At 45.0% G+C, this 143437-nt stretch overlaps 3 protein-coding genes and 2 long non-coding RNA genes across 27 annotated transcripts in view; 2 read left to right on the forward strand and 3 right to left on the reverse strand.

Moving 5' to 3' along the window:
• The first annotated feature begins 389 nt into the window (after positions 1-389).
• Positions 390-77478, forward strand: RBM47 (RNA binding motif protein 47). Of its 11 annotated transcripts, XM_083833694.1 has the most exons (6): positions 390-531; positions 680-813; positions 67676-68835; positions 70369-70575; positions 73094-73296; positions 74727-77478. In XM_083833694.1, the coding sequence occupies exons 2-6, from the start codon at positions 785-787 to the stop codon at positions 74982-74984; spliced, it is 1857 nt and encodes a 618-aa protein (XP_083689820.1). In that variant the 5' UTR covers positions 390-531; positions 680-784; the 3' UTR covers positions 74985-77478. The 11 variants fall into 11 exon arrangements, with proteins under 11 accessions (XP_083689820.1, XP_083689821.1, XP_083689822.1 ...); XM_083833695.1 differs by lacking the exon at positions 390-531 and having other exon boundaries at positions 562-813; XM_083833696.1 differs by lacking the exon at positions 390-531 and having other exon boundaries at positions 562-813; positions 70372-70575.
• On the reverse strand, positions 51396-67664 carry LOC310898491. Of its 2 annotated transcripts, XR_014583337.1 has the most exons (3): positions 64348-67664; positions 59246-64189; positions 51396-58573 (listed from the first exon to the last, which is right to left on the reverse strand). It is a non-coding gene; the product is annotated as an uncharacterized lncRNA (long non-coding RNA). The 2 variants fall into 2 exon arrangements; XR_014583338.1 differs by having other exon boundaries at positions 51396-64189.
• Positions 77479-92652: 15174 nt separating the features above from the next.
• Positions 92653-121432, reverse strand: CHRNA9 (cholinergic receptor nicotinic alpha 9 subunit). 9 transcript variants are annotated; one of them, XM_083835165.1, is made up of 9 exons: positions 121238-121432; positions 116002-116163; positions 114494-114699; positions 112473-112740; positions 106359-106453; positions 105136-105281; positions 104199-104353; positions 103086-103618; positions 92653-102797 (listed from the first exon to the last, which is right to left on the reverse strand). In XM_083835165.1, the coding sequence occupies exons 5-9, from the start codon at positions 106426-106428 to the stop codon at positions 102241-102243; spliced, it is 1461 nt and encodes a 486-aa protein (XP_083691291.1). In that variant the 5' UTR covers positions 106429-106453; positions 112473-112740; positions 114494-114699; positions 116002-116163; positions 121238-121432; the 3' UTR covers positions 92653-102240. The 9 variants fall into 9 exon arrangements, with proteins under 9 accessions (XP_083691291.1, XP_083691289.1, XP_083691290.1 ...); XM_083835163.1 differs by having other exon boundaries at positions 106359-110402; XM_083835164.1 differs by having other exon boundaries at positions 106359-110405.
• A 208-nt stretch (positions 121433-121640) lies between these two features.
• On the forward strand, positions 121641-123471 carry LOC310899133. Its single transcript, XR_014584025.1, has 2 exons — positions 121641-121826; positions 122286-123471. It is a non-coding gene; the product is annotated as an uncharacterized lncRNA (long non-coding RNA).
• Positions 123472-141883: 18412 nt separating this feature from the next.
• RHOH (ras homolog family member H) overlaps positions 141884-143437 on the reverse strand; it is a 20113-nt gene continuing 18559 nt past the window's right edge. For all 4 annotated transcript variants that reach the window (XM_083836255.1, XM_083836256.1, XM_083836257.1 and 1 more), the window contains exon 2: positions 141884-143437. This exon is cut by the window's right edge and continues 1653 nt beyond it. The gene's annotated coding sequence lies outside the window, so the exon portion shown is untranslated.

Genomic DNA, 143437 nt, shown 5'->3' on the forward strand with positions numbered 1-143437 from the left:
CCATTTTTATTTATTCTTTAAAGATTTAACTTTCAGGACTGCCAATCTACTGTTTGTTAGGGGCTTGCTTTGTCCAGCTGTCCTTGATTAAGATCCTCTGTCCAGTCAGAAATTACAGAAATTAACTTGGGGGGGAAACAACAATAACAAAACAGCTGCAGAAATGTCCTCCACAGGCAAACAAACAGATGAAGAAAATTTTAAGATCATCGCTGATGGGAACTGTTGATCTGTTACGTATTTGCATATATACGATTAAACATTGTCTGTACTAAGCTTTCCAACAACAACAAAAAGAACTCTATTTGAACAAAAGTCACCTAAGCTGAAACCCTTTTTTTTTTTTTTTTCCCTCGCATGACAATGCAAGCAGGAATTACTACTTTTAAAAAAATCCGATGGTGTGTGCTTCCTGTTCCAGTTTGTTTAGTCACTAGTCTGAATTAGATCTCTGTTGGTTGGTTTCGTTTACTATAAACAGGTCTTGTGCTTTGTTTCAATACATCAAAGCCCATAGCCAGGCGCAGACAGGTAATGTAAAAGGGGGTGAGAAAGTTTACAGCCTTGCTTCATTGTTTCTCTAAGTATTCAAGACAACGGTCAGAAGGATCAGACAGAGGTTAACAGAAGGCTTGGCAGCTTTTTTTATAAACTAGTTTCCCTTTTGTTCCTTTTCTAGAAACCAGATGTAACTTTAGGTCAGAAAAGGGTAAAATGAGGCACATGCTTGACCGCTGCTTTGGGGTGACTGGAGCGGAGAAACCTGCAGGCTTCACCCCTTGCTATGCTAACTCCGGCGATGCTATCCTTCAGGTGAGTACACACGGTTTGTTTCCCCTTCAAATCTCATCCACCCCAAGGATACAGATGACTGAGGAGGGTATTTTCTCTTGCCTGACACTGGTGGAAAAAATAAAATAAAAAAAAAAATCACTGGCTTAGCCCTTTAAAGATAAAAGGGAATTGCTCCCTCCCACAGTATTTTTAGTGAAGCTGCTCTAAAAGTTTGCTTCCTTCCAGCCTTTGCATCTCTACAGGTTTCCCTCTCTCTTTTCTTTTTTTTTTTTCTTCTTCCTTTTTTTTTTTTTTTTTTATCTGCCCTCCTAAAACAACAGGAATGCTGCACTGGCCCTCCGCCAGCAAAGGCTCAGCGAGCAGGGTAAAATTTCAGTTCAGATTTACGGGAAGGTGTTGGGAGTAAAAATCTGGTTCGGTGAGTTTAAGGCAAGGGAGTAGCCAGGAGACAACCTTGCTACTGTGAGCGCAGGGAGAAAGGGAGGAGGAGGAGGAGGTGGGGGGAAGAAAGAAAAAAAAAAAAAAACCGACCCATACTGGGGGGAGATACCAATTTTTCCTCTCTCGGAGTTTCGGCGTGCTGCTGAGCTCCGGCAGCGCTATCAGGACTGCAGGCTGGAAGCGGGGCGTGCGAGCGCAGCGCAGCACAGGAATGTGCGGCTTAGGGCAGAGGCTTTGGCTGAGCCACTGCTAATCGCACGGCTTTCTCCCCACATCGGACTTCTCAAAAACTCTTAAAAAAAAAAAAAAAAAAGTTGCATAGAGCCAAGAGAGGAGGTTAAGGCTCGGAGAGCGGTTGCTCCGAGTGGCAGCGTCGTGAGGAGTTGCTCAACCCTCCTCGCGTAGCGGTGGGGCAGGAGGAAAAATGCGTTAGGTCGCTGCCCCGAAGCTTGGCCTTTCCGTGCATGGTGCCGAGAGCGGCTGCGGGTGCACCGGGGCTCCAGGTAGGTGCCGTCCCTTTCTGGTTTGCTCTGCTGTCCCTCTGTCCTTCTGCCAGGGTTCACTCTTCTGAAATCGGGTTCGCAGCGTAATGGGACAGAAGTTTGCCCAGAAAACACATTTTGAACCTTTTTTTTTTTTTTCTTTTTTTTTCTCTCTGGGGGGGTTGAAACCGAGAGGACTGCAGAGATTGTGAGTGAAGTTTTGGTGGTCCTTTCCGAGTGAGAGCTTTTTTGTGCGCTATAGCCACGCTCTGTGAGCAGATGACAGATGAGAGGCAGAAGCAAATATTAACTAAGAAAGTGAGAAGTCATCTGCAGGTTTGAAACTTTCAATTAAAAGGTGTACGTTTCTCTGTATCAACACAAAATTACAGCGTGATGTGCCTAATGTCTTTGCAGTAAATTTTGGAAGGAGTATATCGTTTGTTTGGCTGTTTCTTATTTTCAGCACTCAGAACCCTGCAGTTTGTGCAGCAGGCAGCGGTGACACAGCCCTGAGAGATGTCAAACAGGCTCAGAGATAGGCTGCCGTCTGGGAGCCTGTTACACACCATTAGCATAAGAATGGGATCTTATCTTGGAAAAGTTTCTGATGACCGTTTGAAATACGTGTATCAATCGGGAGGTCAAGCCTCTCCTTTGCTCTGAAAGTAGGTGATTAGATGAGACATGACGGGGGCTCCTTATCCATGTTATAAGAAATAGCTGTTGAGGTTTTTTGGGGGGGGTTGTTTTAGAGGGAAAGCTGCACAGCTCACTTCGTCTTAGGAATTTAAAATCAGACTTTGCGCTAAGACAGGTCGGGACCTAACAGACCGCAAAATCCCTCCTGAATGTACCCAGCACAGCGGGGCTGCCCTCGCAGCGGGCAGGAGCGTAAGAAGGGGCTGCAGTGAGCCGCCTGCGGCCAGCGCCAGCTGACTGCCGGTGCCTGTGCGAGCCTTCGAGCCCTTGCAGGGGACAATTTGGGCAAGGCTGGGTTTGCGTGATGTGAAGAGGGGAACCCAGGTCTTTTATGAGCAGTAGGCCGGCGGCGTGGCTGCCGCAGGTGCCATGGTGTGGGGTGAGAGGTCGGCCTTCATGCTCGCTGGGCCTGGCGGGGAGCTGCAGGCCTGTGAGGCAGCGGCAGCCTGCGCTCGCCAGAGGGAAACGGAGATAACGCCGGGAATACGCTGCCGTCCGTGTCCAGCCGGCGCATGCCAGAGCTGCTAAAAGGCTAACAAACTGCTGTCTGGGAGATAAACGAAGAGACAAACACTCTCCTTGCGCGTTTGTTCTCTCTCTCCCCCACTCCCCTGCCTGCTCTCTTCCCAGGACAGGGATCTGTTTCCCGGCGGAGCTGAGGGCAGGTGCTCGTGGCCCGCATCCCTGTGAGGTGGGACCGGGCTGTCCCTGCGCTGCCAGGCACTGCCGTGCCCTGAGACGCAGGACAAAACACTCGGCCCCGTGTGCTAGGTGTTGTTAAGGAAATGTTTGGAGTTGGCTGGCATGTAAATACAGTCGCTAATCGTTTCTGCGTGTCCCTGTGGCGGCCTGGGACGAGAAATCTTTGTTTGAAGTTTTAGAAAGTAAAGGAATGTGCTGCCTCCAATAAACTAGATTAAAAAATGTCAAAAACCTTGGGATAAAAGTATTTAATATAAGCAGCAGAGCCTGCAGGGAGTAGTGCTTCAATTGGAGTTTGCACCAGGGTCTGCTTTCAGGGCTCTCCATGTTTTTGGGGTCCCGGTGGCCCAACTTGGCCTGTGTTGGCCAGTGTGTTGGTTCCCTGTAGGAGCTCACAGCACTATTCGAGTGACAAACTCCAGCAGATGTTATATTTCTCTCACGAGTGAAGCAATAATTATATCTCAACTTTTTCATTCAAACTGCTGGCCTTGATTATCTGTGCATGATTTCCCAAATCACCAATGCTCTGATTTATTGGGAAATTTAATAGGGTAATATATGCACTGTCTGCGAAGAAATGGTGATAGGTCTCTAAGTTGCCAGATTCACTTCCTGCTGAAAATGACACAAATCAGTGACTTTGATGGAAGTAAAGATCAGGTTTGCTTCATAGCAGGGAAGTAAATCTAATCATTTGGCCATGAGAGGACAATCTCCATGCCTGTGTATCAGTGTATGTAGCTGCCTCCTTAGTCAAGAGGTTTAGATCTCCACATGACCAATGACCTATACCCACAAACACTTCTATATATTGTCAAGTCACTTTGAAATTTGTTTTGTATGGGGATTTTTAGGTCCAGTTTTCCAGCTTCTAAAATGGATCCTCTGAGCAGGACATTTTTGCATGCCGCTTTAGCAGAAGAAAGGACTCTGACTTTTATCTCTCCAGTGAGAGGCCTAAAATAATATCTCTTTCTGTTGTTGTAATATTTTTTTTCCAATAAAATGCTTCTGGGTACACCTAGCTCTTGCCAAGATCAGGAACATCTTCTCATAGCCTTGCAGAGACAATGTAGGCTTTGTATAGCTATGGCTGTTGGGGTTTTGGTGACACAGTAAACTCAACAGAGCAAAGCAACTTCTTAGTAACTGCAAAGCTGACTACCTGGTATGTGAGGGCATTTTTATCCTTTCCAGTCTTTCATTTGCCATGATTACAAGTCAGCTTTTATTTGAAAAGAGAGGGTTTTTTGATATTTATATATTTTTAAAGCATATGTTTTACAAAACATGCTTAGAGGCTGGATGTTATCTTTTACCTAGCTAGCTCAGAAAGCAGAGACTAAATCAGCATAGATGAGCTTATTAGGCGCGGGATGGAAAGAAACTACAAATGCATGAGAAAACTCTGCCATGTGGTATAAAAGAATCATGAGACAACAGTAACTTTCAGCTATTTCCAAAGTAGGCAAGGCTTAAACAACCACTGACAAATGAAACACTCTCTGTCCTATTCACCACCGTAAGGACCATCAGGAAGCACCACTCCAAGTGACGTTGTTCAGGGTCTGTATTTGTGTTTTGGCCCGTGAGTGACCAGTGGATATGCTTGAGTTTTGCCTTGAAATAAACTGAAATACTGCCTCTGTATTTTTGTCTTTTGTCAAAGAAACCTAGTGAGATCCACCATGGGCCAGGGTGTAGTTTCAGCCCCAACAAGTTGAGTTCCTGGTAGAAGGAAAGATGTCATCTATTACTACATGGTCATAGGCCTGGGATTCCTGATCAGGGTGTTGCTGCTGTGTGTGTGACCAGACTGCCACTGCCGCGTGGGGTTTCTGTATGAAATACCCAGCAAGGGACAATAAGTGGGTAAGGCGTGGGGTGGAGCACAAGGAAATTGTGAGACGGGTCAGTCAGGTGTGAAGCGTGGCTGCTGCTGCGTTGCTTCAGCAGCACGGAAGCAATATATTGTATTTCTTAGAGAATGGAGAGCTGGTAAATGGAAGCACAAAAGTGAGCAGCTTACTCAGGCATAAGGCTATGAAAATGACTTTTGTAATAGTATTTCGAAGATGAAGCAGTAGTTTGAGATTGCAGTTATGAAAGTCAGAGAAAAGGATGTTGGCGCTACTGAGAAATGAGTGGGTAAGACCCCATAGAAGAGTTTTAGCTATGAGGGTGGGTACAACAGGCAACATCTTGGACATGGAAGCAGAAAGCATCAACAGGTCTTAGTTGTACCTTGAAAGAAAGGCTGCCTGAATAAAAATTGTAATTCTCACTGAGGAAAGGAGAGAAGAGATTTTGGGTATCCCTTGAGAGTGAGGGTGCCTGGCACACTGTTTTATGCGTGTTGAACTTGGAAGCAATGTCCAGGCTTTCAGCAGACTGCAGAAAAAGTGAGAGAGGGACATCAGCTGGGCTGGATATTGATGGGAAAGCAAAGCAAAAGAAATTGAACTATGGGGAGAATTTGCAATTGAACGTGGTGGAAAGAAGAGGGTTGAAAGCAAAAGAGAAGTCATCAGGGCTGATGGAGTGGAAATCACAGGAAGGCTGAATGGTGGGACATAAAGGGGGGAGGCTAATGGATGGTGCTGAATAGGACCACTTGAAGGTTAGTGCAGGGAAAATTCAGCAGTGCAGTCTGAGCAGTGCATCTCAAATAAACAGTCTTTTTATGAGCAAAAGAAAAGAATCAGGGCAGCAGAGGAAGGGAATACGTGAGACGGACATAACATGACGAGGGGGTGATATGGGTCATCGGCATAAATCAGCAGCAGTGAGAAAGAAGCTTGTGAGAAGAGGAAAATGGAGAATCAAAACCAAAGGAGGAAGGTGGAGGAACTGGGTGAACAGGAGGCGTCTGCAGGGCAGGGAGGGAGTCAGAAGTGAGGGATCCTTGTAAAGAGGACGGGGGAAAAGATCAACCCACAGGGTACAGTCTGACCCCAGTTAGGGAAAATCTGAGGAGACACTTCATTAAGGCTGGAAAGGCTTGCTGTTGAAGCCACAAGGAGGTTTTGGGACCTGGAGGGAAGGAAGCATGAAGAGATTGTGGCTAACTGAGGTCTTTAAAGCTGGAATGTGTGCTGTAGGACAGGTAGGGTGCGACTGCGGGAGCTTCCCAGGCTGGGTAGGGAGGAAGAGCATGAGTGAGGAAAAATGGCACCAAAGGCAAGGAGGGAAGGTAGAAGCGAACACGAATGCACACGCAGGGACATGTTCTCAAGGTGTTTTTACAGTAAAAGAGCACATTCAGTTCACCTTAATAAAATATTCACATTATTAACGTGACCTTAGGCCATGTCCACGTCATTGTGCGTGCTTTTGGCAGCAAAATTCCTGTTGGCTGTGGATGCTGCAATTTCTCCAGAGTTCATGCACTGGTACCCGCATTCTAACATGAATGCTACTCCTCACGGGCAGCATTTCAGTCATTAGTGTTCCCATTAAAGATAACACTAACAAGGTGCCTGAAGCACACAGGAACATTGCAGCAGGTAAAGCTGCAAGCAGGGAGAGATCTGACAGGCAGATGTCTTGAAATGGCTGGGACTGAAGTACAAGCTTTGGCTCTTGAAGGCTGATTCTGTCCTTTATCTTCTGGCTTCGGGAAGTGGGCACGAACAGACCATGTGTGCTCAGTGGATGGGAAGCTGGAGGTGCCTCAGGTTAGGTCGAGGTGATCTGCACCGATTGTAGCTGCCCTGTGTTATGTCTTACCGGGTGTTTATGAAGTGAACAGGGCAAGCAGATGCTGCTGACAAAGTTGTCTCTGTCTGCTCCTCCTGAAGGCCCTGAGGGTCACAACGAGCCCAGTACAACACCTGCATCCTGCAAGGAAGAGAGAGATGAAGAGCTTTCCATACAAACTAATTGTATTGAGCAATCCTAAACGAAAAGGCTTCTCTGTGCTCTTCCCACACACTGAAGTACCAAGTATCATCTTACCTGTGTGAATCCCAGGTCAGGCTGTACATGTGCAGAATAAATCTTCCCAGACGCCACAGGGGTGACAGGGGTGTCTGGTACATGGAGAGGGTGCTTTGTCCCTTTGTTTTTACTCTGACCCATGTTTTACCACTGCTGTTTGCAAGTCCTTCTCTGAGGTGCTGAGAAGACCAAAGACCAAGTCTTCCCATGTTTGTTTTTTAATTCTCTTGAAAATTCTTTTTTTTTTTTTTTTCCAATGGTAGTCCTCTACAAACTCACATTGCCAGTGAGCAGCAAGACAGACTGACAAACAATATTAGTTTTTTACCGTCTAGTAGCTGTATGACTCTAAGTGAGAAAATTCCAGCAGAAATTCCTGTGGAAATTCCTGGCCATTCCCATGGCCACTTGCCTCGGGACAGTTTATCAGCTCACTCTCTGCTTGATATATGGGACACAGTAGGTACAAACCCCACAGCTCTGAGGCGTGCAGAATGAACTGCAGTAAGTACAGCCAAGTGTTGCAAAACACGTGGTCTTGGCTGTTGGCTTTCTCTTCAGGATGATAAACCCCAGGGACAGTAGCTATTTTGCTCATGGAGCAGTTCTAGGGCTTTTCCTGCCCTCTGTCTATGGCATTATCTGGATTTTTTACTGTGGCCCTTTGATTCCTGGCATTGCCATCTAGATTGCAGGACAAAAACAAATAATAATAAAAAGAGAAGGATGTTGTATTTCTTCTGGTATTTCTTCTGCTTCCTTGTGCAAACAGTGGCCTTTCTTGTGTCCTGGTATCAGTGACCACTGATTTCAGTGAACTCAGCAAGAGTGCTCTGGTAACCTCTGTATGTGAGGAGGGCAAGGCTTTGATAAATTTAGCTTTGCAGCTGTTTGGGGAATACCTCGTTTCTTCTAACCAGGCATAGGCTTCTCTGTATATGCACAAGAAGTATCAAAACAGATGAGTCTTGGTGTTGTATTTTTAATTCCCCAAACACTTGCCTTCATCTGTCAGTGCTTGGTTACCAGCTTTGTCTCTGGTTTAGAGCGAGGTGATCCTGAGGGGACCATTTTTGCTCACTGTGCCATAGTTTCCCCATCAATAGACAAGAAATACTTTTTTCTCTTCCCTTCTGAAACACTAGACACTGTAGGAGACAAGCTGTTAAAGAACACACTGCTTGTATGTGAGAGATGATAACAATACACCTGCCTCTGGCATGAAGCATCTCTCCCTCTGAATTTTCTAATAGTGTGAATTTTCGAAAAAAATAGTGGCGATGCTTTTTTTTTATTTTAAATAAGTACATTGTGTGAGAATACAGGATCTCCAAAGAAAATGAAAGCGAAACTGCTGATTGTGCAATCTACTTACTGATAGGCAGAATAATAAACCCAGCTTTATGAAAAATGCCATATATCCAGAGGCCTTTTCTTAAGTCCTAGAAGTTTAGATTTGCACTAAAACTTTCCAGTAATAGTGAAAATCAGTTAAAGACCAGAGCTCACCATGAATACTGTCAGTGTTCAAGGCACAGACTGCGTAGGGCAGCCAGTATGCTGTAAGCTGGGGTGTAAGTTTATATATCTTCGGACACACCTTTGTGTTTTTAATACGCAGGCAACTGTATGTTCCTTTTTCTTGTACTCCAAAGTAATCAGAAAGGATCCTGCTGTAGTTTGGGAGCTGTAATCATGCTGCCACAGGGCGGCCACAAGGCTATCTGCCCCCCTGTGTGCAGTCGTGCCCTAGGAGTACCCACAAAAGGGTCGGACAAGCCCTTCCCAGAGCTACGGCTGGCGCAAAGGGGATCAGATAAGCTTGGCAGTCGTTGTTGTGCAAGCTTCTTTCTGAGCTATGGATTCAAAGCAAAACTCAGACAAAACCACAGGGCTGAAACTCCTTGGTGGACTCCATCCACGGCGTGCAATAGGGCAGCCAGCATGCAACCCGTACTGCTGACTCACCGCTTCCCCATCCTTCCGTGTCCGCCTTCACCTTCCGGCACGGGCACCAGTTTTTGGGGCCACCACGCTCCTGGGCAGCTCTGCCTGTGTACCGCAGTGATCTTGGGTCCACAGCTGGGCTCCCAGGTCCCAGGCTGGAGCAGGATGGGTGTTGGCAGTGATGCATAGCAAGGGGTGGCTGAGCCGTGGTCTGTGGAGTGCCTGGGCGCAGCCGTGCTGGGTCAGAGCTGCTGGTACCATGAAGGCAGAGGGGGTGAACCTCCTCCCCAACAGGTCTGGGAATGCTGGATGGCAAGGCAGGTGAAGGAACCAGGCTGTAATTTTCACCGTGTTTCTACGCTGTTCAAATCTGGGTTCCAGCTGTGATGCCAAAATACAGAAAAGGCCCAGCAGCTGCCTTACCTCTGACAAGGGAGCGCATCTCCAGCAACAAACCCTGTAACATAAGCAAAGTGAGAGCAGCATTTCATTGCTCCTTCTATATATCCAAGCCATTTCAATCACATTTCCTCTTCATCTAATCTTATCTGTTGCGTGTTGCAATCCTTGCTGTGCTTCCCTATTTCCAAATCAAAGCACGATCTCTGCAGAAATCCGAACGCGGCCTCCATTTTGAAACACGGCCTGCTCCGAACAAAGGCTACCAGTCTGTTAATTCGCTGCTAATCCTTACCTGAAAAGTAACTGATGCCAAAATAATTGCGTTCTCTTGAGAGTGTCAATCACCGTTAAAAAGCTTTCCTCCCGGTTCACAAGCACTATTGTACCTATATATGCAAGAGGGTGTAGAACAAGCCAGACAAGAAGAAAATGAAAAGCATACAAATGACTGGTTCTGCAGGAAGGACACCAGCGTGAGGTCTGGGAAACCTGGCTGCACGTCCCTGCCCCACCACAAAAAAATGGTGCGAATGAGTAAATAACAGTGTGGCCAGTTTGCTGGTTGCTGTGGGTATTTCCTATGCCTGTAATTTATTTGTTTTTATTTTTCTGCTTGTTTTAAGCCATTGTTTTGATGGGTTGGTTGGACAGCTGTGCTGGGAGAGCCCTGGGGTGGGATAGAGGAAAGTGGCGATCGAAAAGGAAAAAAAAAATGGATTTAAGCAAGATATAAACCTCTGAAAAATCACAGTTTCTGTGCACTTAGTGGAGACTTCAACTTCTAACATCCAGCTCCCAGAAAATACTGTTCGCACTGCATATGTTGCAGTCTGAGCAAGACAGCAATTGCTGTGGCAGTATGAGGCTGCCAGGCTCCCTGCAGCTGAGTTGGAGAGCAGGGTTTAGGGCATCTAAAAGTGAAGGGAGCCAAGGAAATGGTGCTGGGGGCTGCGGCTGGGAAGGACAGGCTGGATGGAGGAGCAAGGGAAGGGAAGAAGGAGAAGAGGGGAGGTGGCAGGGGAAGGAGACTGCCTGGAAAAGCTGACGGGGAGTTGATAGAAAGAGACTTGGTGAAATAACTCGAATAGAGGTGGCCGAGAATTGGTGGCTGGGCAGAGATACAGCAGCTATGGCAGCAGAGTCCAGCGTGGGGGCTGCAAATGGAGCCCACCGGGCTGGGGGCCCCAGGGACAAGAGGGACAGGGGTGAGCCTGGGGCACAGATGGGACAAGGGATGGGTCTGGGGGGTGAATGGAGCCCAGGTGGGAGCATTTGGGATGGTGAACTTGGGGCCTTCCAGCCAGCATCAGGCCTGGAAAAGTGAAGTGTTGGCTGGGCAGGGGGAATGGGAGAGGGATTGGGATGGGGCAAGCCCCACGGTCCTATGTTTTCCCCCATTCCCACTGCTGCCAGCAAAGCCCAGGCTGGAGTTTGCTGTGATTTGGTCCGTTCCTTCAGCTAGCTGAAATCTCCCTGTGGTAAATGGCGTGTGACACACACGTCATTGGGGTGCCACATGATGGATTTTTTTTTTAAGTTTGCAGAAAAAAAATAAAGAAAGAAAAAAGAAAAAGAAAACACCTCACCAACATAAAAGCTTTGGAGGTAGTGCACAGATATATCCTACTCAGAAAAAGGATAAGTGTGTAATTCAGACAGTACCAGCTTTATAGTCTGCATAATCCTAATTTGCCTTTTGGGGTGTATTTTTGTCGCGTGATTCTTCTCTTCTGGCATTTAGTACTGTCGTGTGGTGGTGTTTTTTTCCAGGGCTCTTGCCTTATACCATGTATGAGGAGGAGGGTGGTCAGCAAGCAGTTTACTTTACACTTCCTTTTCCTGCTGTTCAGGGTGTACGTTGTTAGTTCTCTTGCACTGCTTCCAGCTATAAGGAGAATGATTATTCCTTGGCTTTTTAAATGGAGTTCATCTCTTTACATTTAATTACTTCACAAATAGTAACGAGCTAATCTGCACAACAGCCATTTGACATTGATTTAATAAAAAAAATAGAGTCACAGAAGGTAAACTAAAAAGTTTACCATAATGTTGAGAGCACAAATTAGGATGCCAGGGTCAGGCATGGGAGAAGTTTTTCAGTTAAATGTCTTCTATACTGGAAAATGTGTTTTAGGATTAACAAGCTCTAGCTACAGATTTCTGTCAAATTTAAAAGGTTATTTTGGGTGAACAAAAATAAACATATTCCAATAAGTTGAAATGTGTTATTCCCACAATTCCCAAATGCGGCAACTACATTCTTCTTGCTTTAGAATGACATTTCATTTAGAAAGTTGACTAAATTTAACAATAAGAAGTGGGTAGGGAATCCAGAAATGAAATGTTTGATTTGGGGCAAAACAAATTTCCTCCTTTTTTTTTTTTTTTTTCTGGTGCATTTCAGCTAGCAATGTGAGTCAGTCACACTGCTCGCCTTATGACTCTGTTTTCCAGAAAGCTGCGTTTTGTTTTAAGATTCTCATTTTTGAAGTGCATTTCCCAGTGAAATCACTCACAGCTCTCAGCACTCTCTGCTTCTGCAAGGGACTGCTGATCAGAAAATGTTCCTACCCCAAAATAAGGAACAAGCAGTTGGTGACCATCTGTACGAGGCTTGGCTTAAATGACTTGGCCAGTGATAGACAGGAACTGGGTGCAACGCGGAGACAGAAAGCAGTTAATTGTGAGCCAGTTCATCTGCTTCGGCTGTGAGTTCCCCTTCCTCGTGATGTGTCCCCTGCAGCATCCCCAGGAGGGTGGCAGGGATGGAGGCCACCTGAGCAGGGCCACACAGTGGGTAGAGAAGGCTGCCATCAGCTGCGAGGGGCTGCGGCGGTGCAGGATCTGGTTTGCAGCACCCAGCTTCCAAATTTTGGGTGCTCCTTGGGGCATCTGTTGTGGAGAGCCTGTGTGGGGTGTGCATCTGGGGACAAGTGGCCCCAGGGGGCTTGGGGATATGAGGAGAAATTGCAAGAAGAGGTGTCCTCACCACCACAGCTTCTGGGCTGGGAAGGGGCGCTGCCAGGCTGTATTAGCTACAACGTGGCCTGGCAGGAGTGAACACGGCCAGCACGCCTCTGACTGCTGCATTACAACTCTTCCAGACGTCTGCTGAATCAAAGTGGTTTGCAAAAGCTTGAATCAGGTACAGAACCCTGTGCTGCTGGGGTGTTCGGGTCTCCTTTTCCTCAGAGTTGACTGGAGTTAAGCTGTTCTCAGGCGAGGAACAGGACGTTTGGAGCATGAACATTGCTCATATTTCCTGTAACACACACTGTGGATGAGACCAGACTGGGGTAGGCAACTCTAAACACAGCAAACCTACACCTCTACACCTCCCTCAATGCCTGCAAGTGCATTGGCAGAAACATACCCAGAGCCGCATCAGCACCATGCAGATTGCCCCGGCCATACGGGATTTGCATATTTTTTTTTGGTATGAGCAAATGAGGATGGACAGCAAAGGTCCTTTTATTACATTCTTCTAAAGCAGAAGTGGGCAAATGAAAGATGCCCATTGCACTGGGTACCACAGACGGCAGAGGGAACGGCAACCTCTGTTCAATAAACAGGAAATCCAGAGGCAAAAACGAAGCCTGCCCAACAAGTGGTTGAAGATAAGGGTGAAACGTACTGCTCCTGAGTGGGCTGCAATGCAGAGGATCACGCTGCAGCCTTCATTGAGCAAGCCCGAGCTGTGAACATGCTTATGGCAACTAGTGGGTGGATGATTCACAGCCAGAGAAAAAGGGAAAAAAAAAAAAAGAGGAGGAGTTTGTACCCCTCCAATAGACAACATGATGTTTAAAGTCTTCTCCTAACCAGGCATTGCCCATTCTCCTGTTCATTTAATGGGGCGTTTGTAAACAATGCTAGCCTGCTCCTTTTCATATTCAAAGCTTTGGTCAGGTCTACAGTGCAAGTTTTCATGTGCACAGTTGTGTTGGCCAGACCATATTTAACTCTTCCTTTTCCCTCTCCTACCCCCCTGCTTTCCTGCACCAGCTAAACTAGGGGTCACACCTGACCACCTTCCTCAGGTAGGAAAAGCTCCCCAGCATCCGTGGCTGTACTGGCAAAACTCCCTGCCTTGGGAGGGAATCTATTTCACTGGGAGGCAGAGGGCCTGAGCAAACTCTGCTGGCCAGATTTTGCATGCATTGGCTGTAGGGTACATCACACAGGTGAAACACAGCCTGCATTTTACTTGAGCCATCCCGCAGCAGCTCACCGCCTCAGTTGTCTGATGGTGGCGAGCAGAGCCCGTGTCTGAACCAGTTATGACTAATTACTTGAAACGGGTGAAAACCAGCACGTGGTTTTCTGGCTTCCCAGGCTGAACTGGCATCAGCCCCCATGGAGAGAGCCTACATTATTGGGGTTGTATTTGATCATTTCTTTCCCTTTGTATTCTTTCTGTGTTTGGTTTTTGATTTAATATTCCTTCTCTCCTTCTGCTTTGGTTACTTTGTCTCTTAGTGCCTAGAGACTTCCTGCCCATATATATTGCACATTTTTAATGAAGAATTTCAGCAACGCCTGGCGTTCACAAGTAAAAGCCCTCTGCAGATTTTGACAGAAGAAGGAGTTATATGAAATTACTTCTAATCTCTTTATCCTTGTCACACCACTCTGCTATGCAGTAATACACCAAAGAATTTCCAGAAAGCGAAGGTTGGCAACTTGCAATACCTGCCTACTTGGTGGAAGAAAAATAAAGAGGTGAATTCAATCTGCTGCTTTTCTGTAGCTGTGTTAGCAGGGGGACAAGGGAGAAGACAGTTAGAGGGTGAAAGCTGGAAAAAAACAAATGCTTTCTCTCTTTGTTGTTGTTGTTGTGTTCTTTTGTGGGTTTTGGTTTTTTTTGTTTGTTTTGTTTTGTTTTGTTTTTTGGTTGTGTTTTTTTTTTTTTTTAATACAACCTTGAGTCCAAGCAAGCCATTACCCTCAAAAGTTGAGATCATGTTTTGAAAGTTTATAAACGAGGCATTTTGGTTGACTTTATCACAGCGGCTATCAATGGTACATTGTTAATCCCTGTTAGAGTGGCAAAGCTGAAAAACAAATAACAGTGTGTCCTTGAGTGCACCAGTTATGTGCCTGACAGGTTTTCATTTTTCACTCTGTTGCATAATGCTGGCATGCACAGATGACACATAGCATATGAAACTTTCTGGGTAGGGCTCGATCCTCCTTCCATTCAAGTCAAGGGCAATATTCTTCCAGTTCTCAAAAGAAGCAAGGTCAGAGCGAGCGCTGGAGCCTACCTCGCCCAGCCTGAAGGCAGACGGCCGTGTCGTAGGGGAGGTCAGCTGTCTCCCGCCCCGAGCCCAACCCCGCATGAGCTTGTGCAAGGATTTACCTTTTGAAATCCGATAGCAGCTAATGGCTTTTACCACTTGCCTGCCGCGTTCCCAGAGTTTGTTCCTTAAAAGAATTTAAAATAAATAAATAAATAGAAGAAATCCCGGCTAGTATTTCCTCCTGACATGCACGCATGCAGAAAACAGTACATTGATTTTCGGGTACTCCGTGTTTGTCAGTCTTAGCCAAGCACTGTGTGTAGGTGTTGCGTGATTTTAAAAAATAAGATGAAATGTGGGTGGGACTGAAAATGCTGTTGCTATTATTCATCTATTTATGCCATCATACATGTGTGATCAGACAGTGATCTTGTGCAGCAGCCTAGGAACCTACGTATTGCTTAAATCGTGCTTCTGTGAGAAGGCCAGGAGATGTGTATAATCCTCCTACTAGATCAGCAAGATTGGTATACACCAAATTTGTATTTTGTAGTTATAGCCAGCATCAGCCTACACATGTGATGAAACATCAGCATGGAAATCCATATCTGTACTTTTTTTTTCCCCTTACAATATAAAAAATCGTCAGGATTCCAACGGGAAAAAAAATATGTAAACAAAGAGTTACCAAAAAGTGAAGTTCTTGTAAAATTGAAACTGTTTGGGTCACGTTTGCAGTACAATCTGGTCTGCATAAAAATAAAAATTCTAAGGAACTTATTTCCACTTTTCATTTTGGAGCACATGATGTGGAAACTGTAGAAAACTTTAAAGAAAAATCACAGGAAAAAATGAATAAATCAGAAAAAACAAATATTGACTTTTCATTTTGTCAAGAAAAACAAGGGAAAAGTATTTTTTTAATCCTTGTTTCCAGGGTCAATTTGTGATAGAAATATACATATATATGAGTGTATATATGTGTGTGTGTATATATATACACATATAAATATATAAATATATATATATATATATAAATCCTGTTTACACAGCTCTATTGTCACCTTCCCAGTAGGAGTAAAGAGGTGGCATTAACATTTGATGGCCATCAAGTTTGTACATGGGAGTTTAATCCTGCAGGTTCTTTGAGCTCTGTGGTAATGTACCTGTGACATATGTAGACCATCCAAAAAAACTAGATGCAGATCTGTTATCATGACTTTGCAGGCCCAACCACATTCCTGCTGCCACAGAGAGCAGTTCTTCTAGCTGCAGGCACTACAAACTCGCTGCAGTGCTAATTATTTGATCATCTTCCTCAATATTCCCAGATGTAAAAGATTTCTTTATTTTGGTTGAAGCTCCAAGAAGGAGCTTGGTTTTCTCTCTCTGCTCCCCCTTGGTACATCTCTGCTAGTGAATTGAACATGCCCAGAACCGCTCTCTGGCGTGGATGCTGCCTGCCTCCTGAGGAGGATGCTCCCTCGCCTGCCAAAACCGAACGGCTGCACCCAGACCGCATGTGAGGAGTGCTCCGCAGCTCACGCCAACCAGAGGCATTTGCCCTCTGGTTTGGGCAAGTGGTATTTAAGTGACGTGGACCAGAGGTGTGCCAGGGACCTTAGGAACCATTAATCAGCGCAATCGGTTTTCAGTGCCCAGCAATGCTCACTGACACTGTTTGATTTACTTCCATCGAGGTTGCTTGTACATCCCCGCCTTACTTACTGGCTCCGATCAGCAGAACGCTCTTCTTTTGGAGGCTCCAAGATCGGGTGCATGCTGATTATGTCCCCAAGCGAAGTATTTTCATTCAAATAAAAGCACAATTAGTCCTAACAACATTAGCAAGTGTTATAGAATGAGGTTTGCTCAGGAGAACGGGACGATCAAGATAAGACCCTACCAGCTGTGGGATCCCTGCCCAGGAAGCAGCGGCGAAACAAGGCAGAGCGATAGGTAGCAGCAGATGCTGATGTTGAGAGCTGCCGGCTGCTGCCAAAACGAACTGTCTCGCTGGGAATAAAGTCAAGAATTTATGGGCAAGAATAAGACAAGAATGTGTTTTCAGAAGGGGAGAAAGAGTCTGGAGGCTCTCATGGCCTGTTTTGCTGATGTTTTGTAGGAGGGAAGGCACAAATATATTGTAGGTCCAAATTCCATTTTGCCTGCATCTATCCCTACAGGGGATGCTGGTGCAAGCGGTTCGTTATGGCTGGAAGAAAAGAGTTGGCTTGTGATTCCCATGGAAACACAAAGCAAGTTGCCTCGGTGTAAGTGAGACCCCCTGGAAGGGCAGGGTGGGAAGTGGCCGAAAGCCACTGACTCCACGGCTGGGCAGGGCGGCCTCAGTGAGACTCGGCCACCTGAGCATCGCAGTAGCAGACAATTCTGATGAAAATTTGGAGTTACACTGCCCTTAGCCAGCTTTTGGTGCTATTTGTATATATACCTGTACCCCCAAATGGACTGAGGTAGTACACTTCTAGAATAGTATAAAATAAGTACATTTCCTTACCAAGAAGAATGTTGGAGATCAACCCAATTCAATTAAATTTAAAAATTTCAAAACAGCAACATCTTCTACACACAGGACAAAATATTCCCCTGCTACATGGCAAAATTACATGCAAGGAAGACGCTTTTTCTGTGGAATATGCCTGCTGATTTAACTGCCATCCGAGACTTTTTTTTCACAGATTACTTGTCATTAGCCACTCATTTCACCCGCACGTACTAGGGCAGCATTTGTAAGAACCAACAGCAACAACTTTGTTTCTCAGTTATGTCTAGTTTAACTAACAGCTAATCCTCTTAGCTTTTATACCTTCGCAAACAGGGATTTATTTGGCTCAAAACTTTTAATTAGCCTGATCACATGGAGCAGGCATTTAACAACCCCAAGGCAAACCCGTTTCAGACATCAGAGGTGTCTCCCAGCCAGATTCGGAGAGCTCATTCTGGGAGACCTTTGCTGCAGAACTCGACTAACAGGGTGGGTGAGTGACTGGCACCCAGTTTTTCTGCATAAGTGGGCAGCATTCTTCCATGGTAGCCTGCTACCCACATCGTTTTATGGTCCTTTGCTAGCCTCTTATCTCTGCTCTCCCCCCAGAGCAGCCCCTCAGTTTGTGCTCAGAAAAGTCCATCCAGCTCCTGAGAGAGAGTTTCTCAACCATCTCTTCCCATGGGTTTGGTAGGGCTGCTGAAGATCCAATGGTACAGAGACAAATAAACGTGTTTGCAGGCTGAGCAGAGAGGGTGAGGGTTGAATTGACGGGGCTCTTGGCCCCAGTGGCTGCATAGCTCGGGCAGCGTGCAGGCCATACCCTGGGAAGTGTGGGGTCACCGCTGCGGGGCCGGGAAGGAGCGCTGGTGCCTCTGGGACCCGTGCTCCTGCGGTGCCTGAAAACCAGCGGGGAAAGGAGTGGATAATGCAAAGCAGAAGCATGGACACTGGCAAAAAATGCACAAGTGAGTGCTTGCATAACTTGCTAAACAATTAACTAGTAATTATTAACTTGAGACAGAGTTAAACTCCAGGAGGGACAATTAAATCCAGATTGATATGACAGAGCTCAGTGGCTTTTATCCGTGTACTCCCTATCTCCTCAGATCAAAAGACGTGTATAAAAATGCCATGGGGCTCACCAGCCCAAATCTGCAGGAGCTGGCCATAGGATGAAGGCTGCAGCTGTGCACGGCCCACCCACAGGTGCACAGAAAGGATCCTCTGATCCGGGCATGGATCCCTTGGCAGGGATCCTGTGGAGTTACGCCGAGCATCATCACTGCCCCGCAGGCAAGGCTTTGGGGAAAACCAGAGTGATAGTCCGAGACTAGGGGGGAAGACTGTGAGTAGTGGCTAGCAGGTCAAGCTTGTTGAGCTCTTCCAGGAGTAAAACCTTCCCCTGCTGTGTCTGTCCCTGCGAGCTTTTCAAAAGGCTGGTGCCAGCAAAAGTGATACTGGGCAAGTCACCGTGCAGTTATTTTCAGTCTCTGTTCTCCTCTTAAACACTCTTTGGAACATCTCAAAACACCACAGAATAGTAGAAATCTATAAATAATTGAGAAATAATCTCAGCACACTCCATTTAACTTCCTTTAAAGTTGCAGAGAGGCAAGTCCTTGGCATCTGCCACTTTCAGCCTTGACTTCCCAACTTTCTCTGAGCTCGCCTAGACATCAGCTTTAGCTGTTTGCCAGTTAACCCCAGGTATTTGATACATTTGTCCCCACATTCTCCGCATATTCATTCCTGGCTCCAGACGCTGCTCTTTAGGATGCCAGTGCTAAACCTCAGAGCTGCACGGCCCTGCCTCAGCAGGGGAGCAGATGCCTGGAAAGCCTTTGTGGTAAGCAGAGCACAAGGCACCCAGGGATGTCTCAGCACACACGGAGCTGCGAGGAAGATGGCTGGCCAGGCTGTTTTATCAGTCCTGCCTGGGATGAGCTGCCCCTTTTGTAAACAATACAGAATGCCTTCCCGTCCCAGTGCTGCCGGAAAGCCATGTAGCCACAAGGATCAAGTGCAAATGCAGGGCACTTGGCTTAAAACGTCTTTGGTCATGTTCTAGCTGGATGTAAAATCATTTTTAAAATGAATCATTATGATGAATGGATGTAAAATCAGTCAATGTTATGTTGTTTGAACAAGAGCTGCATGATCATGCAGAATTTCTGCTACAAATCACTTACTGAGCAAAGCAAAACCGTGAAGTAGCGGAAGTTCTTCCTTAGCAAGTCAGGTTAAAAAAATAAAAATAAAAAACAACAACAAAAAAGGCAGTCTGATCTCATCTTAATATTCAAGCTGGCAGAGGGCAGCTGAAAAGCTTGTAGAGTCAGGTCAGCTGGATCATTTATCTCAGTAGGATCGTTTGCAGACATTTGAAGATAGCACTAAATATATGAATGCTCACAGTGTTGGTATTTCATATCATCATTAAAAAACCTCCACTTTCTCACTGGCTCTTACAGCTAACTGGAGGAAAAACATGAGCCAAATGAAAATCTGGCAGAATGATGTGATGAGAGAGAAACGTGTTGTCAGGTAGTATAACAGAAAACTAATGAATGCATCTAAACAATGAGGGGATCTTTAAGAGCACAAGTTGAATACACCAAATAAAGCAAAATCTTTGCTACTTCACAGAGAACCAAGATGAGAGCAATTGTGGGAATTCATCGCTCACAATGAAGCCAGTGAAAATAGTACCCTTGGAAAAATTGTCAAGGAGATGGGTTAGCTGTGCAAAGGCTGCAAAAGCTGCTAAGGCTCAATAAATCCAATAACCAGGAAGAAGAAAATATATAATATTCATGAGAAATTAACTAAAATTGACACTGGACCATGACAAAACCTTTTTTTTTTTTTCTTTTTTTTTTTTTTCTTCCAAATTTCCATTCAATTTTAGGCACTTGCATGCTGTGATTTAACAATCAGAGTCCCCCGAATGAGCACTCGTGCAGGGCAGGTCTGCCTGTGGATGTGCCCATGGAGGGCAGGGTCTGGACTGCGTGGTCAGACAACTACACCAGGCTCCCTGTCTTGTAGGTGGCTGGGACACTGACTACCAAAGCAGGAGGGTGGATTTATACATGTCTCGCTAGAGTATGGACACATTGGTGATTGAACATTTAGGATCACTGGCACATAATGAGGTCTGTGTGAATGTTAACGCTCTGTATGCTCGATGTCCAACCAACAAATGAAGTTCTGCAGTGAGGATGCACAGTGAGCCTGGGCAAAGAAACTTTTTTACTGGATTCCCTAATCCTTGGGGAACAAGCAAGCAAAGCATATGTGTAATTGCTCAGCCTCTGATTGAGCAGGCTCAGACTCATCAGACTGGAAAAGAGACCACCATGGGGGTGAATTGGTTCAGGTCTACAAAATCCTGAGTGATGTGGAGAGGGTGGACAGGGTGGGCTGCTCACTGTGTCTTCCAAGGCAAGAAGTAGCAACTGTTAGACAAAGCTGGTAGGAGTTGTTCTCAAAATGATTGGGGGTATTTCTTCATGCAGCACGAACGAGACCTGTGAAACTCTTTGCCAAAGGGTGTGCTAATTGCAAAAGGTTTTGCACGCACTCAAGGGAAGATTGGGCAATCCCCCTTCCAAGTGAAGAAAGATTCACTACTGGGCAAACGACATCAGGCTCAAGGAGTGCCCTGAGCTGAAAATGGCTGGAGGCTGGAAGAGGACTTGGAGGAAAGATCATATATGTTTGTCCAGCTCTTATTCTTCTCAATAAGGGTTTCTTGTGGTCACTGTTGCAGATTACTGGGCTATACTACTCAAATTACTTGGTACAGGGACCCTAAAGATCTGAAAACACTTTTTGTTTGGATGGTGGACAATTTTTATGCTGGTATTCTGGATGAGCATGGCTTGGACAGGTGATTTCAAGTGCCCTGTCATCCCATGTGCTGCTAAGCTGGGGGGGAGAACACTGCAGGGAGTGGTGGTACTGCAGTGCCCATGGGGAAACAAGTCGCTCCCACAGCTATACCAAGAATTTTTGCAGAGGTTCTGGATTAACAGGTGACATGAAGTTCTTCCGTTATCCTCTCAATAAATAAAACACCCTTCACAGCAGTCGAGTGCAACTTGTATTGCCCTTGTGCTTGAGAACATATAGCAGAAAACATTATAGTCAGTAGTTTAAATTAACTTGCTTATCTTAAGACCACCAGAAAAAAAAAAAATAGCACTATTTATCTCCCTCTGTTATACTGCAACAATGGCTAGCACTTCGTCAAAGCATATTGCATCACTGCAATTGCATTGCCGTGAAGTGTGAAGCTGTGAGGCGCTGAGACTTTGAGCAGCTGATTCTGGCCCACTGTGTTTTGCAGGTTTATAATCTGAGCACCTCTATGCTGTGATGCAGCGCGGTACTAGAAATATATGTTATGAAATCAGGAAGAAAAATCACTCTGATGTTCCCATTGCTTAGGAAATGGTTGTTTTTAAAAAGCAAAAAATGTGATACTGCAGATTTTGTGCATACGTGCATTCACAAAAAGCATGAGAGTGCATCAAATGCCCGCACAAACGCATGCAGTCATCAACCTTGAGTTTCCTTTCTGTGGCTGCACATAGAGTATGTTTTCCTACTGACTTTTGTTTGAGATCAGTACACATCTGTACTGCCAGCAATACAGCCTTTTATAAAGAGTTTTATAAATAGCATTTGCATTTTTTAAGTTGTGTTAGCTGCTGTAGCATTTTTAGCTTTTGTCTCAGAGGGGATAAAGCAACTTATTCCTGATATTAGTCACATTGCTTAAAGCTCTGCTGAAAAGTATTCAGACGCTGTAATGATAAGTACAATATAAGAGCATATCTGAAATAGTACAGCTATGTTGTCTGTAGTGGAATTATGCTAATTTGCTTCAATGAAGTATGCAGGCTCGTTAGGTTAAGAGAAGCTGTCTTGAATCATAATCTGATATCCCAGCTTTGTGGGTTCTGACTGATACATTAATTTGCATGATAGAGAACTGTATCTCATTTTTATTTTTATTTTTTTAGATTAGAAATGTGGGGCATTTAACTTGGATATTGCTTCCACGTCTCAGTCACGAGGGAAAACAGGTCTTGGAGGCACAAGTTTTTACAGAATGTCCACAACACCAAAGGGTTGAAACCTCTTTTTGAGGGACTAATAATAGAGTCTCACCATTTCCTTCTTCACTCGACTGGAATAAAATCAATACAAAATTTAATTTCTAAAAATAAGCTTCACGGGGATATGTGGGATGTGCTAGCTTGTCCCATATGGCGCTGTATGGGGCTTGACAGTGATGGTAACCCAGGGCACAGGACATGTTAGACTGTTTGCTGACTAGAGGTAAATCCTGTACAAATACCCAAGGGCAGCTCCAGTGGCTGCAGAAGCCCAGGAGCTTGCAGAGCTCCCGAGAACCAGCAGCACCATGCTGCAGGGATGGAGGCAGGTTTGTTTAAACAGTGGCAATTCTTCAGTACAGCTCTGGAATGTCAAATCTGTCTCTCCTTCCTTTCTCCCCCTCGTTGCTGTCAGCCCAGAGATACATTATCGTGGGTGGGAGATCTGCACACCAAAGGAGTTACAAGCTAACACTTTATTTTCTGCTCTTTAACAAAGAATACAATCAGCGCCATGCTAACACCCAAAAAGTTGACTAACAGGCTGATGAAAACGAAGTTTCAGTAAGTGTTAATCCGCGTGCCATTTTTTTTTGCAGAAGATCACTGCAGGCTCTGCAGCAAGGTCTGCAGACTGATTCATATCCTGGAATTTCAAGCTAATTCATGGTGTGATCCCTCACAACTGTGCCTGGCGCACATTTCTCGTGGAATGCACATGAACAGGGTTTAGCACCATAAGAAAATGTTGATTGACACTGATGATTTGCTTAACCTCAAGTCAGTGAAATTGTATTCGATCTATCAATAAAGAGGCATCAGTCAAGAACTAGAAATTGCATGTGAAGAATGGCAACAAATCCAAAAGCTTTATTTTTTCCTTCCTCTGTGCTTTTATTTGCTTGTTTATCTCGGCTGGGTTGCCTTCACTTGTTTGCATCTAGGAGTGACATTGTTCCAACATGCCATTGCCTTCGCTCCCGAGAGAAGAAGCCCGGCATGAAGAAACATCTCACCTTTTCCCTAAACGTGTGAAGGGCTTTCCCGGCTCCCTCCTGGCCACAGCGGGAAGAATTGCCGGGTTGGGGGGGATGTCTGCCCTCAGTCTGCCCTCACACAGATGCTCAGGACCTGGAAAAGGCATGGCAATAACCCTCCTCACCAAGGCTCTGCCAGACCCAATGCCCAGTGGGAGACAAAGTAATAATACTTCATTATATATATACTTATTATATATATTAAATATGAGACTATTGAGTGAAGAAAAAATAAGTGTCCAACTGGAAACTGGCAGACACAGCGTAGGACAGACCCCAAAACAACCATAGTGGACTCGTTGCTCTTTGTTGTGCTGGACCTATTCTCCAGCATCCTTCAATCAGTCATATTTCTCTACTTCCTATCTGAGTAATCAGTATGGAAATACTGCATGGCCTAGATCCCTTTTTTATTTTTAATTTAATAATAAAATAGATGAGGGTTTTCTGACTTTTCCTAGGATTAATGGCGCTTTCTGCTAGTGCTCTTAGAGACAGTGCTGTACTTTATTGAGAAGAAAACTTTAAAAGTTGCCAAGATGTTCAACTTCCCAAGTGTCACCCCTACATTTCCAATGAGTAGCCTGATAATGTGAGAGGTGAGATGAACACATTCTCTCTCTCAAAACACTCACAGTAACCTCAGCAAAACCCAGTATTATTTGAATATCTAACTTTAATCATTTCACACTGTGTTCTCCTTCAGAGCTGACTGCATATCAAGGGAGGTGAAGACACTATGTGAAAATACTTTAGCAAGTAATCTGGGATTCCTTCAAAGAAAAGGCTATGCAAGCATAAGCCAGTAATAGCATTTAAAAGCCCACAAGTATGTAAACATAATTTGAAATACTGACTATAACTGCACAAGACTTCAGGATTATTCCAAAATACCAACCAAGTTTGGGTTTAGATTCAGATGATAAATTGCACAAGAAAAAGGAAAGTGCAATCAATCATGACGAATCTCATTTTCAGTTTGCAATACCATTCTCACACTTGTTGACATTGCCAAAATGTTAACATTTTGTTTAGTTTCAGAATTGGATATTTTATTAGTGCTGGGCAACTCTCAGACTGTTGCCTTGCAATCTTTCCCGAGGCATCTTTTAAGACCTTTCTCATAATTCAGTGATGCTTGGAGTGTTGGCAATCATTAAAATATGATTTGTCATCTCTCTTCACAACTATCTGCAACATCCATTTAGCCCTCTGAATGTACGTTATTTCAGAATGATGGTTTCAATACGTCTATTTTCCCGTGTTTAAGAAACAGAAAAATCTAGCTGTCTGTGAGTGATGTGCAGTGCTACAAAAATGACCTAATTGTGACTGCACCACATGGACAAAACTTCAACGCCCTGAAAAAAACAACCCTATATCCACATGGAATAAATGGAGCTGTGTTGAATCCAATGCATCCTTTCATTTCAGACATTTAAATCCTCACGGTTAGGAGACTGCTCTGAATTCGCGAAGCCAAGGATCTGGCTCTAGTACAGACGCAGCTTAACTCGAATGCAGACTGTTGTTCTCAGAAAGGTTTTGTTCTAGCAAAGCAGAAGACTTGCAAGAACAAGCTGAATCTGAGCGTCCCCCTGTCATGTGCAAAGATTAGTGAGAGCAAACTGTGTAGTTCCAGTTTTAATGTAAATCAAATCCAAGCCTGTCAAATTTAAGTTCTAGCCTGCAGGTGAGCTGGACTGAAACCCAGTCAACCGCGAATAGCTGCACCTGTACTTAAAAACAGAGAGCATTTTTTTCCCCTGAAATAAATTTATCGAGCAGCTCCCTCTTTCATAATAACGAGGAGAGGAGGGTTCTGTATGTCAGCTTTCAAAATACAGTGTCTGCATAATCTGAAAGTTTGCGACGTGAATTTTGCAGAATCTGGTGAAAGGCTTTTGAATTCTAAAAACAGACCTAGGAGCAAGAAGTATTTTATAACTTGAATCAGAATCCTGTGATCCTCAGGGCAGATGTGTTGGACAGATCACTTGGTGCAAAAGTTGCAGTTTACCACTGCTCTCAGAAATGCATGAATATGCTTTTTTAAAAATATATATATATTTTTTTTTTTTCATGGAAAAGCAGATCCAGTGAGTCACTTTGAGCATTAATGGAAGATCTAAAAAAAGTAGAAATACTATAAAACTACTCTGGGAAACTGATACACTGGCTAAATGCTGCAGTTTTCTGGTACAGAACATTGTGTTATTCAGTTCTTCAGCTTTCAGGCAATAGATGGGAACACTACAAGCATAAAGCATTACTGGTTGTGTGTGCATAGGAGTAAATGATATCTAGCTTTAGCCCTTACACAGGGAAAAAAAAAATAAAACAAGTTTAGCAACATATTTTTGTTGCACATGTGATGTAGCTTCTGTAGCGAGGGTATTGCTGGTTCTCCTAGGCTCCTTTTATGTGAAGATTTTTACTAAGAGAATCTGCCTTCGGCTATTTTTATCACAAACAGGAAAAAGGCTCATTGTTTCATTTTTCTTGCTGAACCGTTACCCCTCCAGGTCCTGCTCCCCCTTCAGCCCTGGCAAGAGTGAGGCCTGGTCCCCCCAGCCCTCCCCGCTGCCTCGTCGGCAGGAGGCCATCAGCCTCGCCCTCCGCTGCCATGGGGTCCTCGTCCCCCTGCGCCCACCTTTCCTCGCTCTGGTCAACCACCCGCAGACGTGTCGCACCCTGTTTGCCTTCCCCCCTCACGTTTTGCACTTTGGGCTCTTTCTGGATGTCCCCATGGTGTCCCAGTTCTCAGTAGAGCAGCTGCCATCCAGTGTCCCACAGACAGGCCCATCAGCTTTCTGCCCTCTCATCCTTGCTGTTCTTCTCTGTGAGCTACCCTGGTCACAAACATGGCCCTCAGCTGGGCAGTTTCCCCCTAGCCATAGTGTCTTTTCTGATCTTTAAACCTCTGGCCTCTCACCACTTTCAGCAGAGCCTCTTGCGTGACCTGCCAGCTTGCCCCAGGACCGGCTCCACCCCACAAGTGTTTTTATACCAGCCTCCCTGTTTTTCTGTGCTTGGCTCTGTTGCTCTCTCACCTCAGCTCTGTTCCCCTTCTCTCTCTGTGTGGGCTCCATCTCTCTGTCTTTTGTGGCATTGTGGCTTCCAGCACCCAGTACAGTGGTGCCAAATGTGGTTCCTACACGCAGGGACTAATTGTCCTTTTTGCTATGTCTTTTCAGTACACAATTATTCACTTTTCTTTGGAGCCCGCATCAGTAAGTTCTGCATTTACTGCCTTCTCCGTCCGATACCCATTCAGGAGTTATTTTCTCTTTGTAGATCACACAATTTCTCCTTTCTCACAAACACTGCTGTCTTTCATTAGTTCTCCCTCCAGAACACCTTATCTCACCCCAGCAGCTGGGTTGCACCTTGCTATCTTTCTTTCTCCTCAGAAATTACGGATTTCCTCTAATCTCTTCTCCACACAAGATGCTTTCCCATCTCTACTCCACCTTCCTCTCCAACTACCATCGCCCTGTCAGCAGTTCACAACTCCCGTTCCTCCTGAGCCACTCCTGTAAATCTCAGTGATTCCCTATTAATTTTTCTCCAGACAATTATTGAGTCCCTGACTCCAACTTCCCAAACCTTCCTCATCTTTTTGTGGTTGGCCATCAAACCACTGTAGCCACATTGCTGCCTCTAGGCACCGTCCTGCCTTAGAGCTGTTTCTGCTCCAGGAAGCCTCCCTCCACCTTGGGGTTCCCCACTAATCCACAAATGTCTTCTGCTTTGGCCTTTAATTCAGTGACGAGGTGGATGTGTGGTAAGAAGCATCTGAAGCATCTGTCTACTGAAGCTGAGGGATTTTTTTTTTTCCTCCCTGGAGATATTTAAGAGCTAAATAGTAGCTTCCAAATATTTAAGCACAGTCCTCAGGAACTGGCCTCACAGAGATCTGTATCAATATCTCTGTCGAGATTCTCAGCAAAGCAAATAAGAACAAAAAATATTTCATTCATGTGCTTGGCAGTATCTGCTGGAAAGGCTGATTCAGTCCCAGCTTTTCCATTCAGCTATAAAATCTCCATATGCACTATCTTCCTCAGGATTATTTTTAAATAGAAATATTACTTATCTCCTGGGGTTCATTCAAAGCAACTAACTGCACTCGTGGAGTTTGATTAAGATGTTCCATGTATTCAAACATTAGGTGCAGAATTAGATGTCAAAAGTTGCCCAAATTTAGCATTGGATGCTAAGGACAATGCTAAGAAGACTGCTCACCACTAAAATGTGCACAGGCTAGTTTCAATGCCAATGTTAAAGCCCAAGGAAATAGAATTAAGGCATTGTTAGCAACATATTTTGCTCATTAGTATGAAATCTTGCATTTTACAGCTCCACATACAGAGTCCAATCTGCTACATTACTAGAAAAATAGATGGATAGACAGGCAGACAGCAAATACATTTTAATACAAGTATTCTCCTGTAGAAAGTAAACAATTTCATTTTTATCTTAAAGGAACTAGAGGAAAAAGAAATGTCCTGTACCAAGCTGTACCTTATAGTTATTTAATTCATATGCATAATAATTGTATTTAACAAAGTAATTAATGAAATCCTTAATGGAAATGTAAGTGGAAGAAATCTGTCTTCCTAGTACTACCCTTTAAAGGAGAAAATTAATAAAAACAGCATGCTGATATTAAGGTTGTTTAATTTTTCAAACTTTTACACTTCCTAAGCAGCAGTCACAGACATCTGTAACTACTCTAGCCCTGAAACTCTTTTTTCTACCTGTTCTTCATGCCTGGCAGCACATCCCTATAGCAAACAGCACCTGCTGGGAGGGAATCCTTGCAGACTCCATGCTGCTTGCTGCAGGCGTTTCGACACTTCAAAACCATGGAGCCCTGGGCCAGATTGGCAAAACACGGGGTTGCTGTGTTACACGTGGATTCAGCATCTCCCCCAGAGCAGGGCCACCCCACCGGCTTGCTCTCGGTCTGCCTGGGCAGGCACAGGGTCTCAGAGTTGCACCAGGGGCATTTCCTAAGCACCCAAACCACACAGATTGACTGCCCAGCAAGAAACCCAACTAACCAGCACCGTTGAAGCCTGATACTGAGGCTCTCCTAGTTCAGTAACTTATATCAGGGAAAGAACAGAAGCAGCTTAGCTGGGGGATGTCTGCACTTACATCAAACCCAGGGTGAACGCACGTCTGTGCTTTTGAGCCGTCGCTTTTCTAGCATGATTCTTTCCTAAGTGTGACTGTGGGTGGCACCATGCAATGCAGCAATACATGTAGAAGCGGTTGAACAGCTACAAAGAAGGGAATATTTTGAAATATTAGTCTGCAGTATGAAATTGCTAAATCACTAGCATGGAGTGTTCGTACAAAACACAGATAAAGTAAAAATAAGCAGGTCTCAAGAAATGGATGATAAGGGTTTGAAATACCATTTTTACAAACAAAAAAAAAAGAAAAAAAGAAAAAAAGAAAAGCTACAAACAAGGGAATGAACAACAACTGTGGGGTGAGAGCTGTTTTTTTGAATACAACAACTTGTTTTTAGGGAATTTTCTAGCCTGGTGTTATACGATTTTCTACAAGCATTCCTCATTCTTTGCTAGCCAGGTATTTAACAAATGACCTCTACTGAAAGTGCTTGCAAACAGTTTTTGCTATCAACATTCAGCTTTCCTGTGAATCATGAGCAAGCTTTCTTACCTATTTTGTGAATTTTGCAAGGTCTGTTCCCTCCAAGTGAATAGGGATGACTGAAATCTTGCCCAATTAAAGCACTAGCAAAACAGCTCTGCGATCAGCTAGCAGAGACATTTTGTAAATAGTTCCCTTGCTATCTCTTTCCTCTTATCGTCGGGGGGAGACTTTGTCTGTCCAGCACTGAGGACTCATTCTGCAATAGATGAAGACCTACAGGGTATTTTGCTCTGAAAGCTCAGTCAAGAACACTAAATTAAGGACCAAAGGGAAGGTATGGCATGACCAGGTAGGATTTCTGAGAGCCCAGACACCCAGCCAAAGCTACAGCTGGAGAGGTGTCCTCACGTGTACCACCTTCAGGACAATGCTGCGAAGCCCTCTCAACTCACACCTCGTGTCTCTGCCATTTTCCTGTGCGATAAAGATTCTCCAAGACTTGCTGGGATTATTTTTCCCCTCCCACCCGTTTCTTTAGCAGCAGGCATTGGCAGTCCCTCTGCTCCAGAGTAGGGGATGCAGCTCCGGTCAGAGCCGAGCTGTGCAGCTCCAGCATCTCCTGGGGAGGTGGTTTCGTAAGGCAGGTTAGGGATGGGTCTGAACATATTCTTCCCAGCACCGTGTGCTCAGATACAGGAGGCTCTTTACTGGGAATATAAACTGTTCAAAGCCTCTGCAGCAGCCCCTCTGGGTCTGCCTGTGCTGTCTACCAAAGCAAGTATTGCCATGCAGGATGAAATACGAATGCATCTGCTGAAAGGGATCTGGAATAAAATTAAATCCTGCTTAAGATTCGCTGAGTACTGCAGGGAAGAAATTTCCCCTTCTGTTATCTTATCCCCACATCATATTTTTGTTGTTTGATCTGTTGTTAGGGCTGCTAACACTTTGCAAGTAAATTGACGTTTCATTGAAAATGCTTTTTTCCAAAAGCTTGTGAATTTTAGGTGCTTTTTCACTTTTAATATCTATATCTTTTACTTTTGTTGCTCCCAAGCCAGCCTGAGGGTTTATGGTTTCTATACTAAACTAACGTTTGACTTTACGGTCTGCATGCTGCACAATCCAGCACCTCCTCTTTTGTAAGTAAATATTCAAGTGTTATGGTGCCCTTGAAACCTATGCTCTGTGACAAAGGTTGTGCACTGAGGAGAATGAAATGCCAAGTTTCTGTGGGTCACAGTTCCTTCTGTCAGTGGCGCGTTAATCAGAAACTTGTCCCTGGTTATCGGTGAAAGCATGGTGTGGGGAACTTTGGACCAGATGACACAGGCAAACTTAGCCTCCTGAGAAGCATCCACCTCTCCCAGGACGGCTGGAGTAACTCTAGTGTTGTGAAAAACTCTGAAAGTGGAAAATAAGGAGAAGCACGTTAGACTCAGGTTGGCCAGAAGCTGTCTGCATTTGTTTGAAGAACACAGGCAATGTATACCTGCAGGTCTCATTGCAGGCTGTGTGACCTTTGGGACATTATTTTATCTCATCCTGTTCAAGTCTGTGAAGATCCAAAGGTATCAACACTTCAGGGAAATATCTCGCAGTGGTACTTCAGTCCTTCATGTTCGCAACTTGCCTTCAGATGCAATACTCTATACAAATACTACTACTGCTCTTACTTTGTTCCAAAGAAGTTTAAAGCTCTTTGGTTTTGGATGATTTTTATTCAGAGGTTAATCTCTGAAAACCGGAGAAAAGGTTTCATAAGCTTATGTGAATGAAAGACTGAGTTTTCACAAGGTGGTAGCTGTACAAAGGTACATAGGGAAAATAATCTTTTTTTTTCTTATTGCTTGCACAATAATGAAATAATAAAAAGTTCAGTTTCTGTTGTATTATATTGGCTTGTCTACAGGGGCAGATCTAGTGGGAGGACCCATCAGCTTGTTATCACCATCCTATTTGTCCAGGGTGACAAAATACAGCTTTAGCTGTACCATAGCAGAGCCTTCACTTTTCTGTGGTAGCTACACCAGGCAGCTGCGACTGGTTACTGAATTTCTCTGAAGTCTTTTGGCCTGCATGGGCCAAGACTATGCACAACCTGAGTGGCTGTTCGGCCTGCACAGAGCTAGCAGGCTTTGCACAAGTATTTAGCACCTTGGAAAAGCGAGTAGCTGTACAGCCTTCCCACAGCAGGCAGCAAACGGTGGCCTTGTCTACCCTGCCAGTGTGCCTCTTCTCACTTCCAAATCTTACTGCTGCTGCCTCAGTTTCCAACCCTGCTGCAGAGTGGGCCGGCAGTGTTGCTACACAAAGCACAATGGTGATAAAACCTAGGTCTCATCCAGGTGAGTGGGCAGCACCACTTCAGGGTCTTCTGGTGAAACACTTCCACAACCCGGAAACGCCGAAGGTGCCGAAAGCAGGCCTTTTTGCAGAAAGGTAGTCCCATTCCTCCAGGTGTTGTTGGGAAAGTCTGGGAGACCTTGAGAGGAGTATTCAGGAGAGAGAGACAGCACTGCAGCACTGCTCCCAGCAGCTCCTGCTCCCCCAGAGCTGGTTAGGCAGGGCCACGAGCACAGACGAGCTCTTTCAAACAAAACCCCGCTTTCTGCACAGCGATCCCACAGCTGATAGCCACAGCTGAGCCTCCAAACAGCTCTGTGGAGCAGCAGGTTGTTGTTATTCCCACCTGTACCTGGGGGATCAGTGAGGCACCGACAGACTGACACGATTTGGCAAGCATCTTACTGCAAGCCAGAGGAGAAGCCAGCAGAAGAAGGTGGGTCTCCCCCTGGCCTGCCATTTTACTCACCGTGCTCTTCCTCACAGCTCAGGAGCAGATGCTGTAAAGCAGCTGTCAGTCTGTCGGTTTGTTTTTTTCCCACAGATTGGCAGTTGGGAATTAATAAGGCATATGCAAAGACACGGTCAGGTCTTGCAGTTTGTTCTATAGCAACATGTCTAGCCGCTCCAGGGAGGTCCATAAAGCTTTTCTGCTCGTGCCAAGGGCCTGCCCTACCAGGAAGTCACGGGTCAAAACAATGGTGGCCTTAAATACCGAATGTGTGAGAGATTCCCCTTGCCCTTCTCCTTTTCCAGGCGGAAGGGGAGGGGAGGTGCGTGCGGCTGGCAGAGGGAGTGCCACACCTGAAAACACCTGCAAGTGGTGGTGGTGCGACGGAGCCGCGCCGGCTCGTGTGCACTGCAGCAAGCAGCATGGGCTGCAGCCACAGGTCTCACTTTGGACCACGGCTGGCCACACTTCAGCCACTCTGGGCTCACTTGGGGAAACCTTCTCGGGGGCCCTGGTCACCACCACCTCCAGGGGCCTGGCACCGCACCACTGGAGGCCCACCATGTGGAAATGCTCCTTGTTGCCCTGTGTGGGCAGTTATTGTAGCTAATCTGGACAGCTAGAGCAGCCATGACGTAGATTTTCTTCTTAAACAAATGCCATTAAAATACACTCTCTGCTCAAGTCAGAGAACGTAGATGAGAGAAAACAAATCAGTGTTTCTCAGCCCAGGACACAGGACATGGCAGACAAGGCAGTATCACAAAACCAGGACATGCAACGTGGCCTAGATATTCCCCTCGTGTCTCCATGAACACACATCTGCCTGCCAAGTCCATGAGGGTCTCCCAGGCTGGGAGCAGCCACCAGGTGCAGGTCCCTGAGTCCTTCCCAGGCTCTGCAGTTGTTCTCTCCTCCCGGGGAGTGGCAGTGGCACCTTGTCAGCGCGGCGCTCTGGTGCCAGCCCGTTTCTGCTGTCCTCTGCTTGTAATTGTTAACTTGCTGGGAATGTAAAAGCTCTGGTTAGCGCCGGTAGAGCTTTAACTTCGGGGCGCTCCCGAGCAGCTGAAGCGCAGGAGCAGCGTCTCTGCCTGCAAGGTAATCCACGGAAGATTTCTTTTCCTCCTCTTTCTCTTCAGGCTCTTCCCACAGTGTTTTATCCTGCGGTTACAGGGCACGGCAAAAAGTCTTTTTGCTGCCATTTTGGTTTTGAAGTTTTAGCTGTCGTTTGAATGACCGCTCTGCTAACGCTGAAGATTTATTTGGAAATTTGTGTACTCCCATAAATTAACTGTTCCCTCTCAGCTTTCAGCCAGGCACGCCTGGGCTTGCAGGCAGCGTTCGAACAATACGGAGAAAGGTTATCATGACTTACCTGCCACTAATTATCTATTAATAGCACCATTTATGTAGTGTGATTTTTTTTTTCCATGGCACGTTTTCCCCCCTCTCAGTGTGTTTCCCCCTCTATGCTTTGCTTGCCCCGTGGAGCACAGGGGCAGCAAACACGGGGCCCCCTTCCCGGCGTTTACCTGCCCCGGCGCCGCGTTCCCCGTGCGCTGTTTGCAGGGAGGGTGGGACGGAGGGCTGCCTGGTAAAACATTGACCAGCACAAGAAGCCCTGCAGGCACCCAGGGGAGGCAGCAGCAGGAGCCCGGCGGCCACCAGCACCCACGGGAGCGCGCCAGCTTCTCCGCAGGTACTGTTCTCCGCTGCCCTTCTCTTGGCTTTCAGAGGCAGAAGGGTGATGGTGCTCAACAGCAGGGTTTCCAAGGGTTCTCCCATTAGAAATCTGGGGTGGGAAAAGTGGTCAGCGCCGCTCTTTGCTGGTTGGTTTTGCCAGCTGTGTTTGGCTGTGTGGTGTCATCTAACGCGCGGGTTGATTAACAGCTAAGTTTTGGTTTTGTTGTGTTTTCATTTACAAAGAAAATCATGTACAGTTGCATTTGAATACTTCATTCATGGTTTTCTAATAAAATTCAGGACAGCTGGCTTCTGCTCATCTTCTAACCAGCGAGTACGAAAAGGAGTCACAGTTTCTAAAGAAAATGTGTAATCTAATTACTGCAGTAGGGATGTGCTTGGTGACTCATGCTGAAAAATACTTGCTGATTGTTGAAGGAGCTTTGCAAAAATAGACAAAGTGACTAATTTTCCAGGACTTTTTTCCTTATGTTCCTATGTTCCAAGACCGTAGATAAAGAAAATAATATTGGGGTTTAAGTTCCCAGTATAATATTATGCGTACGTTACTGAGAGAGGTGAAGCTGAATAGATTCAAATAATTGGTTTAAGTTTACTCAGGGACTGAATGTTTTTACCACACTGAGGAAACTGACTTGTTCTTACCGGAACCATTCCCTGTGTGTGATTTCCTGGTTTGGATTTTTTTTTTTAATGTAAGTACCCATGGTGGCTCCCCAGAAATCACTTTAGGCATCTCAAGTGACTATCAAGTAACCCTGAAGGGTTTTTTTTAGAGTGCTCTATGTGTAGGGACTGACGTGTATTCAATATTCACAATTTAGCTGCGGCGTGGTTTGTGTGTGAAACAAAATGCAAGGAAAGAGATTTTTTTTTTCATATGTTTGCTTCCAGTTTCTTCTTATGAAAAGAGAGTCAGTGTTGGGTCCTGGCTCTGCTTGCTGGTTGCTTTCTGGTGTGACAGATCTTCTTGATCTGTTTGCTAACTGGGCTTGCACATGACATGCTATTTATGCTTAGTCAATGCTTGGTGGTGTTAGGCAGTACTGAAGTGTGGTAACACATTTACTTTATTAAAAGTAGTCCAAGCTAAGTGTGGCTTCAGTTCTTAGCAGTGCTAAAACTGGTGGAGCAAAGTGCAGGGAAATATTACTGGAGAACAAAGCAACCGTATTCCTACAAGCGTCTGCTTTAAAGAACTGAAGCATGACTCAAGGAAAAAAATGGGTGAAGGCTGCCCCAGAGTTTCAGTCTGTTGGTGAATTCTTAGAGGTAAAGCATAATTATGACTGAAAGGTGTGATTTTTGTGTGTGTCACAAATCATGTGCGATTCGTGCCTTCTCCTCCTGGGAATGGTGATTCCAGTAATAGACAGTAAATTGGACAGATGTAGAAGTTCTTTGCAGTAACTAAATAAAGTGTTCAACTGTTATCTCAGAGCTTACTGAGACTGAATTAAAAAAGAAAAAAAAAAGAGAGAAAAAAAAAAGAAAATCTAAACCAAAAGTGATGACAATGTTATCTTGTCTGTTTTCATACAACGATAAGGTTTTAGCTGGTGACTATAAGGAAGCTTATGTGGCTTAAATGGAAGGAATAGGACAGTTAACGAAACCTGTTCAGTCTTTGAGCTTTGTCTGCGGTATTGCAGACTGCTTTCAGAGCAGCTCCAACCCTTTTCCATCTCTGAATCAAGGATCCAAGGGGAAACGTTATCAGACAGACAGGTTTCAGGGCAAGGGGGCCATAACAATTTAAAGTCAACTGAGCAAAAGGTGATACAGCCCATCCTTTATGACCAAACTAAGTTTCAGACAGTTGTTGATCCCACAATAATTTTAGTTTTGCCCGAGGAATTGTTACTGTGATATCAACAGCACTGCCAAATCCAAAGCAGATTCTGTGCTAGAGGGAACCGAGCCCCTTACTCAGCAGTTATTCTCTACTGTTAGTGGTTTTGGGGCACTTGTTTCATTTGTATTTCAGGTGATCTGATAATCTGGATAATGTGAGCAACTTAGATTGTTTCGCTAAATAATAACATTATTATTTGCTAAAATGGAGTGAGCAGATTTCATTTCAGGGGCTGTGTTTCCAGCAGAGCTGTTTACCAGGACTCGGTTAGTTAAACTTGTGTAAATATGCTGAAAGAAGCAGGGCTGTACAGATGTTATGAGACGCCTTTGTCTGCAAAATGTTTTTGCTTGGTATACAAGGTGGAAAAGACCGATACTAATGCGTAGCCTAGGCTGTTTATAGAGCTGCTAGTTAAGAAGTTGTCGGTCTTCACCCTTAAAGAGAGCTCCCGTGGCACAGACGTTATTGCTAGACCTATGCTTAATAAAATATCATGGATTCCACAAAGATCTTAGAGACCTTTTTCTGAATTAGCACTATGATAATCCTTCATAGGAAAGAAGAAAGATCTATATTTGAACCAGAAATAGGCAGCGTAAAAGGATGTATTAAAATGGGAATATTTTTTTCATATACTTTTGGCAAGGAGTGATGCGTTCTTAGCAGAGTTGAACAATATTTCGATGGCAGAAAATGAGTGCTGCCAAACACAAAACTCCATACAACCAGTGCTACAGATGAATAAATGTATGTGGCAAAGCTCATTCATTTATCTCCTGAAATTATCTTTCCTAAACGAGCCCGGTCACAAAATCACATGCTGCTAATGTGTTCAGGGAGGTCGGGCACAGCTGCTCAGCAAGCAGACGTGGAAGGACCAGGAGGTACTCGTCTGCCTTCTGCTCAGTGTTGGACCTCTTTAAGGACCTTCCGGAGATCATCATATTTATTTTTTTTTTCACCTGATACAGCAGCTGGATAAAGCAATTGCAGATGCTTTGGGCTTGAGACAGAAGTAGCCTGAAAGTCATTTCGTTTCTTTTACAGCAGCCCGGCTCTGCACTTTTCTCTCCATGAGTGTTGGAAAAGCTTTCCTCTAACTGTCCACTTGTACAACACCCACATGATAGGAGTGTCTCCTTCACATTACTTTGTGAGCAATTTAAACCATTAGCATCTAATTCATTTATTTCCTGGAGGCAGAAGTGTGAATTTTACTGAGGGAGTTTTGCCTTTTATATAAGCAAGAGCTTTCTGAGGGAAACTATTTACTTTTTCAGAGCCAGTTGCAAAAGCATATTTTTGTGAAAATAAAGTGTTTTTCCTCTTTCTGTTGTGGTGAATGAAATGATCAGGTAAAGTGCAAACCTTAAAAGACAATGATTACAGGCATGTAAACTTACCCTTGTGCATTTCCAGCTGAGCATAGGGATTTGTGCTCCATTGAAACCTCAGCTTTTCAATTTTGCTAAAATAATGCAGTGTTAACCCATGAATTACAGCTGAATATGAAATATAATTTCCATGAAATGAAGTAACTTTAATTATTTTAATTACCAAAATTATTTTGTGCTGAGTGCATGTATATGCAGTTCCCAATGATGTCAATGAGAAATGAGTGCTTAGATCTTGATTTAGTTTTTCTGCTCTGCAATGTGTTCTTTCAATGAGAATACTTCTTTCTGCAATTTGTTGCTCTCAGTAATGACTTTCACAACTTTTGATCCCATCAGAAGTCAGATGTTGTACAGATCAGAGTGCAGAATATAGTTGATCATTAAACATACCTACCCAAATGAATGGCAGCCCTGCCCTCCCCTCCCCAGAGCTGGGTCACAGTGCTTCTCTTTACTCCCAATATTTAACAGCAGCTGTCAGTATCAAGCAGTATTTGCTCACACACTGGGAAGCAGAAGTAGAAATAATAACCAATAATTTCAGCAGAAATATTTTTCTGAATGCCTGACTTAAAGAAAGCTTACTTCTCATACCGCAGGATCCAGACTCACGTGGATTTACTGGTCTGCTTCAGAGTTTCACTGCATCTCCCAGGGTGTGAGAGTGAAACAAAATACACTGAGCAAAAGCTGCAGTGCCATTTAACTCTTGTATTTGAAGTAAATTGAGCTTGAGAAGTCTACAGATTGCCTCTTGTGTATTTAATAAATATTTGACTTAAAAAGGAAACCAATTTTTTCAAACTAAAACCTTTTTGGTTGTGGAGTGAAGGAAGTCGTTTTCGAGATGCGAGGCCTCTCCTGGCTTTTCATCTTTTCTGAAGAGCTGTAGGGAACACTCATTATTCCAGTCCTTCCTACCTCCTGCAGAGATATTGTCAGACAAAGAGTGTGGCACTATAGCAGTGACGTATTTTTATAATGGTTACCAGTAAAAGTGCATGTCTTGCTTGGATCTTTTTTTCTTCTGGGCAGCTTTTGTTACTGCAACTGAGAGCAGCCCCAGAAGCAGCCCTTAGACAGACCATCATCTGGGATCAAACTAAGCCTTATTGAACTGAATACTTTCACCTGAAAAACTGGAGGTGCTTTGAAGGGAAGGTTGCTATGTTAACATTCAGTAAGGCACAGAAACAACTTTTTCTGGCCTGGTTTATGGCATTTCCCCAAGCACTACTTAGGGCAGCCACTTTATCGTGAAGTTCTTCCACTTGAACAGCTTGCTGAGATGCTCAGACCACACCTGTAGTTAGCCCTGTGTAGGCATGCAATATTATAAATGAAGCTGAAACTAAAGATTTGACAATGGAAAGTGGATGGATCGGCAGCTCCAGGTTGAATTTATTGGGATTACTCTATCTGTTGGTGTTAATCAGTGGGATTGATAGCCTAAATCTTGATTTTGCAAACCCTTCTCTACCTTGCATAATGTTCATTCCTGCTAACATCGTCTTTGGGAACTACATCAACATTACTTACTGCATGCCAAAGGGGCTTCATCAGGCTATGCTTATGAGTAAATGCTGTATCTGACAGGGCCCTACCTGACTGAGTCCTTCACTAGATACAACGCAAGGGATGACTCTGAATTGAACCTCTTGAGGTTCAGCAAGGCCAAGTGCAAGATCCTGCACCTGGGGCAAGGCAACCCCAAGGACAAACACAGGCTGGGCAGAGAATGGATGGAGAGCAGCCCTGAGGAGAAGGACCTGGGGGTTTTGGTTTATGAGAAGCTCAGCATGAGCCGGCAATGGGAGCTTGCAGCCCAGAAAGCCAACTGTATCCTGAGCTGCATCAAAAGCAGCATGGCCAGCAGGGTGAGGGAGGTGATTGTACCCCTCTGCTCTGCTCTTGTGAGACCCCACCTGGAGCCCTGCATTCATCTCTGGCTGGGCCTCCAGCACAAGAAGGGCATGGAAGTGTTAGAATGAGTCCAGAGGAAGGCTACAAAGATGATCACAGGGCTGGAGCACCTCTCCTATGAAGAAAGGCTGAGAGAGCTGGGGATATTCAGCCTGGAGAAGAGAAGGCTCCAGGGAGGCCTTATAGTGGCCTGCCAGTGCCTAAAGGGGCCTACAGGAAAGCTGGGGAGGGACTCGTGGTCAGGGAGTGTAGTGATACGGCGAGGGGTAATGGTTTTAATCTAAAAGAGGGTAGATACAGATTAGATATATGGAGGAAATTCTTTGTTGTGAGGGTGGTGAGGCACTGGCAAAGGTTTCCCAGAGAAGCTGTGGATGCCCCATCCCTGGAGGTGTTCAAGGCCAGGCTGGATGGGGCTTTGGGCAACCTGGTCTGGTGGGAGGTGTCCCTGCCCATGGCAGGGGGGTTGGAATTAGATGATCTTTAAGGTCCCTTCCAACTCAAACCATTCTGTGATTCTATGATTCTATGAATGATGACAGGGGAAAACAGGCTGCAGTACCAAAAAGTGATAGGATGTGCCTAAGAACCTCTCTAGCTCTCTTCAGACACCACGTCTACATGAAAATGTAGGAAGAATGCCTGTGATTGCTCCTTGGAAAGCTTGTTTGACTTGGTGATGGGTACCATCAGCATGGGTGGAGGGCAGTAGGTGGAGCAGAGGTTACTGGAGGTATTACCACTACTTCATTTTTACTTAAAACTTCTTGCCAGCAAGTCTTGAAGCATAAAGCTTAGCTCTGCATCAGCTGTTGGGTGTAAATCCCTAAGAAAGGAGACACTGTTTGAAACTATGCAATGCCATTTTCCTTTCCAATGTAAGGAGTGCATACAAGTATTTTACAATGAGGATGAACAGAAGAATTTATTATAAAAACCATCCCTGTGATTCCCTACTACCACCACAGGTACAGATAGCCCATTTTAAAACCAGAGTCGTGCACAGCTCCGTAATACGGTGCAGCTCTTTAGGTAGTAATCTATTTTCTGCGGCAGAATATTTTGATTTAAATTGCTGGTGAATTAATGATGATGTTGTATACAAATACTGCGTCACTAACTGGAGGAATGTACATGCCTGCAAACATGGCATGCAAACTGACTGCCTTCTGCACAGATGTAAAGGACTTTTTTAGATGAAGAATCTGTTTCTTTTTAGTTGCTTAAAGAAGGAAAACAAACAAAAAGGGGTGAGCAGCCTTTCATAGGCAGACGCAGGACACATAGAGAGCTTTGTTTTTAAATTAATGACACGTCTGCCTTATGGAAGAATAGAGGGAAGGAACGGAAATTAAATCCGGTTAAGGGAAAAAAAAATGTGTTTCAGTGTATGTCCGTTTAGCGCTGTGGTCCCAGCTCTGCTCTTCATTTGCATTTCATACAAGGAAGTTTCAATAAAGAAATCCTTGAATTACTTGGGAGTGTCTTCAAGTTAGCATGAAAGCACAATGAAAGCTCTCCTGTGTATTAGCTGTAATGACAGGGAGTTTACCGGGATCTTTGTCTGTGTTTGGGGAGAGGCTTATAGGGTCCACACCAGCCAGCACATTTATAATTTTAAACACATTGTGATCGTGTTAATATAGATGCGATGTAAACTGTTTTTACTTGCTTAGAGGCCTCGCTGGCTTGGTAATCTAATTGAAGACATGTTTTATGAAAAACTGAATCACAGAATCATCTAGGTTGGAAAAGACCTCCAAAGAAGAACTAGGTTAAAAAGAAGACAGTAAGAAGAAATTCTCTTGAAAGACGTACACAGAATTATGTTTCTCAGTCAAATCTTACAATTTCTGGTGGCCGTTAGCAAAACTGTCAAACTCGTGCTTTCAATAGTTCTTCCTTTTCTTCCCTCTGGAAGGTGGTCAGCCTTCCTGAAGTCCTTCCCGATGAACGGAGGGGGCTTGGTGCAGATCTCCAGCAGCCTCACTGGGCTTTGTCTCCTGAGTCCATGGTTGCTCTGCTTGGCAAGTTATTAACTGGCATGTCAGTTTGTCATAGAGATGAACTTTGAGGCCTGGTAGTTTTCTTCTTGAATATACTCTTGCAGAACTCAAATTTTGATGGAGCTTTAGGAAGTCAAAATTTGACGGCGTTTTGCTAGTGGAATTGTGCTAACATGCCAGCTTACAAGAGATAGGATCTGTGTCTTCTCTTTTGTTTTTCTGCTTGCCCAATCTGGTTCAAGGGAGTTTGCTATTTTGATTATACTTGGGTTTTCCAGAGTTGTAATTATGTAAATTACTTGTAGTTAATATTGTGTTTTTGTGACTGAAGTCCAAGTCATTTAAAAGAAATGGATTTTCTAGCTCACAGAATACTTTCTATGTTAAGAGAGCAGGCACATCTTTTTTAAGGGAAGTGAAAAACTGAAAAAATCTCTGGTCTGCGTCCTTCAGACCATTAGCATGCAAGACTGACGAGTTTGTGTAAGGGAGGAGGGGCATCTGCAATGATATGACAAGCAGATTTGCAAGTAAGCCAGTGAGGGCAACTTCCCTGTGCTTCTCCCCTTTAACCCAGTGGACCACCTTGATTCTGCAAGAGTTAGTGCTCAGTACTCCAATATCTGCAGGTGGAGTTTTGATATCGGAGATTATGGCAGTTCTCCACAGGAGCCTTTGCACATAGTTCAGCAACTGGCATGCGGCCATTCCGGGTCTAATGTGCCCCTGATCAAAAAAAAAAAAAAAAAAAAAGCTACTTTTTTAGTAGAGCAACTTTATAAATGTTAAATATTTTAGCTATGAGGGCATTTTTTGAGGCATCAGGTGAACATTATATTGGTGGTATTTTTATGTGCAATAAATTTTCTTATTTGCTTACACCAATATTTGGGAGTAGCAGTTTTTAGTCAGAAAGCTAACTTATAGAGAGTATAAATTTCCTGTCAGCAAGAGATTAATAGGGTCATTTTATTTATTTATTTATTTATTTTTAAGAAAATGAATGTGGTGTTGGGTAAAGAAGCTGGGAGGTTTTTTAAAGAAAACCATCACCAGAATGAATGTACCAGTCTGGAGCATCTGTTCAAGTCAGCTTTCAAACAGGATCTGTATCTGATTCGTGCCCTATTCATCATTTATTCCTCTGCTGCTCGTGTGGAAAGGAGCAGACACAAACACCGGGAAGATGTGGGCCCTTCCACGGGCCTAGAAGAGAAGAACATGAGCAGCAGAGGCCTGGGAGTGCAGGGGGGGCTCTGTACCCGTGTCCCTCCCGTTTGTGAGGGGGGACACATCAGGATGCACAAACATTACCCATGTTGGATGGGTTGGTGCTGAAGAGGAAGCACTCAACCTCTGCAGTTTCTCAGATCGTTAGATGGCAATTAAAATAGCGCCCCACGTGTAAAACGCATGACCAGGTAACAGGACACTTATTAATATGCCCCTGCCAAAATCTTTCCTCAAGGTGTTCCAGTTTCTTGCTGGGGCCAAGATGTTAAATCATTAACTGCACCCAAAATCTGCGAGCCAGGTATTTGCTGGGTGACGGGACCAGGTTCCCACAAACACAGCTGTGCTGTCAGCTGCTTGTTAGATGGCTCCCTCCTTCCTACTCCAGAGCATTTGTAAAAATAGCCCATTTCTTCTGCACAGCCTGCCAGCCCCAAAGCAGAACCCCCGCCTTAAAGCCTGGCTGTGAAATACGACTTTCCCATTCACCTGCTAGCAGCAGGATGTTTTTCTGTACGAGCTGGATGTAACAGCGCGGTATTTCATTCGTGGTGTTCAGCGCTTTGGGTGCGCAGTTCATAGCGGGCTGTGCTAGGAGATGTGTGTGTGCACGTGCATTTTTGCAGTATGTTTCTTGGTTTTCCAGGGCAGTTTTTCAGCAGGAGTGGCAGGGCAAGGTGGGGCACGGTACCAAAGGACAAACCATCCTCTGGGTGCTTGGCTTGGCAGCGCTACCTTGAGTACAGTGTGCGTGCATGGGGTCATCACACCAAGTGATGGATTGTTAGGTGCAAGTTTCTCCACATTTATAACTGAAATACCCTGTTAGCCATATGCCTGAACTTCAGATAACTACTTCACTTGTAAGCAGCCAGAAGGAAAAGAAGTTTTTCCTCACCTGACTTAGGAGTGGGTTTCAGTAGTATCACTCACACCTTCTGGAGATACAACAGATGAACATTTGTGGCTTGCACCTCCTATTTCCAAATTTATTTATCCTACTGGACATCATTTGTGTTTGGAGAATCTTATACCCAGCAGTTTTCACTCTGGTGGGTGCAGGGATCCTCTGGGAAGGCCGTGCTGCATCAGCCCAGGCAAGCACACCCGGCACAGCCTGGTCCGTTTTGTCTGTCGATGGAGCCACGTCTGGGCTTTGTTTCAGGAAGAACTGGTGGTTCTGTCCAACAAGGACCCAAAACCAGACATTTATACGGTGTGGATGCTCAGCAGACCAGGACAGAGCATGACCTGGGGAACCAAGCTATTGCACGGTGCAGATGTGCACCTGGCACTGCCCCGAGCTGCTCCAGGGTCCAAAGCAGGCAGAGCATTTCCTCAGCAGGGGCAATGGAAAGGACACGTACCTTCCTCTGTGTCCCTTCTCCAGGCCAAAGGGAGGTGCAGCACAGGCAGCATCCAGCCCTTCCTCCACTGGTTGGTGAAGCATCTGTCCTACTGCAAGCTTCACTGGCTTGAGGCTTCTGCTAGGAGTGGAGGTGCTCTTGGACCGCCTCAAGCTACGTGCTCTTCCAGTGCTTCATTTCATAAGGGCACAGTGTGACCCACACCGCTCTCCTGCTCCCCTTGTAGAAATAAACGCGATGCTCCTTCAGAAGGAAGTATCCACAGTGCAGCTCCTCCACAAGAGACAAGAGCTAAAGAGGGGGGTATGTTATGGCTGGTTGAGATTTTTTTTAAAAAACAAAACACAGTTTCGGTGGAAAGCACGCATGATTAGGAACAAAAGTGTTCAGAAGGAATCACAATTGCAATTAAACGTTCACGTCGAGGCTGTCATTTCTGGGCCAAACCAAGAGAAATGCTCCAAAGCAGCCAGGACAGAACCAACCTGAGATGTGAGGCCCCCAGCAGCAGTCTTTGTCCTGGCTACAGCACCTGGGGCCCTTGCATGCAGCTCTGCCACCTAAATACAATATATTCATCTTCCTCCAACCTTATCTCCAGCTGTAGGTTCCTCTTTCCAAGCTAAGAACTCACACCAGGGGTAGTAAAACATTGCACTCCCAGCTTGACAGGCATTTAGGGACTCTCTTGACAGGTAGATAGGTTCTCCCTGCTGCTATTACAGATTTTCCCTGCTTTCTTGCAGTTCCTTATTCTCTTTGATAAGCCCAGTCTAAATTTATTGTTATATTCATTCTGGCTGTAAAGTTGAGCAACTGTTGCCTTCCCTGTCCTGATGAAAAACAAGAACATTGTTTGGTATTAAACAATACATTGTTTTGGGGCTTTTGCTGCTTTTGAGAGTAAGAACGTCAGAAACAAAGCCCAATAATGGGCTAATAAATAATCTGACTTTTCCCTTTGCAGAAATAAGCACACAATAGTGTGCTGTACATTGGCTTTCAGGGGTTTCCAAACCACCAGGTAGACAACTAGTGGGATTGTTCCCTTATACACCCTTATTAAAGGACATTTTAACTCTTTAGATTTCTACCTGTCTTAGGTGTTTGTAGCTTGTTTTATTAGGTCAGTTCTTTCTGAATATGTCTCCTTTGCAATTATTGCCTCAAAATTAACCACAGTTATAAAGAGCAACTGAAAGATGAGAAAAGATAAAAAAAAAAAAAACCACCAATTTCTCCTTCAACCATTATGTTCTTTATGTGCATTATCCTCTTTCTAGGAAAGGAGGGAAAGAAGGAAAGGAGCTCTCTCTGTAGCCAATAATTCCGCTAGTGAACTGAAGAAAGCAAAAGCAGCAGGCAGGGTTTTCCAAACACATCTTCCTCCTTCATGAGTGCAATAATCCAATATTTTATCTCTCTGCTGTAAGCCACACCATTAGATGTTTTTATTACATCTGTGACAACCCAGTGACTTTGCATTCATATCTGTAGTATACTTAATAAAGCTAAAATTTAGTGGTTTTGGAGGAAGAAGGACCCTTTTTAGAGTCCATGTTAATTTAAAAATAAGTTGTGTGCTTAACAAAATGAAAATGTAGCATAGCCTTGGAAATCTGATTTTTACGCAGGGTTAGAATGTAACTGTGTACTTTTTTTTTTTTTGCATAATTTTGTTGTTAAGGTTTCTGCTAGTTGAGGAACGTAACAATTAAAGTTTGTGTCTGAAAGACTGAACTTTTGTTTTATTGATATCTTGTCATTTTAAGATATGGGTATTTAAAGTCAGACCTCCTGAGGCCAATACCTAGGCACTTACAGAGTTTTCAAAGGCCCTTGATCATGCTTAGCTCCTACTTATCTCAGTGTGAATTTGACAGACATGGACTGGAGGATTTAACATCATTATAACCGGATGATCTATGAGTAACAGAACTTGGTAAGTCTGGTTCTCTGCAGTGCCACCATAGGAATGCAGAGCAATTCCAGCTCCAACCTCTGTCCCCAGCTCCTCCCATCCTCCCACCCTTTGTATTTCTCCCTTGCTCCCTTCGGCACCCCCTTCCTTTTGGGCTGAGCAGGTTTGGGGGCTGTTCGGGGCACACGTGCACTCAGCCACAGGTCATTCAGCCCTGCCAGACGCTGCTTCTCGGGGCAGGGAAAAGCCTGGCCATAACCACTTCTCCCTCAGGCAGATACAAATTCCGTTTCTCTCATTCAGCCCTGGTTTTCCTGAAGCTGGCCAGCAGGTTCAGAAGTTATGAATGAGTAGAATGGGGCTGGCCACCATGGCACGGTTTCATACACCGGGGCTGTTTTTAGGAAACCAGGCTGAGAGCACCCAACTGTTCGTCACAAACAGGAAAAGTGTGCAGGACCTGGGAATCGTATGCAAACAGGGAAATCAACTCCTAGGCAAGGACAACAAAGTCTATTCATTACCTATTTGCTCTGTCACAGCGACAAATACTGTGCAGAAATGCATTCCCTCCCCTTCCAAACTTAAATGTCTAAGGCAGTTTACGTCTGTGAACTTTGAGTTTCACAGAAGCTCTACTTCTGGACTGCCTATGGTAAGCTGGAGTGACTTTAGACATTTCACCATGAATTACTGCTGGACTTTGCTCACTTCAACATGCTGACCTTTGGCCAGCTGGGGTAGGAGAGAAGCTGGTTGCTCTTGGTGAAACATGATCACAGTGTACCCAGGGAGGGACCTTTTGTAAAGTGCCCCTTAATCAGTTCAGGTTGTCATTTAGGGTTTGCAATGATTTAGGTTCCCCTGATAATTTCACTAGAAGAGCATTTCAAAGCATGATTTCTGTTGTTTCTGTGACCTAAGAAGACCCCACCATGGTTGACCTAAGAAGACCCCACCAGACGGCCTTATGCCTTAGACATGAAGGTTTCTTTCTTTCTTTCTTGAAGCTGACCATGCTCTGAGTACAACTGAATATCTTTGTCAGAAACTGACAGTCGTTTGGAGGCTCCTGCCCTTGGTTGCATATGGTAGCAGTAAGATGCACAATGGATAATTTCCTTCACTAGTCTAAAATTTACAACCCTCCCGCTCCACTGGAGGAGGCACTGCAGTTATGCTGTTGTTGAAGCACAGGGAAATGAATCACATCCAGAGCCAATATGTTGTCAGGCTTGCCCCTGCAGTGGGAGAGGCTAGCCTCTTCCCGTGAAGTGGGCACACGTTGAGTTGGAGCACACACCAGCCAGCACCTGGGGTGGCTCTCAGGGGCCGTGTCCAAGCCCCGAGTGTCTCCCCAGCCAACATCTGTCCTCCTCTTCCTCACACAGGTAGGAGCATTAACTCTCTCCTTGCTCCAGGTCGCAAGTGGTCCATGTCTTACATAGCAACCATCACACCGTGCTCAACAATTGCTCTTTGAATATTATGTTTAATCTTCTAAGGATTTCAATAGCAGACCAGAGTAACCTTTTCATATGTATAAAGTGGTCTTTTCAGAAGTAAATGTGTGAATACAAAATTGTACATTTTTTTTCCTGTCTGAAATGACGTACCTCAATGATTGCATAAGGAAATGACTTTTCCTTTGTTGGCATCATCAATGTACTTAGGAAATTACATGCAAGGCAATTTTAATTCACTTAGGTTTCATTTTTAACAATAATTGTTCCCAAAAGAACTGAGAATTTCCAAAGAATTTCCATTATAATGACACAAAAGAAGTCACTTGCCTCAGTATAACCTTACTTCTCTTCATTGGTCTTGTGGCACATCCTCTGGATAAGATTTTGCTTGAATTTAAAAAGGTCAATGATCAAAACAAAGGCACTTTACCACCTGATCACTTTATCTGTATTTTCTGGAATGCACTGCCTTGTACATGTCACCAGTTTCATACCATGAAACATATAAGAAATTAAATTAAATTAAAATTAAATCCTTGATGTAACATTCATGTCAAAGCATGCCTAGATGTGGTGCTTGGGGACATGGTTTAGTGGTAGTCTTGTCAGTGCTAGGTTAACAGTTGTACTTGATGATCTTAGAGGTCTTTTCCAACCTAAATGATTCTGTGATTCTAAGATTCTGAGTGAATTGTTTAATTCAGATTAACAAAATTTCCACCAACAAAAATTCAACCAGCTTTTCACATTCACTCCTCAACTAAGCAAATAATTTCTTCTACAGATAGAAAATAGCTTTATTTATTTATTTATTTTAATATATATGAAAAGTGTTCAGACCTCAGGCGTGACATGGAAGTCTAAGTATTTGGATAGGTGGCACATGGGTGACAACCTGCTTGCTGCTACATTAATCTGTGTGCTAGACAACGTTGCCACACTCACAAATTCTGTGCTAAGTCATGTTATTGAATCTGACTGAGTAGGACTGGGACAGTCTGCACAAAAATGCCTTCCTTTTTCTTTAGGAATAATCTCCAGTAACAAAGCAGGAAGGGAAGCATCTTCAAATGCAGGTCTCTGCTTACCTCCAGTGGTGCTCTGAAGATAGCACGCACCCGTAGAAAGATCAGAATTAAACCATCGTTGCTGTTCTGTAGCATCTCTTTCTCTGGATATTTGGTAACGTTTGCCTTTAAAATGCACCTATGTGTATTTTCACCAATTAAATGCATTTCTGTAAAAAATTACCTTGCATGTTTGTGAGAGGGGTGAAGGGTAAAGAGTCACTGATATTTTTATTCCTGAGAAGAACTTAGCCTTTTTTTTTTTTTTCCCAAGAAAAGGGAGTATCTCACTGGTATTGTGGTCATTTGTCACCTGGTTAACTGCAATTTCCTGTTTAATTGTAAATACTTCCTTGCAAACAGCTAAGGTCTCAGATGCGTGGTGAACATTATTTATGCCCATCAACTGAGGACAGTAATTCCCATTGGTTACACCTCTACTAATGAATAAAGCATGCCAGGGTCTCTTCCCTGAACCCAAGGTCAGCACAGCACACAGTATTTTATCTGAAGTCTTCTTCTTCCCCAAAAAACAAGGTAGATTTGACCACAACACCTACCCTGGGCAGTCCCTAGCCCATGCTTTTTGAGTCTGTGCCCACGACAGTGCAGGTTGGCTGGGCCTAAAACACTGCCAAGGAGAACATGGGCAATTAAACGATGTTAGTAATTGCTTGGTCCCAAAGCCAGCTCTATACGCAGTGCCCCAGGAGGCTGGGTAGAGGCTCAGGAGAGCTTGGTGTGCTGCAGGAGAGATGTGGGAATGGGTCAGGGCCTACCGGCACCTGCCCTGCAGAGGGAAAAATATGAGACATCAAACAGGGCAGATCTGAGGGGGCAGATGTAGAGTCCATTTTGTGCCTCTACCCCCTCCTTTAGCCAAAGGAAAGGATGCTTCCTGTCTAAGGACCTTCTCATGTAGCTTCTGAGTCTAACCTCAAGGGTTTGGTTATTGCTAGTTTGGAAATGTCCTCTTAAAAATACAGACTGTCCACAAGGGATAGGACATGTGGGGATTTGGTGTGTCCTGGATTAGACATACCTCCAGCTTATGTTTTGTGAGTGGCAAGAGAGTGGCAGATCCTAGGTCATAGTAGAAACATTTTCTTAAGCAATGAAGGGAAGGAGTGATTTAACTAATGGATTTAATAATTACACCTTTCAGACCATTCTTCTCATTCTTAAACATTTCAGCTGTTATTGGCCTTGAAACCACAGACACTTTGCCTGTTTTATCTTGTCAAATATCTGTAGAGGAAAGTTATGTCAACAACGCTCTCGGGTCTTTCTTTGAGAGCAAAGTGTTTTATAGCAGAAGCGTGGTCCCATAAAAAAATCACCGTATCGTGGGGTTTTGTTACTGCTTGCCCGTTAACACTGTCCTTGAGCGTTTTCAAGTTTAATTAGGGCAGCTCTACCCGGCAAGGTGACCTGGGGCGGCTCTGGCCGTCAGAGGCACCACCACTGCCCGAAAGCCCCGTGCCGGCGGTGGGCCCCATCTCAGGTGCAGCCACGGAGGTGAAAGTGCCCTTTTACTATTTGAGTGTGTTTGGTTACGGTGGGTGGTTTCACCACAGGGTTGCAAAGTTCATACCAGGAGTTACACTTGTTTTTCTGCACCGTGAAAAAAACTCTGTATGGAGATGGCTCTAGGACTGCATATAACAGGTTTGGTGGAGTAAATGCTGACGGAGGGGTATCGGGCCCCTCCTGTTTCCTCCGCTGAGGAAGCACATCTTATTTTGGCAGCAGAGTACTTTTGTTTGCAGTGCTTAAAACCAGAATGAACTTGGGAACAGTGTTTCTGATGTAACTCCGGCCACTGAGACAAAAGCTCTGCTGAAGGAGGCTTGCGGCCGTACTCCTAGAGAAGGAGCAGGCAGGAGGCCACCCGCGGACAGGAGGAGCCTGGGCGATGGGGTGAGGTGAGGCAAGGCAGGACCTCCTGAAGGCGTGAGCAAATTTGCACTCGGCCACGGGGACAAAGTGCACCATGCCAAGGTGCCAGGAGGGGGGACCGTGATTCTGGCTCTGGATGCTCCTCTCAGCTTCCCCACCACCCTAATGTCAGAGGACAGGTGTCTGGGCCTGTCATTATCCCTTAACCCTAAACTAGTTTTAAACAGGACCTTGTCACATCAGCTTTTTACCATAAGAAGTCCAATCCCAGATATCCTGGCAGCGTTAACCATAGTGTAAAGCTCATCTGCTTAACACTTAGACTTCTTCAGTAATGATGCCTTCACTACGGATGGTAGCAGAGACATTGTCTAATCCATAAAAAGCCACATTTTGTAATCCTGACAATGAATCAGCATTCTCTGGCATGTCAGTTGTGAACGTGTAACAAAACACAATGTAAGAGGCAGGAATTAATGGATGCAGTATACGCCCCTGCAGCTTGTTCACTCTCCTTCTCTCATCAAAATTTTTGCTTCATGTTACTGGAAGACAGAAAAATAAATTTGTCTTCCTGAAGGAAGCTGTCAGTCTCCTTATCTGAATACCTCTTTTTATAAATGATTTCCAAGTGGTGTGTAATGTCTTATTTTCAATAAGACTTTGAGAACTGAAATAGGTAAGAGTATGCCCTAACCAGAGACAACACCTGTTAGCTGGAGGAAAAGCTCTCTCTCTAAATATTCTTATGATCCACTGTGAGCTGTATAGGGGAAAGCAACTGCTGAAAGAGAGGAAATGGTGCCTATATCTGCTAACCACACTCATTTTCGTACCTGGGGTCTGGAAGCCTCCCTTCATCCTGCTGCCAGTATGAGTTCTGAGGTCTTTATCCTCCTTCTTGTGAGCATGCGCCACAAAACCCTGTGATGCAAAAAGGTCTCAGAGGGAAAGAGCGAGAATGTTATGTGCTGGGAACCTCTCAGACACCCAAGCTGGCTGGCACATGGTTGGCTTGAGCTGGCTGGACACCCCCACTACCACAGAATGTGGTCACCAGCTGCCCCTCCATCCCATGGGCTTGCAGTGACTGTGGAGCAAACACCACCGCTCTGTGCCTCCGTCCTCAAGTCCTCCAGTACCTTCAGCCTCTTGAGACCTGCAGCACTAAAATTCACTAGCTGCAACTTACTAAGGGTAGCAGTTTGCTGTTCTCCCCAGTGATCTCACTGGATGGTTCAGTGAGCTCCTTGGTACTGCAGAAAGGCCCTTGTCTACCTCCTGTGAAATCTCATCAGCTTCTCCAGAGCAGGAGCCGTGCTGTAAAACCGATTCAGCAGGCTTTTGAAGAAAACCTTCCTTTATTTTCCCCTTAATTTGCTCTGTGCTGGTAATCTGACAAATGCTTCAAGCCAGCACTGGTGCCAAAATGACTGGTCTCACCAGCGTGTGTGTGGTGTGGCCACATAAACGTTCGGGGCAGCATAAACCAAGGGCCCACAGGGGTGGCTGTGGGGAGCATGGAGTGGGACCTCAAATAGGCAGTTCACAATGTTTGTGAAAAAGTGGTGCGAGACATTGGTCTCAAACAGCCACGTTGGGCTAGGGAGAGCTAAATCTTCTCCCCTTTGAGTGTTTTATTTACCAAGAGACCAAAAAGCAATCGTCAGATTAATCTCCCTTGTAGATATGTCTGTCCAGAACCCAACCTGTATTTATTTATTGGAAAGCAAACATCCTACAGAAATGTAATGGTTGTGGCTATGTAAAAATTCTTTGGGTTTTGCTGGTTTCCTTCTTTTTTTTTCCTTTTTTTTTTTTTAATGTCCTAATTAAAACCCATCACACTCAATGGTTTTATTCAGTATCCATCTTCTTCAATTTTGGAACTTAAAGCCTGCTTTCAGGCTGAAATGAAAGCAAAAAAAATTGCATGGGGAAACTGAGCTTCCCCTCCAGGGAGATCCTCTGCGCTGACTTTGACTGCAGGGCAGCAAAGGGTTTGCTAAAATGAAACACAAACTTTGTATGGCGACGGTTAAGGTTGTCAGGGCAACTCTGGCTGCCCATGAACCAGAGAAGCCTGAGATTAAAACACAAAAGGCAAAAGCCCACCGTGTCCTTGGCCACCTGCATAGCTCCGCAGGACTCTGGTCAGCAGGTCCCCGGAGGGACCCTACCTCCAGCCCCAGCTCTCAGTGCCCACGCAGCACCTTGTCCCAGCAGCAGCAGGATGCAGGACTGCTGCTCTCCGTGAACCTGGCAGGCTCGTGTGGGATGACGTTGCGTTTAGGAGCACCTCCAGGACTGCAGGTTTGATCTGGAAAAGCTCCCGGTTAAAATCAGAGCCAGTTTTCCCCCTGGTGGAACTCCACCTCCAGGGCTGTGACGTTGTCCTCTGCAGGTAGGGGCATGGGAGGTGGCTGGGGCTGGCAGGGCAGGAGGGGAGTCTGCCTTTGTGAGGGCGTTTTCTGGGAATCCTCAGTGATGTGGCAAGATAAGGGCCAGAGCACTGACGTGGCTTACACACTGAGACAGCTTCAGCCGTAGAGAACCTGGAAAATTGTTGTCTTTGAGTGCTTGCCTGGGTGCCTGAACACCTCTGAAAACCTCTTGAGACCATATGGTAAAAGCTGTTTTGAGATGCATAATTACATGTTGCATACTATCCGTCCATAGAGAAAAAAAAAAAGAAAAAAAAAAAAGAGGGAGAGAGAGAAAAAGAGTTTTGGTACACAAAACAAGGGGCTGTACTTTCTCTGAACAGTCTTAGCAATTTTTGGTCTGCACCAGCTTTAAGTCAGGAAATTGAGAACTGTGCTGTATTAACTCACATTTTATAAGAACAGGTGTAAAACAGCATGTTATTCATTTAAATAAAGTGATGTTGCCTCTTTAAACATTCAAATAGGCAATAAAATGGTTCTACAAACATGCGAGAACCTGTTTCACCAAACACAAAAAGGTTTTGTTAAAAAGAGAAGTAAAAGAAAGAAAATGAAAAAAAGAAAAAGGAAAAAAAAGTTATCAATGTTAACATTATGAGAACCTAATTTTTGTGTCTGTATAGTGGCTGAGGTGGGGTTTATATGCAAATATACTGATAAACTCTAAACACTTTTGAGATCAGAGACCTTGCAGGTCAATCATAAATTTATGTGTCCTTTTGGTGAAATATTTTAGCTGGCACATTCCCTTCTTATTCTAGCACAATCTCTCAGTAGTCTTTGAAGACCAAATGTGACCATAAAAGCCAACCCATTGCTCCCTTCTCCTTTCATTTTCTCACGTCTGCACCACCACAGGATGCCATGCTGCCAACCTGAATACCTCCTGACAGCCCATTTCCTAGCATGCTCATCAAAAACACTAGCTCTTATCCACATAATGACCCTCCCCAGCTAAATGATACACCTGTGATCAACCTCTGGATCTCTCAAAACATTTGGGTTTGATCTTTGGAAAAATCCCAGAAAGCACTAACAATGCTTTATTAGAGTTTTTCATTGTGTGGAGCCCACCTAATTAGCAGAAGCAAGAGCATGCGTCTGTTCCTAGAAGAGACAGGTGAGAGGAAGCTTACAATCTCCTTGACAGCCTTTTCTGCACCAGGGAGCAGGTTCCTATCTGATACCCATTAGTACATTCCAGTGCATCTCACCTTTTCTTCAAATATCCAGCCTTTTCTCTCACTGTATTCAACAGAACAATTGTTTAGGAAAGGCCTTTCACATGTAATCCCACTACAAGCAAGAACAAGAGGAAATGGAAGATCTATGGGAAACAAGCATGGACAGGACCAGATCTCTGCACTGTTCCCATAAACATCTCTTGGGATTTGACCCCTGCTTAGCTATCAATCATCAAAAAGAGGAAATAATTACGTATCTATGGTAGTATTGTAGTGAAGGGTGACTCCTCATGATTGCAGTCAAGCTGTGCCTCAGGAGAGAAGATGTGTTTCTATTCTTACTGCAGCTCAGGGGTGCTCTGAGTAAAGTACAGTAAGGCCTCCGCGAGCCTTCTTTTCTCCAAGCTAAATCCCAGCTGCTTCTTATAAGACTTGTTCTTTAGGATGACGCCGGCGTCCTTACAAAGAGGTGTATGGAAAGTTGTATAATCATTATGAAACGCACTGTGCGAGAAGCCAAATGGAAGTAGGTGCCTAATGACGGGGAAAGCTGGGAGACACACATAGGAAAACTTCCAGAATTCTGCCCAACTTTCTAAGTTCCCTCTAAAAACACAGCCTGCAAGACAAAATAATGTATTTTCGATTTCTGCCATTGGGAATGCTAACACTTCAGAACACCATGCAACAACTTGATCTGCTGATGTTCATTATTGTAAACGTTAATGGGGCATATCTTGGAGACAAACAACAAACTGGGGCTAAAAGTGAAAGTACAAAATGAAAGCCAAGAGTTTGATCCGCCTCCCTACGTGTTCCTGATCCACATGGTATGTTGAAGAGCCTTCTAAAAATGAGTACACTGCACACAAGCTCATCGGCTTGCTAGCAGCAGTGCTTTCTCATTCCACTCACACCAGACTACTCTTCCCCGTGCATTCAAATATGTGCATGATAGGTGAGCTGATAGGATTCATGTTATAATGCTTACAAGCAAGATTAAGATTAGCTTGTTTTCCAACAGAAAAAATGCAAAGTCAGGAGATGGATACTGATTTAAAATATTAATTAATCTGGTTGGTGGGAGTTTTGTGAGCTTATACCAACTAAATACCATTTATACTCCCTTCCCTATATAGATAAGTGAGATTGAAGGATGGACCTGGTTTTGGCAGAATCTCCTAGATTTTAACCCCAGATTTGAGACTGGTTCTTTCTACAGTCTTGGGCAAACCGCTGTATTTCCATGCTGTGGCTCCCCTGCCTGGAGAGCAGCGCCTGCTTCTCTGCAGCCTTCTCACAACTAACAAGTTAACGTTTGCAGAGAGGAATTCTGAGGATAAAAGACATGAACTAGGTTTGGGCTGCAGCAGTACTGGGTCCAGGATCCGGGCTGCAGGTGTGTTTGTGCAGTGCCTAACACACCGTGGCCACGGTGTTGTGGATAAACAAGTCTAAAAAGTTGGAGCAGACTGCACGCAATCACCATTTGGATTTGTAGCGTGAGTAGAGCAGATACTCTTTCTGTTCACTCCTGGCAGCCACCACAATGATGTTTCTTTTTCCAGTCCTTGCCATCCTCCGAATTTCTCTCTCCAGCTTGGAGACTTCTAATTTTTGAGCTGTTCTCTCTATACCCTTTGAATCCCCTATTCCTTTCCTCTGTTGACCAGTGTCTGAATCTGTAGTATAAGGGCATCTCCAAGTTTGCATGCCCACATTAAGCCACTCTGAGGACAAGAACAAATCGTTGCCAAGAACCTTCTGATACAAGCTGACAGCACTTTCTCCACAGACTCCATCCCTCACAGACTGTCGTTGAGAGTAAGACACTTCTTCCGTGCAGGGATGTCCTGATGTTGCTGGCTGTGTGCTTCTTGGCTGGAGCTTTGGACCAAGCTTTACTTGGGCAAAAAAGAGACAGGAAAGGAATAGGAAATGGCACGGCCCAGGTGGAGGCCCTTCCTAGAGCCAAGCTGAGTGGGGCCGTGAGCTGCCGGCGCTGTGCTCCTGCTGTTTGCCTTCGCTGCAGGCCGCCCTTTCCCCGGATTTGGTCGGCTCCCAAGGCATGCCCCGCTCCCTCTGCTCCCGCCGGCCGGTTATGCTTGCTGCTTGCCAGACTGGCGAATCCATCATCCCGAGCGTGTTTTGGTTTGGTTCCTCCTCTTGACCGCTCGAGAAGGTGTGTTGTTTGCTTTGCCTAAGTGCTTCTGGGGCCTAATGTCCCGTTGTTATGTACAGACCATTTCTGCTGTCATGAATCATGTTTTACCACCCCTTTGCCTTTGCTTCTGCACCAGGCTTTTTTCTTCCAAGCAAACACATTTGAGTTCCGTGTTTGCGGCCAAAACAGCGTGCGCCAGGCATTCAGCACGAGCTTCTCGCTCCAGGAGCCGCAGACCATTTCTCTTCAAGCATAAATGGGCCCGGCGCAGCCTTAAAATAATTTTTCCAGACACATATGAAGAAAAAGATTTTGCTGAAAACTTTGTGCCGTCAAGCAAAATATGCCCTTCTCTTATCTTATCTGTTGTGAGTAACTCAAGCTATTTGCACAACGCCTTGTGCTAGGAAGGAGTTGTTTGTACATGTTTCACTCCCTTTTCTGCAAGTTTTGAATTTTGAATGAAATCTTTCTGTTCAAATGCCCCCCCCAACCCTCACCCCACCCGCGACGATGTCGAAGTTTCTTTTGCCTATTCTTCCCTTAAGGTTTGGCCCAGCCCTCCCAAAATCCATTCGTTTCAGACGGTTTCCCATTAATTTTCAAGCCACCGTTGAGAGCTCTCGGCGTCTGGCAGCGCTCACATCCCCTTTCCCTTCTGTCCCACCCACTCGGCCTCGGCCTGAGAGCCCTTAACAAATGACTCCCAAGGAATTTACATGGCTAGCGCCGGCTGACCAATAAAGCAATGCACAAACTCTATAACCGGGTCGCGCAGCTCGTGCGATTAGGAAGGAAGGCTGCTCCGGCGAAGGCACGAGCCCTCCTAACTCGTCGCGGTTGGATCGCGGGACCGGGGCGGTAAGGGAAATGCTGCTTGCTCCATAAGGGCTTTCTGCACGGTTTTCCTTCAGCAGGTTGTTGGGACCAAATGTGTGTCAGCGGCAAGGTATCGGAGTGGGGTTTTTCCCTCCTTTGGACAGGCTTAAAGGGTTGTATGAGAAGGAAGCAACTCCTGAGCTGGAGCTGTGAGCTTAGTTTATGAATAACTACCAGAATCTACATGGCAACTCACACAGCAAATGTCAGAACCGTAAAAACTAAAATAATGATATGTCAGACAGAAGAAAACAAATCAAATCAGGTTCCGGAGAGGTCCTTTCTATTAATTTAAATTACTGAAGTGAAAGATAGCCATTTACAGCTGTCATATGCTTTGTTTTCAATGGGATTGTCTCTGCCGTCGTCCTTTTGTGCTGACTGTTATTTTGTTCTGTACTTATTCGAGAGATTGACACCAAAATGGAGCTTTAGAAGTGGGTTATCAGCCTTAAGTAGAGAATTTGGGGCAGATAAATTGAAGGTGGCTAAGAAGTTTGAACAAGCAGAATATGTATGCAAGTATTATTAATACATGTGAATTTATGTAACTCATTCTGTGTGCTGATAACATTTTAGAAGAACAAGGTTCTGATATTATTCTATTCACATTCTACCGAAGTAGCATGTGAAACTTTTAAGGCTGGTCTGTGACATAGGACACGTGACGTTAATCTGTTCATCCTTATTTATTTATTTGCTCATTTATTGCTTTATTGGCGTCACTGCTGATAACAACAGCAGAGTTTGAACTTAAACCTGGAAAAAAAAGCACTTGACTCTATTTTTTTTTAAAGAAACGGAAACAGTAAGGTTCAGGTGTGCTCCAGCTTAAACCAATGGCAAAATCGTTCATTCACATGAGGACCAGCCATGGTGCAAATTGCTCCACCACACTTTGCACACCCAAGCCTGCCATGGGTGAGCTGGCACTCAGAGTGTGCAAGGGATGTCACAGGAAAACTTTACTGTCCTCCCTTGCATCTTTTCCAGTCATATACATGCAGTTGAACTCCAAAGGCCTTTACACTCAGCACAATCTATGGTGACCCATGTTGGTGTTGGCTGATGATGTTGGTGTTGGCTGATGATGTTGATCCTAAGACCTTGCCAGGTGTCTGAAAGAGTTGAGAGAGATTTTTAATTAAATTAAGCTAACCCTGTTAATCTAACAGGCCTGCTGAACTTGTCCTTTTTGCTCATCCAGACAAGTCTACCAAAAGTTTGTTGCAATGTTGTTGGTTTGATTATTTTTCCATGGGTTTCTCATTAGCTCTGTACTGTACAACTGAGATTAGATAACATGTTGGATAAAAATATGTAAAGTTAACGAAGGAGGAGGCATTTTGCTAGTCTGTTTAATCATTTCTATTCAATTTTGTATTCCAGTTACAATCTTTGCTGAAGAATCGATAATGAAACAGATGATTTTTGTCTTCGTTCTTCAGCCTTTAATTTGAAAAAAAAAAAAAAGAACAAAACAAACAAACAAAAAACCATACAGTTAAGGTCAGCAGAAGGTGAATTTCAAATGACGTGTCTCAAATCCCATTCTTTTTCTGAAATGCATGGCAATTTCTTTTCCAAACCATGGGTATTTGCAACAGAGGTATAATTTCAGTAGATTTAAATTGTTTTGAATTAACTCAGAATAGCAAGGGTGCCTCCTGAGAGAGTCCCTGCCTTGGTTAAACATTTTTTTTTAATTTATAATATTAACCCTGGGCACGGGTAACGAGTACTGGAAATCTCTTCCTTGTACTTGTAAACCTTGTTTCTCAATTTCAACCCAAGGTTCAAAGGTTTGCACAAACTTCTTAGATCAGAGGTCAGGTACAAATTGCTGCACTTTGCAGCTCCATTCTGCCGATATGACAGAATTTCACAGCAAAGACGATTGCCTTTCATCCCCCTCTCCTCTGCACACGGGCAACGCCAGGCAGTTAAAAGCGTGATATGTACAAGCCAGCCATTGGTACCTGGGTTTAATAAATAACTAACTAGGTTTCAGTGGTGCAAGGTGCATATTATAAAAGGGGTCAAATGTCAGTGCACAAAGAGAAAAAAAAAAACATGGCAGTCACTGACTAAGCCAAATGCTTTGAGTTTAATGTACTTTTGGTGGCGAACGTTCACATCCAGCTCTGTGGTTTGCTCCATGCTGATTTTCATTTCTGTGACCGGAGGGGAAGGGAACAAGTTGGGCCACTTTCAGCTTTCCTTTAAATCACTGCTGAAATCCGAGTGGCAGGCTGGGCCCCCCTCTTGTTGTTGCGGCATTCACGTGGTAAACACAAAACTGTGAGAACACAGCAATAAAAATAGCACAAAAGATTAGTGCGAACTGAAAAGTCTTAAGCTATTTAATTGTTATAAAATCAACTAAGCGAGTAGACTTTGTATGAACAAGCCGTGTGTGCTGTGTTTCATTCTGGGATCTCTGCAAGAGCTGGATGAAAAAAAAAGCAAATCAGAAAAGCTGAAAATGGAACTGCAGTTTACAAAACTTTTTAGGTGTTCTCGCTTGCATTGTAGAGTGGAACATGTTGCAGTGATGCTAGCGTAGGTAGATAGACAGACAGGCAGACAGAGACAGACAGTGTTCTACATTTTAGTAACCAAAAAAAATAACAACTATGCACATACCTATCCCTACACCTCAGAGTTCAGGAAAGCATTACACAGACATTTGAAGTGAGTGAATGACTTGGATCACTCTCTTTTATAGATATATATATATAGATATATATATATATATATAGGTTTTTTTCTCCTTAGAGACAAGTGGAATAGGCAAGTATCTGTCCTGTACAACAATTAACAGGTGGTTCTACTTTTGTTTCTGCTTTTCAGCTGTCAAAGATCCCTTTTACTGTCTTTCTGACAGCAAAATCTCACAAGTTCATAGTCCACACAAGGTGAAACACTTCTTCCTTTCAAAGCAGACAGTTGGCGAGGAGGACACACTTACCTGTACCAGAATCTCTGCAGAGAACGCTGGTTAATTGCTTTCATGGTAAACAGACTCGGCAAAAAGTTTCCCATCAAGTCTAGCTCATCTACTATAGGAAACACTTGTTATATATGAAGTGATTATGTTGCACTTTATTTATAAGTCACGTATATTCCTGTTTGACAGTAGTAATAATAGGCTTTGTGGACTAAATTGAAATATGGGAATCTGGGGTGAAGGGAAGGGTTGTGTTTCCTGATTCGGAAAGCTGATAATAGTCATTACACAACCCATCTCTCATCTTCTCAGCTTTCCTCAACATGTGGCTTCAATATCTTGCAGGATAGTAACTTCAGGCTTAGCCAGCAACCGGTCCTATTGAAATATCTGAGAGTTGTATAATTGTTTAGAGTTGGACTGGCTGAAAGACAGAGCTGGGGCAAACTATACAACACACAGGTTACACAACTTGTTGGGACAAAGTTCTGAATGACTTGCAGCAAAGTGTATTATACAATACAGGAGGAGACTGGGTTTCACTCACCCAAACTTTCTTCAGAAGTGGCTTAAACTGAGAGGGTTGACTTTGCACAGCAGTAGATCACTCAGGGAACATGTGCTTCATTGCCAGAATGCATATTGCAGAAACAGGGAAAATAAAAACTGTTTTGGTAAGAAGCTGTAGATATTGGTGGTGCTCTGGCATATTAGTAACTTTTTTTTTTTTCATCAGCATTGCTTCATTCTTGCCTTGGAAAATCTATATATATATGAACAGACTTTGTGCTTGAGATCATAGAAAAGCAATGGCATTAAGCACATCCCAGGCTCAGGAAATTTTTCTCATTTTATTATTTGGGTTATCATTATTAAAACTTAGATTCTTCTGCTTGAATACTACTTTTGCAGTTTTTAGGCCAGGAGGTCAGATGGTTGAGGGGCCTTCATCCTGTGAATGTTCACAGTTGGGCTTAGATAGTTCTGATAGGTAATGCAAGTGGAACCTCTGACAGCCTTTGTAGGATCGCTCTCCAAATTAAATATGCCTTAGAAGGATGCACAAAGAGTTGGTAACCAAATAGACAAGAATCTGGCACAATACAAGCTTATTTTGTAGGGGAATCATAATTTCAGTTCCATTTGTTTATTGTGTATAAAATTTCTGTGACATAAGATTAATATGACCACAGAAAGTGGTATAATATGACTAAGAGAATAAGGTCTGTCATAGTTACTGTTCTTAATGATGGTGATGGAAACAAGAAGTTTAACCTTCAAATCCTACTCTGAAGTTGTAGCCAATTGTTGACTCTACAAATTCAGTGTTCAACTCTCTCACTAACATTGAATTTTTAATCTGGGAAATTCCAGCATGTTAGCTTAGAGAATAATTTCAGGTGTTTTCCTCCTAAGGAGTAAGAAATTAAATAACAGACTTAAATAACTTTGCTATCATTTTTAACCAAATACATTGCCTTTGATTGGTGCCTGGGGGATATAAACAGTCCCTGCAAGACTTTTAAGGCAAGGTTTTCAGCAGTGCTCATCAGTATCTTAAATATAACCCTATAGAAGCCATTAGAGTCCTACAAATGACATCAGGGGGAGTAGTGCTAGATGCTGAGTATTCTTGGAAATATCACCCTTAATTTTTTATTTCTTTTAATTGTGTTCCTTTTTGGATGTTCCAATAAGAAACATGATTGGCCACAAAATAAATAAATAAATAAACAAATAAATACATAAATAAATAAAATGAAGCCAACAGCTTTTAGCATGTTTTAAATGAAACCAAACACTGCTAACATGCTTGGGCCACTTAGGACAAATTTAAACAACTGAGAATAGTGCATGGACCCCTGCTCTCCTGTAGCTCCATGCTGAAAATGGCTTCTCATTCCCAGAAGATTAACCCGCTCCATGACAGGAAAACACATACTGGCCGGAATACAGAGTTTAAGCTTGAAATACAAACTCTTCCACTGAAATCAGTGGCTAGACCCCTCCTGATAAGAACCAGATCAGGATCCCTGGTGGGGGGATCCCCACTAGCAGAAGTGGGAAAGTCAGCAGCTAGTCTAAGGATTTAGTAGGTCAGAAAATCCAACTGTCCTGGAAAACTTCATGTGTGTGAAGGAAAAGCTCAGTCCAGAGGATGTCCTCAAAACATATTAAGCATCTCTTCTCTTCCAACAGAACCATTCCTCATATAATCACAAAGTCTCTAGTATTTTCTGGTGTTGGACTTTGCTACTGTACCCTAATCCTCCCTGGCCTTACTTCTCCCCATGCCAATCTCTAGAAGAGAGATGCTGACGAGACCTTCTGACTTGGCTCAGAGGTGTCAGTCACTTCTGTCACCTCCCTGGCTCCTCTGTCTCTGCAGAGACCTCCAAAGCTCTGTAAACCTCTGTTCAGCCAGTTTTCTTTCCTTGTTTTCTCTCTCTGCCGTGAGTGCAGCACTTCTCCTGGGCAGAGAGCCGCCGCTGTACCTGTTCGTGTCTGAGCATACAAGGGAGGTGATGCGGTGCAGCAAACGCTGCTGCATGTGCATCTCCTCGGGTCCCGCACGGCACCGGAGCCGAAAGGTGCCTCCCTGGTGACCCCAGCATGACTTGGGCATGTCTGATTGCCGCAACGCAGGCACACACGTAACTGTGGGAATGCGCAGCGCTGTAGCAGTGCCAACAGCAGGATAACTCACACGGCAGACGTGTCCTTGTCAATACCTGGCACGGGGCTGATCCACGAGATTACTCTCCCAAGCTGCTCACCGCAAGCTGCTCATCAAGTGAACCACTTTCTCCAGAGTTCTGCCTAAGTGACCCAGACTTGGAAAAGCCACCTTTTCAAAGCGTTTAAGCTAGCCTGGGGCAACTTTTTCACCCCACTCAGCTGCAGGTAAAGCAGTGTGTCTGACACACTGCAGACAGGTGTCATGGCCTGTTGGCCTCAAGCGTTTCTTTTTTTTACTAAATGTCCATCCCTTATCCATCATCCATCCCTCTGCTGAACAAAGACGTTTTCCCTAGTGATCCTCCCCTTCCTGTAGGAATGACGTACAGAAAAGATCCCTGACCAAAAAGCCATGCTGAAACGCTGCACTCCCTCTTGCACGACGCAGCACGAGATTCAGCTTCAGACGTTTGCATTTTGTGAGCGACAGCAGGTAGGGATCCCAGCTCTGGGATCCAACTCCTGCTGCCCTCTGTTGAAAACCAAATTGAGGATTAGCGTTTGATGCTTTAAATGTAAATTAATTTGGAGTCAGGCACATGAAACAATATTTGAGCCACTACGTTATTTCTAATTGTTGGCCATTTCCTTTTGCTGTTCAGCTGGTAAATCTGTAAAGAGGCAAACTGTTCTCAGCAAGAGCATTTCTGTGGATACCCAATGTCTATCATAAAGTTACACAGTCATTATTGGTAAGCTGTTGTTGTTGTTATGTGTATTTTATGTAGGTAAGGTAATTAAAAAAGAGTCCACTTAAAAAATAAAGACCTTTAACTGCAGCAGTGCTTCTAGAGCTGCTACTGCAGGCCAGGAGCAAGATTACTGTTTGCCCTTATTATTGCAACCAAAAAAAAGTAGGAAGGTCACATTTAAAACAGTAGCTGGTATTTCACTCCGTCAACACAGTGTATTTAGTTAAAACGTTGGTGACTGACCTTCCCTCTGCAGCGGCAGGGGCTGCCGCTTGCAATGCAAAGCTGCGGCAGTTCCTGAGGCAAGCAGGCTGGCGTGCTTCCGTGAGGGCAAGCGGTGTAATCTCAGCGGGAATTTGTACAGTCCAAAGCTCCCAAAATTGGCATCAGGAGGGCGGCTGGCACAGAAGTCAGGGCTGTCCCCAGAGAGGGGTCTGGTGCAGTGCCTGCTGGTGGGGCGCAGGTGCCCCCGAGCATCCATGTGTATCTCTGTACCTTTTTCCTTCTCCCCAGCCTGCTTCTGGGGAAACGTCTGTGTGGGATGCTCCACGCACTGCCTAGGCTGATTGCAGAGCAAATGTCAAAGTTGTCTGGAGCCCATGGGTGTCCCTGGGTGCTCCTGCTGCCTGCCGTGGGGCCAGCACCCATGCTGTGTGACTGCTGGCCTGCAGAAGGACACATGATGCCACCAAATCTATGCAAAACTGGAGGGATGAATTAAAGGAAACATGAGTAAAACCCTTTATAGGGAACAAGAGTGGAGTTGACAAGAGATTGCAGCCACAAGGACACCAGCTGTGGCCCTGTGTTTGCAAAAGCCTCTTTTATCATAGATGGATCAACAGAGGTGCAGGTGGATGCATAACTTCATGGGGCGATGCTGAGCACTGTACAAGACTAGAGATAAGATGCTATAGGGACTGCCTTTTTTTAAGGCAATCCTCTTTGCTTCAGCAAACAATGAAGCTTTCTGAGAAAGCAGGTGGGATCGCCTTACTTTGTACCATGCAACTATTTCAATTTTTGTATTTCTCTGTCTCCTCGGTACATAACTGTACCCTTTTTTGCGCCTGCCTACCGTGTCCCAGATGTAGAAATTACTCTCCTTGCTGCTCCTTGTGTCTGCAGACCCAGAGTCATGTCTTTGAAGGCAGCTGGGTTTCTTCAGCCTCAACCCAGCAGCACAGGCCACCCTAGAGATGCAAAAGCCAACCCTTCTTAGCCATGGGAAAGAGAAAAAGCAATGGCAGAGAGAGGACAGCTCTTGCTCCCCGTGAGGGCAGGGGAGACGTTTTTCTTCCCCTCCCAGCAGCAGCCAGCTCTTCTGCAAGCCCTTGGGCATCGCCTTGCAGCTGAGGCCCTGAGCTACCTTCATCCTGGCACACGAGACACCAGCTCTCAGCCCCGCATTGTTGTTAATCAAGGCGTGGTGTTTTGATTTAATAAAAGGTCTGCCGTGGTGAATCAGCCTGCTCACAGTGTGCTTTAGGTCAGTCCCTGCCAATGTAGTAGGTTTCCCATTTGATAGTCTGACCTGTGAGGCAAAAAAAAGATAGGTTAAAAAGAAGGTAATTAACGTTTAGGGCAAGAACTATTTGCACATGCTTGATTGGCAGCAGGGATGGAGTTTCATAAGCAGGAGGAAGTGAAATTTGAATGGTTTTAGTGAAACGTGTACATCTGAGAGCTCACCTGCAAGTGAAAGAGAGGCCTTGAAGCAGAGACGCTGACCCAGAAGGCTTGCAGGTCTCTTGATATGCCGGCAGAAGTTAGCATCCATCTAATGGGGTGTTGAAAAATCCAGCAGACTTTACCTTTTTCTGAGAAAAAAAAAAAAAATCAATCTTGTTCAGTCCGAATAATTAGTCATTTAAAACTTGTTCATCTCCAAAGTACAACCTTTCTGATCAGAAATTAATATTTATGCCTGTCTCTCTTTTATGAATCTCTGCCATGGAGATCAGGTGTACTTTCCTCTTCGGAGGCTAGAAACCAAGCTGTTATATTTCACAAGACACTGCATTTTAATGTAAAACTTCTGCCTCTGCTCTTGGCACTGATCACACCTCAGGGATGTGCTGGACTTTATTAAGACCACTGGACTCACAGTGTTAGCTCCTGGGCCTTGTACACCTCCGGATGCATGGTAGCAAGTTTTCATGACTAGGTTACTGGGGACTGAAAGAAGGTATTGGTAGTGTTGAACACTTCAGAAACAGGTAATTTTGAAAACAGTTTTCTTGAAAATGATTGCCTTTCCACGTGGACAGGTTAGGCTGTGCCGGCAGTCCTTCAGTAAGGCAGTAACAACAGGAGGAGGGAGCTCTCAGACCAGACATCCTGCATTTCTTCTCATCAAAATGGGCGATATCTGAGCCTTGTGAAGGTGTTGATTGTGTCACCCGGCAGTGACTGCTATCAAGTGCATATTTAGCTACATCAAATAGGCCTTCACGGGCTGTGAAGCTGCACAGAAAAAATAAATGCATTTGATTATGAATCTTGATTCCCAATAAATTACAGAATGATGAAAGGCATTTTAGATTCATGATGATTTTTTTTTTACTACAATATGGTAATGTTTGCAGGTAAGGTGGCCATCAGCTCTGAGCAGCAGCTTCAGGTACAGCTTCTGATATTAGAAATCATCTTAGTGAGGCTGGGAGACCTGGTGCAATGCAAAGTGTTGGAGAACAAGCCAGTTCACAGACAGCCACTGGTGGCCCCAACCGAATCATACCAGCTGGTTTTGTTGGGCAGGGGAGGCTTTGCTCCATCTCTCTTCTCTCCCAGTGACCATCTGCAGCTTTCTAGGCTGTAGTCCCAGAGCCTGAGCCCTGCAGATAACAGAATACAGAGACTTTTATTTTGTAAGCTGACCTAAAACTGATGGTAATGACTCATTTTTAAACTTACCTAAACCTGGGACAATAAGTAATTCACTTGCCAACAGCTGGCCCATGTAAAGGTAATGATTATTCCCCAGTAAAGTGTCTGTTTAACAAGTTTAACATCTTTAGGAACAAATTGTCAAGAGAAAAATGAAAACGTTTTTCTCCACTTTAATTTCTTCTAGTGATGTCAAATAATTCCCAGAAGTAAAATTGAAACGTCTGACTCTGACACATTAAAAAGGGGGAACATTTCAATCTCAGAGAAACAGTTTTATAAACAACAATTTAAACCAAGAAGTTATCAAAACTGATGCACAGCCATGAAAGAGCTGGCTCTGAAAGAAATTATGTTTTCTGAAGCAAAAATACTGCCTGGGCATCACCGTCACTATTAGTGCCCCTCCACCTTCTCTGCCTCCCCCTCTACTCTCCATTTTTGAAATGAAAATGGCTGCACCACGCCAGAAGCACCAGTGTGGAATAGTTATGGCCCAAACACACCAGCAAGATATGGCCCTTCCCCAGACCAAGGCTCAGAGTATGATTTCCTAATCCCAAATGCATTTGAGACCTACCTGCCTGGTAACCAATGTGCCAAAAATGTTCAAACATTGCAATAAATGGTAAATATCAGAGTCTTCATGGGTCTGTGACTACTACACAGAATAAATAAGTCTGGCTGAAGCTTTGTCCTTTACTGGAAAACAAACGGACAAACACAGACTGTGAGAGGTGGGGGGTTGCAGAGTTTCCTGCAGGAGCCAGTGCCCCATGACAGTTCCACCAACAAAACGGTCATAAATGCAAATCATGGCTAATTAATCAGAGATGATGCAAAGGCTGATGGAGTTGTAAATAGCAATGAGGAGAGACAGTAGGTAGTGTGGCACTCAGTAGGTAGGATCTACTTAAAAGGTAGGTGGGATATGGCCAAGCACATATGGCCTTGGTTAGACAGAGAAGTGGGGAGAAGACAGAAGGGTGGTCTTCATCCCTGTGTACAGCAAGAGTGAAAAAGGGCTGAAAGTCTAGAGAACTGTGGAAAGAGACACAAAAATGGTTCTGAATGGAAAATGACTGATTGTGAAGGAATTAAAGAGTTCAGCCAGCAAGTTACTAAAAAGAAGACAGAGTTGTGGCTTGATGACACCACTTAAGCATTGCAGGGTAAAAACAGAGGTATTGAAATACTCTTTACTCAGAAAGGTTTAATGTAATGCTAACTGGAAGTAAAAGGCAGACAAATCTCTTGAGAAACAGCATACACTTGCCTGTCAGAGGCAATGATTAACAAACAACCCATAAAGGGAAGTGCTAGGGTTTGCAGCAATTTGATGCCTTAAAATCAAGGATTTCCCGGATGACCTTCTGGAAGATGTGATTTACTCAAATAAATGTTATAGGACTCAATGTGCCGATAATAATAAAACGTAATGGTCCATGTCATCCACAATCACTCATATTAAATGGTCTGATGGTCATTTCCAGCTTTAAAAGTCAGTAAATTAACGACTCTGAGTCCCAAAGTGTCTTCTTTTAATTGTGCTCAGAGAGGGATCCCACTGCCTTGCAGTTGTAGTAGGTGGCATTTTCAACCTCCTCCTGTATTTCTGCATTTCCTGCCCTCTGTCTGGGTTTGAATGAAGATAGAGATTTCAGAGATTTACCTTTCCATTGCTGGCTCGCAGGGCTGTACTGGCCGATTGCTCTCAAGAACGCTGTCCGTAATAAAGGAGTGATTCTCCTCAGCTTTTCTGAAGCCCTGGTGTAACAAGGAAAGAGACCAACACACCAGACACTATACCACAAGCAGCAGGCTACTCGGAAGCTTGCCAGATTGCACTTCTCACAAGAGAATGAGAATCGTTTCCCCATGATGCTAAAGTGTATTTATTATTTCCCACTTGACTGTTCCTTTGAAGGCCTAGAGGAGCCAGGGGGTGGTACTGAATGGGTGCTTCTCACGCATTTGTTTGATGTGGCTCTTTCAGCTGCTTTTCTGCAGCCTTATTCCCTGTTTGAAAAAATGAGCTTGCAGAACAACTGCAGGAGGCCAGAAGAGACGGGTGGCATTCTGGTGGTAGCTAACACCTTCTAACGAGTGTCCCGCTTCTTCCTTTGTCCAGGTTTTATCGGGTTTTGAATGAGTTTGACATCATGACCGCTGAGGACTCCACTACAAGGATGAGCAACGATTCCTCCAACGTGGCTGCCACGAAAGTCCCCGAAGGCGTAGCCGGTGCGCCCAACGAGGCGGCTCTGCTGGCGCTGATGGAGCGCACCGGATACAGCATGATCCAGGAGAACGGGCAACGCAAGTACGGCGGCCCTCCTCCCGGCTGGGAGGGCCTGCACCCTCCTCGCGGCTGCGAAGTCTTTGTGGGCAAAATCCCCCGCGACGTCTACGAAGACGAGCTCGTCCCCGTGTTCGAGTCTGTCGGCCGCATCTACGAAATGCGCCTGATGATGGACTTTGACGGGAAGAACCGCGGCTACGCCTTCGTGATGTACACGCAGAAGCACGAGGCGAAGCGAGCCGTCAGGGAACTGAACAACTACGAGATCCGCCCTGGCAGGCTGCTGGGTGTGTGCTGCAGCGTGGACAACTGCCGGCTCTTCATCGGAGGCATTCCCAAAATGAAGAAGAGAGAGGAGATTCTGGAGGAGATCGCCAAGGTAACGGAAGGCGTGCTGGATGTCATCGTGTACGCGAGCGCTGCAGACAAGATGAAGAACAGAGGCTTCGCCTTTGTGGAGTACGAGAGCCACCGAGCGGCAGCGATGGCCAGGAGGAAGCTCATGCCGGGAAGGATCCAGCTGTGGGGACACCAAATTGCCGTTGACTGGGCAGAACCAGAGATCGACGTGGATGAAGATGTCATGGAGACTGTTAAAATCCTCTATGTGAGGAACTTAATGATTGAGACCACAGAGGACACCATTAAAAAGGTCTTTGGGCAGTTTAACCCCGGCTGTGTAGAGCGGGTGAAAAAAATACGTGATTACGCCTTTGTGCACTTTACAACCAGGGAAGATGCCATCCACGCCATGAACAACCTCAATGGTGTGGAACTGGAAGGCTCGTGCCTGGAGGTTACCTTGGCCAAGCCGGTGGACAAGGAGCAGTACACTCGCTACCAGAAAGCAGCGAAAGGAGGGGCCGCAGCAACACCCGAAGTAGCTCAGCAACCTAATTATGTTTACTCTTGTGATCCGTACACACTAGCGTATTATGGATATCCGTACAATGCCCTGATCGGGCCCAACAGAGATTACTTTGTGAAAGGTTAGTAAGCACAATTAGGGGAAGTGATGGGCAGGCTTGATCTCAGGCTGGCATGACCCAAGGTCTGCCTGAGCCAAAGGACAGCTGGTGCTGGGCACTTTTTTCTTAAACACACTTTTATAAGTCTTTTTATCATATGCATGTTCCATCTCACTTAAAGTTATGACTATGCAGAGTGTGTTTATCTAGAGATAATTGCTGAAGTACATGCCAGTTTGAAAGAGGCATCAAAACTACACTAAAAGAATGAGCGAACAGAACAAGCGTGGGGTGAAGAAGAGAGAGAGCTGGTTTTTATGAGCGTTGTACTGTCTGGGTAAATGGACAGTCCGAGGACTTCAGCTTCTGATGCCTCCTTCTGAACAGCTGCATCCTGAGTATTAGAGATCATGACAAAGGATGCTCCCTCTGCCTTCTCCTAGAGATGTGGGTCTGGTGAGAGCCACATGGCAGACCTGGTCATCCAAAGGGGAGGGTGTCGGGAAAAGCCTGTTGGAAACTCTCCAGGTGTCATCTGCCCTCTGCGTTAATATGCCAGCAAGTGCTGTGTCCTTCATAAAGTCTGTTAAGAACTATTAGCAGAAGGAATAACATGAGTGCAGGACAATTCTTTTATTATGTATGCTTTAATTAGTTATGGATTACAACCATTAAAAATTAACTGAAAATCAGTTATTCATAAAAAAAATAAAAATAGCAGCTATAACTGGTGTAATAATTACAATTATCCTGTACTTACAGGAATTATAGTTTCCTGAAACTTAATGTGCATTTCCATATAACGGGCAGTTTAGCATGAATGTATTATTTAGGCACCCATGTAAAACAATAAACATTTTTAACTCTAGCTGATCAAGAATTACAGCCTCAGCTCAATTTCCAGATCTGTACTTGTAATGAACCACAGATGAGCTAAGCAACAGTCTAAATGTTTAATTAGGCCATCACAGAGCACATTAATACCACAATGTCCAAAGTACCGTTTTAAAGTGTGCGGTGCTGCTAAGATAAATAGAGGCAGTACTGTTGGAGATGTGTAATATTCACATACATGGAAAGAAAGCAAAAGGCTCTATTTAAAAATATATTCAGTGGTGGAATAAAGCTTCTTAAAGGCCAGGTACAGCTTTGGGCCACCACTACATGGTCCCATTGCTGAGGGGCTGTCTCCTCTGAAGGACAGCTGAGAGCAGAAGCTGTTTCCACTACACAGAAATTACCCCTGGAGGATCCTCTCTCTCCCTGATGACTGTGTTACACTCATAAAACTGGCCACAAGAGTTGCATCACCATAAACAAGCCATTAATTTGCAGTCAGAAAGATCAAGAGCAAAACCTCCGTAGTCTTACTAGGTGCGTCTAAGGCCAAACTCTTCTATTTTCATAAGTAAAGTCACTAAGATCAAACTGACAGCAGCAGCCTCATTTCTAAGCACGTGCCTCCTGGTTTCGCAAAGTCTGAGGCTGTTCGCACTCCCCACGATGCTGCTACTGCCTGTTGTTCACCATCCTCTTCTATGTTTTTATCCTAAGCAGGCAGCATACGAGGCAGAGGGCGAGGTGCAGCTGGCAACAGAGCCCCCGGCCCCCGGGGCTCCTACCTGGGGGGGTACTCCGCCGGACGTGGCATATACAGCAGATACCATGAAGGCAAAGGAAAACAGCAGGAAAAAGGATACGAGCTGGTACCCAACCTGGAATTACCTGCTGTCAACCCAGTGGCCATTAAGCCTGGTGCAGGTTAGTGTGAGCAGTTGGAATGACTATGTCTGTGGGACGGGGCGGGGGGGAACACAAAGGTGGCCAGAGAGCTCCTGTTCTGAGACCATGGTCCAAGACCAGCCCGTGTGGTGGTGGAGATGGTCCCATGTCTGGCTCTTGCTGGGCTTCCTGCAAACAAGCAGTAGGACAGCGAACAAGAGCATCTGGGAGCTCTTCAGTCCAAAGGAAAAAATAACTGAAGCTGCATCCACCTTTCCTGTCCCCTTTTGCACCTCCTCAGGAGGAAGCAGACTTTCCCCTTTGTCTAGTCTTGTACACTAGAACATGGTGACTAAGAGCAACCTTCCTCTCCCCAAATTTCTAAACTGTTAATTTCACCCTGGGCCGTTTGTGAGAGGGGCAAACTCTCTTGTACAAGTCCTCTGATTTTCTCTCCACTCCTCTCCCCATGCAAATTTTAATTGCAGACCTAAACAGTGTTGAATACTAAAGTTGCAGTGGTTCACCAGGACAAGTTTCATAATGTCAGTGTAAACTACAACCTGCATCTAATGAAAACCATGAAGAGTTCTTTGCAACAGCTGCATTAAATAATGTGAGAAGAGGTCTAGAGAAGGAGGAATGCTGTTAAAAGATTAGGATCATTTCCAAAGGAAGATCTGAGGCTTCCTGAGAAAACTACCCACTTACAAAAAGAAAATATTACTACTATGCATGTTTGTAAAGATACTTCAGGAATTCCAGGTATTACTAAAGGATGCTTGAAAAGTGTTTTTGAAACACATGCTTGATTTTATCCTAGTATTTATTAGTGGTGTCTGTGTAATTAATTCAACTACCAAACAAAACCTGAATCTCAAGTCCAAATGTTTCTACACTTGAAACATGTTCAGATTCAGATCTCTTTATCTGGTCTTCCCATCTCACGTGGTTCCAGCACAAGCCGTGAGCACAGAAGCACTTGGTCTCTTTTCCCCAACCAGATCAGCTGATCTGGTAAGAGGAACTACGTGTGAGACTTACCTCTGTTATCAAAAGGAAATTACTCTGAAATCACACTACCAGAATGGAGAAGTAGAGAGGAACAGACTCTGCAAAGTTTCCCTCCATTTAGAAATATCTTAAAGCTCAATTCTTTACAAATGATTAGGAAACTTTTGAGACCTCACCCCAATACCCCAGCTGCCTGTTTCTGCTTTTCTGCCAGAAGTTACTGCAGAAAGGGGCATGTGAGCTTTATGCCTTTTCTTCAGTGGGACATTATCCAGGTTATTTAAAGCACTGATAAAATTTGGGTTTGGCTGACCAGGTGTAACTGATGTAGAAGGAAGACTGGAAAAGGTCACAGGCAGAAGTCTCTGCTTGAGACAATGGGAGATCACCAGAGGTGGAAACATCTCTGCCTGAAAGATATATGATCAGATCCCTTGTTGAAGTCTCTGTGATCAAAACGAGAATACTGCTTGCTGGGACCTGTCCTGCCCACAGGCAGAATTGCACACTTCCATATTGCTAAGTTTCATCCCAGTGGAACAAAACCGTGTACTAATTTGGCTTCATTTCTGACTTAATGGCTGCCCCTCTCATAGTTGCCAACATCACCTCTTAGTCCATCATTTATTACTTACCCCATTTTCCTTACGAATACCCGTCCTCCTGAAAGGCTTCAGAGCTGAAGGCTGAACAGCACATTATGAGGCAACGATGGAATTACAAATCTGGTTATTGGGAATGTCTAGCAAAGCACATTTCTTCCCTAAGCAGTGCTGCGAAGCTCCCCTAGAAGCACAGGCATACTCACTGCCTCTGAACACACAGTTATTCTGATCAGAGCATTTTCCCTTCATCTGTAAGACCTTAGCTCTAGTTATTTGGCATTGTCAAATTTTGGCTTGAGGAGCATTCTCTTAAAAGTAATTTCTTTTTCAGTGCCATTAAACAAACTGATGCTGTACCAGAAAGATGGGTTAAAATGTATTTAGCCAAGTTAGTCCTGGGAAATGTATAATAGTAAATCAGGTGGTATTTCACAGGGTTGGCTAAAGGACAGGATATAGACTGGGCCAGTTACTGCCTGCAAGTTCTGTAGTACAAACTTCACCTTTCTTTCCTGAAGTAACCACACATCCCTCAATCTCAGCAGCTGGAGCAGGAAGCTTTTTGGGGCAGTAGGTACTACCACCCATCTCTGTGCTGAGGCCACATTCTTCACCAGAGAGAGGATGGTGATGGTCAGAAGGGGCTGTGTAAATCCAGGGCAGGGTTCTGGCCCTAGGACACCCATGCCAAGGGGACAAGTACAGGGCAGAGCAGGCAGCACCAAGCCCATCACCATGCTCCTGAGCATCGGTGGTGGTGCTCTGACCTGCAGGGAGGGTAGAGGTGCTCCAGGTCCCTCACTGGCACATGGGGCTACCTGTCCTGATGAGAGGAGCGTGGGAGAGCTGGCATAGCCAGGAGGGAGGGCTGTGTGCTCTTTGAGATGAGGCTCTGGAGACCCTCTCCCAACACACCTGATGTCTCTGGTCTCTCCTAGTGGCCATCCCTGCGATCAGTGCCCAGTACTCCATGTTTCAGGCCGCACCACCAGCCAAGATGATGGAAGATGGCAAGATCCACACAGTTGAGCACATCATCAACCCTATTGCCGTCCAGCAGGACCCAGCCAGTGCAGCAGCTGCTGCAGCAGCCGCAGCCGCAGCTGTAATACCGGCTGTGTCAACGCCTCCCCCCTTCCAGGTGAGTTCAGGGTCATCCCAGTACAGCTCAGGGCTGATTTCTGCTTCTGTTATTTTGCCCTTTTTGCCCAGGATGTACAGAGAAATTTGTCTCATGTAACTTGAGACTTTCATTTGGAGCTTATATCTGGCAGCTGAGCTACACCTTCCTTTACATGAAAATCTTCCTTGTTAACCTGACCCAAACCATTCCCTGTATAAAAGGAGAGAAACAGGCACCCCAAAAGTGCTGCTTATTTGACCTTAGACATTTGCACATTGGACAGTTGCTTTCTCTCTATGGGGGACCCAAATCTGGTAGGGAGGGGACAGCCCCCAGGAGGACATCTTTCACCCAAGAGGGTAGGCATTGTCTATCCTCCTGTTATAATCTCCTCTTCTAGGGGGTTTGCAGTTCACCAGGTGGAAATGAGATATTACAGCAACTGAAGCTGCAAAGACTTATAAAACACTTTTTCACACAGATGGGAATGGAACTCCCCCCCTTACCTGTGCAGCATCCAGTTTTTGTTCTCTAGCCCCACTGACCTTTACATCTCCCCGTGTGGACATGTCCAGGTAGCATTGCATGGGTAACCCCAGAAGCCTGCTAGCCTCGATGCTCACTGCCCAAGCCCTATAAGCTCACCATCCTGCAGTGCTGTCCTCCATGGGGCACCTGTGGCAGTGAGCAGGTGGCCCAGGCTGGTGTCCACCTGAAATATTCTTGTGGGAGAGCAGAGCACACAGGTGAGGGAGACGCCTGGTGGTATGTCATCCCGCTTGCCCCAGCTCAGGGTCAGGACCCCATCTCTAAGTTCTGGTCTTGTGTCATGATTGCCTCTAAAATACTGAAAGGACACATGGACAGGAAAGTGAAACATTTTCTGCTTGGTGCAGCCTGTGCAGATAATGCCAGTCTGACCTTGACATTTTTCTTTCTTAGGGTATGAAGGGGTAAAGGGTATAAGGGTATATAAATATAAAGGTATATTATAAGGGTATAAGAACATTAGAATATATCCAAAAGATGGTGAAGGGTCTGTAGGAGAAGACGTATGAAGAGTGGCTGAGGCCCCTTGGTTTGTTCAGGCCAGAGCAGAGCAGGCTGAGGGGAGGCCTCATGGCGGCCTGCAGCTCCCTCACGAGGGGAGCGGAGGGGCAGGCGCTGAGCTCTGCCCTCTGGGGACAGCGACAGGACCCGAGGGAACGGCATGGAGCTGGGACAGGGGAGGGGCAGGCTGGGTGTTAGGGAAAGGTTCTGCACCCAGAGGGTGCTCAGGCACTGGGACAGGCTGCCCAGGGTCATGGCACCAAGCCATGGGTGGTCAAGAAGCGTGTGGACAGTGCTCTTAGATTGGACTGAGGCTGCTCTGTGTGAAGTCAGGAGTTGGACTGGGTGACCCTCACGGGTCCCCTCCAACTCAGGACTTTCTACAACTCTGATTCCAGGGCCGCCCCATAACGCCGGTGTACACCATGGCCCCCAACGTGCAGAGGATCCCCGCCGCGGGCATTTACGGGACAAGTTACGTGCCCTTTGCGGCGCCTGCTGCAGCAACGGCGACGATAGCCACGCTACAGAAGAACGCGGCCGCCGCTGCCGCCGCTGCTGCTGCTGCCTATGGAGGATATGCCGGCTACATGCCTCCGGCGTTCCCGGCTGCCACCATCCAGGTGCCCATCCACGACGTCTACCAGACGTACTGAGACTGTCGGCACGGAGGGCGGCAGAGAAACAAACACTGAAGGAACACTTTACTATTTATGAAGAACGTGCCTGCTGCAAAACAGTAATGCCTGGACTCTGTAAACTGATGCAGAACCTGCAAGTGAAGAATGTCACGGAAAAAACGTGTTTGAAATGTTTTCTACGCTTGAAGTTTTCACTAACTTTTTTAGGCTATTTTTAAAATTTAACACGCCTGTATTCATACATTTCTAAACGACCTCAATGCATTGAGCCCATCGCTTATGTGCATTTATATGCATCATAGTGGGGTTGCATAGGGTCTTTTTTTTTTAGCAGTTATATTTTCAATATATTTGTGGTATGAAGGTTATTTTTTAGTAACTTCTGCACTCCAGAGATGTCTATTTTGTAGTGCCTTTAATAATATATCAGCTATATATTAAAAAGCACACCTGAGCAGCTAGGGAAAGTTTAAACAATATATTTTGAAGAATATATTCAATATTTAAAGAATACGTACCTTAGATTTTTTTTTAAGAAAATAAAAAACAACAAGTATCTTATTTAAAAATGTTATACTGGAAAGTGCAATTTGAAAAATGTACAAGACCTCTGCATTTTTGTGCTGGCATTAATACAATCTGTTATCATTTGAAATCAAAAGTACTAATATTGTCTTTTTGGAAAGAAAAGAAAAAAAAAGCCTCCTCACACAGACCTCTTCACAGTGTGATTAGCAGGCTTAGAATAAGCAAAGGAAAGGCTCTGAGTTTTCCTTAAGAACTGGATTTTCTATTTATTGAAGCTACCTGTAGTTCAGCCTTGGAGCACATGCAGAAACGAGCACCTGATATTTTGTGCAAGGTGTCTTGACTTCAGTCTTCATCCAGTATAAAACCTAGGCTCTTTTTGAATGCTCTTTGTTTTATTCTTTGAAGTAAATGCTGTAGTGACTGAGAATGTACGCTGTTGTAGGCAAGAGCACGCCTGCTCCTGCCAGCAGGACGCGCAGCGCTGCTTACCCATAGCTTCATCATGTTCTGTGAGAAATTTCCGAGGTACTAGGGGTGGTAGTGATACTGGAATTAATACAGCAGGGCTGGCATCCCTCCCAGCCTCCCTTCCACACTCGACTCCAGTTCTCCGCACCTGGAGTTACACATGCACATCAGGGATGGGAGGGATCGGACCTGATGATTTTAAGATGTAAAGCTTGTAAATATACATTTTAAAAGTCATTTTATGTTGCAAATTTACATGGTATGTGGTTTGCCACAAAACAAAGGCAGTTTATTTCGATGTTATAAAAAAAAGTTTGTTTTATTAAGAAGTAAATATATTATTGCAGTGTTTTGTGGCCTGTTTAAAGGCTTTTATTTAGTAGTGCAGTGAATGTAAAGTATAGTAAAATGTTAAAGAAATATCTTGCCCATTTGATGAAGAATGTCAGCTCTGCAGACACAACTCCAGTGAAAGGAAGTGTGAAGCAGGGACTGAGTAAACCATTTTGCTTTGCTTTTTATGGTATAAATACCAACTGAAGGGGTTTCATATAAAGTATATTTTGACAACTGAACCACTTCCAGATCACCTCCAGCTCAGTAAAGTGACCGTCTAATGCATATTTTTCTTGCCTCAAAATTGAGCGGTTGTTTTTTAGGTGCTCTTACTCAGCAAAGCTGAGCTCTATTTAAAACTGTCCAACTTCTATCAGAAGCACTGTGAGGAAGTTAACCATTAAGTCGGACTCTGCCCCTCTGTGCCCCTTCCCCGGAGGCTTTTATTGTCTGTCCCAGAGCTTTTGGAAACGCAACCCTTAGCCCCAAAACCTGAAGGCCCTGCCTGTTTTTAGGGTGAGAGGAGGTGAAGCGGGCAAGGCCTTCCCGGAAGACCCTGGTGGGGGTGCTCAAAAAGTGCTGGGGGCTCCCCCTAAGGCCTTGTACAGCTCAACACTAAATGCCACCATGGGTTGCAGCACATCTCAATGGCCTCCAGGCACAGTGGGCTCTGCGGTTCCCTTTCCAGCCCCTCCACCACAACCACGGCCAACTCAGAGAAGGGATGAAGGGTGGTGGCCCTCCCACCCACCCTCTCCCCACTGGTTCCTGTTGCTTGCAGCAGGGACAGAAAGGAACCCAAAGAGGGTGAGCCTCCAGGCCACCACACCAAGGCAGGAGTAGGCAGGACGTGGGGGCCGCAGCCTCCCGCCCCCATCTTTTCCGCTTGCTTCTGAACCATTTCATGTACACTACTACTGAGGTAAGTCTGATAACTTGAAATGTGAACATCTTTAGGTTAAGAACAAACTATTCAAAGAAATATATATATATATATTAAAAAAAGAAAAAAGAAAAAAAAAAACTAGCGTGCCTTATTCTTGAAAGAGCTGATATTTTAGGTGTTTTATTGTATCTCTGTTTTCTGTACTGTCGGAAGCCTCTGAGTTTATTTAGTTCTTGCTCTATTTACGGTACATTTCTAGGATGTAGTGAATAAAGCATTCTTTAAAAACAGCGTCTGATATTTCTTTGTAACATCGCACTGCCAGGTGAAGCCTGACGCTGCATAGGCTTCCTGGTGGGCAACGTGCTCCCTCCCGGCTGGGGAGGGGGTGCTTGGGGCAGGAGGGTGGCGGGGTGCCACAGCCTGCATCCTCGTGGGCTCCTCGGGGAGGGGAGATGGGCTGGAGGACAGGGCCCATCCCAACATGTGTATGGGGCACCTCACCATTCTTCCAGCAGCCTCGGATCAGCCCAAAACTCTTTTCATGTCCAGTTTAGAGTCCATGCCTAGATGTGAATGGAAGAGACGAAGATGGTGTCTCCCCATGCTTTCCATTCACCAGCTGCACAAAACCCCTGTAACCCCACTGTGCTCCCAGAAGTGCTGGGAGCTGGCACTGAAGTGCCCTGTTGAGAGAAAACGGCACATCGTTATCATCTCAGCACGCCTCAGCCTTCAAAAGCAGTCCTTTCAGGCACAGATAGGTAGGCTGCACCTCTCGGCGGCACTGCAGTCCTCCGGAATACCTGTTTGCTTTCTTGCCCTAAGTCCATCTGAAGAAAATTTGCTGCAGATACCAAGTCTTGGGAGAAGAGCAGTGTGAGGGAGCAGAGTTAAACCCTGAGGCAAAGCAGAAGGAAGGCAGAGGTGACTAAAGCAGGCATTATTAGCTTTAGTGAATAATCCCAACGAGAAGGAGACCAGAACAAATATTGCACTTCCTTCCATGTCCTCATTGGGAAGCAAAAGTATCTACAACTTCCTCTCTTTAACCATCTTTTCCCACAGTGCCATCAGGTCAAGGCATTTCATGATAACATGCCTTGGATTTACTGGAAGATACTAATCATGAAAGGTTTCCCTGGTTTTTTTTCTCTCCATTTGTTTGTGTGTGTGTTAGAAAATTGAAAGGTTTTGGAAGAGTAGGATTTGGGGGTGGGAGCCAGTAACCTAATTTCACCTGTTTTCCTTGCAGATTTGGTTTAGGGAGTCTGCATGCCCCAGCAAAAATCCCCAGAACCAGGTCACTGTGTCTTGTTCAGGGAATGGATAATCACAATGCTACAAGCAGCTTTCAAGGAGGTGTAGTCACATTAGGACTTTACCTGTCAGGCAAACCACCAAGTTACACAGGAAGACTACTGTTTTCCCTGCAGTTCCTTGCTGACCTTACCACTCCCTAGAGGTCCACCTCCATCTGGAGATGAGAAAAACACAAACCACAGCCCTTACAGTTGTTCAGAGCTAAGACATACACTCCACAGACATCAGCTTTTTTCAAGTGAGATGAAGAATTGTGCCACACTAAAATGTTTTAGTGGAATTTTCCTCTTTCCCTTTATCCACGCTACCCTAAATTAAAATGAATCTACACAGCATGCTCTGGCTCTTTCTAAACAGACACTTCACAAGAGAATTTGTTATTTTCCTAGATTGCTGGTTTCTTATTTCAGTGTTGTAAGATCGTAATTAATGATTAACCCATCATAAGGTTCAAATATGCAAGTCATTCTCAGGATATTAACATAAACAAAGCCAGAGAAATGCAACTGTACTTTTAAGATGACCTTGCTGCCTCAGGAATGTCAGGAGCTCTACCAAGGCCTTGGGCATCGTGACAACTCAGAACATTGCCAAGTTGATCCCATTCCCTCTCTGACCATATTTCTTGATGGTCTTGAAGAGCAGACGTGCCCTTCTCTGGTTGGTATCAACTTAAAGTGCTAAAAGCAGCTTTGACCTTTTTTTTTTCAGGAAAGAGCACACATTAATACCCCTGTGACACAGCGACTATATAAACACATTAACAAGAAATTCAAGTGGATTAACACCACTCTGATATTGCAACATCTTATTTATATAAGCTCTAGAGCTCAAAGCATACGCAAAATGCATTTTTGGTGCATCTAAAAGGCATGCACAGTATCTTATGTTCTGCTCTGTGACTGGTGCCACGCGTGTAGCATATCTGGGCTGGGTCCTCAGCAGCTACTGGCAGAGTTTGCTGCTCCCTTGATGCATATCAGCCACAAAAGTGTCCCATCATGCTGACCTGTAAAACAAATAAAGGCCAGACCTACCTCATAGCAGGGGAAACTACCTCTGCTGTGCATCTGAAAGTCAGCAGAGCCAGGTTTTATGCTCCAGTGTGTCAATTAAATGCTGAATCACACTTGACTGAGTTTCAGGGCTATGTCCTGCCTGGAGATGAAACAGCAGGAAGGGTGTTGCATGGAGAAGGTGGAAGTCAGGAAATGAAAAAAAGGCAGTTCTGTGCATTGAGTCCTTCTCTCTTAGCACAAAGACAGGCACCATGCAATTACAGCCATTCAAGATGCCAAAGAGCAAAGAGAACATGGAAATTTTCAGGAATCTGGTACAGGCCAGACAGTAGAAGTATTTCCATACAAAATATTTCCTGTCAAGCCAACGAATTAGATCAGATTATTTCTTCCTCCAGCCAGAAGACCAGGACTGGTGTTTGCTGGTTTCCTAATAAAAGAAGACAGAAACTCAATCCTGCGGTCCTTACTGGGGCAAAACTACAGATCCTGCTTGCAGGAGGTGACCAGTCAAGGGCTAACTCTTCATTAGAAAACTGTGCAGGAAACAGCTCAGATGTGCTCGGACTTGTCCCACGTGCACCTAACAGCCCCATCTTTCCAACATGGTGACAGACGTCTCTATCTGAACGGGCTGTGTTGGGCGATGCCCTGCCCCATGGCAAACTCTGAGGCTGCTCCTCCATCCTCATAGGTGTACCCACAGCCACCTTTCATCCTGAGGGAAGATCAATGGACTGTGTCCTGTCCCTGTTAAAAAATCCTGCTGTCATTCCCAAGGGTATTTATAGAGGTAAAATCACAAACTCTGCTTTGGTTGTGGGGTTGTGCCTACCCTGGCAGCTCCCATGCTTCTGTATGTGACCAGGTTGTATGGTGGTCACCAGACAGAAGCAGTGCCACATTTCATGCTCTGGTTGTCCACGGCTGTACTTTTACTTTGAAGCACGATATGCTTTTGTTCATTCTTTCTTACCTCTTTCCAAACCACCACATTTAATTTTTGCCAGAGGTGAACAGGTCTGGCTGCTCTTTGAGCCTGTCCTTGGACGTGTTTGCAATGTCACTGAAGTTCTGTGTCAGCTTGGCCTCTGCCTGCAGTCCGCTTGCTTGTGGGAAGTGGGAAGCCACAGTTAACCAAACGATCTCACTGAAGCGTGACAAAAACTGCCAGCAGCCTACACAAGCCACGGGAGTGACCTCAAGCTAGCTTGCTGAGAGAGAGAGGCATTTAAATTGGTCAGAAGCAAAACAGCCTACACTTACCAGCAGTTCCTTTGTTCCAAAGCTTTGAAACAATAACTGCAACAAGCAATTCTCACTCCTGTAACAAATCTGTGGGTTACAGACCAGGGTATCTTGCAATCACTCGACAAGGCATGCGATAACAAGCGATTACTTATTAAACCTGTACGCCTGCACACGGGGCATCCTTAGTTTCCCCAGTCTGTGACTTTTCAGCTGCTGTCCCTTACCGGAGTGTTTTCCAGCCACGTGGATAAGTGAAGGATTCCCTCAAGGCCTGGCTTCACTCCAGGCAGCCAGACACCTCGGCTCACCAGCTTTTGTGTAGGACACACCACAGCCAGCAGCTGCAAGGCTGGCCTCCAGGCTGCACCATGGAGGCACCCGCAGCTCTCCAGGCAGGAGCAGTGCAGCTGCTGAGAGCATGGCAGGGTGCACGGGAAGGCCCTGTGCTGCCCAGGCGGGGGACTGGTAGGCAAAATGTTGGGGGACACCAGCACCTCACCAATGATCATGTCACCAAGGTTATATCCAAGCAAGTAAACACCTGATCTCCTTTCCCTTTGTCATTGCGTAAGCGGTCCAGGCTTCTGCTCAGAGAACCCCACACAGTAAGACAAGGAAGCAGCGTCCTTTGGGGGCAACATTTTTATTGCCTCCTTTGTGGGAGGAATGACATGCACCATCACTAGGCCCCTACAATTAGTTGTTGGGACAACAACGACAATATCTGGCAAGTTCTTCAAACCAGGCTACCTCCTCCAAACCTCTGCTACCATCAGCTGGAGAGCTTCTTGCTACCACCCGAAGTGTCGCAGCAAACCCTTCCAAAAGACAAAGCATCCAAAGGAGTGTTAAAATTTGAGGAGGCTGCACCAAGCCCCACGCTCCGTGCAGACACACCTCCTCCCATGGTGTCACTGTTGGCCATGCCCTGAGCCCACAGTGCTGCAGCAGGACCTGGAGCACACCCAATCGCCCTCGTGCCATGGAGGAGCCCCAGGAAGCATGAGGTGAAGTACGTTAGGATTGCCCTACATCAGAAAAGAAAGGTGGGGAAGAGCATGATGTCTGACTCAGACTTGCAGCCTGAGTCATGAGGCGAGGCATTTAAGGGAGACCAGAGGAGACACACCTGAAGAATGCACTGCAGGTATCATCAAGACAAACTGGGAAGCTTGGCGATGGGCTTTGGTCCATGGGAACGCTGATCAGATGGGAATGGGCATCATACTGTGGCAGGGAAGAAATCCTTTCATGTCCTTAGTTTGGGCACACATCCCTCCCCACTGGAGCTGTCCCCCCAGAGAGGGAGTGCAGAGCAGCTCCTCCACACCAATGCACCCAGCATTGGCCTGTCAAATTCGGGACTTTGACTGGGCAAGCAGGTAACATCCACAAAAGGCAGGAAAATGTCTTCATTTGTCTTTTCTGTTTTTCTCTATTGAGCACTGAGAAGGGCAGCGATATGAGTGTGTTGGCCACGCACCTCTCTTTCCTCCTAGCAGCCCTGAAGGGAGATGCACAGAAAGGCTGATCTTGTTTCTGCCAACAGATCCTGCATTAGTCTTCAAGCCAGACCGCCCCAGAGAGACCTCCTGCTCCATCACAGGCATGATTTTTTTTTCACAGGGTCCCACAAAACAGAAATAAATGGAAGAAATAATTCTGTATGTCTCTTTGGATCAAAAAGCTTATTTCTCTTTTGCCGGGGAATATACTGAAATCTGATTCACTCCAAGAGATGGAAATAGCCAAATACATGTATGCAAAGTCCCTGAAATTCAAATGAGGATTTTGTATTCACCAGTGAAGAGGGATGCTTTTCAAATGGCTCTGATGCTCAGCAGTCCTGTATCTGCAAGGTGACCGACACCATCAGTAGCCGTAGGATCATTGCAGGCATCATCACCACTGGTATCAAAGGTGCAACGTTAAGTGCATCACAATTTAGGAAATGGTTCTTTCATCCCTGTAGGCACCATCAGAGGCTCATTCAGAACCCATCACGTGCTTTCCATAAAACCGGACAGCGTCCATACCCTGTCCAACAAGGTGTTGCCAATTGTACTGCACATAAAGCAGTTACAACACACCGCAGTTAGCATTGTGTTTTTCCTGTTGGTTTCACTCTTCTCTCATACGAAGCAAAAAAGGATTTCTGTGGAGCACAGACTCCAGGTTGTGTCCCATGCCAGGGCTGGGATTCACCCACGAGTAAGTGCTTCATCTTGAACTTTACTGGTAACAAAGACTTGGGCTGAGCACAGTGTCAGCATGTCTTCAGCATTCGCAAGCACCACTACCGCTCAGAAGTAATGGATAAACACTCACCACTGCTGGGGCTGGCTTCAGGTGAGCTCCAGCCACGGGGCTCAGAAGTGCTGAAGCCCCAGGACCTGCTTTGAGTGTGACAGACGTGAGCCTACTGCCTCTCCTCTGGGGGCACAGAGCATTTCCTACATATTCCAGTGTCTCTTTGGAAGTGACGATGAAAAAGGCTCTTTGTAAAGAGAAGCACAATTGCTTACAGCCTAGTGCAAGAGCCCCACCAGGGACAAAGGAATCATTTAAACAAGCCTCTACATTTGTATTGGCAAGGAGAACCAAGTCCTGTTTGGCACCGTACAGTCCCAGAGTCCCAAACTCCTTCTGACCCAACAAGCCCTACCCAGCAGCCACGTTCCCAAATGCCAACCAGGTGGGCCTTCCCCACCACCTTCAGTGGTGGTGGGCCTTCCCCACCACCTTCCCCCGAGCCCCCAGTGCTGCTGTTAGCACGAGAGGTTACCAGCTGCACAAGGGGCTCCTTCAGAGCTGACGGGTCATTTATCGATGTATGAGGTTCTGAGATATGCATCCCATCTGTGTTGCTCATGAGGTTTTTTGAGACGCTGATTGCTTTGTTATAAGCCGGCCATCTGATTTTGTTCAATAATTTGGCTTTTGTGTGGCTGAGCAGGAGTTTCTCTCAGTTTGTTCCTTTTGGGGTTGGGACTAGGACAGCACTGAGGTCTTAAAAGATTAGATTTAAGAATAATAAATGATGCATTACGTTTAAAAAGAAAAAAAAATCCACTCCCTGAGAAAGCAAACTTCCTCGTCTTTCTGTGGCGTCTTTGTGAGCGATACGCAGGGTAGAGAGCATACGGAAATGTACAGCACTTGGCACTGCTACACCTCAAACCCGTTCTTCCACATTTTACAACCAGCTCTGGCCATGTGACCCACGTGGAAAGATAAACCGAGACATTTAATCCTTTCTTTTTTACCACAAGGAAGTGAATTTTATGTGGTTGTGATCATTAAATTACAGTAAATGATTTGCCCACAAGAGGAAAAAAAAAAAAACAATGGTTTGAAGTGGGAAAGGCTGGGGATGGGGAGCTGCTCAGGGCCAAGCGCTGTAGCTCGAAAACCCTCTCGGTGAGCTTTACTCTTTCGCCCTGGCTGTGGCATTTAGGAAATCAGTCCTGTAACCTCATTGTAGGTGAGGATTGCTCACCATTCGCTTTTGCAACCAGAGAATTAACAACCACTTTCCAAAAGCCAAGCTTTCACATCTGCCCTTTGAGTTCGAGCAGCAGCAATTAACACCAGGTAACAAACTGGGAAGTTGGTTAGCACCGTATTACCCCGGAAAGCAGCAACATTTAGTTTTTGCTTCATCTCCAGAACACCATCAGCTTCTGAAAGAAAAGCTCGATGCTGGGATGGGGAAAGCCAGTTCAGCCCAAACACCTCAGCACGAGATGGGTCACAAGCAGGAACATCGTGGCTGAGGGCTGTGGCCAGCCAGCGATGCCCGCTGGGATGAGAAGGCCAGCTGGGGAAACATTAGAAGAAACATAATACAGGCAGGAAACCGTGCAGACCGTGCCTGTGACTCGCTCTGTTTGGCCCATCCTACCTACCCATGGTATTCACGTGGACATTTTCCTGTTAGCTCACAGAACTGCCCCATAAATGACTCCCGGTGCGAAGGGCAGGGGTAGGGGTGCCCGTCACTGGGACCGTCCTCCCCTACAGGCGAGGTTGCACGCTCTCCGACTTCTGACAACCGCGGCTCTGTGCTTTTGTTTTTCTTGTTTGGCTGCACTCCCGTGTGCTGACACAGACCAGTATTTCCTTTACAGCAACATTAGTCTGAGTGTTTAAGCAGCTTTTTGCTACAGTCTGGTCAATTTGGGATGCAAGGAAGCCTTGGTGTAACCATGATAACAAGCAAGGCTGAAAAGTTCCTATTCACTGCTGTCCCCCGGGACGTGCTAGTGGAGCACCCTCACAGGCAAAGCTGTTTTTTTGTCTCAAGCACTATGACGGTGCGATGCCCACGTTTCCAAACCAGAGCAAGAGCAGGTGAGCCCTGCACCCCCAGCACCCAGGGATGCTCGCCCGCCATTTGGAGAAACGTTGCTGAGCCAGCCGCTGAGACGGGCCGCAGGGGAGGAGCGAGGGCTTGTGTTCAGCCAGGCTCAGCTTTCTGGTGCGGTTTGCCACATTCCCGTGCAAACTGTTGCCCTGGCACAGAGCAGCAGTGGAACCACAGGTTGGCGGGGACCTCTGAAGGCACCTGCTCAGTTCACACACTAGACGTGGATGCCCGCCGCTTTTCTGGCACCCATGGAGCCTCTTTGGGAATTTTGGGGCATTTGGAAATGCCCCTTTTTATCACTGCAGTCGTAGCTCTTTCCATGATGCTTCCGAGGTTTGGTCCCAATATTTCCTGCCACGAGCCATTTTTACTCACTGCCAGCTCTGCTGCTCCCATTTACTCCTGCTGATAGGTTTTTTCCAGAGAGAATTCCTGGGCACGAGAAGCCTCACGTGCCTGCCAGCAGCCCCGCTGTATCTCCTCCATGTCCTGCCCAGCCAGCCTCTGCTCACTTGCTCTTCTCATTCTTTTCTTTCATTACCCACCTTCTCAAGGGTTAGGAAGGGCAGTGGGCAAGCCCAGTCAGTGAGAGGAAAAGGCAGGACCCAGCACTGACAGCTCTTTCTCATGCCAGGGCAGCAAATACAATTGTTTTTACTCCTTTTCCCCTCCTGAAGAAGCTCCAGCACCACCTCATCTAACTTTGCTGCTGTTCCCACAGACGCTGTTGATCACCCTCATCAGCCCTCAAGAGGTTTGACCCCAGTTAACTCAAGAAATGGTTTTTCGTGTGTGCAAAAAGTGAAACCTGCAGGGAGAGCTGACTTGGCCACCGTGAGCCACAGTAGGTGTTTTCTTCTGGTCTTAAAATGACCATGCAAAACCTGACTTTGACAAAACTTAGGAACACCCTGAAATGGCCTGTGTGAGATAAGCAATGGCATATAACGTACATAATACGCTTAAATACTCATAATTCAATGAAAGTGGAGATTTCCAGAAAAATCTTTAAGAAGAGACTACTAAAGCATCCTGACAGCACACATTATCTTGGAAAAAAGGAAAACATCTGCCAGAAAGATATTTCAGAATAGCCTTCTGATGGCTCATTACACGTTTAAAAGCATTATTATAAATTGTGCCTGGCAAGCTTTCCTCAAGCCCCTCAGTATTTTTGTGTTGTTGATTCCAGGCTTACAAGAACAGGAGCTTTTTTGTTTGTTTTTGTATTAATTTCTGCCTGTCTATTCATTAATTGGGTCAATCCATAAGCCCCAGAAGGTTTAAAACCCCTAGTGAGTAGAAAGGGGACTAATTGTGTCTCTCTGCACTTCCAGAACGTTTTTCCTTGGAGCTGGATGTCACCATCCCGGTGTGATGGGCAGGAAGATCACCTGGGGCTGTACTGGGCATTCCTTTTCATAGAATCACAGAATGGTTTGCATTGGAAGGGACCTTAAAGATCATCTATTTCCACCCCGCTGCCACGGGCAGGGACACCTCCCACCAGACCAGGTTGCCCAAAGCCCCATCCAGCCTGGCCTTGAACACCTCCAGGGATGGGGCAACCACAGCTTCTCTGGGCAACCTGTGCCAGTGCCTCACCATCCTCTGAGTAAAGAATTTCTTCCTTACATCTAATCTAAATCAACCCTCTTTTAGCCTAAAGTCCTTCCCCCTTGTCCTATCACTCCACTTCCTGACAAAGGGTCCCTGCCCATCTTTCCTGTAGGCCCCCTTTAGGTACAGGCTGCCGCTATAGGTCTTTTCCCCACAAGTTTTCCACTTCTGTCATGTTGGAAGTGAATGCAGAATGAAAGGGCCAACACACAAGTGCATGTGGGAGCACACACCTCCCAAGACAAAACATGAAAGCCACTCTTTTAATGAAACCAGAAGGGGGGGAAAATGAAGGTAGAGTGGAAAAACCTGCAAGAGGTCAACAAAAGAAACAAAGGGCAGCTTTATGTAATCAGTTATTTCACTCCAGAAATGGTAGGGCTGGTTAAGGCACTGCTGCCCGGCATTTTCAACATAGAAATTCAGGGTAATTAGGGCTTTTCTTCTACCAAGAAGATAATGACAAAGAACCCAAAAGACAAATGTAAGATTTAATAGTAAATGAGATTTGGAAGGATGAAAGAAGAGAGCAGACAAGGAACAGGGCCCTCCCTCTCAAAAAGCAAAGAACTGCTAAGGAAAATGGAGGTGATTCTCTACGTTTTAATTTTATGCTTGGATCAGGCAGGACAAAAAGCTTTTGATGACTCTTATAGAATGTATTGATCAAAAATGAAAGCCAGGTTCAAATGAGCTAATATCTATAATTGAAGAGTAAATAAATTGCAATCTTCTGCTAAGAAAGCAACTTCTGAGCAATTAGCAACTGACATTAAAAAATAAAAACACTTTTTTTTCCAGAAACATGTGAGGCTCAAACCCGTCAAAGCTAATTTCTGTTTAAATAGACATAAAAGGATCAGTGTCAAGGATGAACCACTATCACCATGAAACGACACAGGAACTAGCAAATGATAAAGCTGGGCAAATCCGTGTGAGATCTCTGCCAAAAAGCTGTTCATATGCATCCACTTGAGCTGAATCCCAAGCAGGACAAATGCAGACACACCAAGGGAGCAGTGCAGCATAGGGCAGCTGCGGTGTCCGCTCCGTCCTGCTGTCCTGGCCCTTCACTTCTGCTCCTGCAGGATGGGCCTCGCGAGTTCGAGCTGCCAACACCTCCCCCTTGGTAGGAAGACTTGCCCTGGCAGCTTGCTGGATAACAGCTTGCTGTCTGTCTGTTGCCAAAGTGACTGCTTGCAATGTAATTTTGATTTGGGTTGGACATACCCAGTATAACGAGCCTCACATGACGGCTGTTTTGGTCCAACATAGCACGGGTTCTTTGACAGAAGAGAGACAACTCTGCCTAGTTAAGCCTCTTGCATTTCCTTGCTTGCTAAGCCCCAGCTGCAGAGCAGCTTGGTTTTAGCTAACCTGCTTGCTACTACAAGGAACCCCAGGAGAGAAGAAGTTACTTCAACATAGCCCAAAGTTAAAAGCGTAGAAGAAGCGGAGTCACGGCATCCATTTTCTTCCACACCATTCACAGCCTGGCAGAGAATTCATCACCCCAGGAAGGCCTTTCCGTCTCTTTAGCAGCAGCACACCCAGAGCTTATGGGCAGCTGTGCTGACTCAGATGCAGGATCCACCTCCACCAATATGCTGTCTCCTACAATGGCAGAAGTCAATAGCTAGGGAAGAGTAAGAACAGGGCAAGTTTATCTACGGTGCCCAAGTATTCACCCAGCCACAACAGATTTCTGGAGATGAATGTATTTTCTGTTTATTTAGTAATTATCAGCAGATCTCTCTTCCAAGTACTCTCTCTTCAAACCAAACTAAAGGCAACTTAACTGAACGTCCCAGCATTTATTTTGCATAGCTATTTTGTATGTTCCCCTTACTTTCTAACACATGGCTGCTTCCTTTTAAACTACATGACTTTCCTGTTCCCGAAACATAGGATGAGAACAATATTATTTTCTGCAACACGCAGAGGAAGTGAGCAAACTGAAAAAGCAGGGACAGCATTCATCTGCAGGGATGGCATGGTAAACAGTCAGTGCTTCACTCCAACATGCTGACCCCAGCCATCAGCACCCGCTCAGCAGTTCTGGAAATGTAGCCCCCATTCTGATGCTGAGGCAAAAATACCTTTTTTGAGGCACTAAACTCAATTCAGAACAACGCATCCTTGAAAATCTGGTCTTCATTGCTTTTGAAAATGTTGGTATTGGTCGCTGTTGATTTTATGGAGGGAATTATGGATGAAAGAGCTACTTTCCACAAGGCAGCTCAAGATTAGCACATGGAGAAATAGCAGCCACACTCTGCCCACAGGAACAATTAAAGCTTACAACATACCTAATATTGCAGCAAGCTATTTGTATTGGCAGCTAGACTGCATCTTCAGGGGCAGAGGTTACCACAGGTTTTCAGGCTATTCAGATCATGCCTGAGCACTGTGCTGACTGGGAATATAGCCCACAAGCTGGCAGAAATGGAGATGTAATGGACATGGGGAGCATAGCAGTGCTCATGTATCCAGTATGTTCAGTGCACTGTGCACAAGGGGAAATGAAGGCTGGCTTCACCTGGGAATCTCATCTATCCAGGATCAGCTACCTAGGACATGCTGCAAATGATTTCCAAGATGGGAAACGGTGGAGCAGAGCAGCTGTAAAGTTGGGCTTTGGAAAAACAATATTCACCGAGAGCATAGAAATGGAGAAGTTGTGAGGGCTGGAGCGGCTCCCTTAGACATATTCTAAAAAATGAAGGTAGGCAAATGTATTTTCTTAAGAATTATTATGGATGTTGCCTCTAATCTTGTTTGGGGCTCATTCTTTATCAAAATCACCCTAGCTGCCACCACTTGCTGCCTGGAAAGCTGCTTTAAGGCACATCTGATCCTTGCATCCACACTGTTAAAATGTAGTCGAGCAAGGGGACTAACAGACACGCACTGCAGGGAGACCACTGAAGTCAGCATTCCCAGCACAGCAGGACACGGGTTCTGCCGCACGCGTTCCTCCTCCATACGCTCTGCATAACCCCTGCAGGCCTGGACCTGCAGAGGAGATGAACCTGGGGACATTTGGCACCGGGCTGCAGGCACAGCACCCTGGCTGAGCACGTGCAGCGCATCTGTGGGTATGGTAACACATCCATGCAGTCTTGAGCAATTCACACTATTCATACTGCACAGCTCTAACACAGGGATACAGATCAGCATGCAGCTAATTCGTTAGTGCAAGTATGTAAATACCTACAAAGTGCTTGGAAAAACTACAAACACAGTAATTGCTGCCTATCTTCAATGAACCTTCATAAGCATTTCAGGGCTCTCCCATTTAATACAAAAGATTGCATCTTGCCTCTTGATTCTGTAGCCATAAAAGTCCTTGCAACCTAGTTTTATTCTCACAAGCAATATTTCACAGGCAGCATGCTGGCTTTGCTGCAACTCCTTCAGAGACACCCTTGCCAAAAGGCAGTGCTGCTGGCAGGAAAGGCAAGGCTGGAGTGGGATGCTAGCTGATAGGGACCCTGGAGCAGAAAGAGGAGACAGCTGAGTCTCATGCACATCCCTGGGCTGACTGCCTCTGCAAGTAGTGGTCTTCTCCATTATAGCTACCCTAGAGAGCTTGCTAAACCTAGGTAAGTCCCCAGCACACCACCATGACCAGCTATCCTGCAAGAGCTCCAGAAAAGCAGTGAGGCTACTCTGGTGATGCTGTCCCAGACATAAAGCACAACCACCTCAGCGCAGATGAGCTGAAGGGGACAGCATATAAAAAGGTCAGGGATAATAGCCACTCCTGCACAATCTCACCCCAAAGTTCACCAAACAGCTCACAAAATGTAGAATCACAGAATTGCAGACTGGTTGAGTTTGGAAGGGACCTTTGGAGGCTGTCTGGTTCAACCCTCTGCTGAAGCAGGGACACCCACAGCAGGTTGCCCTGGGCCACGTCCAGGCAGTTTTTGAAGATCTCCAAGGAGGCAGACTCCACAGCCTCCCTGGGCAACCTGTGCCAGAGCTCCGTCACCTGCACAGCACAGAAGTGCTGCCTGGTGTTCAAAGGGAACCTCCTGTGCTCCAGTTTGTGCCCATTGCCGCTTGTCCTGGCACTGGGCGCCACTGAAAAGAGCCTAGTTCTGTCCTCCTTGCACCCTCCCTTCAGGTATTTATACACGTTTATAAGGTCCCCACCCCAAGCAACCTCTTCCCCAGGCTGAACAGTCCCAGTCCTCTCAGCCTCCCCTCACAGAAGAGGTGCTCCAGTCCCTTCATCATCTTGTTGGCCCTCTGTTGGACTCTTTCCAGTATGTCCTGGTCTCTCTCATACTGGGGGACTCAGAACTGGACACAGTACTTCAGGTGTGGCTTCACCAGTGCTGAGAAGAGGCGAAGGATCACCTCCCTTAACTTCTAGCAATACATTGGCTAATACAGCCAATAGTCCCATTAGACTTCTAAGTGGCAAGGGCACGCTTCTGGCCCACGTTCAGCTTGGTGCTCACCCAGTCCCCCAGGCCCGTTTCTGCAGAGCTGCCTTCCAGCTGCGTGCCCCCAGCACCTCCTGGGGGACACAGGGCTCTGCACCCCTCCTTGGTGAACTTCATGAGATCCTCGTCAGCCCACCTCTCCAGCCTGTTGATGTCCCTCTGGATGGCTGCACAGCCCTCTGGTGAGTCATCCACTCCCCCCGGTTTCGTGTCACCTGCAAATTTACTGAGGGCACACTCTGCCCAACTGCCCAGATCACTAATGAAAATGTTAAATAGACCAGGCCCAGTACTGACCCTGGGGGTACTCCACTTGTTACTGGCCTCCAACCAGACTTGGCACCACTGCCCACTACCCTCTGGGTCAGTTCTCTAACCACCTCACTGTCAGCCCATACTTCAACAGCTTCTCGACAAGGACCTCGTGGGGGCAGTGTCAAAGGCCTTACTGAAGTCCAGGAGACAACCTCCACTGCTCATCCATCAGGCTGGTGATTTCATTAGAGAAGCTTATGAGGCTGGCCGTTCTGCGGGATTTGGGATTAACTCAGCTTCACCTGCCCTGCTGAACTCTGTCAGCACGATGCCCAGGAAGAGCAACAGGGACAGCCCTGTGCACCTCAGTTCATGGGAGCAAAGGCTACATGGGAGCGCCAGGTGGAAGCAGCAGGGCGACCTGAGGTTTCTGTGAGGACATCCCTCATAGAATGCCCATGAGGTGCCAGCCGCTCCTGGTTGCCTCAAACAGGTTGGTTTGGGGCACTAAATCCCATTTTGTACGTGGGTAGAGCTTTGGAAAAGCAACACTGACCTTCACAAAGGCCTACTTTCATGAATGTGTTGTCCACAGGGGGTAGAACGAACACTCAGTACTGACTGGTGTGGCACTGAAACACCATTGCCTTGTTTCCAGACTTTGCTCCCATTTCATCAGTCTGGAAACGTTCTGCGTTCCTCAGGAAGCAGGGAAATGATCCTACACAACAGACTGCTCAGGGTCAGGTTCACGTCTGACGCAAAGTTGTTTCTACCATCTGATTGTGTCCTACTAAAATTATAGGTTCCTAACCTGAGCTGCGTTTGAGATGTCATAAAAAAAACAGATGGCAGTGCTCTACAAAGGCAAAATAATCTTTCTTCTTACGGAACCTCAGCAAACTTCTGCACTGCCTTTCATAACCTGAAATGTACCAAGAGTTTAAGCCACAGAGGCCAAGTTATCTTTGTGAACTTTACAACCAGGAAAATTTACAAATGGCAATTAGTAGATCCAGAGGCCAAAATAATTAACCCAGACAGAAAGCATGTAATAAATCTCCATCATTAAACTCAGGGAGGCTGAAACAGAAGAACCAAGACAGAAGTTACGCTGTATAACAACAGTGCTATGCTACAGCCACTGACTGCAGCAAAAGGAATTGGTATTGATCTTCTCATAGGAGGAATTTTGCAAAATGTCGCCTAGTTTTTATAGGACCTAGAGTTGCTGGACAGTATTTAAGGGAATAAGAGCAAACTACAAATGACTGTATAGATCCCTGATAAGATACTTTTTCACCCAGTTTCACAGTGAACCTTGGAACCAGAATGAAACTCGTTTCTCTCAATAGCATGCAATTAGGTAAATCACTTGTTATAGATAAAGTTCTGTGGAGAGATAATACTTACAGTGAGACACCATAATCCCTAGGAGTGATTAAAAAAAAAAAAAGGCGGCTCAAGTACCAGGTAAACAGTAAAGAAATTCTAAGATGGATTTTGCTGAGCAACCACCTCCCTCCCAAACCCCTCCTGGATTAAAGTAATGCTCTTTTCCCTTTTCCTGCAGATTTCATTCATTGTGAGATTTTTTTGTTTTTATCTCTAACAAATATTGCCTTTGGTTATTCACCAGTAACACCTGAGTGCACCTGAAGGGTGAACATGTGAAAACTGCACAGCCCAAAACACTGTTGGGAGACCTCCAAAGTGGTGGTCTTGCTCCCAGGGCACCAGGCTCCCAGAGGTGCCAGCTTTGACTGGATTTTGATTTAAAGCACTAATGGTGGGTAGCCTCTTTGCAGGCTCCTGAGCTTGGCCAAAGCAGCTATTCTAGCACAGTGCTCTATTTCTATGTGCCATCTCTCTAAACCATCAAAAAGTACCTCTGGAAATAAGAAACAATTAAGTTCTAATAGTTAAGTAGGGAAATTACTAACATGATACACACTGTCCTGGCTAAGCATCCCCCTAAATGTATCAGGCAACAACAACAAAGAAACATCAAAGTTGTATTTTGTATTCAACCCCCTCTGGAGTGGTTTATTCACACACACACACACACACTACAAGAAAATTGCTGAGTGCTTGCTGCAAGGCAAACCACAACGGTGGCCTCGATCCCAGCCAGACCACCAGCAGCAGGATCTTGGTACAGATATATAATGATATTTAGGTGCCCCGTTTTTAATATCCTGAAGCATCTCATTGAAACTAGATGTCAAACCACGGTGAATCCGCCCCTTGGCTGTCACCAGTCTGTGATAAAGCCCCACCATCCATATACAAAGTCTGCAATTTTAGGTCCCATCCCTGTGATACTTCTCTCTTTTGAGTTCACCTCTTGTAACCTTTCGCATGTCCTGTGTGAACAGGAATTTCTGAAATCAGTAATTGTCCTATGTTCCTTTACTATAGGCAGGGTTTGGTGTATGTAATGGATTTAAGCCAATACTCATACCGACGTGGTTCATAATTACCTTGCTGTTCTGGCTGGATGTCTTTTGTGTTTGGAGGTTTTTCTTGTTTGTTTTTAAAGAAAATACATGCTATAAAACAGCAATTCAACAGCTGCAGTGCAACAGAAACAAATGGTGACATACATTTTGCTGCTGTACAAAGAAGTTCTGCTCCCCAAGCTGACCTGTCAGCAGCAGATCTCGTTAGGGTTAGCACTCAATAACATTTCCAGGCCTGGGCTGTACTAATAACCATCTCTGAGCCAACTAGTGCAAACCAATATTTGTAGCCCAGACAGAAGGGGAAGGAGTCACCCACCAAGCTGGGTTCAGGAGGACCACCTCCAGGGAGCAGCTGGAAACAGTGTCCTGGAAGAAGGTTAGAGCATCAGCAAGGACCACTTGAACTGGACCAAATTACCTCCAACAGTCTTAGTATACCTGCTACCTCGTTTGAGTTGAACAGCCTCTGCTCTCCAGCTATCTTCCAACATAGGATTGCAATCTGATGCAGAAGTGAAAGGTTAAATCAGCATTTTGAGAAGAACCTTCATCTCTGGGAGCAAGTGCAGGCTCTGATTACCACAGTGAACCTGCCGGAACAATCAGGAACCTCTGTATGACACATCCTGTTCCATTTCTTCTGACTTGTTCAGAAGTTACAAATGGCACATATCAGTGCTTCCATCTCTTGAAATGAAAGCCAAATATTGAACTGCCTCAATGATTTTCCCTTCCTCAGCCTAACTGTACATAAAGATAGTCTCATATATAGAAGAGACCCTTTTTCATGTTAATATTACATTTGCAGCAAGATGAGAATGAGATTTACTGCAAATCAATAGCAAGAGCAAACAATCCCTTTCTTCCATGTCAGAGACATTGCCCTACCCAACCACCATTTATGATTACTGAACTCAAGGAGACATTTACAGGGTGCAGAGAACAGTACCACAAGGCTAAAGTTGATTCCTATGCCCTGGATTATGACCATATCCATACCATAACAGGATTCTTTCCACACACAGAAGAGAATATAAGGACTGAAGGACAAGTACTGAGGAGCTAAGAGTGAGACAGTCCAGTCAAGAAAGATCAGTGGAAGAAAGCCGTTTGCCCAAAAACCTGTTTTTCCAGGCTATTGGTCAGAAACTGTAAATTAACATATCTCCTGCTAACCTGATCCCAATGCCTTCAGCAGGCATTTTCTCTGTGTCTCAGCATTATGCCAGACTGCCCCGACCAGGTGTAGGACCACAGTCTGGACTGCTCATGAAGCCTTCATTCCCCAGTACTCTGAAGACTAACAGACTACCTCCAGTCAGTTCTGTTCATAAGAGTACTGGCCCCTGGGTCTGTAAATTAAAGCATAGCTTCTGAGGAGATGAAACTGCCTTTCAGAACAGCAGCCTTTGCACTGTCCCATAGGATACATTCCTTCATTTATCTAGACCTTAATAAAAAGCTATCAGCAGGAGAAATCATGCTAACAAGGCACCAGGTCTACATTGCTCATTGCTTCTTAGAGAAAGGAAAACAACTATGGTTAAGTGCAGGTGGTTTGGGGTTGTTTATATTTTATTTTTTAATCATTTATTTTTAAAAATTGCCCACTAGTACTGCCTTGAAGTGCCCAGGCAACAAGAACAGCACTCGTGTGACCCCTAGAGGTCTCAGGAGTTAGGTGAGGAAAAGTCTCCACAAGAGGAGCTTTTGCAAGGTGCTGAGCTCTTTGGCAGACACCTGGGCCCCAGACATTGTCACTGTCACCCTGCATCTCTCCTCCCTTCACCCCAGCTGGCCCCAGCTGTTTTATGGTTGTTCTTAACCTTCCCATCAACCTTGGGGTTTCCAGCCTCACAAACTGCTAAGCCTGCACAGCCAAGACAGCAGGGGCCATCCTAAACCAGGAACAGGCACACAGGGCAGGAGCTCTGGGCTGGTTTGCTGCTGTCAGCTCAGGAGCCCAGGGTCCCAGGGTAACGCTCCTCGTGTGACAGAACTTGCTGGCTAGAAGCACCACTGAGAGTCGTGTGTGGGTTCAACAGTGCAGTGCCAAGTAAGCGCACGTCCTACCCATGCCACTTTGAACCGTGGTGTTTAGAAATGCTCTTTGATCCAATTCAAACAACCTCTGCAGGGCAGTGAACATGGCACTCAAAAGCAGAACTAAGGCTGCGCACCTGAAGGTGACTGTGACTATATGAAGCGTGGCCCTTATCTCAACACCGGACCCCTGAGCTAAGAACAGTAGGTAACAGCAACCCAAGTTTCACTCACCTCTCACTGGCAGCCACCTAAACCATTAACATGCTGAACAAAAATAGGCCCAGCTGCAGCACATGACACATTTGGACAGCTCTGAACCATGTCGGGTGTCCTGTGGAGGAAGCACATCTATGAACTGCCTGTGAAAAGGCCCGTGAGATGGACAGAAAATGGGTGCTAGAAGGAACTTAAGGCAGCGGGGTATCCCCAGATAACCTTCCAGACTCTGTGAGAGAAAATCTTCATGCAGTTGAGGGCCCCTAGACACACTTACCTGCTGGAACCACGCAGAGGGGCAGGGTGGGATGGTATGAGGTGACAGTGGCTCCTCAGGCGGTCCCACATTTCCATCACAAGCTGCTGCAAGCTTGGACACACAAGCATGACACTAACAAAACATTAACAACAGCCACTCCTGTCACTGAAACACAGTGAGCAGTTTAGGTAACATTCAGCTACAACCAAAAACACAGAATGAATAAAGCAGCCAGACCTACTACTTGCCTATGGTACACTAACGATACACCCATACATGCATGCATTAATCACAATGCCTTTCTTTATTTGTTCACATTATACTGGCTCAATCATTTCCTGCTAACATGCACTTAAACACGTTAATGGAGAATGCACAAGCAAACAGAAACAGAATATGTTATTATTACATAGTATTTAAGACCACTATCAATCAAATTTTATTAGTGGTGACACATAAAAAGCAAATACAGTGAATCCTAATTTACTCGTTTTATTCACTGAAGCTTTGCCTACAATCATATGGGTTACATTTAAGCAATAAAAAAATATGTATTTTTTTCTCCAATGCTCTTCTTCCTTTGCCAGCTCTGTCACTGCATTTAGAGTAACACAAACCAATGTAGTGACAGACCAAAGGGAACACAAGCCAGTCTTTAGCATAGTCCCTGTGCAACTCCCAACACCATAGATAAAATAATTTTCAGTGAAGGCTGATAAAAATAATAGCATATAAAAATTTTTTTCGAGTTCTTTTGTAACACAAAAAAATTGTGAGCAGATATGTGAATGTTGTAAGGTACATATCCTGGCAAAGAATAAATGTTCAGAATTGCAGACAAAGCATAGAATACACATTACCCGGAAAAAAAACTCAACACAATTCTAGGTAGGTTATTTAGAAGGTAGTAGGACTGAATCACATTTAAACTGAATCACATTTAAAACAAACATTTTCAGGAACTAGAATGAAAAACTCTTCTCTTTAAAACTGCAGCTGCCTTTTATCTTGATTTGTTCTTTCCAGATGTTCACTAGATTTGCTTTCTACTCTGAAGAAGTGCCCAAGAACAGACCAAGGCATAACAGTTCTGTACATCTGGAATTAAACACAACCATGTTTTCCACCCTGCTGTGCTCCCCATCAACTGTTATCTCCCTCAACTTTATCCAACTAAAATTTGGATATTTATATTGTTGTCCTGTTGCAAAGGCATCCCTGAATTGTCTTCTCAATCACAATAGCTGGAGCTTCAGCTGGAGGTGCACCGCTGTCATGGGCGGACAAACAAACCCACGACCCCACATGACCAAGAAAATATATGATTGAGTGCACCACTAGCCTGCTTGCGAGGTCTGTCCCTGCAGCCCAGGCAACCAGAAGGCAGGCTGCACTGCTCGAAACTCACCTTTATGGTAGCTGAACTTAACACATTGTATTCCTGACAGCTCCCAAAATTTAATATGGAAGTTAATATGCCTTCATCTTTTATTTAATATTCATTGCCCACTGCCATCAAACGGTTCCCAAGCAGCTGAACTGGATAGCATTTAGATACCAGTCTCATAAATCTCCGAGTGTAGCCAAATGGGAGGATAGCTTAAAACAGTTCCATTAAGCTAATGGTACAATTGCAGCGTATCATTGTGAGCTTTGCAGGTCTTCAGTGGCCCACGGACAAGAGACTAGGAATTAAATGCCGTAAAGTATTTGGAAAGAAACAGACAAGAATGAGCCTGAGCTGGGGCACTTGATATCTCATTTATTCCTTACTGCAAGCAACGTATAAACAGAATTGTTCACTGCCACTGTGCAGAAAGGAGATCTTAAAGAGAATATAGTGCAGTTGGAAGGGACCTTCAAAGATCATCACTAACCAAAAGCTAAAGCAGATTCATGAGGGCATTGTCCAAATGCCTGTTGAACAGACAGGCAAGGGATCTGGGGACAATGAATTTTTAATTTGCATTTGTTCCTTCCATCCAACTGGATTTGCCTCTAGCAAAAAATAATGACTACGTCTTAGTGGACTTCACAGTAGGTGAGAAAAGAGATGTTCAGTTTGCTCTGCTCCTTTAAATGATCTCTAGGTTATTCACTCTGCCTGCAAGTACAAAAGAGGTGGTTGCACACAAAGTACAGAGGCCACCTTCAGTCTTATATCCTGTTGTTGAGGAAAAGATTTTAAGAACAAAAACAAGAGTCACCACATTATTTTCAACAGGTAACAGAAATTTTTAAAATGAGAGAATAGATGGATTCTTCCTGGCTTTAAAGGGAAATGAGGGAATTCCCTCAACCCATGCTCTCCCCATCTCCTAAAAAATCAAATTATAGATCTTCTGTTTCTCAAACTAGGACAGACCTGCACAATCAGGAGTTCTTGCCAAACTCCTGAATTTCTTGAGAAACAGCTCTCAGATATTTCCCATGCTTCTGGCAGGGTCAGAGCAAAGCTTTGTCAACCATAGGATGAAACATGCTTATAACGTCACACCTGAATTCTTGAAACATATGGGATAAAGAGCACAGAAGAATATGCAGTATTGAATCCCTAAAAACACTGCTCTAGCTTTCAACACTTCGCGACTATATTTAGTTGTACCCTGATAGATTTTTCTTTCATTTCCCCCCAGCTCTTTAAATCCACACAATCTTTTAGCATTCACAAATTCTGTTGCAAGGAGTTCCTCAGCCTTCCACATAGTATACAGTCAGTCCCATCCACCGTCTCGCAGTATATTTGATGCAGCTGGCTCCTGAAGTGGAAGAGACAGCAAACAGTAACTCTATTTTCTTTATACCACCCATAAGCCTTGGACAAACACTCCCTCAGCCATTTCTTTTCCACAGTGAAGACTCATGTTCTGAATACCTTACCTTTATCTTTAAATACTGCACTCCCCAGGCTTTGGGGACAGTATCTTTTTTCCACAACAAAGAACAAATCAGTTTCCTAAAAGAGGCAGTATAAATGTCAAACCCTGAGCTCCATGGCAAATGTCTGCAACCATTCTTCTGCACAGGGAGAATGAACAGCTTGGTTTCTAAAGCAGATATTCAAAGTTACCCCAGTTGACTGGAAGCTGATAATATATAGGGAATACACTTGAGACTTTTTCCACATACTGAGTTTATTCTTGGCTAGCTACCCAGTTTATCTTTACATTAGAACCTGGACTTTAAAGCTTGCATTATGTATGAGAATCCAGATAAGCTTACAGCATTAATTATTCCACACAAAAGAAAACCTGGCATTGAGAACTTAATGCATCATTTACATAATAACTACAAATCCCTTTCTTTCAATAAATTTGGCCATGACAACTGCATCACTTTGCCATTTTGACTCCTCACTCTTAAGTTACAGCTTCACAGATGTGCTCCTATTAACTGCAACAGTTATGAAAACTCATTTTATCACATGAACTTTTGACTGGGGGGATCCATTACAGTGTCCTTCTGCCTCTCCCACTGCATCTAGAATATCATGGTTTCAAAATTCAGGGTGCTTTGTAAAAGCAATTTATCTGCCGAGGGCATGCCTGGGCTTTTAAGCTTCTCATTTTACCATGAAACATCTTCTGGAACTTTTGTCTGAGGGGTTAAAAGAAATTAGCACAGAGGAGAGGGCTTTTCAGTGTTGTCAGCAAACACATTCATGTAGGCTTAAGTAGCAAGGTGTTGAACAGGGAACGTGTTGATTACGGCGCTACTTTAATGATAGCGCTGTAAGATCATGCTTTTGTGCTAAGTAATGCGCAAAGCAACCTTGGCATTCCTCTAGACAGCTTATAATTTAAGTACATTTAGATGAGCAGGCAGCGAGGTGGACTGAGAACTGGCTGGATGGCAGAGCTCGGAGGGCTGTGCTCAGCTGCACAGTCTAGCTGGAGGCCTGTAGCTCTGTCCCCCAGTGGGCTGTGCTGGGTCCAGTCCTGTCCGACTTACCCATCAATGACCTGGATGAAGGGACCATGTGCACCCTCAGCACATTTACTGCTGATACAAAACCAGGAGGAGTGGCTGATCCACCACAGTGCTGTGTTGCCATTCAGAGGGACCTGGCCAGGCTGGAGAGTTTGGCAGAGAGGAACCTCCTGAGGTTCAACAAAAGCAAGTGCAGGGTTCTGCACCTGGGAGGAGTAACCCCGTGCACTAGTGCAGGTTGGGGGATGACCTGCTGGAAAGCAGCTCTGCAGGAAAAAACCTGGGAGTCCTGGTGGACAGCAGGTTAACCATGAGACAGCAATGTCCCCTTGTGGCCAAGGAGGCCAACGGTATCCTGGGGTGCATTAGGAAAAGTGTTCCCAGCAGGCTGAGAGATGATCCTCCCCCTTTACTCAGCCCTGGTGAGGTCACACTGGAGTACTGTGTCCAGTTCTGGGCTCCCCAGTACCAGAGGGACATGGAGCTCCTGGAGAGAGCCCAGCAGAGGGCTGTGAAGATGAGTAGGGGACTGGAGCATCTCTCAGATGAGGAAAGGCTGAGAGAGCTGGGCCTATTCAGCCTGGAGAAGACTGAGAGGGGATCTCATCAATGCATATAAATATCTTAGGGGAGACAATGGGGCCAGACTCTTTGGTGGTGCCCAGAGATAAGGAACGGGAACAAACTGAAACACAGGAAGGTCCATCTGAATATGGGGAACACTTCTGTACTGTGAGAGTGACGGAGCACTGGAACAGGTTGCCCAGAGAGGTTGTGGAGCCTGCTTCTCTGGAGATATTCAAAATCCGCCTGGACGTGATCCTGCGCAACCTGCTCTAAGTGACCCTGCTTGAGCAGGGGGGTTGGACTAGGTGATCTCCAGAGGTCCCTTCCAACCTTAGTGATTCCCTGATTCTGTGATTCAAAACCGGGTAACAGACACATGGGGCGAGCATTGGTCAAGGTCAATAAAATGAGCAGAGACTGGACAGCCAGCCTATTTTAACAGTCTCACAGTTGACATTTAAAGGCCCATTTTGCACAAATGTCCAGGGCAATGAAATAACTAGGGAGGATGAGAAGCCCTTCCTCATGTTAGAATCAGAGGGAAGAGAATGGAGGAGAGGCCCTGTGACTTGGTGAGGAGTAAGTCCTGTCATTCTGGCTTACTGTGCCTCTAGTAACAATGGAGCAATATTTAGCAGCAGGAGATGATTAAAAGGTAAATCAAGGTACCGTCATATTTAGTGGTATACTCAATGGTAGCAGAAGTGAAAGGCACACCAGAGAGCAAGATAGACAGGCAGAGCCCACGAGCAGACATGAACAATGACCAGAAAAAGACATTAACAAAATAAGATAACTTAGGAAGGCAAGCTAAAAAAGGAAAAAAAGGCAACGCCATGAAGAGATTAATTCCAGGTTCCATCACAATCTCAAAAATACCCCGATTTTGTTCTGGCAGAGAGAAAAGGCCAGCCAAGTTACAAGGTGCAGCCCTCAGAATAGAGTGCTCCCTGTTAGGCTGTCTGCTCCACCACTGCGTTGCTCCCCCGATCAGCCTGCAGCCGTGGCCACCATTCATTAAGACGGAGCACACACTGCTCATCCAGCAAGCCTCATCGGGGCTGCACTCCCATATTAAAACGCAATGAAAGCCACTAATAAAGCCATCAGCTGAGCAATGTCTCAACGTGCCGTTGCAGCCTACCGAGCCAGTTTATTGTTACAGAACAGAAGACACAAAGATCTCAGAAGCACACCTACCCCACAGCTCCACTGAAACGAGCTAACCCAGTACATTCATTCATACCTACAAAACGAATGTGTTCATCTGCAGTTAAGCTGCTTTCCCAATGATCAGCACACTCATAAAAAACACCATGATAAAAAAAATCCACATGAAAAACCTGTCCATCACTTTTGCTACTTTTTTCCACTCAATTCCTTTGGCCCGGTTTGCTTTATGGTCTCGAACACAGTTAGCAATGTACTCGATATTTTTTATCAGCATTTTGTAACAGGAACAGCAATTAACGTTCTCCCTAATATCTTCGCCATGAACTCCACAGCTTTTATTCAAATTTCCATTCAGCTTCTCCTTAAGATCACTGTCATCATTTCTGTTGGAAAGTTGACTCCTTACCTCTTTGTCTCCCCCCCAACACACATCATCCCCCTCTAACTTATGTTCTTGCTCCTTCTCTCTTTGTGGACTTGTACAGTTCTCACCCACATCGTACACAAAAAAGATTTTTGACATGTAGTCCAAGATAACCACCCTGGCCCATTGGGGAACAGGCTTCGCTTCTGAGCCACAGTGATGGACATTCATGATAATGATTGTCAGCGCAGTGGAAGCTGTGATCATGGTCATAGTTGCTATGTAATACTTGCCTGGAACACAAAATAAAATTATATTAAAGATGCTACCCTAAAAAAAAATCAATGCAGAAATAATGCGACAACATAATGCTAAACATAAGTGCAAGTGAAACCAAATTTTAATCACCCTGATACTCTGTATTTAGATAACAATTACCGTATAAGAATATAGATTAAAGTATTAAAGTAAAACCTCATACTCATTTCAGGTATGCCTTTATCAGATGAGTGACTATTGAATTAGCATTGTAAAAAATGCTTAAAGCATATAAAGCCACGTTTAAAGCACATAAAGCTCACCTATCAAAGGTACGTTTTCAGAGGGAGGCATGATCTCTGCAACCATAAGCTGGAACACGGTCAGAGCAAGAAGAACCGTAACGCCTAGCGACACTTTTTCTCCAGAGTCTGCAGGGAGGTAGAATCCCAGTGGGGCGAGGAAAGAGATCAAAATGCAAGGAAGCAACAGATTAAATATGTAGAAAGACGACTTCCTTTTCAAAATCAGTGTGAATGTTACATCTGGATAAGGCTCAGAGCAGCAGCCGTAAGTGATTACATTCTTAACCGCTGGCATGCCATGAATCTCCCATTCCACATCTTCTATGAAGTCAGAAAGGTCACCACTATCAAGAGAATTGATGATGTCTACCTGATTACCGTTATAGGTCCAGGAACCAAACGTAAGGTTGCACTGCTGGCTGTCAAAAGGAAAATAAGATACATCCACTACACATGAGCTCTTTGTGATAGCAGGTGCATCCCAAGTGATTTTTCCATCATATCTCAACACAACGTTAGTATTCACTGGTTCTGAAAAGTCATCGTCAGCCCTAAAAGACAGAAAAGTGACAGTCAGGACTGACATGCAGCAACTTAGTGTGTAGGCTGGGGAGAGTCAGGAGGAGACCCTCGCTTCACACCATTAAAAGCATGCTTCTGAAACCATATTATTTATTTACACTGATTTTTATTAGGAACTGACTATTAACTATGTTATTTACAAGTACCAGTACCCACTGACACAGTGGGATATTCAAAGATTATGATAATCTGCTGTTCATTACTGGCCTGGGAGAGCAGACAAGTTATGGAGCCTTTGCATACCACCTTCTTGTGCACACAATCTTCTAGATCTCTTCAGCAACTTCTGCAGAAAGCACTTCAGATCGCTGGGGGGAGAGAGGTGTTCAACTCCCAGTGCAACCACGGAAGCTGGATCAATACTCAAACAATCCTGTTTATGGCCTTTTTGCAAAATATTTAGGTGTTCAACAACAAACATTAAGACAAAAAATATATCCCTTCCTAAGGCAAAGTGAATTGATGAAAGTTGAGGCTCCATGGGTCACTGCTCCTTCTACCCCCTCTTTCATACACACATTCAAGCCGATTCTCTCCAGCCTCACTCACTTGTTATACAGGACAATATCTGGCCTCCAGACCAAATTGCTTGGAATCCTGATAGAATCCAACCCATCGTACTTATCCTTGTCCCATTTGAGGTACGCATCATACCAGCTTTGTCGAATCCATAAGTAAGCTGTCAAAATTTGGTTCCTTTCATCCTGCATAAAAAATAGAAATATTTCTAGCTGAAGGTGAAAAAAGTACATCTTAGATGCTGACAGCATTTGTTGTGTAACTTTAAAGCAATGCTCAAAACTGGCCAGAACATTGACAGGCCACAACAGCACCTCAGACAGGTACATATACTATACAGCATAGAGGGGACTTCTGCATTCAATTTCTCTCTTGGCCAAGCCTTCCTCCCCCAGAGGACGATTCTTTTTCCCTGCACCTTCCCAAGCTTTAATCACAGCTGTCTAAGGCTCTTAATATCTCGTGAGTTTTCTTTTGCCAGCTTCAGAATACCAAACAGCTGACAAAATTCAGTCCAAAACTCTGAAAGCTTGTTGATTCACAAATCAGAAGCGATTTTCCATTCTCCTTCCAGACATCTCTTTTGCCTTAAAAGCATATCTGGCTGAACCAAATTTATAAGAAGTTAAAAGCTAAAATAGGGAGTTTACAAGAAATTAATTGCTTCCTAGAAAGAGCGTTTGCTCTTTTTATTTAATAGCAAAAGTTGCCTGGATGCTACAATACAAACATCTAACTAAAACTACAAAGTCTTCGCAATTCAGCAGCTATGTCTGTAGACATGTAATGGAAATCCTAGCATTGCCATCAGATAAGATTCTATTAAGAACCAGAGAACATGACCCTTGTGAGGAAGCATTACTGAAGTTGTCACAACAAAATTTAAGTTGCTTTCCCACTCCAAGCAAGTTTACAGTTAACACACTCCTGTACATATTCAGAAAAACAGAACTGCATTTTTACTCACCATGTCTTTAATTTGGGACAATGTTATCTGAAGGGTAACATTCAGCACTTTATCTGTGTCTTCCACTGGTCTTAGAGCATTTGAATAGTCTTCAAACAGTTCATTGAACAGCTTGTGAGCATATTTTCCTTTGGCTGATTCTACAGCTAGATAACACATTTGTTCAGTACATCAGATTAAGCACTGAGCAATATCAGAAGATAGCCTTTTTCTATAGCTTCAAACAGTATTTGCTATATTTATCATTCGCATATTGTAGAGTACCATTTAGTGCGAAAACAGAGTAAACCTGATGAAGTTATTCAAATAAAGACAGCATTCACCTGTAGTAAATGAATAGCTAGCTTTAGCTTTTCACACCCACTGAAAATAAAACTCTCTATCCAGAGATTCCTACCATTTTTGAAAGTATCATTACTTCTATTTTACTGATTTCTTTCATAGGCATAGAGATTATTGGCTTAGAGTCACACATCTGCTAAGCTAAAATTAGAAGCCAAGCCTGAAGTCAAACCTGCTCCCTGGCTAATGGCTTGTGATGTCTCCTTAAACGCAGCACTGACAGATTCATGCTACTTTCAGAATTTACCCTCCCGCTGCCCTTTTTTTAAAAACAAAAACACAGCACTTGGGAGAAGTCTAAGCTCTTTTCTTCACAACTTGACAACTACACAAGGTATGAACACATCCTTGGACTAACATCTTTCCCAAAACCATGTATTTCTTGCTATCCAGACTTCCTATGGATATTCCACTAAAATTTCAGATTTACCACACTTTTGCTGGTCCACACTGCTTTGTGCATCACCGTTTCTCTAGGCAGTGTCTGCATTACCTTTAGACAAATTCACACATTTCTGCAAGCAAAGGACAAGGACAGTAACCTTCACAAGACTTGTGCAAATGCCAGCTGGCACAACACAGGAAACGAGTGCTATGGAGGACATTGCTCTCTGGTGACTCACAGTGACTTCCTGGACTTATCAGAGTTCAAACTAAACCTTCCTGATGAAAAAGAAATCCTAACAAATCAAAGCTTCACAAGGAGCATTTGGATCTGGCTGTACATGATCATTCATTTTGTCTATGCGTCAGTAAGACAAAAAAAAACCAGGTGAAGGGGACTTCTGGAGCTCAACCACATAGGATGCATCAGGACACCAGCTCCTACCTGAATAAAATAAATGCCAATACAACACAAACTACCAAGGAGTATTTCTCACCTTGAGGCATCACGGCTGTGAACAGCAACCAGAGAGAGACATAAAAGGAGGATGGACTTTTTCTCTTCATTTCTGGACCTTCTCACCATCCAGAACTGTAACAAAACACAAGTTGCACAGCAACACGAAGTTGCTGCAGCACTGATAAGCAGCTAGAAACAACTCAGTCCTCCCTCAGCAGCTGTCAGTGTCCTGGAGCAATGGTCTCAGCTCCTGCAGCTGCCTGGGGCTCTGATGAACCCTCCCTCTCCCCGTAACCTGAGAGCTGCCTCCTTGAAGCTAACACTGTGCGAGACAACAAACAGATGGGATATCAGCAGGAAAACTGTGTTCCATTGCATTTCTCACTACAAATAAGATGAGGTTTCTTCACAGATTGGACATTTCTCATTTCGTCATTGGGCCAAGTTTTACTGCCCTTATGTTCAGCAATAGCTTCTCAACACCGGTCCAGTGAACCTATGAACCCTCACCAAAAAAAAAAAAGCAGTAAGATCTGCCTCAGTACTTTAGTTGGTGTGGTTACACCAAGCACCACACATCCATCGTGTCACATAGCAAAAACCACAGCCTACCTGCTCGCATGCAGACAGAAGTGTTTCCACCTACCAAAGTGACACCACGTGTAAGATACGCAGCTACAGCAACTGCCAAGTCTGACAGCACAGGCAAGGTTTGCAGAAGCACAATACAGCTGTGCAAGCTACAGCTTCCACTGGCACAGACAACTCCGTGATCAGTCCACGGCACAGGAACCAGGAGCAGAAGTGGATTCTGTAGATAAAACGCTATTTCCCAACATAGTACAATTTCCCAGGTAAGCTTAACCAGGGTTTACAAATGATTACGGAATCACTGGAACAGCTCTTGCATTTAGCAAAAAGACTCACAGGAGAGAAGTGTGACTGTAAAGCAATACCACAGCTGGCCTCCCTTCTACCCAGATAGCCAGCTCACTGTTAGCTCTGCCTGTATTCCTCATATTGCTGAGTTAAGTTTCCTGGCATCGCAGGCATTTTCTTACAGTTTTCTCGCAAACAAGAGGAGGTGACTTCCTCCTTTCCATAGAGATGAATCCAATCCCTCCTCATTGTATGCTGCAGCACATCTTTGCCATCCTATTAGGACAGGTAGCAAAAGTCATTAAAATGGACAGGTGAAAAGACAGAATGAACTACCAGTAAAAAAAGAACTGTTCCAGAACAGTTCAGATACAAACAAAAAATACTGCTGTTTTACTCTTGTGCATTCCTTTGGCTAAAAGGAAATTGATCCCTTCACACACACAGTTTCTATATAAGAGCACTGTGGTGGTTTTACTTTTTTAAACCTGCTCCACCAGAGGCCCAACCAGGGTCACTCTCTGGCTTGGCTCAGGCCAGCAGCAGGTCCCCTTTTGCAGCCAGCTGGAGCTGGCTCTGATCTGACCTGGGGCAGCTGCTGGGCTCTGCTCACAGAGGCCACCCCTGCAGCCCCCCTCCTACCAAACCCTTGTAACATAAAAGCAGTACAAGTACCAGTCACTGGATAACATCTGCACTTTAGCGGGGTCTGTAAATCAGTGACATTTATGGCCAAGTTCAATAGGTAAGCACTAAGTAATTTCAGTCAAAGCACCTGTAATGAAATCCATCTCCATCACTTCAGTTACTTGTCAAAAGGGGGAAAAAATGGAAAACAATTTAGAAGTCAAGAAGGTCAGAGCAGCCCTTAGGCAGCATGTGATGACTGGCTTTTTCTGTGGGTAAAAAGGTGTACGCTGTCAGGTGACAAAAGTTAGAGACAAAAGGGTTTGGGGGGGTACTGTCACATCAGTGCTTTCTCAGGTGATACCTTGAGCCTAGTCTATCATTTTTGTCAGCAAGCAGCTACTGCTTCTTACTAATTACAAGGGAATGACCAGGGCACTGCTTTAAGTGTGCTGCTATAAATGCTGCAGGAACCAATATGAAGGTCGCTCTGCCACAGGCTGGGGACAATCCTGTGAGCATTGACACCAGCAATACAGCTCTGCTGAGTAGCACAGCTTGATACACAGTAATTCACATAAAATCACATATATTAAAGAACCCTGCACCTTTATTGTAATGTGTCCTTTCCAAAGGAAACCACAGGTTTTCAAAATAAGAAAACAAGAGGCATGCTTGCATGTGTTATTTAGTTTATTCCTATGTACATATTTCATGTTATTCATTATAAACTTTTAAAGGAATAGATCATAACCAGTACTTTCCAGTCAAATATATCCAGGAGCTGCCACACACAGGGCATGCAGACAGCGAGCACACATACAGAAGACACTTATGATGCTACATTAATTGCAGTGCTTATAATAAAATATATCCAAAAACCTTTTCAATATTAGAGTTAAAAGATTTATCAGTACACCACACCATTCAGCTTTTTTTTTGTAAAAAATTTAATCTGTAATTTTAAACCAAATGTCCCTTAAGTAGACATTTTGTGTAAAGAGTATTAACATTATTTGTTATTTAATGATCTGAGAGATTCATCTACAAACCCACGCTTCCTTGCAATATAGTTTTAAATTGTGGCTTAATCTACAATAATGCTACTCCCAGATGAAACATCCCATTTAACATTTGAATGGAGCATAAATTTATACTCAAGCAGTTCTCTATTTTTACAGTAATAAGTTATGCTACAGAGTCAGGAACCGACACGAATACAAAGCAGCTTACAACGATAATTTCAGAGTCATGGTTGTTTGCAAGTCAGAATCAAGTCATTAACCTCTCCCCAAACTAGACTTGTTTCCAGTGAAATCTGAAGTTACCTCCTGAGAGGGCATCCACCAGCAGATGGCCCTGTTAAGCCAGCCTACTGGTTTACCCAGACACTCAATCTTTGTTTACTGCATAAAATCACATCACATTTTAATCGACTTTGATTAATTTTGCTGATTATTTACCTTAAATTTAATACAAGATTAGCAAAGAAAATATGTTCTTTTAAAGAAGATAAGCAGAAGGAACAGAACTACTTAATGGCTGAATCTGGCTCTTGGATCTGCCGAATATACACAAGGCCAGCCACAGGAGGATCTCAGTGCAAGCAAATATAAATCACTGTCAACAACTGCACAATGTGAAACCATATTTAGAGCAGAGGCTGCTTCTGCTGAGGCAGAGATCAGTTAAGGCACAACATCCAACCCCGGTTCCATATGATTTTATTCAAACTTTTGAATTTGTGAGTACATGTATGGGCTATAAACAGCAGAACATTGTTTTCATGTTTACATTCAGTGGGACAACAGGGTTCAGCAGTGCACTGAACCTGTACAACACTCACATGCCATGCAACTTCTGATGGTTGTATGGACAAACAGGTTGCAATCAAAACATCAAAAAAACTGAATTCAGTGTACTGCCTTGTAAGGTAAATTTGACTTTGCATATACCTTAAGGACAGACCAAAGTGTGTGGGGGGGTATTTTCATATTAATAACTTCCAGTTTTAAATATTTATCTTGGACAAACCACAAAAAAAGCAGGAAAGAAGTTTAAAAACATTTTAGAAGTTTGTCCTTTCAATTAAAGATACCTTTCCTCTCCTGCTTAAATAATTATTTGCTCCTGAAGCTGAGGTTTTGACATGTACATTTCCAGACTTTTTTTTTAAATGTATTTTCATCCTTTTTTGCATGGAAAACATTAAGAGTTTAAGCCTCCAACTGGAAAAGCTACAGATACTGTATTATCACAGGCCTCAAGGCCGTCTGTACCATTTATAATCCATCCCCTCACCAGAGAACAATAAAGAAGAACAGATTGGTTTCTAAGCACAGTTTGTAAGAAGTGTCTCACAGTCTGCTTCTACTTGCCTTCCTGCCAATTTTTCTCCCCAGAAGCTGTTGTGTTCACATTCTTCACAGCATTTGCTACAGAACATTATCTTACAATGGGGTCAAGCAGCACACTAACTCCTCAGAGTCAAGACTCCTCTCCTTAGACGAAACAAAGTCTTTACACAGCACAGGTAACAGCAGCTCTTCTTGCCAGTAGAACAGCCTTACTGTGCCTGCTCCAGGGAAGCAGAATACAGCACTTCATTTACATGCAGCATGTTCCTCTCCACCTCATTTTCTCAACCCACCTACTGCTTCCTGCTTCCTTCTCTCTCAAAATCCCCTACCACCTGAAACTAGCATACTCATTCATACTTTCTTCTTCTGTCATACACACAAAATAGGAAATACATTAGGAAGTGTTCAGCATGTTAGGTCATGAGATGATGTGGAATATTAGCCACATTTTCCAGAAACAGAAAAGCCTAATTTAAATGTTACTCATAATTTTTTTCTGAAAGTAAATTTTATTTTTGGTCCACTTACACATACAGCTCTACCAACCACCTTGCAGCACATGAAGTAGAGGAACCTTTTGTCCTGAGAAGCCTTGCATTGTTTAGTAAGATCTAAATTGCAGCTCATTCATCCTTTTTCACCAGGACAAGGTACTTTATTGTCCTTGCAAAGCATTCAGTAGCTGTCAGGGTTAAGAACAAAGTTATTTTATAGCTTTAGCTGTCAGAAAGCTATTTTATATACAGCTCTCTCTCATTGGGGTCACTTCCAGCTTTAGATCATGCTTTTGAGTGGCTGATTGCAGGATCTATGCTCTATACAAAGACAGGCAGTCTGATGCTCTAAAACAAATTGGATTATTATAGAGATTTTTTACCCTGTTACAAGGGTATAGAGAGACTCAAATACCTTCTGCCTGATTGCTCTTGCAACATGGAAGACAACACAGTACCTCAGCCTTGAGAAGTGGAAAGAAGCCCCCCAGCTACTGTGGTACAGGCAGATGACAACTGTAGGAACCCCAGAACACCATTCCATCAGCTCAGGTGGACTTCACAAAAACTGAATAAACTCAGAAGTTTACTGAAGTAGACTAAAGGGCGGACATCATTTCAGATGCTAACTCAGAGCTAAATTTTATCTTTAAAATTCAAAGTGGAGGAGAGGGTCAGAAGTAACATCCTTATAAAAAGAGGTACCAAAACATTATATACACAAGGGAATCTACATAGAGGCAATCCCTAGCACCCCCTGAAGATATCAGCTTTCCTGGTGAGCTCAGATCTACCTTGCAACACAAACTAAATTACATCTAAACATTTGTATCCTTATCCAAGTTCCCTGCAAAGAGCTAAGATTAATATTGTGTACTAATACAGAGCAGCTGGCTGCAAAGGCAGGATGCCAAAAATAAAGTCAAGAAAGAAACCAGACCATAATGTTTCAATCTAAACAATTCCAATTGCAGGATGACTGCTACCACAGTATTCATACCTGCTACTTGGCCAGTGTTGCATACAGTTTTGCTTACATTGTAAAACGCATCTAGAAAGACACTAAGCAGACATTTTTGTCACAAATTTTGGCATTACCTAATTGTTTCAGCTCCATCTAATCATACATAACAGTCCACCCAGGGAATTTCTCCACATTTCTAGAATTTAGAGGAAGAAAAAACTGCTTTACTGAGAATATAAATAGTTCCCTTGACAATCCACTCCAAGAGTGGTTTTCTAAGCTCATTAAACTAATTTCCAAGATTACAACTACTGCAAAGCTGCCTACTTTAATATATATATATTCAGAACAACCTCTAAACTATCACAATACAAAAGCTTTATTTGTGCCTAACAAGCCTCAACATAGGACGAGACAAGCAGTAACAACTCATCTCTGAGGGAAAACAACTTTTTATAAGTTTTAGCTATCGAAGCATCTTACAGTATGTGCATACTTTCATTCTTCAGGCTTCCTCCCAAGAAGCATCTGAAACTGGGAAAAATTTGTTGGCTTTCCTTTTTGGCTACTTTTCTGAAAAGTAAGTTTCGATCACAAGAATGCTAGCACAAACTCAGAGCAACTCTACCTTCAGTCAAATTATTCTGGGTTTGCACTAATATTAATACGACCACAATTGATTTCTTAAGTGTCCCTTTTGAAAGCACCTTGACAGGACAGAAGTGGCAGGAAACAGAGGAGTCCCCACAGAAAAGAGATACAGACCTCTCTGCCATACTCATCTAACCAAAAATTGTTAAGTCACTGATATGGCAGATCAGGTATACCTCAAAGAAAGCAGCTCTGTCTTCATCTCCAACAGCAAGGGACCTGAAGCTTCTTGTAAGGGATGCATAACAGCTGGATGCACTCCTTTTCCTCGCAGACTCTGCCAGTTTTCTTTTCCTGTAACAGAATCTGACCAAGCTGCATCATCAAGAACACACTGCCATTTATGCTAAAACTTGGTCATGCTCAGCTCACTCAGACGCCAGCTCAAAACCAGATGCCCACAGTAAGCAAACCAGCAAGCACATTAGGTTTAGATGCTACAGCCTGTGAGGGAAAGAACAGACAAGCCAACAATTAGAACAGACTTCATCTGAGGCTGAAGAGTATTAAAGACATTTCTTGCATTTCTAGTCCCATGCTCCAATTAGCTGTGCACTTGTCACAGAAGAGGTACAGGCAGCACTGCAACCAGACAGGCTCAGTTTTTGGGGCTGGACAAGTTGCCTCCCTACAGGTCCCTCAAACTTTAGGCAACATTGGCAGGATACAGATTCCCAGGCACACCCGTTTTAAGCTACACTTTTCATTGTTTTACCAGCTTAAGAATAACAGTATCCCACTCCAGCAAGCACCTTCTAGCATGAACGCAGCTACTTTATGCTACAGACCAAGCTAAAAAATTTCACGTTGAACAAGATTAGTAGTAAACCTGCAGTTTTACTCAAAGCCTGCAACTGTGCTCATTCTGGCATAGCAGGCTCATTTAGATCTTGGGAACAAAGCACCAACATGAGCTGAAGACAGTACCTCTTGTCTTAAGCATCCATGAACACAGTTGCTCCAGGACACACTTAAAGGCTGTATGAATACCTTTGGTTTTCATCTGTAAAGTCCTAAGTGATCATCTAAAACCAAGATAATGCTTCATTCTTTTCAACCTACACGAAGTGCAATGTAATGAATGCTCAGTGCTTCTTTGGTTAACTGCCTGAAAAACTTTATTTTGCCCATCAACCAAAGATCTGCTATCCAGAAGTGTTAACCTGCAACACTGATCTCAATCTTATGTGCTTAGTAACTGCTATTTTTCAACTTCCACAGAAGGTGATTACGAGGTACAAAAGTAGTTAAGACCAAAATTGTGTGTTCTAGCATTAAAATGCTACTATAACCACACGTTATACCTGGCTGGCTTGTGCGCTTTGGGAAACATTTGCTGCTTGTCTGACAACAATTGGCAGGGGGCTGTGAAGTATTATCTTTGCCAATTGCTCAGCTGCCTTTTAGCTTGATGAAGGGCATGAAGAGTTTTATTCTGAAATAGCACAGAACCAAGATGTTGGGGAAAAAGCAAGAGGGATTACATCACAGCCTACAGGTAGCAGAGCTATGAGAGGACAGACAATCCTACAGTCATCCTGCAGTTACAGCTTTTGGGAAATGTATATGAAATTGCAAGAGGCAATTCCCCAAACTAGTATTAAAGAGCTAGCGTAAGAACACTGTTAGAAGCTGGAACAGTTTTAGCAACAAATTCCTTATTTACTTTACTCCTGGGCTCTAGGCAAAAGCAGCATATTACACAGCCATTTCAGAGAGCTGCTCTGAATCCAATGGTAAGGACTGATACGTTCAGGTCTGGACCTTGACTGACCTGATCTGGTTGATTTGCTGGTGGGAAGCCATGCATAAAGAAAAAAAGCATTGGTTTCTTGTACACATTCTATTCTCTACATCTTTCCTTTCTGCCAATAATCTTATATACCTTCAGTAATCTTCCGCAATCCTAGAAGTTACTACTAAGTATGACAGTGGTACAGCTGAGCACTGTGTTACAGTGAACAGTGAACACGCAGCCAGCCTCAGAGAAAGGCTGGCCGCTCGTTACAACATCTCATTGGAAGGCATGACCCAGCAAGCTGGCAATGATTGGTGGACTCAGCACTGTACTGATGCTTCCAGCCAAAATTATGTCATATCACAACAGAAACCAGAGCCTTCTTTATCTATTTATATCAAAAAGCACTGTTTTCCCTTTAGTTACTTTAAAATAAATGTACTTTTAATGCCTACTTACAGCTTCCAGCTCTGCAGCCTTAGCAATTACGAAGCTCTGAGGTGGTATGTCCTGAGAACATGAAATGAAACAAAACGTCTTCAGCAGAAAGCCAGGGCAGGGTAAACAAACCAAGAGCACCAGCATGACATGCCCTGTGTGCTGCTATGTGAGCTGCTGCAGAACATCTGGTGTCCTCCTTGCTGTGTAGTGAAATAAGCAAGTCCCTACAGCACAGAAGCAAACATTTCAACTGCTGGATGTACAGATGTTATATCACAACTATATATTACTTCTATGTATGTTATAAAAGGAAGCCACTGTCACCAAAAAAAAATCTAGGCATGCAAAAGGCACTTTGGGGATATTTCAAGCAACAAATCAGTGGAAGCCCTTATTTTCATATAACATTATTTTTAAGGTCTTCTTTTGCCAGCTACTTCCCAGGTGCTGGTTGCAGACAAGAAAAATATATGGAACATGCAATTGCTTGTACTTGCAGATTAGTCTCATAAAAGCCCCTCAGTAGTTTTTATAGCAGGAATAATACTTTATATAAAGCCTGAAGAGAAAACCTTAAGTTGAAAGGCATTTGTCTATTTATCTTTAGCTTTCTGGACTTGGGCCTTTGGGATCAAAGGACACTGTATGCTGTAGAGCCAGACTAGCAGGGGATGTTTTCATTCCACAAGAACAAGAAGTACTCAGGGACCTTGGTGTGAAACCTGGCAAATATTTAACTTAGGTTTCCTATTTTACTTGCAATAGCTATGGAAAGATGCCTTTCCTTGCAAATTTCATCTACTCAAAGAACACAAATAAACTTGGCAGTATAATTCAACAATGAAAAATTTAACTGTCCAAATACATACACTTGATACTTGATTAATTAGTGCTGTACTAATTAAAGGGTAACATTACTTCTGTCATTCTAAGGAATGTATATTTTATCTAAGCATCACAATCTGGAGAATCAAAAGCAAGCCAGCCAGGTGTACAAAGACTTAAGATACAAAATACAATTAATCACTTTTACTCTTGAAAAGAGTCTAATTAAATATAACAATTATTAATTGTAGAAACTGTAAGAGTTCAGGCTTCTACATGAATATTGATTCACCAGTATCTCAAAGGTAATACATAATACAGTAATTTCCTCAAGCAGACAGTGATTAGTACAAGAGTAATTTAGCTTTTTCTGCAGTCTGTGCGCTTAACCTTTCACACTTAACATGATAAAAAGTGTGAAATCATTAACATTGTAAGAAAGAATTCAGGATCTTCAAAACAGCAAAGTGTTAAAAAAAGGAAAAAAATCTGAAAATCTGAAATAACCACGTTAGGATTCTAAGCCAATGAAACTCCTAACATTAACGAGAAAACAGGTTCTTGGTTTTATTGTCACATAAAAGCAAACATACAGCTCCAGCAAGTACAGATCAAGCACCACGCTTATAACCCTGTTATCTGAAAAAATATGCCAGCCTATCAAAAGACAACTTTTTAGATAAGCAGGAAAAGCTAATTACCTCTATGATGGCTGTCCCTTAAACAGATTTCTGTTCTTCTCAGTGCTGGGATCAGAGAACTCAGCAAAGTTGACATTGTGGTTGAGTCTTCATCACCTCTTCAGCTACTTCCTAGACTTCACTTCCATTTCAGGGGTACAAAATGAAAGTCTGTGGTGACAGCTACAGAATGTAGACAGAAATAAGAACAGAGGTATTTTTTCTCTTCTGCTTCACATATCGCACTGAAGACAAATATTACATATAAAACAGACATCCATTTTTCCAGTAGTGTAGAACAATCGTTGTGGAATTTATTTGCAAAATACCAGGTTCCCCAGAAGCCAGACAGATTTCTGAGGTTTCAGAAAAAAAGTATACACAACACAACAAAGGGGCTAGGATCAATACTGCCATCCTGTCTTACCTGCAGATCCATATATACTATATATCTTCTCATCTCCCCAGCTGAGAAGCACCATTTATTGCCAAAGTCAATTAAATGGGAGAGTCCTGGTACTGAGTAAGAACAGCCAGGCATAGCCACCAAGCTGTTCTTGTACCATGTTTATTTTGATACCTCCCAGTTCCACCAGCTACTTCCATCTACTTGGAACAAAGGACTTTTCATCCCCGAACAGTCTGTGAGGTTTTCTCCTGTTAAAAAGCCTTAACCAATTTCTGCCTGTCTTGAACATATTTTGATAAAAAAGGCTAAAATCTTAGTGGCTTTTCTTCTTCCCCTGGAACATGCATTTTAGGTCAGACTCTTCCACTGGAATTCAGTTTTCAACAGAACAGAAAGCTCTCACCTTCAGATGCTTCCAGCTGACTATGTCAGTAAGCAGGGGGAGAAGGGGACAGAGGAAGAGATGAGCTTATGTACTGTGGAAGAAACCAGGCACATTTTGCACCTTCAAATACATTATTAGGAGACAGCAGCAACTCATTTTCAACCAGTCTTTCCTGCCACCCTGAAGCAGACACCAGTAAAACTAAAACACCAGTTTATTTCTCTGCTGAAGTCTCACGATCAACACAAAGCTGAATGCCAAACTACTTTTTCCTATATCAAATAAGTCAATTCAGCTCAAGGCATCCTCTGGCAAGTCTTTCCTTTTCAGGGCAAAAGAAGATAGCTTCCTAATCTCCACTTTACATTATGAGCATTAATAATCCACAGTAGCCTTTGTATTCTGGAACCTCAGCTGTATCTCTCAAGGCTTAGGTTGTGTTTTTTTTTTTAATAAAGATTTGCATCCTTCTGTGTCATCCTCACCTATACAACTTTTGCAAACCTATCAAACATTTACCATTTATACTAAAAACCCTCATCAACTCTTGCAGGAAAAGCATTGACATAACTAGCAGTTGGAGCCAAAAGAAAATGCACTCATCTGGCAGCCTTGATCTGCCTAAGATCATGCCCTTCTCCAAGGCACAGGGCAGCCAGCTCAGCCCCTTAATGCCCCTGGTGGCACAGGGCCACTAATCCCCCAGAGGGGCTGGAAACACCTTCTGCAATAAGGCCATCACAGGAAGCAAAACAGTGGGGTTTTTTGGACTAGCAGGGTATAAAATCAAACATCAGCTGCTCTCTTAATGGTATTCCAGTGGGCTGCCTTAAGCCCTGTGGTATGACATTACTTCCAGGACTTTTCCTAACTCCTCACCGTCGCGAAGGAGCCACAGTGACTTGTGTGACTAGCTGAACCGAGCTGCCTACTCCATGGTGCTTTGCAGCCATCCCGGGATTTCCCCCACAAGTCTCAGATTTACCAGCCTGCAGTGGGTTAGCTCTGACTTATAGCCAAACCCCTTGCCACTGGGACAGGGGGGAGAAGACAGGAAGAATGGAAGCAAGAACACTCACAGGTCAGGACAAAAATGGGGAGATCGCCTAATTACTGCCATGGGTAAAACAGACAACTTGAGAAAATTTAATTTATGGCCAGTTAAAACAATCAGGTAGTGGGAAACAAAAGATAAACCAGGCAGCCTTTTATCTCTTCCTATAGATGTCAGCCCTGCAGCCCCACCACCAAAACCTTGCGTACACAGACCCTTCACAGCAAGGCAGAGTACTTGAGGCCAGCACACCCGGGACAGGCCAGGGAGCAGACATCACATACACCAAGGTCAGCAAAAAAAGCTTGAACACAAAAAAAAAGCTTGGACACCTAGGAAAGCTTGCAGAGAGCACATAAAGCAGCTCCTTATGCAGGTAGGTATGCAGCAAGCCTCTGCTCAGCCCAACCAGTGGGCACCTCGGGGTAAGTCCCTTGGCAGATGCCGCATTAGCACCACCTTAGTTAAGGCATTACTTACAGTTAGACATTATGCAGGAGTTACTCTACAAACAAGCATTTCCAGTGAACAAAGCCAGCTTTTAACTGAAACACAGTTAAAAACAAAGATCTCAGATACGGTGCTAACCACTGAAGTCTTGCCACACTGTAGTAAGTCCCACGCTCAACACAATGCAGGTCTCATAGTAAAAGAGAGGAAAGAGTAACAGAAGAGTAGCAGACTGGTGGTGCCCTGCAAAGTGTTAACTTCCAGTAACCAGAAGGCTTGAGAAATCATGGCTAATTATTTCCATGGCGATCACACCAGCATTAAATTCCAGCCAGCTCCCACGCTGTAATCCACATCTTTGCTAAAAGGCAGCACAGGGCAGAGTAAAATACTAAGCTACCCTACTTAGCAGCACTGTCATTCCAGGTTTGGAGCAGTGATAGCAGTAAGGACGATCAGGCAGCTTGCTGCAGTTCTCTGAACTTGCCACGAGTCCACCTGACCCACCAAAGCCCTTCCCAGTTTGGCCACAGGGTGAAAAATATATTCTATGCCATGCCACTGCAAGTGCTGTAACTACAAAACTGGAATTATTCAAGCCATCGAACTTCACAATTATGGTTGAAGGCTCCTCAATTTAAGAAAGTTAAGAAAGTACCTTAAAATTCAGGAAAAAAACGAACAGGCTGAATTAAGGAGAAGTAACATCCTAAGGAAATAATTAACTGTTAAGTGAACTCTGATATTTTAGCTATTTAAAATTCTGATCAGGCTAATTATGCTCAGAGAGAATTGGGGCTAGAAGATTCAATGAAATATTTTCAGAGCTAGCATTTGCTGAACAAAAATGTTTCAGTCCCCCATCTAAACAGAAGACAGTGCTTTGAACACATCTTACGAATATCAACATTTGTTTCTGTTGTTTTTTTTTTAAATTCAATCTTTGGTGTCTGTTATTAAGCTAGTAATGTAACTTATATTTACCTTTTGACCTTAGTAACATCTTTTCATATAGCCATAAACTGTAATATACCTTGTTTTAAAAAAATGTGACTACTTGCTGTCTTACAGTAATTAACTTAAATTCTCAGGAGTTTTTCTTTAAAACTTTAGTCATTTATTGCTCTTAAAAAAGAGAGTATACAATTTCTTTTGCATAAAAAATATTACTAGTAAGCACAGGCTGTTTTAAAAAAGGAAGCATTTATTAATTCAAGTGACACAAAATAAAAGCATCTGCAGACTTGCTGTCAAGGCACACAAGGTCCACATGCAGCAGGTCTGACACCCCCCCCACCCCTGGGGCTACAGACAGTGTAAGCAGCGACTGCAGGCGAACTTCAGGAGCCACTGTGGTGTGAGGCAGAAAAATCATTACAGGCATTGGTACTTAAGTTACTGCCACCAACTAGAAACTATGTGGTTAAACCCTTACAGAAAGGGGAGAAGTCAGGAGCTATTTCCCCCCCAGTCTCCATGGCTATGGCCTCTCTGGGATCACGCAGGGCCACCTCGCCAGGCGGGTGATGTCCTCCCCGGGATACCCACAGCATGCTGCAGTGAGGACAGTCCCCAGCCAGAAGGAATGCACGCCGTACCGCTCCGCAGGCAGCCCCAGCAGCCTCAGGGCCCGTCGGAGCACAGCCAGGAACTCCCTCCTTGTGACTGGCATGTTATCTGTGTGCACAAAGAGCGGCCCTTCGAGTGGTGAACGCAGCATCACGTAGCTCTGGAGGGCCAGGACAGGGCACACCCATGGCTCCCCAGACAGCCCGAGGCTGATGACATGTCTCTCCTGGCCAACAGGAGAGTTACGCAGACGAAACACCGCTCTGCTTTCTGTCACCTGGATGTCACTCAAGTGCAGCAGTTCTGGCTGCAGTACAGCACGGTGCTTTGCCACCATCTCTCCTATTCGAAGTGCCCCGAAAAAAGCTGCAGTGAACAAGGCACAAAACAGCAAGCATTCATAATGGGATACACATACAGACTCCAGAGCTCCTAAGAGAGAGCGTAACACCTCAATTGTTATAGGAGTGTATTTATCCCTCAGAATGCCCACTTGACGTTTCAACCCTATCACCATGCAACAGGTTATAGCATCTTCTAGAGGATCAGGGTTACCGGTCAGTCTCGACAAGTAAGACAGTGCTGCCACATACATCAATGTCTTTGAGGATGAGTAAAGAGACTCCACAGCCAAAAACCCTCTAACTTGATCCTCTGGAATCGGCCAGGCTGCAGGCATCCCCATGCCTTTCCTAAAGGCAAGGAATTTCTTCAGTCCTTCGAGGTAGGCTTGCCACAGCCTAACATCCCCTGAACACTCCAACAACAACAATGTCTTCAGAGGCCAAGGTCCCAAGGAGTGTTTCCCAGGACACCTGAACTCCCTTCCTACAAGACAGGATCTATATTAGCACATGCTGACAAGAGGCACAAGCATGTCACTCAAGAAGCAATAAAGAGAGTGTTTAGGTGTGACTTTAGGTGTGACACACACCTAAAACAATGCTCTAGTAGTTTATCTGCCTAGAGACATTCACTTCACACACAGCTACACCCAGAGCTGTTAACAAGCTGAGATATCTTTGAAGTGAGGAAGGCTACAAGTCACACACCTGATCTATATTGGGCAGTAGATATGGCAACACTAGAGGAACTTACAGAGTGGTACCAGGAAAGAGAAGATTTAAAAAACAGCCTTTCCAATGTTGCCTACAGACCTTACACTGCAAAGGTAACAGAGCACGCTCCTGCCAGATGGCAGAGTATTTCCTCAGGTAGGAAGAGCAACACCCTGGAGGCCTCCCACAGGGACTCGAGCAAGGCACAGAGAAGGGCCCCCAGCAGGAACCGCAGCAGCCAGGAGCCCACCCACCTCCCTCAGCAGCCCACTCCCCACACAAGAGCCACCACGCGTGCTCTTCGCCCCCTGACAAGTCACGGCCACACTCACCAGTCGCCACACCGCAGTCTCCGCACCGCCACAAAACACCAGGATGCACCACCGCCGCGGTCCCACACGACGGCAGAGGATCCGCCTGGCCGGCGAGGCCCAGCTGCAGCCACTCCATGCCTGGCTCCTGGGCCAGCAGCGCCAGCATCTCCCAGAAGGGCGCGGCGGGAGGCCCGGCCGCCAGGCGAGCTCCACAGGACATAGCGGGAGGCCAGGCGCTAACAGACCGCACCCCCCTGCTGCACTACGAAGACTGAGATGCACGCCCCGCGCCGCCATTTTTATAGCCGCGGAGCGGATCGCGATGCCCTTCTCTGATTGGTCACTCGGAGGCACGAAGCGCTGCTATTGGCTGTCCGGTGTGGGCCGGGCTATAAAATGGCGGCACGGAGCGGATGCGTTCTTTTGGAGTCCGCCATTTTGTTGGTGATGTGGCGCGTTGTGGAGCCCGTCGTCGCGTCGCCCTTCTGGGAGCTGCTGGCGCTGCTGCGGGGGGAGCCCGGCATGGGGCGGCTGCTGTGCGGCCTGAGGGGCTGGCCCCGGTCGGGAGAGATCGTCGGAGCTGAGTCTGGTGGCGTCGGGGAAGCTGGTATGTGTGGTGTTGGGGGGGCTGACGGGGGGGTTGAGGCGGGTGGACGGTGGGTAGGCTTCTGGTGTGGGGTCTGACCGTGCTCTGGAAACCTGTTAGAACCTGTGTGTGTCATGGGTTTGTTCCTAGTGTGTGGCTTTGCCACTTCTGTACATATGTTGATGGGGTCTGGCACTGCAAAAATCTTACTGTAGTGTGCTGTGTCTGTTGCCAGGCTTGAGGCATTGCTTTAAAGAGGAAAAAATACAGGCTGTCCTTATGCTTATTGATAACTTAATGCTTCACTAGCACTCTGGCTGTTGGAGGCTATTTAAGTGAGTCATAAAACTGTAAGGGATGAAGTTATTTGTTTTCCAAAGAAGTTCAAACAAAAGTCAAAGGGTGCTGAAAGGGAAGAAGCTTTTTTCTGTTGTTTTTTAGACTGACTTGCTTGCTATTCCTAATGTGGATTTCTTTCAGCAGGTGAACTCTGCCATGTTCCTGAAATACAGCCCTTAGGCCCTTTGCCTCTGAGGACTCTGCTGTTACTGGAGCACTCAAGAGATAGACACCAGTGGCAAATCTACTGTGAGGGCCTGAAGAATTTTCTTGCCTTTAGAGGCAAGCCATGGCACAGCCTGCAGTTTGGCCAGTTCCAGTGGACCAAGTGAGAGAGTTCTTGGTTGCCATGGAGTCCCAGGATCTGCCTCCTGCAAAACTAATAATGTACATGGAAGGGCTGTCCTTCATCTCCAGAATGGTAGATCATCCTGATCCTCTTCAGGACCCTGTTACCTGTCATATGATATTAAAGTTGAAACATAGGACTGGCCCTTCAAAGGATAAATGTTCTCCTGTAACTATTGAAGTGCTAAGATCTCTCCTGGGGACTCTGGAGTCTGTGTGCAGCTCTCCTTATGAGTGTATATTGTTCCGTGCCCTATTTACTGTGGCTTTTTTTGGGGCACTCCGCATAGAAGAGATGGTGGTGAATGACCAAAGCGTAGCACAACCAAAACTCCTGTACTTGAGTGATCTCCAGCTGACTGAAGGGAGTGCAAGTCTTTGTTTGCGTGCACCTCATATGGACCAAGAGAGATCTTTGATCAAACTGGGACTTTCTAGGGAGATGTGGGTGTGTCCTATTGAAGCTCTCCATATCTATCTGGCAGTGCGGCCACAAGGAGAGGGTCCTCTCTTTGTGCATTTGGATAGTAGGCCTGTGATGAAGAGGGAGTTTTTAACAGTCTTCCGCTGTGCTCTTGGACTTGCTGGACGTCCTCCAAACCAGTATGGTGTGCATTCCTTCTGGTTGGGGGCTGTTGTAACAGCAGTATGGCATGGGTATTCTGATGAAGCTATTAACAGAATAGCAAGGTGGTGAGGAAAAATCATGAAAATCCTGAAGAGGACATAGAGCTATCCATTGGGCTTCTGTGGTAAGGGATATCTTCTGCAATGCAGAATACAGTCTCAGTGCTCTAAAGCTGCAGAAAGGTTGGAGTAACTAGTACAAGGTGACTTTTTTCACCCAACATGGTTGAGACTGGTGTGTCTTGTTTTTCAAACTGCTATGGTTGGTGAACTAATGAATATGCATGCTATTTAGCATATTTGTTCTGTGTATTGGCCTTATGTAATCTTTTATTAAACTGATTTTAATGAGCTCTTTGAGTCTTTTTTACTGCCCTGGCTGAAGGCTATTAGCGCAGTGGTGATGTGTGCACTTGGTACAAGTGTGCATCCCTTTTGCAGTCTATAGGAATGAGAAGAAAATCTAGCTGATGGCTGGTGACTGGCAGCTGTGAATATGGGGGGAGTTCAGCTGCTCACTGTGACACAGAGGGATGTTGGTGGTGTTCAGGCAGCAGTTCTGTAGCAGCTGCATTCAACCTAAACAGCTGCTGCTGCTGTCTCAGTCTATCTACATGGGCCTGCCCCTTGACAATTATTAAGATCCTTCACTGAGCCCTCTTCAAAGGGTGTATAGGACCCAGATACTGACCACAAGAAGCCTTAAATTGAAATGGAGCTAAATTATCACAGGTGACCTTGCTTGGTTCCAAGGATCCCTTGTAGCAGAGAACATTTTGTCAGCTCTTACATAAATAACCCTCATCTTCTAATTGTGGCACTTCTTAAAGATTTCATACAGCTTAAATCACTTATCTGTGAAGCAGGATCATAAGGTTGAATGTCACCTTCTGTTACAGCAAGGGTGTTTGAAGTAATGGCATCTTCTCGTGTGTCATGTGTTCAGGAGCTGCCTAGGTGACAACTAGCTATGGAGAAAATAACCAATGTAATACTGAATTTCCATGTCAGGGAAAAGTGACTGCAAGACCCATTTTGCTGCCCCTTGCGTTACCAGGAAGGCACTGATGTACATCACACAAGTACAGCAGGTAACCAAGGCAGCACTGGGGACAGTGACTTTGAGGCTGTCCTCAGGAGTGCAGTTGAATGTTCTGTCCTTACCCAGCAGGTCTCTATTAAAATCAAAGTATGAACTGGTAGTCTGTTAGAGCTGTGAGGGAAAATGCTTTTAGAGAGGATTTAGGGCTCACTATGATCAATTCAAAGTTAGGAAAGCCTCTTGGGATGTCCCTGCTGATGTCGGTGATGCCAAGGGAACAGGGAAGAAAGTTACGGAAGAGGAACGAACCTTGCAAAAATCGGTTGAATAACTGCACAGAGCAGCTGTCCCAGAAAGGTTTCTTATCAGCTGTGTAAGTAGGTTCCAAGTAGCAAAAGGTTACTCCTGGCAGGGAAAAGAGCTCCCGAACAAATGTGTAAAAGCTGTGCTGAACCTACAGGTTCACATTTGCTCAGCAGCAACACCAGCTTACACCACTTTGCGTCCACTGCTATTTATTCCCTCCCTGTGGAGTCTCCCTCAGCTAGTACGCTTTGCTTGGCTAAATCTGGAGCAAATATAAAAACAACCTCAAGTTAAAACTAGTTGGATTAACTTTATCATGTAGTCCAACAAAATGCTGTACTGGCCCAGCTGAGGCCAAGTAAGAAAATGGTATAGGTTGGTTCTCCTGCCAAAGAAAGTTTTCATCAAATTACATCCTGAAAATGTTTCTGTGAAATAGTCATCCTATGGTACAACCACCAATAGCTTTTACTAGTGTGTATCCTGAGACTCTGTTACTGCAGCAACAACTCGTGGATAGCAAAGCCAGCCACGGAAAAGCAAAATTGCCTTTAAGTGATGTATTGTTAAAACTTCCAAGCAGATTTCACTGCACAGCTGCTAGGCGTTGTGCAGATCAGTGATGAAGTTTTGTGTCATAGCATAAAAAATTGTGTAATCTAATGGCACCAAGATGCAGCCACTTCCTAATGAAAGGAAATCAATTGACAACCTAAGCTGACAAATTTAATCTTGTTATACCGTATGAGTGTGACCAGATAGAGTCACTTTACTGGTAAATACCTGTTCCTCTTTCTCCATGCTCAGCCTCTAAGAAGAGTGAGGCAAAATCTTGTGTAAACATGATCCTTAAAAATTCCCCGTAAATGAATGCAAAGACTAGAGGTAGAAAGGAAACTCCTTATGGAGATCAAGCGTGAGGCACTGCATCCTCCCAGCTTTGGTTGTGGAGAACTCGGACCTTAAAATTATTAATGCCTTTTGTGTTAATTTCAAACGTGCATTCTGCATTGGGCATTTATAAAGATACCTAATCCTCTAGCTACAAATTCCAATAGTGTTATGCAGGCAGCACCCCAATTTCCTGTATAAGCCACTTGTTTAGATTTATTCAGCTCTTTACTTCCTGGCACGTTCCCCTCATTCCTCCAGAAACTCAGATTTACTTTAAGACCGTGCCAGATAGATACCGAGTCTGACATCTCAGCTTGGCTTTCACCGCAGCACACCGTAGCATTAGCTGCCCGGCCAATCCACGTTGCAGCCGGTCCTCTCATCCGCCATCACGCAACAGCACGAGCTCTCCTGTCCTCACACTGCAGGCACGTGGTGCAAGGTTTGCTTGCTACCAGTCTTTGGGATAAAAGCCTTTAGGGGCTTAAACAACAAAGATCATAGAGTATGCTACTGAAGTATAGCACTGTCGGTCATGTGATAGAATAAACGTGCACGTGTAATCGTTGTGCTCTGCATTGCGTATGAGGAAAATTTAACAGTAAGGTGAACTTTACGCATGGGAGGAACAGAGGCAGCACATACCGTCTGCAGAGAAAAATAGAAACCCACTCGTGTACCTTGTTCCTGTTCCAGTATCACCTCCAACTCTGAATACGTGGACATGGCTAGCTTTCTGCCACTGATTTCCATTTTCTTTATGTCTGTGTTTTAAAAGGGAGAGAAGAAAAAGGTAAGGAAGTCAGCCAGGAAAAAGAAATGCCAGTGGCTGTGGCAGTGAGAGGACATCACCCAGCTCTTCACGTAACACTGAAAGCATTTGGAAAATGGCATGTTTTCTAAACATCCTGAGAAGCCATGGAACGTGTATTCTGCATGCATGCAGAATTATTTCAGGTGCAGAGCAACCCATCTGTGTGTCATGTCCTTGCGTCCTTCCCTGTTAGCACTGAAGCAGTTTCCAATTTTGTTCCATTCAAGAAAAAAAATATTTTGTCCATGCCACAGTGCAAATCTCATGATCATCTGCTTCTGACATGCTTTGGCAGGTTCACTGCTGCAAACCAAAATGCTGAAAGACATTTAGATGTGTCCCTCAGCCATCGCTTTGTGCTGGACATGCTGACCACAGCACCTCTACAGAGCTCTGGAGGGAACTAGCCATGGAGACTAAGTTACATCTGCCTATAGGACAAGCAGCACGCACGGAAAACGTACCAGACGCAGTCTGCTGAAAGCCGCCTGTGCTTTCACCAAGCCCATTTTAGCAAAGCTGAAAAGAGGCAGGATGACTTTTCCCCAGCTCTTGACATTTAAACGTGCCCCAGATTGACAAGCCTCTGGAGGAGAAGAGCTGACGAACAGGGCCCAGGCAGCGGATCGTGCACAGCGGGTAGGTGCCGAAAGGAGGAGGCGAAAACCTTTAACCACTTCTCCAGCCAGGCATTACGGCCTGCGCCTCCTCTGCAGGCTGAGCTCCACGTGCACGAAGGACTCGCGCTGCTGGGCTGTGACCCGGCGTGGGCTTTTAGCATGCAAACCGCATGTCAGAGGGTGCAGAGAGGACAAAAGCAGCCAACTGCTCCCCTTCGTGAACCACCTGGAGCTTTCACCCTTCCTCCGTTGACAGATTACAGAAATGCAAGGTCACCGTTTTGGCAAAGGGCACGGTACTGGCGCTCTGGGGGCTCAGAGGGTTGTGGCTGCAGCAGCGGTGTTGATGGAGAAGCTGCCGTGTGTGGAGCCAGAGCTTATCGTCCCCTCCACGATGGCTTGTGCTGGGAGAAGAGCTGCTGCTACATCGTGCCGCAGGCTGCCCTGCGATCCCAAATGGTTCACCCCATAAAAAAATGAAGCGAACTGCATTTCATGTAAACCCGCGTACCCGGTGTCATCTCGCGACCTGCCGCTGTATGGATGGAAGTTTCATTTGGGGCTTTTCTTGGTGCAGCCCGAGTGAACGCAGCCCTTTTGGCAGGTGTTTCCGGCGCAGAAAGAAAACAGGTCCCTGTGGTTAAGCTGTTCGGTTTACTTCACCTCATTCACCAACCAGCGCCGCGCACGAGCGGCTCCGCCGCGTTATCTGCACCCCTGTGAACAACTCCAGAATCGGGAGAGCATTTTAACACCCAGCCCTAACTTCACAACTTAATGTTACCCGGAGAAAGTAAATTTAACATATCAGTAAATAAACGAATGAATAAATAAATGATACTTTTTGGTTTAGCTGCAAGCGCTGGGCTAAGGCAGCGGTGCTGGGGTTGCTTCCAGCAGCTCCCGTGCTGGGCAGAAGCCTCCCAGCCCTGCCTGGCCCTTTCCTCGCATTGCAATTGTTGGATTTGTTCATCCTTATCAAACTGGAAAGTGATGCTGCCCTCATCCTTTCAGCCGGGGGATCTAATGAATGCTGCACGCACAGGAATTTTGTGGGAAAACAGCACGCAGGAGAGAGGTCACTCTGGGTCTCACCTAAGCCTTATGCTGCGAGCCTCCAAATGCTCCAGAGGAGCCTGCATAGGCACCACAGAAAGGGCCTGTGCAGTCTCCAGAGGCTTTTAAAGGAAAATTAAGCTGAAAAATCCAGGGATGGACCGCATGGTAGTCCTGCCATGGGGAGAACACAGCCAAGACCCTGGTGGGTGTAGGAAACAAAGGCTCCCCGGGGGCATGCCCATCCCTATGCCTTCAAACATACAATAAACACTGAAGCAAACTCAGATTTCTTTTGTTTTCCACAAGATTTCCCCACCTTGTCTTGCAGAATCTTTCGTCTTGTTCTACTTGTGACTACAAGGACCCCCTCAGAAAGGAATTTTTGTTCCCACCAATTCCAATGGGCATATTGGCACCCTGACCGCTCCAGCTCCTGCCGTGCGGTTCTCCAGGGCAGAGCTGGTGTGCTGCTGGCGGTGCCTCGAGCCAGCCTGAGACAGCCGGGACCGTGGGGAAGCCTGCAGGCACACAGTTTGTGGCCGTAAGGTTTCTCGGCCACTTGATTTTCCTACAACATACGCACAGCAGCAGCTTTGTTTTGACAGTGTCCTCACGCCTCTCCTCACCCACCATCCCGAAACAGGGCGTTCCTCTGCCTCAGAGCATGGGCACATGAAGAAATTAATTGATGGTGTGAATTTACAGCATGTCATTTATTCCATGGTGACTACCCAGGCGTACACACTCCTACTCAGCAAAATGCAAGGTAAAAAGGTGCAAATGACTTCACACTTCATCAACGAACAGGCACTTCATCCAGGCACTAGAGGTATTTAACCAAGTAGCGTGCTCCAAAGCAAGCTTTGCCCTATTTCTGGCCTCATCCAGACACTATTAAAGTCCAGGGGGATCTCTCTCAATTCAGGGAATTAGTTCCCTGGCAAAGACAAAGCTTTAATCAAATAATCCGTCCCTGTTTCAGGGAATGGTACTCATGTTCTGTATAAAGATTTTTAACTGCTTTCAAATGGGAGCTTGCTCAGGCTCCCATTGGGTGGGAGCTGTTATCTCCCATTAAGAGGAAAATAAAAGGATCCAGTAACCAAATTCTTGTTAGTTCAGGACTCAGAGTTTCAGATAATTACCTAGTGTTTTTATTTATATGATGGTGTTTCTCTTCTCCATAGGTAGGAATCAGCATCTAAAATTCAGAAGAGGAGTTAGTAAGGCCAAGAGCTCTCACTGTATCTTCAGATTTGGACTTTTACATTTGCAGTTGACCAGACTAGGCTGAGAACTTTCCAGTCAATTTATGTGTGTGAAACAGACAATTTTGTGATACTGGCACGAGGCTATGGTGCATCCTCACCTGGACACAGGGCTGGAGACCACAGAACAGAGGAGGTGTCCAGTAGGCAGAGCCCAGCGACTCTCATTAGTTGGTTCTTGGTATTTCTTAATGAAGATGCCAAAATTAATGTAATTTGTAACTTCACACTGGAAAGGCACTGACGCTCCTTATGCTTAAGAGCATTTTTAAATCATAGTGATGGCACGGTGCAATGCTCTTCTGATGCACGCAGTACAGGAGAGGGAGGGTCGTCTGATACTGAAGGAGGGATTGTGCATCCAAAAGCTTCTCTTTTAAGTTTTCTCTTATTATGTCATTATAATAAAACACAGGAGCACTCCCTAGTCTCACCAAACATTTTATACAATAATTGTTGTCTGGCATGTAGACAACAGAGGCCTCTTTATTTTATTGCAGTCTCCTTGAGCAGTTTCTCATATACACAGGCCTCAGAGGACAAGATCCTGGCCTTTCTGCACGCCTCTCCCTTTTCTCCTCCAAGAAGGTGATAAAGAGGGCGGGTGGGAGGTCTCCGTTCCTCCCTGAAGGCACTAAGGACTGAATTCTCCCTTGGGTACAATGCCAACTACAGCAGCATCAGCTTTCTTTCCCCAGAACCTAAAGTAAAATCACCCAGTCCTTAGCCAGGTGGAATGAACAGTATTTCATTGTGATAATAGAGCTGGCATATGCTTCTGTAATGAGACCACATCAAAAAGTGAAACTGCAGTCTCATGCGGTTGTTTGCAGAGTCGATGAGTCAGAGCCCTCTCTCTTCCCATGCAGCAGCTCACTCAGCCTGTGCCTGCTTTAATAATTTCCATTCCCTTCAGGAAAGAGGGCCACGTTCACGCTGTGTGATCACAGGAACACTCTTCGCCATGTAGTGAGAGATTTTGAGGTCTTAACCTCGGAGAGTAATTGATTAATAACATCTCATCTAAATTGTTAGGTTTGACCCACATCTGCTTTGGCAGGAAGCTTCTTAGCTGAAAATCCAAGTACAGATGAGTTTCACCATTAGTTTCATGGTCAAGATGACCTCAGGGTTCCCTCTGGATTTAATTCCAGCACCAAAGTTGGCGGGGATTACTTTGAGTGGTGATGGCTCTAGCCCCCACATTAGCATCAAGCCATGCATTCTCGCTGCATGGCTCCCACCTCCCACCAGTGTCCATCCCTGTCTCAACAAATCCTACATCTGGGATCAGCTCATCACAGCTGACTGTACCCTACCCAGTGGGAAGCCTCTGAAAACTCTGCAACATCTCAGATAGGCAGGGCAGAACAATTCTGTCTTGATCTCGATGCAGCTTTGCTTCAGACATTCAGGCCTGTAAGCTTACCTTGTCTCTAATGCCTCTGAGCTTAATTTGCTTTGACATCAAATATCGATGGTCATACATCTCTGCCACTCTCTTGCACAGCTGTTCGTGGCAGTTTCTAGTTCTGCCTCTGGTGTGACAGGTGGGGAAAAACACCTTTACAGGGCAATTAAGGTCAGAAAGAGAAACAATAGCTGTGACAAGTGTCTCCATCCCTCTCAATGGAGTTGTAATATAAAAGGTTTAAATGCAAGTAGAAATCTGTGTTACATCTCCACCCAGTTTCAACAGCAGCACCTAGATCATGTGCATGATGTAGCTGAATGTGTTTTGTTTGAAAATATTTTTATCCTATGGATTAGACTGTCCAGAGAAATAAGGTGATCATCACTCTAGTAGCCTGAATTCAGAAGGAAACACGGATTGCATGATTGCTGTCTGCTTGTTTCTCTCCCCATAGGTAACTTGTTAATACATTGGCAAATTTTGATTAAAGTCAATGGAGGAGCAAAACCCTCAGGGATACTCAGTTCTTAAAAAAATCCATGCAAATAATCAGATAGGGCTCACTGCGAGCTGAACTCATCCACCTTTGAGGCACAGGGCCATGAGGAAGACTGCTCCACCGGTCCTGCTGTGACAAACAAGCCCTGCGGTGGCGAGAGCTGCGGCAGGACTCACCCCACCAGTACCAGGAAGGGCACGGCAAGGTCCCCGAAGCCGTGCCAGCTGTGGATAGCGCGTGCCGTATCTGTAGACAAGGATGGGATTAGTCTCTGCGTCTTCAGATGTATTGACATCTGTGGCAGAGTTCGTTGCCTAGGCTCCTTTTACAGCCAAGAAACACGCCTTTCTGGGGCACAGCTCACATAACGGGTGCCTGGAATAGACCAAATGAATCATACGTCAGATGTACCTATTTATCTCTGCTATGCTCCTGCCTGCTCACGTTTTGGGAGGCCTGCCTGCTCCACGCAGAGCAGCAGACCCCTGCCCAAACCGCTGCACATCTGCAAGCGGCTGGTGCTGATGGAGCCCGCGAGCACGCTCTCGCAAGGCGAGGAGGGAAGAGCACAGCCCTCAAATGCAGTACCCGGCGCTGCCGATTGCTGGTCTTTCGTCTTCGTTCAGTTCTGTGAATTCTCCCTTCCTGACAGTTCTTCTGAAGTGCCACACAGATGGGCACGAGGATCTGAAATGCTTTGAAACACCAGCTGCTGGGCCAGGAGCTATGCTCTCAGCTATGCTCGGAGCAGTTGTGTTGTTCCAAAACCAAACCCTACCGAAACCCACCGGTACGTAGAGCTGATATCCCAAAATAGCCACATGTCATCGCAAGCCACCCGGTCTCTGTAGCATCTGGCCGCCTGCATGCAGGACGTCACAGCAGAGCGAATGCTCCAGAGGCTTTCTGTGTCACTTCACCTTGCACACAAGATGATTTTTACCCCGGTCACTCAAATGGCAAGTGAGATTGTTTGTACAACGTGCTGCATGCTTGGCAGGCTACTCCCCGGCAGGCTGCAGCAAACCTGGGCAGGATCAGGGCCACAGCTCTTGTCCCAGCAGAGTGACAAGCCCCTGAGTCACATGCAAAACTTGCTTCGGGTAGAGAAGCCATCTCTTGGAAACCTTTTCTTTAGAACCTCCACACAAAGGTCACCAGGCTTTGGGTTTCCCTGCCAGTGTTGTGAGGTTTTGTAGTAACCGTGCAGGCTCCAGAGCACCGAGGAAAGCATCAGCCCTAGGTTTCTGTGCCACAATTGCTGCTGTGCCCTGGCTGCTACCACTTGGTGTCACTGGGTATCACAGATCTGCTGCCACGCTGCACCCAGGGCATTCATATATACCTTCTCCTCTCTCTACCACCCCATAGCCCGGGCCCCAACACCTCCGAAATAGCCACTCACTCACTCCTGAGCTCAGGCTTCTTCGCCTGGCCAGGGGACAGAGGAACAGCCTCCCTGTCCCTGGTGGGACAGCCATCCTCAACTCAGGTCTCCCCCGAGACAAGGACATATGCTGCAGCCCTGCTAAGGTCTGGGGACAGACACGGAGGTGAGCATGTGGCCATGTACGGGTGTCACAGCCTGCTGCAGTGCAGATACAAAGCAAATTTGCTCTTTTAGGGAGCGTATTAGACTTTGCCTTTAAGAGCATGTGATTGAGAATGGCCTCAGCCACCTTTCCACGCTTTACCACATAGCAGAGGCTGTCCTTGCAGAAGAACCCTTCCACTTAGCACCAAACGCAGTCCATTCCTCATGTTGCCTGTTGATCAGTTATTCCCCCGTTTGCAATGTCACATTCAATGGCAGAAGAATCAGGACTGAATGTCCAAGCACCCTGTCATGCTGCAAACCACACAGAGTGAGCAGTTTCAGAAACCAGGAGCTCGGAGCTCGGGCAAGGTTCTTTTCAGCCACATCTTTTCTCTGATTTCTTCAATTCTCAGTAACATTTTTCACTTTTTACAGCCTGAGTTATTTCCTTTCGCTGCGCTTTAACTCCTACCGTTCTGCTTACCAGCAGCCCACCTCTCTCTCCTCCTTCCCCCTCCTACCTCCTTTCAAGACCTTCTCGAGAGCAAACCACATCCTTACGTTCCTCTCATTGTTAGGGCCGCCATCCGTGCTGCTGTCACGGCTCCTCACTACGTTTTGATCAAGTGGTCTAGGGCAGCTCTGAACCTTAACAGCTCTTTAGATGTTCCTCTCTGCAGGTGTTCAGACTACCCCAGTGAGCTGTATTTTACATGTGTTTGAACTAAGTTCCCCTTTACTGCACCATGCACACCTCAAAAACGTACATTAGTCCTTGCGGTGTGAGCTCTCCATGAATTTGAAATTCAGAGCAGGTTTGTGGTCCTGTAGAAATATTTTGCTAAGCAAATGGACTTTGGACAGTTCAGGGAAAGAAATAAAATGATTCAAATTTGTGTCATTTACCATGGGCTTAATGTGACCATTAATGCTGAACGTGCACATTATTCAATCATTCGGCGACTGACTCAGACTTGAGCTGACTGAGGCACAAGTACATGACTGAACTCTCATTGCACCAACACTTGCACTTACCCACAAAGAGCATGAAACACTGATCACAAAATCCAGCTGATGCCAGCTATTGCAAACTGCATCATCTCCATCACTTGGCCTAACAATATTTTTCACTCTGTGACACCAACCCCCTTTGCACTGTGTAGAGGTAGGGTTTTTTGGACATCTGTCTGAGGGGAGTTGCCTTGCTATTTTCAAGCAGCACCTCTGTCACAGTCATTCAAGTGGTTTTGCAGCTCGATCGACACTCGCTGCATTGACAGGGAGCTTCCCCGTTCACTGGGGCCACGTTCAGGGGAGGCATGCGAGGCAGGCCTCAGCGGCGGTGGTCTGTTCCACACGCACACACAGCCTGTAAACAGAAAATGGTTTTGCAAAGGTTGTACTGCACACGTGGGAAAAACTAGAGTGGAGGACTCTGGCCTGAAAAAGATGGAAATCTGCTCTGCTAAACAGTCCACACAGGGAGCAGCAAGAGAGACATGTTGCTGCTTTGACGTCTGCTAGCTGGCAGGCCCTAGTTCCTTCACTGGGCTACCAGGGGGTTTAAACCTGAGAATGTGGTCACCACATCGGGAGGGGACACTTGCCATTCCTGCAGGCCTTGTCCCAGACAACCTCCAGAACATGGGCACAGAGGGATTCACCAGGTATTTTTGGTCCCCAAGCTTCTGGCAATCAATGAGCAGCATGCTCCTGCAGGCTGGCTCCCTTGGCCAAGCTCGGTTTCTCGTGGGGAAGCAGAAATATGACTGCACTGCCAAATACCATGGATGCTTTTTACCTCCATTTGGTCTGATGAGGTACGTGACTACTTCCCACATCTCCTGCCCCTTTATGACTCCAGACAGGTCTGGCTATGGGCTCTGATCTTCAGTCCATAGAGAAAAATGGAGTCCCTGCACACTCTCTGTAAGTGGCTGTCCTATCTCCCAAGCTGATGATTTGAAGTCATTACCAGATACTTTCAATAGTTTCTGTACAACCAGCAAATGTTCGTAAGAAATACGAACTGAAAACCTATTCTTTCAGCCTTGAGTCTGACCCTGCTTAACTCCAGTTTTGCCTTCTGTTTGCCCCCTGTGTCCTGCGCTATATCCATACAAACAAGGAGCAGCAGACCTCAGCCCATCACGGTCACTGCCTGCTCCAGCTGTGGCTCATTCACTCACACCCCACAGGACTGCCAGATCAGGAGATGCTTGCCTTGCAGGGAAGCAAACCCCCTCACAGCTGCTTGCTGTCATGTAAAGCTGTGCACACACTGGAGGCACACAATGACTTTGTCATTATATTTATTTTTTTTTACTATTTTTTGGCATCTCCTCCTTCCAGCTGCTGTATTATTCTGGCAAGTTTCTCTTGCAAATTCTGCTGCTCCAACAATTCTCAGTGTCTCACAGTCCAGTCCTGAAGCCCAGTGCACCCCATGAAACCCAGTGGGACCTGGAGATGTGGGATTCGCCACTGCAGACCCAGAGCCTGCCTTTATTCAGCATGGCACCTAGAATGGCCTGCAAGTAACAGCCACAAGTAGATGGTGTGTGAAGGTCTGTGAGCAAGCCTGGGGGGATGTAATTAAACTACCATACAGGGAGGGGAAGTCTGAGACTGTGCCGGGATGGTGCCAGGGCTGCCCTCCCACAGCCCCTGGGATGCTCCACAATTTGCCATCACTGCCACCCTGGGTATCAACACCACTCTTCTCTTTTGTTTTGGTTATCCTGAGTCCTGTGACTCTGCCTTCTCATCTGCTGCCTCTCTGAGACCTTTTCAGCAAAATGGCTGATTCATCATCTCCATCCATTTGGGCTAACATCTCTCTGTAAGGTGTGCCTGCCTGGGCAGCGCCAGCACGGGGCTGCAGTTCAGAGGCACCATTGTCCATGACCACTTTTCTCCTCCAGAAAAGCACAGCATCACCTTCACAAAGCAGCTTTTTTTTTCTTTTTTTTTTTTTTAACAAAACTTATCTTTTTATATACCTGCAAGCCCTCAGAGACCCTGGCACAGCTTTTTTTTCCACGGCTTAGGGATTTTTTTTTTAAGTGTTACATAATTATTTAGCACTGCAGTTGCTTACGTACCCCTGCCCCGTACAGAAATGAATGTAATTTCCTCTCACATTCATGCTGACTTGTCTCTTCATCTCCCGTTGCTGCTTTGTCCACTGTGCTCATGAAGAATGCCTCTGAGCTCCCCGGCTTTGTCTTCTCGTCCTGCCCCAGGTATGTTCTCCTGGTGCTTGCAGGCTACTGTGAAGTGGTGTGGTCCATCCATGAGATGCTCCTTCTGCATCTCATGCTTCATACCTGGCACACTCGTAGCTCCTCTTGTTAGTCACAGCACACACAGCTCTGCAACTAATTTAATGGAACAAAAGGTAGATATTTTCGTAAAGGTAGATATTTCCAGTTTTCACACTCTTTTTTTTTTTTTTTTTCTTTCTTCTGCCATATGCATGGTGTCAGAGCACTACCCTGCAGGAACCCAAGCTCCTCTGCCTGGCAAATGCCAGATAGTTCAATAGCATCCCTGAGTGATTTGTCCCAAATCCCAGTCAGAAATTAGTCTCTTTTTAGAAAACCAGTTAACCAGCCCCTTCTGCCTTAGATCTTTAGAGAACCCACGTCTGTCTTCATGTGCTGCTTGTACTCTCTGCTTAAAGCCTTACTGTTCATGTTTTTAATAGACAATACAGTGATAGCCCTCCAATCTCTGCCGTGTGGTTTCACAGACACGTTACTCCACCAGCATTGGCTGACACCTATGTAAACATCAAGTCCACCAGAACTAGTTCTTCTCAGGGGAGGACAGCAACATCACAACTAATCTTCTTTTTTGTGAGGCAAGGCTCATAGGGATTTTTTTCACCTGCACATTAGAAGTTAAACTGTGACACCTTCAGCAGTGGGACTCAGCTATGCATCAGCTATGTATGCATCAGCTATGAAAGCAGGAGGGGAATTTCCTGGATAAAGGTGGCTCATTTTCTTTACATACCTCTGAACAGTCAGGCAAAACTAAAAAGGTTAAATGCCTGCACGCCACAGAGCCAAAACCCTGGGGATGTTCCAGAGCAAGAGCAGCTCATCAGTCCTCTTGGCAGCTAGGTGGAAAGCTGTGGAAGAAGTGGAGTAGAGTCAGAAGCCCTCTCCTTGAGTTAACCTCCTTGAGTTATGCTTTGTAATACATAGGAAGGTTGAGACTATATGTGGCTATCTCTGTCTGTTGCCACCACAGAAAGAAATATTTCCTATCCCAGTGGAACAATTTAGAGAACATTGGTAATTTCTTTCCTTTTTTTTTTAATCATGGAAGGGTTAAATTCTAACAGTGCAAAGGTCATATTTGGTGACCTCATGGCTGCTCTCACCAGTCTTGCTAAACCTAAATTTTTGTTCCAGTTGTGTGGAATTCCTTTTGTTCACTCAAAAAGGGAACTGAAACACTTCCAAGGTGATCAAATTTCAGTAAAACCTATGGACTGTCCACTGTGTCCTTCCTGTAAGACTGTCCCTGCAGCACACACGAAGATCAGTCCTGCCCAGAGCCCAGCCTCCAGCAGCAGCCCCTACACGAGACGTAAGAGCATGCTCCAGAAAGAGCACTTGGGGTGAGGGTGGAGAGATGCTTCCTCTGTTTCCTGCTCCCAGCGCTCAGCATTACTCCTTCAGTTTGATTTCTAAACGTGTCACTAATGAACGAGATGTTAGCTCAACCCATTACCTGTACTTTATGCAATTAAGAAGAGCATTAGTTTGACAGATGTGATTACAATCTGGTAAAATAGTAAAAGAGTCAGTGCATTGTATATACTCTCCCTTCTCTTTCTGTCCTCCTCCCTATGCCTGCAGTTAACTGAAGCAGTACAGAGCCCCAGTCCTGTGCAGCTGTGTCACAAATCCATCCAGAGCAAACTCTGCAGGTCAAAGCCATCACCAGAAACATTTTTCAGAACTAGGACCTGGTCGAGCTGATCCTGAATTAATCCCTGATTCAGGTTGATTGCAACAGCAGTCGGTTCAGATTTACATCTCTGTAGGTTACTTGTTCAGTCTTGCACGGACTGGGTCCAAACCCTGGCTAAGTTTAAAAGCTTCCCGTTGACTGAACTGGACTTGGCCTGGCTTTATTGAGTCGGTGTTGGGAGAGGGATTAAACAGCAACATTATTTGTCTAATCCAATGCCCAAATCATGAGCCGAGGCTGCAGCTTTAGTTTAGTTGCTCAACAGCTCTATGACAGATCTGATACCAGTACAAATTCCATATACCATATGGTAATTAAATATATGTATATATTTTAACGCCCAGGATCCATGTGAAACCTGAACCAGTCTCTTATGAAATCCTGTGACCTTCAGCCCTTACTCAGGTGCATGCTGTGTTGAACCCTGCATCATTCACGGCTCTGGCACTGGCTTTTAAGTAGCAGACCTGATGTCATGGTGGCAGACAAACGAAAGCCAAAAAGTCAGTTAGCATTTCGTATGTAATAAGAGCAGGGTATTCCGAGAAAGAGAAAATTCAGCAGTCGCATGTGTGTTATCAGTATACGACACAGAAGTCTCCTTCTAGTCGCTCCTACATAATTAATTCACCGGACAGGCTGACGAGCACCCGTCCCCCGTACCTGACCTGACATCTGAGAGGCAGCACAGCCCGAGCGGAGCCCAACCACAGGCCTCTGCAGCGGGCAGCGAGCAGAAAAAAGCCTGCTCTTTCGAAAACCTCACCCTTTTTGGCACAAGAACGGCGATGGGGCTTTGTGGGGAGGCATCCCCGGCCACGGGGAACTGCCTCGTGCCCAGGAGCCGCCGTCCTGCTCTGCGGGGACGGTGCAGGCCCAGGGCACCCCTTCAGCAGCGGGCGTGTGGAGGCTTCTTGGAAATGCTGCCGGTGCGGGCAGGCGAGCACCTCGCACTGTGCAGAGGCATCGGTCGTCGTTTCCTTCCTCTTTTCCAGAGACAGAAACAACCACTGACACACACATGCTTGTGCCCTTCTGCTCCACCCCGCCATGAATCATGCTGACTTCTGCACGGGGGGAGAGAAATGATGAGAGAAACCCTCAGAGAGCCTCATGTAGGCTGCTTGTGGAAGGTGCAAGACGTCGCTCATTCACTTTTTCATAACTAGAAAGGCAGCAACAGCTCTAGATTCTTTGCTAATTACTAACCTGGGGCTCTGCAGGGAAGGTCCCGGGAAGGGACGTGCCATGAAGGGGAGATTTTGGCCAGGGCCATCTCCCTGCCCCTGGCTGTGCGGGCAGGGCTGCCGCACGGTGATGCTGCTCCTTCACCATCCTGGTGCCCCTGGGCAGGAGGAACCACGCCGGCCACCATAGCTACAGTTAAGCAGTTACGGCAACATAAACACCAAAATGTGCAAAAGGGTCGTTTTCTCCCTGAATTTTGTTCTGCACAGCCGGCTGCTCAGAGCGCAACGTGAGGGACACGCAGGTCAGCTAGAGCAGGTGCACCGTGATAACTCACCTGAGTTTTTCACACACACAGCTGTGAGGGAGATCTCTGAGACATAAAACAGGTTTCCTCACATCCAGAGGAAAAAGTTCATCACAGTTTTTAGAGAGAATTTTTTTTTTAACAAGGCTCTCCAGCTAACCCAACTGCGTTTATATCTGGCTTGTTTCCAGAGGCTGAACTGACTTTTAATGAAGTCAACGTGGTTAACTTACTCACAAAGGCAGGGACAAGCTGTTCTGATCTTCTGAAATGTTTTGGTTTGGTTTGGTTTGGTTTGGTTTTAATCCTCGTCACCAACACTTGGGCCCTGTGTCAGAGAGGCATCAGGAGAAAGTGCTAGGGGACATGAACTGCCTCATTTATTTGAAATTATTTTAATAGCTGTACTCATTTGAATACAATCGTAATACAGGGAAAGCTGAGATGTCAGATGCTGACATTTCTTTTTTTCTTCACACCTGATCCCTGTGGTGATTTATTTCTTGGTGGTAGCATGTATGAAAAGACAACAGGTTAACGCAACACAAGCATTAGCTAGTATGTGGTCAGACACATTAGCAATTGCAGAGTACACATAAAATTACACAAATATTTTCAAACCATTAATTGCAAATATTGGACTGGTAAAACAACAACAATTATATCTAACAACCTTGAATAATTTTTCCTATATAAAATTGGGGGGGGGGGGGGAATGTAACATTTTAATTATTTAATCTTAGAAAATATTTATATCTTATGCCATAGATCAAGTAAGTACAGAAAGGCTGTGAAATTTGTATATAAAATAACATAGGCCATACTTACCATACTTTGCTAAATAATAGTTTCCAGTTCTAATCATAATTGTGGATCTATTAAACTTTTTTATCCAACTTGCAGAATGCATTAAAAAAATTGTGACCCAAAATGATCTTTTTCTGTCAAAAAGAGAAGTCATATAGTGACGAAAATAGCGGTGCAATTGCTGATCTCATTTTGTTTCTAATATTTTCTCTCTTTTTTTTTTTTTTCATTATTTTCAACCTATTTTAACAGTAAGCCAAAGTTAATTTAGCAGCAAAGTAATAAAGTGAAAGGTTTGAAACGTCAGAAAGGGAACGTTTGGGCAAGGTTCCTCCTTTCGGCCAGAGCGGCTCAAGCCACCAGGCTGCACCTCATTTCAGAAGCTAAACGCTTTTGCCCAGCTGTCATTTGAATGTATTTTGAATACTGGCATTGGGTTTTTACCACAGAGCTGTACCCAGGGACCCCGTTGCCCAAGTAACGCTGACAAAATAACCCCAGAATGTTTTTTTGGGGGAGGCATAAGCTGTCCATCCCTCCCCTTGCCATCCGCACCGCGTACACGGCGCGGTCGCAGAAGCGCTGGCTCCACCCCAGTAAGCTGCTCGGCCAAATCCGGCTGGGGACACTGAGTGACATTTTCAAGTTTGCATAATTCAGAGCGTTGAAAGGAAATATCTTTTCATCTAAAGAAAAAAGAAAGAGAGAAAACAGGAGGTGGCCCAGCATCTTGAATCACTCAAATAGAGATTAGTGTTTCTCAGAAATAAAGAGAAGCAGCTATGTGATTTGCGCTGGCGGCGCTTTTTGGCAGGAGCATTCAGCCTGGCACCGCAGGGCTTTGGTCAGTCTCTGAGCAGGGTGAGGCCTGAGGAGAGAGCAGGTCTGTCTGTCTGTCCGTCTGTCCTCCTGCAGGGCTGGCTCTGGGCACGGCTGAGGGGCTGCGCTGGATGAGGCGCTGTGCGGGTCTGCGTGTCCGTGCAGGCTGTGGTGCTCTTACAGCACGAGCGGTGCCAGCCCAGACCCAGCAGGGTTTTCTGCCAGAATCTGCCACGTCCAGATGTCACTCTGCTTTTGAGCTGCCCCACGTTTTGAGCACATCAGCCCAGGAAGCCGCATAATTGCAGACACTGAAATAAAGTGTCTCACAGTTTGCTCCCAATGAAAAGTGCCTTTTAGCTTTAAGAGCCTGAAAATAAGCAGGCTGTGAAAATTGGAAGCAGTTCTTTTTTTTCGCATAACGCCAAACCCAAATCCCTCTGTTACTTTATCCTCTCTTCAATTTGATTTTAAAAATCAGCCAACTTTCAGTGGGTTCACACCAGCTCTAGGATGCACAACGAAGAGTTTATCAAACCACTCCTGAATTCCCTGTGCATCCCATATCGCCAGCTCAGGGAAGCCTATCCATTTTGCTTCAGCAAGTTGCAATGAAAAATTCATCATTTTATAACATATTATCACAAGCTTTGTGAAGCCAATATAGATGGAATGGGATTTTGAATTACAGTGTGAACATTTTCATCTGGCTTTTTCTGATACAACAATTCTTTGGAGCTTTCTGTTCCCTGAATCCCAGCATCCTGTGACGGAGACCGTAGCAGGGCATCCTGGCCTAGCAGTTACTGTTTGTCAACACATAAAAACAGCAGCATAAATTGTTGTAAGCAAAGCTTTACCCAGAGAAGAAAGAAAGAAAGAAAGAAAGAAAGAAAGAAAGAAAGAAAGAAAGAAAGAAAGAAAGAAAGAGAAAGAAAGAAAGAAAGAAAGAAAGAAAGAAAGAAAGAAAGAAAGAAAGAAAGAAAGAAAGAAAGAAAGAAAGAAAGAAAGAAAGAAAAAGAAAGAAGGAAGGAAGGAAGGAAGGAAAGAAAGAAGGAAAGAAAGAAAGAAGGAAAGAAAAGAAGACCATACACACACCACCAGATAACAGAACATGCTGGCAAAAAGTGTTTCAAAAAACGTTTCACATTGATGAAAACAGACATTAAATCAGCTAGTAAAAAAGGGACCATAACAAGAGTGATATTTTGTACATGATCTTTAATGTTCAAACAGTAACAATGGCTACTTTTAAATTAGAGTTGGGGAAAAAAAACACTTTCAGTGAAGACGCATTACAAGAATTGAGATATAGAAACATTTCTTCCAAAAGCCAAAATATTTTCAAATGAAGACTGCAAATACCTAGCTACTTGTGTAACTCAGCATAAGTTATCAGGCAGTTCGGGTTCTTTTACAAACATGTCAGTTTTAGTGTTTCAGGGGGCAAAGGATTTGCAATGTACACGTAAAGCTTTACAAAGAGAAAGAGGGGTCAGAAAGAGAAGAGTACAGGAAAGATGGGTGGTGATGAGAGCCCTTGTCTTGTGTACTCTGATGCAGAAGCTTGCAAAGATTTGAAGCTGATACAGACACCTCGCATGAGACCAACATGTTTTAATGACCAGGAGTCTCCCTTGGAATAAGGTTGATGAGTGGTAAACACCAGGCTGGGAGCTGTCGTGACTACTACAACATCAAGTGTCCTGCGCACCACTGCTATTCAAGGTGCTCACGATGCAGATACTTGCTCACCTACATCACAAATGAGATCTTCTCTGGGATTCATAGCAGAAGAACAATTTCATTTGGAATTTCTCTTTATGGAGAAGCTCAGAGGTATAACAGAGCGTGGAGAAGAGCACACAACTGATTTTTCAGGGATAACCTATAGGTAGATTAGATCCCAGCTATAGATTATTTGCTCAGTAGGGTAACTCCTGAAGTCCCACCTTGGATTTGACTTAGAAAAGCCATTGCACCCATTCCTGTTGAGACACATGAGTCAGGGTTTAGTCAGAACAGACACTGCTCATTCTCTTGGGATCTCCACGGAGAAGGAGAATCATCCTACGGTTTTGTACACCATTGTCCATGGCAGTGTGATATCGGCCCCTCAAGGGCCAGTTCTGAGCTAGCTGAAGAACAGGAAGGGCAGCAGAAACCTTGGAATGAGACAGGTCTGCAAGACCTGAGGGATGATGTGGGGCAGCGAGTTTGGTGAAGACAACATGAGGAGAAGGGGGACACCACAGCTCACAAGGAACGTACAACGTTGTGAGACGAACCCCTGCAGGTTGACTCCCTCCATCTTCCAGCAGAGTCCTCTTACACACCTGGAGTTTCCACCTCCTCAGCCTGGCTTTCTGTGCAGGAGGGTAACTTGGCCCAAGTCGGTATGCCAGGATTTGACGCTCAGCCTTGCCAAGCTCCCCAGGGTGCAAAACCTGCTTCAGTCGTTGCTTCATAGAACCAAGGCAGTTACTCTTACCACTCAAACCCCAAGAAATGTTTATCCATTCTAAATATACATGTTCAACATTGCCACGTAATTATTTTTTTACTATAGTAGGTCACTGGTTTCACTAAAACCACAGTTTATTAAAAAATGTACTAAAATATTGTGAGAATTTTAGTGCTCATGAAAAAATACCCTTCATCCCTGGACAATGAAATCTTTTGCCTCCAAAACTACATCAGAGACATGAGAGGTGATGATAGTACAGATTTGTCTCTGCCACCCAACCTGTGTGTC

This window comes from Anser anser, assembly GCF_964211835.1.
Source record: "Anser anser genome assembly, chromosome: 4".
NCBI lineage: Eukaryota > Metazoa > Chordata > Aves > Anseriformes > Anatidae > Anser > Anser anser.

Coding starts and splice junctions, on each gene's coding strand:
- RBM47 (XM_083833690.1), top strand. CDS start 56,144: ATGCACAAACTCTATAACCGGGTCGCGCAGCTCGTGCGATTAGGAAGG. Junction 56,257..67,675: donor TGGATCGCGGGACCGGGGCG/GTAAGGGAAATG, acceptor TCCTTTGTCCAG/GTTTTATCGGGTTTTGAATG. Junction 68,836..70,368: donor CAGAGATTACTTTGTGAAAG/GTTAGTAAGCAC, acceptor TTTTATCCTAAG/CAGGCAGCATACGAGGCAGA.
- CHRNA9 (XM_083835168.1), bottom strand. CDS start 106,428: ATGAAGAGAAAAAGTCCATCCTCCTTTTATGTCTCTCTCTGGTTGCTG. Junction 104,354..105,135: donor TGTCCCAAATTAAAGACATG/GTGAGTAAAAAT, acceptor TTTTTTATGCAG/GATGAAAGGAACCAAATTTT. Junction 102,798..103,085: donor TGAAAACGTACCTTTGATAG/GTGAGCTTTATG, acceptor TTTGTGTTCCAG/GCAAGTATTACATAGCAACT.